The 119,175-nt window shown below is 41.6% G+C and overlaps 2 protein-coding genes across 2 annotated transcripts; one reads left to right on the top strand and one right to left on the bottom strand.

The window, feature by feature from the left end:
* Positions 1-15,586: 15,586 nt before the first annotated feature.
* On the top strand, positions 15,587-83,895 carry LOC117522846 (sprouty-related, EVH1 domain-containing protein 2-like). Its single transcript, XM_034184249.1, has 6 exons — positions 15,587-16,129; positions 64,271-64,472; positions 64,566-64,734; positions 66,467-66,531; positions 79,609-79,767; positions 79,902-83,895. The coding sequence occupies exons 1-6, from the start codon at positions 16,104-16,106 to the stop codon at positions 80,682-80,684; spliced, it is 1,404 nt and encodes a 467-aa protein (XP_034040140.1). The 5' UTR covers positions 15,587-16,103; the 3' UTR covers positions 80,685-83,895.
* An 8,835-nt stretch (positions 83,896-92,730) lies between these two features.
* Positions 92,731-117,252, bottom strand: LOC117522880 (actin-related protein 2-B). The gene is made up of 9 exons (XM_034184293.1): positions 117,105-117,252; positions 113,054-113,164; positions 108,346-108,561; positions 107,831-107,903; positions 106,858-106,994; positions 103,443-103,592; positions 95,772-95,917; positions 95,431-95,563; positions 92,731-93,877 (listed from the first exon to the last, which is right to left on the bottom strand). Exons 1-9 carry the CDS (start codon positions 117,150-117,152, stop codon positions 93,707-93,709), a joined length of 1,185 nt encoding a protein of 394 aa, XP_034040184.1. The 5' UTR covers positions 117,153-117,252; the 3' UTR covers positions 92,731-93,706.
* Positions 117,253-119,175: the final 1,923 nt, after the last annotated feature.

Below are 119,175 nucleotides of genomic sequence, written 5' to 3' on the forward strand. Positions count from 1 at the left end.
CAGCCCCTGGCTGTTGGGACGTGGAATGTCACCTCGCTGGGGGGGAAGGAGCCTGAGCTTGTGCGGGAGGTTGAGAGATACCACATAGAGATAGTCGGGATCACCTCCACGTACAGCTTGGGCTCTGGTACACAACTCCTGGAGAGCGGCTGGACGCTCCACTTTTCTGGCGTTGCCCACGGGGAGAGGCGGAGAGCTGGGTTCGCATTGCTTATTGCCCCCCAGCTCAGTCGTCATGTGTTGGAGTTCACTCCGGTGAACGAGAGGGTCGTGTCCCTACGCCTTCGGGTCGGGGACAGGTCTCTCACTGTTGTCTCGGCCTACGGGCTGAGCGGCAGTGCAGAGTACCCGACCTTCTTGGAGTCCCTGGGAGGGGTACAAGATAGTGCTCCGACTGGGGACTCCATTGTTCTCCTGGGGGATTTCAATGCCCACGTGGGCGGCGACAGTGAGAGCTGGAGGGGGGTGATTGGGAAGCACGGCCTCCCAGATCTGAACCCGAGCGGTGTTCAGTTGTTGGACTTCTGTGCTAGTCACAGTTTGTCCATCACGAACACCATGTTCGAGCACAAGGGTGTCCATAAGTGCATGTGGCACCAGGACACCCTGAGCCGGAGGTCGATGATCGACTTTGTAGTCATATCATCTGACGTTCGGCCATGTGTCTCGGACACTCGAGTGAAGAGAGGGGCTGAGCTGTCGACCGATCACCACCTGGTGGTGAGTTGGATCCGCTGGGAGGGGAGGAAGCCGGTCAGACCTGGCAGGCTCAAACGTATCATGAGGGTGTGCTGGGAACAACTGGCGGAACCCTCTGTCAGCGAGGTCTTCAACTCCCACCTGCGGGAGAGCTTCTCCCAGATCCCGGGAGAGGTTGGAGAGATGGAGTCTGAGTGGACCATGTTCTCCACCTCCATTGTCGATGCGGCCGCTTGTAGCTGTGGTCACAAGGTCTCTGGTGCCTGTCGCAGCGGCAATCCCCAAACCCGGTGGTGGACGCCGGAAGTAAGAGATGCTGTCAAGCTGAAGAAGGAGTCCTACTTGTCTTTGTTGGTAGGTGGGACCCCGCAGGCAGCTGACAGGTACTGGCAGGCCAAGCATGCCACAGCCCGTGCGGTCACAGAGGCAAAAACTCGGGTCTGGGAGGAGTTCGGGGAGGCCATGGAGGAGGACTATCGGTCGGCCCAGAAGAAATTCTGGCAAACCGTCCGACGCCTCAGGAGGCGGACGCAGCTCTCCACCAGCACTGTCTACGGTGTGGGTGGGGAGCTGTTGACTCTGACTGGGGATGTTGTTGGGCTATGGAAGGAATACTTCGAGGATCTCCTCAATCCCATCGTCACGTCTTCCGAAGAGGAAGCAGAGACTGGGGACTCAGAGGCAGACTCATCCATTACCCAGACAGAAGTCACCAAGGTGGTTAGAAAGCCCCTCGGTGGCAAGGCTCCTGGGGTGAAATCCATCCAGAGTACTTTAAGTCTCTGGATGTTATGGGACTGTCTTGGCTGACACGCCTCTGCAACATCGCGTGGCAGTCGGGGACAGTGCCTCTGGATTGGCAGACCGGGGTGGTGGTCCCTCTGTTTAAGAGGGGGACCGGAGGGTGTGTTCCAACTATAGGGGGATCACACTCCTCAACCTCCCCGGTAAGGTCTATTCCAGAGTACTGGAGAGGAGAATTCAACCGATGGTCGAACCTCGGATTCAGGAGGAGCAGTGTGGTTTTCGTCCTGGTCGCGGCACACTGGACCAGCTCTACACGCTCCATCGGGTGCTCGAGGGTTCATGGGAGTTCGCCCAACCAGTCCACATCTTCTTTGTGGATCTGGAGAAGGCGTTATGACCGTGTCACTCGGGTCACCCTATGGGGGGTGCTCCGGGAGTACAGGGTCCGGGGTCCTTTGCTAAGGGCTATCCAGTCCCTGTACGACCGCAGCAGGAGCTTGGTTCGCATTGCCGGTAGTAAGTCAAACCTGTTTCCAGTGCACGTTGGCCTCCACCAGGGCTGCCCTTTGTCACCAGTTCTGTTCATTATCTTTATGGACAGAATTTCTAGGCGCAGCCAGGGTGTAGAGGGGGTCTGGATTGGGAACCGCAGAATCTCGTCTCTGCTGTTTGCGGACGATATGGTTCTGTTGGCTTCATCAAATCAGGACCTCCAGTGTGCACTGGGGTGGTTTGCAGCCAAGTGTGAAGCGTCCGGGATGAAAATCAGCACCTCCAAATCCGAGGCCATGGTTCTCGACTGGAAAAAGGTGCTTTGCCCTCTTCAGGTCGGTGGAGTGTCCTTGCCTCAAGTGGAGGAGTTTAAGTATCTTGGGGTCTTGTTCACGAGTGAGGGAGGGATGGAGCGTGAGATCGACAGACGGATCGGTGCTGCATCTGCAGTGATGCGGTCGCTGTATCGGTCCATCGTGGTGAAGAGAGAGCTGAGTTGGGGGGCAAAGCTCTCGATTTACCGATTGATCTACGTTCCGATCCTCAGCTATGGTCATGAGATTTGGTGCAGGGTGGCTGGGCGCTCCCTTAGAGATAGGGTGAGGAGCTCGGTCACTCGGGAGGAGCTCGGAGTCAAGCCGCTGCTCCTCCACATCAAAAGGAGTCAGTTGAGGTAGCTCTGGCATCTTTTCTGGGTGTCCCCTGGACGCCTTGCTGGAGAGGTGTTCCGGGCACGTCCCATCGGGAGGAGGACGCAAGGAACACCCAGGACATGCTGGAGGGACTACGTCTCTCGGCTGGCTTGGAAACGCCTTGGGGTTCCCCTGGAGGAGCTGGGGGAGGTGTGTGTGGATCGGGAGGTCTGGGCAGCTTTACTTGAGCTGCTGCCCCCACGACCCGACTCCGGATGAAGCGGAAGAAAATGGATGGATGGAGTGATTGAGGCACTTTTGATTGAGATATAATGCAAAATGTACACCAAATGGGCTTTTCAATATTAAATTCAAATGTTCACAAAATCCACAATCCAGATCAGATCCGGATCAGACTTTGTCAGGTGATAGTGAGTGCCAGTCTGCACCTCACTTTCAAATATGAGAGTGATTGGGGCACGTTTGATTAAGATATGAAGTGAAATGTACATTAAATGGGGTTTCAGTGTTAAATTTGAATGGCAACAAAATCGGTAATCTGGATCAGATCCAGAATAAACTTTGTCAGTCGATTAATGATACCATCCTACACCATCCTGGGTCTACCCCGGGGCCTCCTCCCAATGGGACGTTCCCGGAACACCTCTCCAGCGAGGCGTCCAGGGGGCATCTGGAAAAGATGCCTGAGCCACCACAACTGACTCCCTTCGATGTGGACGAGCAGCGGCTCGACTCCGAGCTCCTCCCGAGTGACCGAGCTCCTCACCCTATCTCTAAGGGAGCACACAGCCACCCTGCGGAGGAAACTCATCTTGGCCACTTGTACTCGCGATCTCGTTCTTTCAGTCATGAGCCAAATCTCATGACCATAGGTGAGGATCGGAACGTAGATCGATCGGTAAATCGAGAGCTTTGCCCTCCTACTCAGCTCTCTCTTCACCACGACGGTCCGATACAGCGACCACATCACTGCAGATGCTGCACCGATCCATCTATCGATCTCACGCTCCATTAGTCCCTCACTCGTGAACAAGACCCCGAGATACTTAAACTCCTCCACTTGAGGCAAGGACACTCCACTGACCTGAAGAGGGCAAAGCACCTTTTTCCGGTTGAGAACCATGGCCTCGGATATGGAGGTGCTGATTCTCATCCCGGACGCTTCACACTGGGCTGCAAACAGCCCCAGTGCACGCTGAAGGTCCCGATTTGACGAAGCCAACAGAACCACATCGTCTGCAAACAGCAGAGACGAGATTCTGTGGCTCCCAAACCAGACCCCCTCTACACCCTGGCTGCGCCCAGAAATTCTGTCCATAAAAATAATGAACAGAACCAGTGACAAAGGGCAGCCCTGGCGGAGGCCAATGCGCACCGGAAACAGGTTTAACTACTACCGGCAATGCAAACCAAGCTCCTGCTGCGGTCGTACAGGGACCGGATAGCCCTTAGCAAAGGACCCCGGACCCCGTACTCCCGGAGCACCCCCCACAGGGTGCCCTGAGGGACACGGTCAAACACCTTCTCCAGATCCACAAAACACATGTGGACTAGTTGGGCAAACTCCCATGAACCCTCGAGCACCCGATGGAGCATGTAGAGCTGGTCCAGTGTGCCACGACCAGGACGAAAACCACACTACTCCTCCTGAATCCAAGGTTCGACCATTGGTTGAATTCTCCTCTCCAGTACTCTGGAATAGACCTTACCGGGGAGGTTGAGGAGTGTGATCCCCCTATAGTTGGAACCACCCTCCAGTCCCCCTTCTTAAACAGCGGGACCACCACCCCGGTCTGCCAATCCAGAGGCACTGTCCTCGATCGCCACGCAATGTTGCAAAGGCGTGTCAGCCAAGACAGACCGACAACATCCAGAGACTTAAGGTACTCAGGACGGATTTCATCCACCCCAGGAGCCTTGCCAACGAGGAGCTTTCTAACCACCTCGGTGACTTCGGCCTGGGTAATGGATGAGTCCGCCTCTGAGTCCCCAGTCTCTGCTTCCTCTTCGGAAGATGTGACGATGGGATTGAGGAGATCCTCGAAGTATTCCTTCCACCGCCCGACAACATCCCCAGTCAGGGTCAACAGCTCCCCACCCGCACCGTAAACAGTGCTGGTGGAGAGCTGCATCCGCCTCCCGAGGCGCCGGACGGTTTGCCAGAATCTCTTCGAGGCCGACCAATAATCCTCCTCCATGGCCTCCCCGAACTCTTCCCAGACCCGAGTTTTTGCCTCTGCGACCACACGGGCTCCAGCACGCTTGGCCTGCCGGTACCTGTCAGCTGCCTCTGGAGTCCCACCTACCAACAAAGATAAGTAGGACTCCTTCTTCAGCTTGACGGCATCCCTTACTTCTGGCGTCCACCACCGGGTTCGGGGATTGCCGCCACGACAGGCACCAGAGACCTTGTGACCACAGCTATGAGCGGCTGCATCAACAATGGAGGTGGAGAACATGGTCCACTCGGACTCCATGTCTCCAACCTCCCCCGGGATCTGGAAGAAGCTCTCCGGGAGGTGGGAGTTGAAGACCTCGCTGACAGAGGGTTCTGCCAGTCATTCCCAGCAGACCCTCACGATATGTTTGGGCTTGCCAGGTCTGACCGGCTTCCTCCCCTCCCAGCGGATCCAACTCACCACCAGGTGGTGATCGGTCGACAGCTCTGCCCCTCTCTTCACTCGAGTGTCCAAGACATGTGGCCAAAGGTCAGATGATACGACTACAAAGTCGATCATCGACCTCCGGCTCAGGGTGTCATGGTGCCACGTGCACTTATGGACACCCTTGTGCTCGAACATGGTGTTCGTGATGGACAAACTGTGACTAGCACAGAAGTCCAACAACTGAACACCACTCAGGTTCAGATCGGGGAGGCCGTGCTTCCCGATCACCCCCCTCCAGGTCTCACTGTCGCCGCCCACGTGGGCGTTGAAATCCCCCAGGAGAACAATGGAGTCCCCAGTCGGAGCGCTATCTAGTACCCCTCCCAGGGACTCCAAGAAGGTTGGGTACTCTGCACTGCCACTCGGCCCGTAGGCCGAGACAACGGTGAGAGACCTGTCCCCGACCCGAAGGCGTAGGGACGCGACCCTCTCGTTCACTGGAGTAAACTCCAACACTTGGCGACTGAGCTGTGGAGCAATAAGCAATGCAACCCCAGCTCTCCGCCTCTCCCCATGGGCAACGCCAGAAAAATGAAGTGTCCAGCCCCTCTCCAGGAGTTGGGTACCAGAGCCCAAGCTGTGAGTGGAGGTGAGCCCGACTATCTCTATTCGATATCTCTCAACCTCCCGCACAAGCTCAGGCTCCTTCCCCCCCAGCGAGGTGACATTCCACGTCCCAACAGCCAGGGGCTGTGAGCATGGACCGGGCCGCTGGGCCACCCGCCCTCGACCGCCACCCAATCCTCTCTGCACCCGACCCCCATGGCCCCCTCTGCAGGTGGTGAACCCACAGGAGGGCGGGCCCACGTCACTCTTTCGGGCTGAGCCCGGCCGGGCCCCATGGGCTAAGGCCCGACCACCAGGCGCTCGCGCGCGAGCCCCAACCCCAGGCCTGGCTCCAGTGTGGGGCCCTGGCTACACCATACCGGGCGACGTCTTGGTCATTGATTTTTTACTGGTCATGGAGGTATAGTGTTAATTCTGAGTGAAATTTGGACACAGCAATCACTGCAGTTTAAGGTCCTAAAAATAATAACTTGGTTTATCTTAACCTGAGCTAAACATCAGCTAAGTAACAGAGCAACAGTCCTTCAGTTTTTAGAGAAAATGTGGTGTGACATTAATATTTTTATTGTTCTGACTGTCTTTCATTTTGTCATAATAGCAATATTTAAAAAAAAATAGTTCTTGCCTTATCATGTCACAAAGACGTGAATGCAATCAAAGTCAGAGTACTCCTTGCCCCCTACAGGTTGATGTAATAAGTCTGGATATTATCAGAGTGCCTTCCTAGTTGCAAATTATTTACAATGGTAATGATTGTTAAACTTAGCTACAGTAACTTTGAAGGAGCTTGTCAACATTTGCAGTTTCATAATAAAATGCCTTTATTGTGAAGCACATTCGGAAAGCGTGACATGGCATGAGCATCAAATTATTACAAATTTTCTAATAATCTGAAAAATATGTGCAACAGCATCTTTATCCTTATCCTCATGAAACTTATTTGTATAACATATTAGAATTTATCATTTTGCAGGTTTTGACTTTTGTGTCGCAGGTCGGCATAAAAATTGACACCAACAGAAGAAGCTGACAGATTTGGCAATACTTTGTTTGATTTACAATCCTCCTATTAAGGAATGTGATCCCCAAACCCTGATGGATTATTCTGAATATCAGTTACCTAAAGCTGGGAAAGAGAAGACTTTTGGTGTTTACTATGTCAGCGGGTGATTAATTGGAGGCTGACTTGTCTGAGTAAAACTTGAGATGAATGAACCTTAAATCCCCTGAAGGGGAATTTCTGATGCATGAGGTAAATACTGAAAATAAAGCAAAGATTAAGACAACATCAAAATACAAAAACAACACACATGACTGGAGGAAAAAACAAGCAAACACTCAGCCTGACAAGGTGCACGTTACATGATAAAACTGATAACTGCGGAAAGAAAATGGAGTTTTATACATATTAGATTGCAATAAACATAAACTTTTGCATTTTCAGTTCATAACTCACTGAAAAAAATCTATGTTAAAACAAGAGCAACACAAAGTGTGGCGTATGCTCCTCTCGTACTGTATATTAAATTGGTGTATGGTTTCATATTACAGATGATAATAAAGTCTGGAAATTATTTCTACAGTGAAAGACTGGTGCTTTAACGATGGTATATGGTCTATTTGGATAGTGAAAGGGTATTAAACCCCACTTTCAAAATGAACCTTTCTGTAGCCTCCCTCAATACACCACCAATAAATGGTTTCCATCAGACAAATGTTCCATCATGTCTTGATAAGACGTCTTGATGTGATCTTTAGTTACTGTGCATAAACGAAAATCTAAATCCAATATGGCAAATCCAAAATCCCTTATCCAATATGGCCTGCAGCAGCCATACTGGATAAGGGACACGGCCTATTTTCAAAGGACCATTCCTTCAGCCTCCCCAATACACCATCAGGAAATGTTTTCAATCAGACAAGGCATACTTTAAGGCCCGGTCCCACTGGCGTTTAGGAAGATTTGCGTATGAATTGCGCACAAAATTTGTTTATATTCGCTAAACATCCGCAATATCCGTGAAACATGCTTGTATGAGTCGGCTGACATCTGCACACATCTGCAATTATGTGCAGAGTCACGTTTTTCCATTGCCAGGATTTCTGAGATGCACAAAATTTTGGTTGCGGATGACATCCGCCTTACATACGCAATACATACTCAATACATAATCTATTTGCTGTATATCCGCCATTATCCACTGATATCTGCAACTGGTGGGATGTTGCGGCTTGGCAGCGGACTGGGACAGTGTGTAAAATGGATATATAGCATGCCTATCACGTCCACATCACAAGCTAAAATAAGTTGTAGTGAATGCATAGATTGTCCACGATACAAAGCGTTTGTATTACGTCTGCTTTGTATCTGATTTATGGACAATTTGCGAATGCATAACACTTCACGTAAACCCAAAGTACTATATAAATGTGGCAGAATTCGACATACTTGCCAGTCATTGTCAGTCCAGCTGTGGAGACGTACAGATGTAGTTATGGATCCCCATAGATGTAGTGTGATAGTTGCTGCAATCCAACAACATACCAGTCAACTTGTCCAAGTCCAGCAATTGCTCCAGAGGCTGTGGTGTTGGTGTGAATAGTGATGCTGAAAGGCCCGAGTGCGCTTCTTCTATGACTGCAGTGCAGATGGCGCGCATGCGCAATACAACCGCTGTTTCCGCAACACGTGCGCAATGCATTCTCAATACATCCATAATATTTCCGTGATAATCGCAATGCGCCAGATCCATTTCCTCAATACATGTGTTATACACCCATGATTGTTCGTCATATACTTTATTGATATATCCGTAATTCATACTGAGGAATTTGTCATTATTGGCCAATTTTTTTGCGGACGACAACGAACGCCCGAAATTTGTAAACTCAATTCATGTGCAATTAATCCTCTCCCCAGTCGGACCGGACCTTTAGTCATTGTGCAGAAATGAAAAGTTATGTAGATGATACAAAACCATTTTCAGATCAGTGTACTACCTCTCACTGTCATGCTCCAATTTTGGAAGTTTTGGTACTGGCCCTGGTTGAATCAGAGACTGAGTCAGAAATGATAATATCTGGATCATACACGGCAGGGACTGGACAACCAGCTGAACTGGAAGGGGTGATTGATATGCTAGCGGATTTGTTGGCAATGGTTAGTATAGGAACTGTGTGGACAATAGGACAGGTGGAGGCTGTTAACTCAGTGGGACTTGTGCACCAGAATGGTAGGGAGCTGACTGAGTAGGAGGAGTAACTCCTACCAGTGCCTGGTATATGGGTGCTATAGTGGCCATAGTTGCAGACTGACCAACTAAGGTAGGTGAGTATGTCACCTGAGCACTGGGCATGATTGGCTGGTAGGCCAAAGGGCCTTGAAGACCTGGTTGCGCAGGCTGAGGCATCAGGTGCGATTCTGTTGTTCCAGGATGAACAACAGGCACAGCCAATGTCATCACCAAAGGTACAGCTGGTGTCGACGTGTAGCTATGTGTCACAACCACTGAGTGGTCTGGAGGTGGTACTGACCTGTCCCTGTGTCAACATGGGCAGCTGAACAGGGGCATTGCCTCCCGCACTATAGATCTGTGGTAGATCTGTGTAGATCTGTTGCCCATTTGCTGGAATTTGTAGGTCAGTTGACACAGGCCCTACCCCCTGTTGGTCTGCTGGATGCTTTCCGGGAGGAATGAAGCATTAATACTGTCCTCATCAGATTCCATGGCACTGTTGTACAGGCTTCTCTCAGATGAAGAGGCAGGAGAACCATGGACACTGAGCTTCTCAAACAACTGACTTGAGAGAATGGACATACCTTGTGCCAATCCCTGTGAAGCTGGTCCCACTTGATGCCTGAGCACTGTCCTTGGTACTCTTACATATGACACCATGAACAGCTGCCAGAAGAGGATCACACGTTTGAGAGAGATAAGCATTTACTTTCCTATTTTGTGTATTTTATTCACTTGTATGAAAAGACACTTATCTCACAAAAATGCATTGAACAAACAAGCAATTTAGGACACCTAATAGAAAGACAGAATATAGAAAACGTTTCTGTTTTTGTCTGGTCTGTTTAGTCTAGCACGGCAAACATATGTAAGCATCAAGACCAACTCCATGAATGTGTGAATTAAGCAGTGGTAGCTTTGGAGGCCACCAGACCTAGGCTTCTGCAATGAAAGAAACTGGCAAATAAAGTAATTTCAAGATACATGTAATCATAACTACACCTGCTACTAATTTCCATCATGCATGTTATGATGATTATTTCCTGCAACAAGTCTAAATATGTCCAGCAGGTGGCACTGTTCAACAGGTGGTAGACAGGCCTATGGTATACTGTATATTTCATAAGCAGAATAAAGCTGCTTTTTGACTTGATTTGGTGCATCAGAGTTCACCAATATCTAATCAGTTCATCCTCATTATATTCTTTTTTAATTTGGTGTGTTACAAGATACAGCATTTATTATCGAATCAACAGATTAGAGGGGATTGGCTGATTTTTTGATTCTTATTTCAGCTGCTCCCACTAGGGGTCGCCACAACAGACCCTCTGCTGTCATTTCAAACTGTCCTTTCTTCCTCTGACACACTTGCACTTTCAGGTCTTGTGGTTAAGCATTGGGCTTGAAACCAGAGGAATCTTGGTTCAAACCCCAGGAAGACCAGACAGTCACTAAAGACCCTTGCGCAAGATCCTTAATCCCAGAGTTGCTCCCAGTGTGTAGTGAGCTAGGTTCCTTGATGTAATCCCACATCCATAAACATCCTTTATCGCCTCTATCCCTCCTCTGCACATGTTCCCTCAATCTGACCTTTGACACTTTGTCTTCAAACCCCTACCTGCATTGTCCCTCTAATATGTTAATTCCAAATCCTGTCCATTTTCATCACTCTTGAGGAAAATTGCAGAATCTTCAGCTCTCCTCTCCCTGTCTTGTTCTCAGTGTAGCGGATCTGATCTCTCTACTTTCCATTTTACTTATCAAAATTCCATGCCCTGCCTACACTCTGTTCTTCACCTCTACCATACTCTCCTTTACGTTGAACAGTTGACACTGAGTAAAAACACATCTACTTTCACCATGTCACATCCCACCATGCCCGCAACCCTCATTCACACACACACATATGGACTTTGTCTTGCTCCTACTGACATTCATTCCCCTTCTCTCTAGAGTGTATCACCACCTCTCCAAACTTGTCTCAACCTCATTTATCATTTTTCTACACAGCACAAAGTCATCTGCAAACATAGTACACATAGATCTCATCTCACAACATGTCCCTCACCACTGCAAACAATAAATAGCTCAGAGCCGATCCTTGATGTAATCCCACCTCTACATTGAATGCATTAGTCAGTCCTACTGCACATCTCACTGCTGTCACACCGTCCTCCTACGGACCCTGCACCGACCTCACATACTTGTCTGGCACTCCAGACTTCTTCATACAACACCACAATTCTTCTCTTGGCACCCTGTCATAAATATCTAAATCTGCAAACACACAGTACAACTCCTTAATTTAATTTAATTTAATTATCTTATAATGCGCCAAATCACAGCAAAAGCTGTCTCAAGGCGCCTTACACGAAACAATACAACATAAAATTGAAATAATTAAAAATGAATTTCAAAAAATCAAATACATAATTAAAAGCAGAAGTAATAGAATAAAACAGATAAAAAATAAAAACTATTCATAAGAAAGAGAATAAAAATGGGTTTTCAGTCTTGACTTAAAAATGTCCATGAACTCTGCCTCACGGTCGCAGGAAGACTGTTCCACAGGGTGGGTGCATGATGAGAAAAGGCTCTTTGACCTGCTGACTTCTTCTTCACCCTGGGAACACAAAGAAGTCCCGCAACCTGCGACTGCAAAGCCCGGGTCGGCACGTAAAGCTCCACCAGATCAGCTAAATAAGATGGCGCCAGTCCATGAACAAATTTAGAAGTTAATATCAAAACCTCAAAAATCTGCTCTCACAGAGATAGGGAGCCAGTGCAAAGATGCCAAAATGGGTGTGATATGTTCAGACCTTCTGCTACGTGTCAACAACGTGGCGGCAGCGTTCTGAACCAGCTGAAGACCCCTAATGCTGGACTGTGGTAACCCTGAAAATAGAACTCCTTCTGGCCTTTTCTGTACTTCTCCATCAGCACTCCAAGAGCAAAAGTTGCATCTGTACTGTTCTTTCTCAGCATGAAACCTTATTGCTTCTACTGAGCTTCCACAACTCTAATCAACTTTATGCCCCTGTAGTTATTGCAGGGCTGCACATCACCTGTATTCTACAAGATTGGCACCAATACACTTGTTCTCCATTCCTCAGACAGCTTCTCACTTTACAATATCTTACTATTCTGATTTTTTTTTAACTGTCATCTCTCTTAAACATTACATTTATACGCCTCCACTAGTTTGCAAATGCTTGATTTAATTTTAATAAAATACACGGAATCTGTGTTTAATAACTCTGTCAATGTTTTCAGAAAAAAAAAAAAAGTTTACAGGCCTGATTTCAAACTGTAAATGTGCACGACATAGACATTACCAGGAGAGGGCGCCACAAGACAACAATTGATCCTCAAATGGCTGCAGCGCCTACAGCGGGACATGAACCTGAAAATAATATTGGCAACAGTTTGCGGCATGAACACCACCAATCTGGCAACAACAGGCAAAAATCAAAGGCGTCTAATCTTCTCACTTCCGCCCACAACAGGCGTTAAAACGGCTCCATGTAACGAGGCTGCAAACAACTACTGTGGGTTAACTCAGTGATTAAATGGTCAACAGTTACCGAGACTGCCCAGAAACTCTTTAATCCTTTAGTTTCTTGCAAAAACCCTTTCCACACAATCAGTACTCCTTACACACACACAGGCACACACACCAGAATCAACTGTTGTTACACGTGTTCAACAGTTTCAATAGGTCTTTAGAGGTCTCAACCTGGCGGTCAGCAGGCCGAATGAGGCCTATAATTCAATCATTTACAGCCCACAGTAGGCCTTGGTGTGTATTATTAAACACTACTTGTGTGATATCTTCCTATATTTAAAATTACAGATATTATTGGTTTAGTTAAATATTAATAATATACAGATGTTGGTGAAGTTTGATGGAGAGATAGTTCTTGGGTCAGATGGTTAAATTATGCAGTAGATTTTGCTCTGCATCAGAATTTTTCCTTTTATGTCTAAATCAACAACACAGAGCTTAAAAATCTCATATAGATGGACAAACAAACAGGACAATACCATTCACCTGGAGGTCAAAAGGTCACTAGACAGGCATTTCTAGGGGAAGAGTTGATTAGATAACCTGAGAGTACGAGTCCAACAATCGTGTCGGTGAAAGTGTGTGGTCACTGAGTGGCTCTGTCCGCTTTGAGACCCTGACTTCAAAGTGACATTTCTTACCCTCAAATATTTGTCTAATGATAGCAGTATTACTGCCAAACTGATTTTCATTCATGTTTTTGGTGGAGTGGCACACTGGCTAATCAAGAAAGAACCACGCTGATTTTCGGAGAAAATCTTCTTCAGACTCCTCCCCCACTTTCTTTAAAAGTTACATATTATATGATGTTGCTGAACTTTTCAATTTCTCAAGAATTTCTGAAATGATTTTTATTTATCTTGGCAGACCGATGGAACACAGGCCTGGAAAGAACCTGTTAAATTTTGAAGTTTATCCAGATCCAGGATTCATGCACACATTCTTCAGAATTGATCATTGGGATGTTTTCAACATTTAAGATGCTTTCTCCAGAAATTGTTGAACTGGTTTTCATTAGTTGGGTGCTGGATAACAAATAACCAGCTTCATATAACACATAAGCAAATCCTTAACATTTAATTGGTGGATTGTATGTCATGCAGCACTGATTATTTGTCCCATTGTACAGAAAAATAGTTTGAGCAGAGGTCATATCCAAGTGATTAGTCTACTTGGTTTCAGTGTGCAAGGTTCCTGGTTCAAACCCCACCCCTGCCACCTATCTCCATTTAATGTGGAGTTGCGTCAGGAAGGGCATCCGGCAGAAAAATAGCCCATTGTAAGATTTACGCAATTTGGTTCCATTTACTGTTCATTCTAGTTCCAGTTTTGCTACCTTTTTGTAAAAATGCATCTATGATGCGCAGAAACTATCAATAGGACATGATGTCATATAAAACAAATAATGAATGTTTTCCATTCATACAACAGTATTGATACTTTTATTTGTTGACAGATGGAATGTTCCAGCCTCACTGAATGGACCTCATGCACATATTTTTACCGTAAGACCCACGTGTGATGATTCAGATGTAGAACCGCATGTAGCGGTAGAAGGAGTGGTCAACCTTAATGGGGGGATTTGTTCTTTTGCACCATCTAGTTATTTAATATAAATAAATTAGGCAAAGGGTGGATTAGTGTTTAGCACTGTTGCCTCACAGCCAGAAGGTCCTGGTTTCGCTTCCGACTGGATTGTTTCCATGTGGAGTTTGCATGTTCTCCCCATGTTTGCGGGGGTATCCTCCACGTGATTCCAAAAGACATGCAGATTAGGAAAGTTGGTGACTAAATTGACTGTAAGCATGACTGAGTTTGTTAGCTGATATGCTTGAGCTGAGTGGATAAAGAGTTGGCCTGCCAACATGTAGACCTGGGTTCAAATCCCGCTCATGCTATGCTTTGTCCTTGTCTCATTAAATGGGTACTGAAGTAACTGTGTCGGCCTGGCGTTGTGTCCAGGGGGAACTCTAGACTCATCTACTTGACACTACGGAATCTGGAGATAAGCACTAGCACCCACTGGTCTCAGGACCTACACGGAACTTGTGGTTAGACTGGCTGGTGGCCTTGTGAACCATAACTGTAAATGGACGGCATTTATGTAGCGCTTTTCCATCTGCATCAGACGCTCAAAGCGCTTTACAGGGTGCTGCCATACAAGGCACTCACTACACACCGGGAGCAACTAGGGGATTAAGGACCTTGCCCAAGATTTTCCAAGATTTGAACCGAGGATCTTCTGGTCTCAAGCCCAACGCCTTAACCACTAGACCATCACCTCCCTAACTGTAATAAGTGGATTTAGAAAATGGGGTGGGGGTGGTGAACAAATGGTTATCTGCACTTATTTCCAGTGTGGAAGGTTCCCGGTTCAAACCCCCACCCATTGTTGAATACCGAGTTGCACCATGCAGATCCGCCTTGGGTCTGCTGCAGCGACCCCAACTCAAACAAGGAAGATGCTGAAGGAACTAAACAGAAAATGAATGGATGGATGAATGTTTTGATGACTTGACACCAGATCACCTAAATCTAGATTTTGCTATTTAAGAAAAAAAAAAAACAAAAAAAAATGGATTTGTAAACGCTTAAATAGGTTTAGAAAATAGATGAAAATTAAACAAGGGCAATTATTGAAATAAAATAAAAAAAATCTAAAACAGGAACAACATTTCTGGAGGAATGCTGACAACGTTCTGGTAGTTTTAATGTGTTGAATTCTAATCTATTATGTAGATATTCATACGTTGACATGTCCAGACTTGTAATCAAAGATCCCTGCGTAAAGAGGTCATTTATCAGGGGCCATAATGGGCCCTCAACCAAAGTGTTGACCTACGTCATCGCTTCCGCCCTCCTCCCTCCTCCTCCTCCTCCTCCCTCCTCCTCCTCCTCCTCCCTCCTCCTCCTCCCTCCTCCCCCGGCGTCGCTGTGGAGCTGTTTGGTCGCCTGCAATCCAACATGGAGTAGAGAGAGATGGGGCTCTAGCGGGGCCACCCCTCGGTAACAAACAGCGACGACGCGCTCTTCTTTTTTTTTCCCCGTTTTTACGCACAACTGGAACCGGAGCCGTCAGTGAAAATATGCACCTCGGGACTTTAAAAAATAAATAAGTAACATTAAAAACCGGGAGCGTGCGCATTTGGGGAGGGGGAGAAGAGAGGGAGAGAGAGCAGAGAGGGAGAGGGAGAAGAAGGAGAGGCGGATTAAAAGGCGACTACATTGTCTGCAGGCTGCGTTACCTACCGACCCGATCCACCTACCCAACCGACGGCGATGGGGCGTTAAAGTTGCCAAGAGGAGGCATCTGCGATCCGGCGGAGAGGAGACGCGCAGGAGACGGAGGCAGCGCCAGACGAGAGCCGACGGGCGCACATAAAGGCGCAAAGGAGGGATTATATGCGGAATCGGAGAAAGAATGACGAGCGAAAAGTATGCAACCGCTGGCGCACATTACCTGAGGTGAAACGAGAAAATGATAGAAGAAACACACCCAAACGAGTAAGTAATCAAACTCTGATCGCTCGGTTTTTCCTCCAGTCAATGCTGCTACAAGTTGGAGGGGGGGGGGGGGGAAACTAGGTGGAATGTGTAGCGTAGAGGGGAAAAAAGCGCATTTTCCCCGTGGACGGGAAAATGCGCTTTTTTTCGCGGAGAAATGCGTCCAATCGACGTGGGTTTTTTTTTTTTTTTTTTTTTTTTGGTGCTTGATGCTGCTGTTGACAGGAGAGCTTGAGCTTCTTTTTTTTTAAGGGCCCCGTGGTTTGGTGTGGAGTCTTTCTGTTGAATGCAGAAGAAGGTGGGAGGAGGAGGAGGAGGAGGGGAGTAACGCGTGGGTGGATCGGAAACATTTTCTGAAAGGATCTGAAGCGAAGGCGCAAGGCCCTGTTGCACCGCAACTTCACCAAACTCGCCCCCAAGTTGCATTTTTTTTTTTTTTTTTTTGGGTGAGCCGAGCGTTCGACTCCTGCGCGGTTCGTCCGTGCGTAATAAGCCGAAAAAATGTCAAATAAAGACCGCGTCTGTGGACGCGATTCGGCCTCCTGTGCGCGTTCGCGTGCAAGAGAAGGGGGAAGTCTCACAGGATATGAGATATCCGATATGCCCTATCCGCCATCTCTTTCTCAATCGGCCTCATTTGCATAGGAGACCGCGCTCCATTCATAAAAAGGGAGAAAAGCCATTACAAACGACGACTTTTCCGTTTGATCCTGCGGATCAAAGGTGAAGGCGCCGGATTGTGTCTGGCAGACGGTCCGATCGGCGCTGTCGTGTCTCGTAAATGCTGCCTACCGACGTGTAGGCCCACAGACCTGTTTATACGGCACCGACAGGCCTCCAAGAGGAACATTTTTGAAGAAAAATACTGCGGTGGAAACAGTCACGAGGAGACCGCCGGAGCCGGACACGACAGTCCGGAGCGCGCACGAGGCCATTCCGTGTCTTATTTTGTCAGCTATATGTGCCAGGATATTTTTAAATTGTTGGCTTCCAGCTTGGCCCAGCTGCACCGAGTCTGTGTCTAGGTTGGAAGGGCAGAGGGCACCGGAGGGGATGTTTGTGCCACGCTCATTCAGAAGTGTCCCCATTCATGCGTGCTCTGCCAATCACACTATGTGACGTGAGGCACGCATTAAAAGGGTCAGAATGTACAAAAATCTATTAAAGTTGATGAGGATAGTTGTAGATTAATGTTAAACACACTGAATATCCCACAACTCGATGGCCGTGTATGTACAAACTCTGGCACCTATATTTGGGGCTAAAACAACTCATTTTGGGTTTCTGTGACACAGAAATCCAAATCTGGACAACTTGGTCTGTGAGACACACCCACAGAGTCAAGTATAGGTGGGGAGGTGGTGTTGCACTGGTTTACACTTTGGACTAGGCCACCAGCAATCTGGGTTCGCTTCTCAAACGCAACCAAGCTCCCAACTGGCACCTTGGGTAGGAGTGCTGGGGAGGTGGAGAGACACTGCCATGGGCCCTTCTGGAATTAAAGGCACCTTGACACTTGCATGAAATCGATCCCCACACTGTCGCGCAATTCATCGTGCTAATGCATCCCACTTTGTCCCACTGGGCACCACGTTATATAAAATAATCGTTTCATAGCCAATGATGCATTTGCTCTCAGAACTTGGCTGATGAAACCATTCTCTAATCACTCCCAGAATCAGAGAGAAATCATATACACCTGCAGGTTGTCTCGACACTCTGAAAAAGTTAAGAGTTTCGGGGTGAAGTGTGTCATCTCCTGTCTGAGATGACGTCTGATCTGAGCCGTCACTTTTGAACGGCAGCTCAGCAGCTTCATTTTCGGACGGAGAAGGTTCGTTTCCCTCTGTCTGTCAGTCATTGGGATGTTTCTGTTTTGCTAATAAGCACGTTGCACTAGTGTGCGAATGCCGAGTGAAACGTTTTCCTGAAATGCATCTGCTAACGCTCAGAGTGAGAGGAATAAAATACATCAGAGATCACTAATTATTAGCACATGTGTAGAGAGACTCTTACAATCATGAGTACTTTTATGTTGCCTTACTAACTGGGATGTTAAAAAACGTGTGACATAAGGTTTGTGCTTTTCTTGGCTACCCACATTAAATATAAGAACATTTTCTTCTATGGTGAGTGGGAGGGATTTGTTAAGTCTGATTCTGCATTGTTGTTATGGGAATTTTTTTTATCTTCATTCTTTTCACCCTTTGACATAGAGTTGGGCGGTTTACAATTTTTGATACCTTCAAACTAGGTTAGAGTCTTACAGTCTGCCTACCAACAACAGGTTGGTCTGTGGGAGGTGATGGTCTAGTGGTTAAGGTGTTGGGCTTGAGTCCAGAAGATCAAAGGCCCTTGGGCAAGGCCTTTAATCCCCTATTGCTCCCGGTGTGTAGTGAGTGCCTTGTATGGCAGCACCCTGACATCGGGGTGAATGTGAGGCATAATTGTAAAGCGCTTTGAGCGTCTGATGCAGATGGAAAAGCGCTATATAAATGCAGTCCATTTATCATTTTCATACGCAGTAATTAATATTTTATTGCAAATGTATTATTGTCACACAAGGGGGTGGTGGCCAAGTGGTTAATGCGCTTGGTTTCAGTGCAGATGGTTGCAGGTTCAAATCCCACCCCTGCCACATTTCTCCATGTAATGTGGAGTTGTGTCAGGAAGAGCATCCGGCGTAAAACATGTGCCTATTCAACAGTGCAGATCAACCTTGGATTTGCTGTGGCGACCCTGAGTGCAAACAAGGGAGCAGCCGAAGGGACTTACTATTGTTGTCACACAATAAAACAGACAACAAATAGGCTGACAATCCAAGCTTTATGTCTAAAGCCCCTTCTCCCACTCACTTTGAAACTCCAATCCAGTAGGTGGCGATAATGCACCAATAAAATGATCTGCCAACTGCCATTAAAAACCAACGAAGAAAAATAAGATGCCTGAAACAGGAAGAAAAAAACAGCAGGAGAAGTTGGTAGTAGCTCTGAGTTTCTTTACGCGCTAAAACACCATCTGTTAGCAGCAGCTTGGAGTTTTTGCCATTTTCACCGGGGACATTTTTCCCCATTTCATTCAACAAGCAAAGATGTCCGAGAGTTGCCATGTGGCTGAAGCAAAACCAACATAAAGAATTGTTTCCTGAAATTTTTATGCCATTTCCCTGCAAGAATCACACTGAATTAAATGGTTGACTGCAATCCAAAGTGAGAGCTACAAAGGTGACCAAGCTAGTAAAATCTTATGTGTGTCATGTGACTGCTAAAAGTGCTGGCTTTCAGGCATTAATGCCTCACATTTTTTCTTACCAAATCGTATAATTGCCCTTTTTTTCCATGTGGCAGTTCTGTAATATAGAATTTTGTTGATGGAATTTGAATGACAGAAGTCACTAGTATTAACAGTGTTATTGTAGTAGTACAACCTCTGGCAAAAATTATGGAATCACCGGCCTCGGAGGATGTTCATTCAGTTGTTTAATTTTGTAGAAAAAAGCAGATCACAGACATGACACAAAACTAAAGTCATTTCAAATGGCAACTTTCTGGCTTTAAGAAACACTATAAGAAATCAGGAAAAATAATTGTGACAGTCAGTAAGGGTTACTTTTTTAGACCAAGCAGAGGGAAAAAAATATGGAATCACTCAATTCTGAGGAATAAATTATGGAATCACCCTGTAAATTTTCATCCCCAAAACTAACACCTGCATCAAATCAGACCTGCTCGTTGGTCTGCATCTAAAAAGGAGTGATCACACCTTGGAGAGCTGTTGCACCAAGTGGACTGACATGAATCATGGCTCCAACATGAGAGATGTCAATTGAAACAAAGGAGAGGATTATCAAACTCTTAAAAGAGGGTAAATCATCACACAATGTTGCAAAAGATGTTGGTTGTTCACAGTCAGCTGTGTCTGAACTCTGGACCAAATACAAACAACATGGGAAGGTTGTTAAAGGCAAACATACTGGTAGACCAAGGAAGACATCAAAGTGTCAAGACAGAAAACTTAAAGCAATATGTCTCAAAAATCGAAAATGCACAACAAAACAAATGAGGAACGAATGGGAGGAAACTGGAGTCAACGTCTGTGACCGCCTAAAGGAAATGGGATTTACATACAGAAAAGCTAAACGAAAGCCATCATTAATCCCTAAACAGAAAAAACAAGGTTACAATGGGCTAAGGAAAAGCAATCGTGGACTGTGGATGACTGGATGAAAGTCATATTCAGTGATGAATCTCGAATCTGCATTGGGCAAGGTGATGATGCTGGAACTTTTGTTTGGTGCCGTTCCAATGAGATTTATAAAGATGACTGCCTGAAGAGAACATGTAAATTTCCACAGTCATTGATGATATGGGGCTGCATGTCAGGTAAAGGCACTGGGGAGATGGCTGTCATTACATCATCAATAAATGCACAAGTTTACGTTGATATTTTGGACACTTTTCTTATCCCATCAATTGAAAGGATGTTTGGGGATGATGAAATCATTTTTCAAGATGATAATGCATCTTGCCATAGAGCAAAAACTGTGAAAACATTCCATGCAAAAAGACACATAGGGTCAATGTCATGGCCTGCAAATAGTCCGGATCCAATTGAAAATCTTTGGTGGAAGTTGAAGAAAATGGTCCATGACAAGGCTCCAACCTGCAAAGCTGATCTGGCAACAGCAATCAGAGAAAGTTGAAGCCAGATTGATGAAGAGTACTGTTTGTCACTCATTAAGTCCATGCCTCAGAGACTGCAAGCTGTTATAAAAGCCAGAGGTGGTGGTCTAAAAAAGTAACCGTTACTGACTGCCACAATTTTTTTTCCTGATTTCTTATAGTGTTTCTTAAAGCCAGAAAGTTGCCATTTGAAATGACTTTAGTTTTGTGTCATGTCTGTGATCTGCTTTTTTTCTACAAAATTAAACAAATGAATGAACATCCTCCGAGGCTGGTGATTCCATAATTTTTGCCAGGGGTTGTACTACTGCTAACCCAACTGTGCTCAGCGGGGATTATCCATGTAGTAATCTTCGTTTTTGTGGTTACGACATGTCTTGAAGAATTTCCACCATGCCACAAGCTAATTTCTACCAAAATTCAAAACGTAACAAGTTCCACAAAAAACAGAAGTTTCCCATCGTTAAAGATTTTATTTATTTATCTTAATACAAATTTTCTCAAAGTAGTAGTACTGTAATACATTGCTAATCCCCACATGGTGCTACTGAGCAATTCCATTGTAACACAATTATAGTCAGCAAATTTTTACTGGGGAGCTCAAATATGGCCAGATTTTGCCGCCTTTGTAATTCCGTTACCATAGAATTACCCTACTGGGTTCTGTCGTGGCGCTAAAAGCATTGAATTGCCATTGTGCAGAAATGTTTCATACTTGTAGCCATATCATTCATGTTATCTTACACCCATTAACCTGCTAAGGTTTGCATCAGCATTAGTTTATTCCTTTTAGCCCTGTTGGCTGTTAGCTGGATAATGTTAGCCTGAGCACTGGAGTGATTCTTTGTCATTATACTTGCAAGATAAAATATTGCCAGATTTTGACGGCTTTGTAATTCCGTTACCATAGAATTACCCTGCTGGGTTCTGACATGGTGCTAAGAGTGTCAGATTGCCACTGCGCAGAAATGTTTTGTACTTGTAGCCATATCATCTGCCCTGTTTGACCTGATGCCCTCAGGGAGGCGCTACAGGCTCACAAGGACAAAAACAAACAGACTAAAAAACAGTTTCTTCCACAAACCCATAACCACATTGAACTCTATCATGCACTGATCCTCCTCGTGCAATTTTAACCATGTGCAATAACCCAGTCACCCATGGACAATATACATTTCTGTGCAATATATTTATATCCTAGCTGCACCTTGCACTAGTGTCAATTGTATATATATTTTTCCTACATTGTTGAATTTTTCTTTATATCTTGTTTTTGATACATACTCTTGCACTATTTTTATTCTATTTTATTGCACTGCAACTGGATGGCCCTAAACTCATTGTACCAATGTATAATGACAATAAAAGGCATTCTGATTCTGATCATTCATGTTATCTTACACCCATTAGTCTACGTTTAGCCTGCTAAGGTTAGCATCAGCATTAGTTTAGTCCCGTTGGCTGTTAGCTGGCTAATGTTAGCCTGAGCACTGGAGTGATTCTTTCTCATTAATATTGGCGAGCTAAAATATGGCCGGATTTTGCTGTCTTTGTAATGCCATTACCATAGAATTACCCTACTATGTTCTGTCATGGTGCTAAGAGTGTAGGATTGCCACTGCGCACAAATGTTTCGTATTTGTAGCCATATCATTCATGTTACCTTACACCCATTAGTCTCCATTTAGCTTGCTAAGGTTAGCATCAGCATTAGTTTAGTCCTGTTAGCTCTGCTGACTGTTAGCTGGCTAATGTTATCAGGAGCACTGGAGTGATTCTTTCTCTTTAAGCTCTTGATTCAGAGTGTAGCTGCCATTAAAATGCTTTCATTGTAAAGATTGTCACTAGTAACTAGTATCACCCCGTGGCCGCCAAGCCAAGGCCATGGAAGGGGAATTGCTCGTGGAGGAAACGCTGTCAAGACTGTGTGTATCTTCAAACATTTTCACATTCATTCAAGTAGACAGTTGAGAAACTTGAAAAATTTCATGTAATCCCGTTTTGTTTTGCGTCTGTCCAGTACGATCTGAGCTGTTGGGAGATAAAATGGAACATATTCCTGAATGACCCCTTTTTCCACTCTGTGGCGGGAATAATTGCCAAACCTGTTTGTGTGCATTCTCTGCAAAATTTAAAAACAGTGATTATAACCATGCAGCACACTCACTTACTTCAATTTGTTGTGGTTTTAGTTTCCTCTGAGAGGTGTATTTGTTCAAAATGTGGACAGATGTTTGTGAAACTTTGAACCCGCTGCCATGTTTGAAAAAGTCAACCGGTCGATGGCACATCATATTATAATTAGCTTTGGCAGAGGTTGTTAGGATCATCACCGCTTGTGTAAACGGGATTTGGAAGCAGATATCACAAAACTAATTTTATAGTAGTAATAATATAATACAGTAATTTTAATGGATGAGCTTGTGGCATAACTGTGAACATTTATAATGATGTAGACGATTAGCTTTTTAGATTTTGTGACTTGGGCTGACATTACAGTTTTGAAAACTCTGATCAGAAAAGTAATTAGAATCTGTTTTTAAAAAGTAGTGTACTTATTAATACAATATGAATATTTGACTTTTTCGTGCTTCCTAAGTGAGAATTCCAGCTGGGTCGTGCCATTGTAAATTGAGTTGGAGTAACTAGGTGAAAGTACTTGTTGGTATGATGACAGTAAAGGCTGCAGTAATCTTTTGACTCCAGTGACCTTTACCTTCACCCAAATAATTGCCCTGTGGCTGAACTAGTCAGGGCAGTTCTGGAGTCTACCTCAGTGTGTCTCACATATGGTCCACAATGGGTTGAAATTCTCATTATTTGACCTTGATTTTTGCCTAAATGAATTTTATAAGGGTAATTTTTTTTTTAGGTAATCCTTCATTGACATACTGTTTAGTCAAAATCAGTAGACATCTGAGGGAAGTAGGCCAGCTCACAGTATTGATCCGGTTTGTGCTGCTGCAGGATCAGCATGTGCACACTCAGTATGGGACAGGAGATGTTCTGTGACATTCAGCTAAGGTCAGCGTAGCAACGAAACATAATCCATCCCTGAACAAACAGTATTCACCTACCGGCAAACGCAGCAGCGAGGAGGCACTGTGTCTCCGTCGCAGGACCGTTATGTTCCTCAGATTTGGATTTTTCCATGTTAGCAGGATTTGATAATGAAACCACAATAAAGTTGCTTAGTGTTGAACTTGAGGAGAGTGGAAAAGGTCATGACCAAACATTCAGAAGTTTGAAAACAGTTGGACTTTTGGAGTTCATGTTGTCATTGTTATTGATTTGCTGACTTTTTTTTGAGACAGAACAGTTGATTAATTGAAAACCAGTCATGGAGTAAATGATTTTGCCTTTGTCGGTTTGGCAAATGGTGTTTTTGGATTGTAGAAGGAGTAATGGTTTTTATATGAAAGGTTTTCTGTTTGATGCAGATGCACAAAGTGCTTTCCAGTAATGCTGCACATTAAGGTTGGGCATTTGGAAGATGAATCATCCGTCGCTGATTTGCTAACTTAAATCATGATGTCGAGTCGTCATTGTGATGTCACGCCTCCAGCCTGCTATACACACGCACACACACACACACACACACACACACGCAAATTCCATTATCCCTGCTGTAATGTAAATAGATTTATTTGTTCACACCAGGGACTTCTCCGAAGATTAAATTGAGCACCTGATGAATATGTACTTAAAGGAGTGCCAGTCAGAGAGTGCACAAATTAAGGATGGCGGTGAGTCTGTATTTGTACATGAAATGGCTGAGATGTACCTTGACTGTGCTGCTCAGCTTAGAGCGCCAACATGGCTGCGGTGGTGTGCAATTCAGCATTCAATATTAACAGCGCACTCATTAGAAAGTAATCAGATATTAAGAAGAGTCCCCCTGCCTGGAGATACACAGGCAGGCACCTAGGTAGGCTGGTCAAACATGCAATAGGAGATTGTCCTGGGGGATACGTTGTTGCTCGGTTGAGTTTGGCCATGGTGACACTAAAATCTACGTCTAATTTTCTTGCTGAATGCAGAAAAAAAAATGAATCAGAGATACAAAGAGATCACCTTTTGTCTGGAGTCACACAGATGTGGTCCTGGCTACACAAAAAAAAGACTTTATGACTTTTGCTGGCAGTTGAGGAAATTACTTGGCCACTTAGGATCAGTTACTCACAGTAAAAGTAAATCATTTATTTATTTTATGTGTACACATTTTAGAAAGCATATAAGAAAATACGTACAAAGTACCCCTCCAATTAGAATAAACAGGTAGAGAAAATAAATTAATCAGGGACTTGAACTCATTACTGTCTGGTCACAAGCTTAATTCCTCCACATGAATTAATAGCTATTAAATGGGCCTGGTCTTGACCAGATGATGTTGTGGATGAAGATGCAGATGGACAAATTTTTTTTATTTACTGTCACTTAACTGTGTTTCTGAATGTGCTTCACAAGTAGGAGTGAAACAGTGAAGTGGTTTTCCACAGTAAAGCATGATAAAATTCCACATGGTTGGTATTACTGTATCAGTTTTCAATTGGCATTAAAACCAAAGTTGATAACAGTGATTACATTAAATAGCCTTCAGTCGGGGTTCTCAGTTGAAGATATCAGAAACTGATATCTTCTCTACAGAATTTGGAAGATTAAGAACATAACATTTTGAACAAGTGCAAGTAGTTAAACACAGCAGAAGCATTTGAGTTTAGTTAAAAATGAAACTGAAATTCAGCTTTTGGACAAGCGATACAATTGTACTGTGATGAGTCTGTAAGGTCTGTATCTGTACCGTAGATGGCTTATGATAAATACAGAACACCAGTGATCAATACTAGAGGGAATATACATTATCTAGATGAAATTTAAAAAGTTTTGTTGCGTGAACAAAGTTCCAGGTGATCCATTTAGAGCAGCATCTTGGTCTTTTGCCCACCAGTAGCTACTCCATTATTACCAACAAGGCTTCATAAATTGTACAACCCCAATTCCAATGAAGTTGGGATGTTCCCAAAAGCTTATTGAGTGTTGTTAGAAGGAAAGGTGATGTAACACAGTGGTAAACATACCACTGTCCCAGCTTTTTTGAAATGTGTTGCAGGCATCCATTTCAAAATGAGCAAATATTTGCACACAAACAGTAAAGTTTATCAGTTTGAACATTAAATATCTTGTCTTTGTGGTGTATTCAATTGAATATAAGTTGGAGAGGATTTGTAAATCATTGTATTCTGTTTTTATTTACATTTTACACAACGTCCCAACTTCATTGGAATTGGGGTTGTACATAACCAAAAGGTCTACTTTACATGTGCCTGTCTGAACAAGTTCAGACATGTCCCACTCCCACTGTGGATCAAGAGTAATGGCACCTTGACACTTGCATGAATTTGATCCCCGCACTGGCACGCAAGATTGTGTGCAAATGAATAAACACGTCGTAAACTCTGCGTGAACTGTGTGCGGATGCGTTTTGAAATGTTCAAAATTTCTGGCATGCATAAATTTTGTCGTGAACATTGCACAACCTGTTTGAAAACACTGTCTGCCAATGCGTGTCATTAGATTATGAGGAGATGTTACATCTATAGTAAACATAACTTTACAGATACATTATCTAACTCAGGAGAAGGGATGAAAATGCAACTCTTTTGCCAATCCATTACAATATAAATAATTATCTTTGAGACAAGATTCCAAAAGCGTTCTCCACCACATGATGAGCACAAGACAACCTGCAGCTGTAGATAATTTCTCTGTGATTCTGGAAGCGATGAGAGAACGGTTTCATCAGCCAAGTTCTGAGAGCAAATGCATCATTGGCACCAAATTATATGACACAGGCTTTATTTTATATAGCGTGGCATCAAGTGGGACAAAGCGGGGTGCATTGGCACAAGGAATTGCACAGCAGTGCGGGGATCAAATTTGTGCAAGTGTCAAGGTGCTTTAAGATCCAGGCTTTCAATGATTCCCTGGAAGTTTCTTTATAGTGAAATTATCAAATTTGTGTAGAGATTCGCTAATCATGGCAGTTAAAGTCTCTGGGTTCTCAGCCTTTGGGATCAAGAAACATCTGGGAAGAGCTTATGTAGTCACAAGGTCAAGTGCTTGGTGACATCGATACCGGTACCTTAGCTGGAAAATGAAGGTGCAAATCTTTACCGACCTGCTGCTTCCTGTCTTAATGTATAGTTCTGAGGATCAGATGCTAATCAGTGACTTAAAGTGAGGACTGGATGTCTTTAGTACCAGATCTCTTTGAAGACTGCTGGAATGACTTTGTCAAATGAGCAGCTACTTCTGGATGACAGATGAGAGAGAATGTGAGAGAACGTCGGCTACGACATTTTGGCCATGTGGTGTGTTTCTCTGGGTATGATCCAGCACCCAGGTCCCTCAGTACCAAGTACCCCAGAGGCTGGAAAACACCAACGGAACAGCCACGTTTCACATGGAAGCAGCAGATAGACAGTTACTTTCAGGAGGTGGGTGTGGAACAGTGTGCATCTGTCTGGGTGGTTGCCATCCTGGTCCCGTGGTGGTTCCGTAGTGTGGTGGTTAACATCAGCGGGTGTGCCCAGACTTGACCTCACTGCACAGATCACTTTCTTGTACACCTTACCTGGTATATTTGTACTTTTGCATTGGAAATTTTGCTCATTATATGATGTCAACATGCTGAAAAGTTGCACAAATGCTGTTTTAGAATGAAAAAAGACTACTTTTTTAGAGATGGGCAAAAAAAGAAGGCTTTTTCCCTGTTTGACTGCAGGCTGATGGATTCTTGCACAAGCGCACCTGCTTGTACAAACTTAAAATGCACACATCTGTACAGAAAACACAATATTGACATGCTCCATGTCCACAAATGAACCTTTTACTTCTCTACCCTTAGGCCTTTTTTGCTCCCACTCACTCGCACACACACACACACGCTCATGTCATGTGGACCAGATTGCGTTCACAGTGTTTCATGTGTTTTACAGAGCGGCTCATCACTGGTTGCCAGCTGGAACCTTTATATAATAGTGCGAGTTGTTTATATCTGGACACAAAACAATGGACCAATATTGTTTGCTTGTTTTCTTTTTTGAACCATCAGATGACTGCAAGATTATAAGAGCTTGACTTTTGATTCGCTGTGGTTTTCCTCATCACACAAACTATAAAGCAATCCAGTGAACGGGCTTTTAGGAGCAACCGGTGAACTCTGTCAACTCTGGTTTGTCTTCAATAGCCAGTACACCTTTATTAGTTTGACTAACATTATTCACTGTTCTTTCATATAGTTACACACTCACACCTTCTGTCAGTGCAGGATTGTACTCTAGGGCTGGGTCGACTTATGAAAGTCATTAGTCGACTAGTTAATGACTGTACCCGACTAGTTGGCGACTAAATTTGACATTGAATGAATTCAGCCAGTTTCAAATCTTCATGGTGAAATTCAGATGTGACATTTATTTTAACAGATATCAGCACCAAATCACAAAAAACTGCATTAGCATGAAGATTAATATCTGCATTCATTTGTTAGTGCTAGATGACCCGTTTGAGCCGACTAATTCACCTGCTGAGGTTCACACACTTTCTTCACTGAGTGAAAGGAGTGGTGGCAGCTCCAGCAGCTCTATTCTTTGATGGGTTAAATGAACATAATACATGGCTTTCAACTAGTCAACTAGTCGGATGTTAGCTCGATGTAGTCGACTATTACGACTAGTCGTCCCATCCCTAATTTTCTCCATATTATTTCCAATGCTCTGACCTTGGTAACACCTTTTTCCCCATAGACTCTGTGTATACACTCAACAAAAATATAAACGCAACACTTTTGGTTTTGCTCCCATTTTGTATTAGATGAACTCAAAGATCTAAAACTTTTTCCACATACACAATATCACCATTTCCCTCAAATATTGTTCACAAACCAGTCTAAATCTGTGATAGTGAGCACTTCTCCTTTGCTGAGATAATCCATCCCACCTCACAGGTGTGCCATATCAAGATGCTGATTAGACACCATGATTAGTGCACAGGTGTGCCTTAGACTGCCCACAATAAAAGGCCACTCTGAAAGGTGCAGTTTTGTTTTACTGGGGGGGGATACCAGTCAGTATCTGGTGTGACCACCATTTGCCTCATGCAGTGCAACACATCTCCTTCGCATCATCCATGAAGAGAACACCTCTCCAACGTGCCAAACGCCAGCGAATGTGAGCATTTGTCCACTCAAGTCGGTTACGACGAACTGGAGTCAGGTCGAGACCCCGATGAGGATGACGAGCATGCAGATGAGCTTCCCTGAGACGGTTTCTGACAGTTTGTGCAGAAATTCTTTGGTTATGCAAACCAATTGTTTCAGCAGCTGTCCGAGTGGCTGATCTCAGACGATCTTGGAGGTGAACATGCTGGATGTGGAGGTCCTGGGCTGGTGTGGTTACACGTGGTCTGCGGTTGTGAGGCTGGTTGGATGTACTGCCAAATTCTCGGACACGCCTTTGGAGACGGCTTATGGTAGAGACATGAACATTCAATACACGAGCAACAGCTGTGGTTGACATTCCTGCTGTCAGCATGCCAATTGCACGCTCCCTCAAATCTTGCGACATCTGTGGCATTGTGCTGTGTGATAAAACTGCACCTTTCAGAGTGGCCTTTTATTGTGGGCAGTCTAAGGCACACCTGTGCACTAATCATGGTGTCTAATCAGCATCTTGGTATGGCACACCTGTGAGGTGGGATGGATTATCTCAGCAAAGGAGAAGTGCTCACTATCACAGATTTAGACTGGTTTGTGAACAATATTTGAGAGAAATGGTGATATTGTGTATGTGGAAAAAGTTTTAGATCTTTGAGTTCATCTCATACAAAATGGGAGCAAAACCAAAAGTGTTGCATTTATATTTTTGTTGAGTGTATATACTGGACAAAACCTGAGTGACATCACCTGTAGTAGGGAGGGGTGTTATTTCAAAAAATTGGAAATGTTGTGAAAGTGTAATGACACGGACCCACAACAGGGGGCGTAAATGAACGGACAATAGATGAGCCAAAAATACAACACTTTACTGTTGTGAAGCATGCACAACGAAATACAGACAAATACAGAATTTGGACAGAGTCAAATGTACAAAGGTGACGTGTGGGCAGGCTCGAGGATAGAAGACGACCGTCCAGAGAAGAGCCGGATCCCACACGATTTCCACTGCCACTGAACCCGGAGAATGCTGGAGCCGCCAAGTTCCGAGTCCCCAGGTGGCCACCGTCTCCGGCCGTCAGATCTGGTACTGCTGGCAGGAAGCAGAAACAGTTATGTGTGGGTGTGTGTACACCCAGCAAATACAAGCAGCAACAGTTCCTTAATGGTGGGTAAGACACCTCCACCTCCAAAACAGGAACACAATAACAATACCAGTAGCACCTACTGAACACGGCTGAGAGTTTTACCTCCAAAGGCAAATGATATCTCGGCGACGAGGTGGAGATGTCGTCCGGCTTTTGTGTGTGTGGTTGATGACCAGGAGATTGGTGACAGCTGTTATAGTTGATGAGTGACAGCTGTCACCCCAGCTGTTCCTGAAAGGCGGCAGTGCCCTCTCGTGCCTGAAGCCCGCACGTCAGGCAGGGCGCCCTCTGGTGGTGGTGGGCCAGCAGTACCTCCTCTTCAGCTGCCCACACAACAGGAAATCTATAAATGTTTGCATGGAATATACACAGAATAAACCATAGCAGGATAAATTTTTGGTCATGTGGTTCCAAAAACCCATATGGACTGAGCCAGTGAAGATATTGGGTTCAAAAATTGCCAAAAATATCAAAAATGTCATATCTTGAGAAGCGCTGCACCTAGAGACTTGAAATTTGGCTCCAAATGTTGCTTGACCCCAAGTTTATATTCAACTTCTGTAGTAGCAATAAGCCTATCTGGTGTTTTTTTTTTTTTTTTTTTTAAGAATAATTGACAAAAAAATCCTAATTTCCGTACATATGTTCCGATCAATTGTAACAAAATCTATGTAGTTTTTATTTCAGGAACATCAGTTGAGTATAATCACCACATGTAAAGAATAAAAAGCTTTTTAACCTACCATCCCTGGTTCTCAAGACCAGGCACTTAAGTGGCTCTACTCTTTTCTACTCTCCTATTTTATGCTTCCTTTTTAGATATACCTTTGTATACTGGCATAGTTCCACCTTAGAATTGGAATATAATATATAAGATATACCTTACTGTGCATGTGTGACAAAAGAAGCCTGAACGTGCCCCCTCTTTGAATCCAAACCACCCCTAAGTGAACAGGCTAACCTCTGTTTGGGTGTTTATTACATTTTTTGGGGGACTGCGCAGTAGTTCTCCCAATGATTTGCTTTGGTGTGGAGATTAAAAGTTATGAGCCGCTTATTTTCTCAGTAATTGTACATTAAAGGGGATTTAATGGATTACAATACCGATAGCTGCTAAAGTGCTAAATCCATTAGCATACATCATTAAGTCCAACCAGAGGCTCACTCAGCATGAATATTGCAGCAGGGACATCTTAGATGATCTGTTAGGACGTTTCGCCCCATAACAAGTCCTATTATTTCAGGTGACTGTAATAAAATACTTCAAATGAAACAGACATAGCCTCTGCAACAGTTAGCAGCCACTGCAGCAGACTGAAGTTACGGTCAGAGAGTTGTTGAGCTCAGCGGCTGTCACTCAAAGCAACCACGTCCCCAATTATACAGAACGTAAACATTTAACGGCTTAAAACGTCTGAAATAAATAAGTTAGACAAAAGTCACCTCCCTCCATACAGCTGTCATGGAGGAGGAAACATCTATAGACCAGGCTGTAAACGTGTTTCTTCTCTAAAGTTGGACATTTTAACATGGCCTTCTATGGGAATGTGCTCCTTTTTGGCCAGTCAAGCAACTTCTCCTTTTTCTTCTCGTAGGGCTTCATCTGAGCCCATCAAAGCTTCCCACTTGCTTTTTCCACACCAACTGGAATTTATGCAGGAAGAAAGTGTGCACCTCCTGCAAACTTCACATGTTTTTCATAGCCTGATGTGGTGATGTGGAAATGAAAAATAACATGAGACAAATTCTTGCAGACAACAAAGCAGCTGTTGTCACAGAGCATGGTATTTCTTATTAGATTTTTTTTTTTTTTTCCCCCTCTGTTCACAAACCTACAGTGCCCTCCAAAAGTATTGGGCTGCTTGATATTTCAATTTGTTTATACCATTCCAAATACAAAAAGTAAATCAGGCTTCTCAATAACATTTCCTAAAATTATACTCCTTAAACTCAAACGATAAGCAAATCTCTACAGCTTGATATAAATTCTTTAAAATACAACAACAATCTGAGATTTCTGACATCCACCAAGAGTTGATGAGGACTCAAAATAAAAGATATGTGATTCACATTGGAACCCGGATTTTACCTGGATCCGGATTCCACAACACGATGCAATAATTGCTTACTGATCCAGAATGGGCCAACTGATCGAGATGTTACAATCTGATATTTAATTAACAAGCTGAAACAAAATAGTCTCTTTGTGATCTTGGTTTTACTTTGTGATGCATCTTTCTACTGCAGAACCTGCATATTGATCCGGATCATTCCCAGCAAATCCTGAGCCAGAATCCGGATCTGGATCACCTCCAATATTCAGTGGAGTCTTCCATGCCCTAATACAGTGGTGTCCAAAGTATTCCAGAAAGGGCCAAGAGGGTGCAGGTTCTCTTTGCAGCCACTGACTCCAATTTCATCAAAATCCGTGCAGTAGTTTTGACATAATCCTAACAGGCAGACAAATAAATAAATAAATGCCAATGATTTTATTACGTCCTTGGTGGGCGTAATAAAAGCCAAGATGATGGGTTGCATAAGTAATGGGCCACTTTGGTATAATACCTGTAAATAATCAGGTTTATTTTCAGTTTTCTCCAGACAAGTCAGGGGATGGATAATGAACATTTCCAAGTCACTGAATATGTCTTGGACTTTATTTAAATCAATTATGATGAAATACTTGCTTATTTCTCTCAAATTTTATACACAAATTTGTCCAAATCTGTCAGTGAGCACTTCATCTTTCACATAGTTGTGCATCCATCTTGCTGGTGAGAGTTATTAAGATGCTGTTTAAGCAGCATGATTATTGCACAGATGCACCTTGGACTAGCCACAATAAAAGGTCACTCTAAAATATGCAGTTGGTCTTGAACAAAGATGTTACGTGTAGAAGCCGGATGTGGCAGTCGTGGGCTGGTGTGGTTACACTGGATGGAAATGATGGAGAAACATGGTGGTGAAATGAACATTCAGTTCAAGGACAAGCGACATAGCAACTGCGCACTTCTGCAAAACGTGCGGCATCTGTGGCGTTATGTTGTGATAAAACTGAACATTTTAGAGTGACCTTTCGAATATACCACACCTACAGGTGGATGGATTATCTTGGCAAAGGCAAAGTACTGCGTAACAGATTTTAACAAACATATTCACAAAATTTGAGATAAAGCAACCTTTGTGTGTGTCTCAAAGAACTCATGAAACAAAAACAAAAGTCTTACATTTATGATTTTTAGCATATTAATTTTGTTGATTGTGGGTGCTATAAATAGCTGCAGCCATGTGTTGTGTGCAAGTTGATTGGCTATTTTCTCCCCATTCATTAGCTTTTCTTTTAATTGCAATTCTAAACTGAGGGCACCAAATGAAACAATTCATTTTCTCCACCTCATCGATACCTGCCTCAATTTCACATTGCAGTTTTTCTTTGTGCACACAGCAGTTTTAACTGAATACAGGTATGCACAATAATACAATATGCACTATGACCAGCATTCTACTACTTTAAAAAAATATTTATAACCTTGAAATTTCTTTAACAACACATATTATTTGTATGAAACATTGTGGTGAAGCTATTTGACAGTCATTCGTGTGTAATGTCTAAAACGTGTGTGTGTGTGAGAGAGACCCGATAGAATTTGATTCATGTGGCACGTGGTGTGGCAATATACAAATAATGAATGTTTATGAGTTCAATGGTATGAATATTTCATGAGGTGAAAGCTGGAAAAAAACATTCAACGAGGCGAAGCGTGTGTGCAGAGTGCAGTGGTACACGTGCACGCACACGTGTGCAGAGTGCAATGGTACCAAATGTATGGACCCAAATTTGCACTCTAAATGCAATGCAACACAAATGGGACGAATTAATCCATGTTACGTGACATACAAAGCACTAATCAAATCAAATGACAAGGATCCACTCAGGTGTTATATAAATTCTACTAATGAACTCGTGCCTTATGTCATTGTTTTTTATATACCATGCTTTTCATACTTGAATTTTTACAACACGGCATGCATGCAAAGGACGAGTGTCACGAGCATCTTGTTGCACATATTCCCTGAAGCATGCTTGCAGTTAAAGGATTTAAAAATGTATCCACCGGAGGACAGATTAGTGCTGACTCATCATTCCCAACAGCGTGATATGTTTCCGTCTTGTTGGTTAGGCGGCATTTCAGAACCAAAGTATACTGTACTTCTTGCCATTGGGAAATTTGCTCTGGGCTCCATAGTAGTGGAGGTAAAGAGTGCACAGTAAGTTCAACTTTTAAAAGAAATAAATACACATGTTTTAAGAGCCATTTAAGGTGGGATCTGACCTGTTTTGAGAAAGACCACTTGTCAGTTCGGGTTAGAGCTGGTGTCTATTTTGTTTTTCCAATTACTCTTTTAAAATAAAGCTATTTTTCACTGTTAAATACTACATGAGAGAATTATATATTTAAAATTTGTATCAACGTTTTCTGCCATTGTTAAATGTTTTTGTTGCGTCCTTTTGCCCAAGGTTTTGTCTGTGTGGAACTGTTGGCTACACTGCCCCCACAATTTCTGGTGGTACTGGTCCGTTTCTTTCGTATCCATAGGCTTTCAGAAAGCAGACAAATGCAGACGGAAAGCTCTGTCTGTGTCCGTATTTAACACCGAGTATAAATGAGGCTTACCAGGCCTGCTGAAAATGAGGGTGGCACCATCAAGATGTGCTCTTATCGTTGGTTTTGCTCATGGATCCTAGTGATGCGTTGTGGTCCGGGTGTCTCAGCCAGATGGAAAACTGGAATAGCAAGAGTTCATTCTATCAGTGTACAGATCAGGATCATTGTCGTGTTTCTCCTACACCACTTCTTGAGGAAATTCAAGGACAGAATTTATGTCTATTATGTTGGCCAATGTTACCATTTTAATCCTAAATCCAATTTATGTCCTTTAATTTTGCATACAACCAACTAACATTTATTTTTCCTGTTTTGACATAGCACAGTCATAAACATTCACTAACATTTCAGTAAAACTATTTAAACATGATTAACAGAAAACCTATGGCATTTAAGGTAGGTGAAACTTGTAGTGATGGAAAAAGTACTTTAATGAGGACAAGTCTCTCTGTGCATAGAAATTCTTTGGTCTATTTAGACTGTAGGGAATTACTTTGAGAATTTCTTATGAAGCTTATTCCAGATTAACACTTCAATCTGATCAATAGCACCCAAGTTGACATTGTTGAAGATATGGCCAGCATTCAGAAACTTATCCATTTGTCCTAAGAGGATATGAGGTATTATAGAGGGTCTTGCATGGCTTTTCATTCACTGTAAGAGGTTTAGAACCAATCATCTTATTTCCACCCAATGTAGCATTGACAGCCCTTGGCTGCTCCCTTGTTTTTCACTTGGAGTCACCACAGCAGATCCGAGGTGGATTAGCATGTTGAGTTGGCACAAGTTTTATGCCGGTTGCCCTTCCTAACGCAGCTCCACAGTACATGGAGAAATGTGGCAGGGGTAGGAGTTGAACCGGGAACCTTCTGCGTGAAACCAAGTGCACTAACCACTGGACCACCACCCCTGCATAGGTCTAGTAAGTCCAAAAGCATAAAAAAGTATCACATAAATCTCAGTTCTCATGTTAATACAGGCTGCTGGGACTGTGTCACTAATTCCAGAGTAATTTATATTCTAAATTTTGCATCCTAAAATGGATTAATAGTCATAAAGTCTAAAATCATGATTTGCCAGCTGGCTACGGCATGTTGGCGAGATGTTACATGTAAACAATATAGTTGATGCTGAAGCTGACTCACACATTGCATCAAATTAATTAGCACTCTTAGGAAGATCATTAAAAACATTTTAATCTTGCCAAATCAATATGTGGATCCAAACCTAATCTGCCGCAGTGACCCAGAGAGAAAAGGAAGCTGACAGAATAATGTTATTTTAACTGGCTTCAAGTTAGGTTTGTGTGGCTTTAACTACAACTCAATAAAAATCTAACCACTGTTAGCATGAGCATAAGCAGTCAAGCATTAGCAAGTAGCATTAGCACATACGGCCATGCAGGCCACACTAGTTGCAAATATGTGTTCACATCTTGGCTGACTTGTTCCTTGCGCACGGCAGCAGACCGCACAAATTTTATCACTTCCAGAACTGTTGGTGTTGCTGTAGTTTCTTCTGCTTTGAACCGACTGCCACCCATTGCTAGCATTACGTATATCATTAGCTTGACTGTATTAGCGCCACTTATTTCCAACTTCAATCTATTTGTATAATAAAGCAGACAGTTGCGTTTGAAATTCAACCTTCTCCCATGTAGGTTTACGGGATATTGCTTTTTTTTGTTGTTGTTGTTGTTGTTGGGGGAGTTTTCTTTTTTTGAGGGGGGGATTAAAAGTGCTCAGTTTGCATTAGCATTTGCCTTGTGAGCACAGTGTTGCCCTATTCTGCACTCAGTGGCTTAACATAGAAATGTGACCATGTTTACATGGTCAGATTTAAAGAAATTTGAACTTACAATGTGTGTTTGTGTTGTGCGTCTCCACACTTCCCGAGCCACACATGGAACCAAGCGGCAGCATGAGTCCGCTTGAAATGAAGTAGATGCTGAAGTGCAGTTCCTTGACTGGCCAGTTGAGGCTGGCTTCAGAACAGAGCACTTTCCCATAGGACTCCATGTTAAAATGTCCAAATTTAGAGCAGAAATAAACATGTTTACAGTGTGGCACAAGAAACGGTTTTGGTTTCTATAGATAGTTTCCTCCTCTGTGGCAACTGTATGGGGGGAGGAAATTTTGTTTCTATCGTCTTATTTTAAGAAGTTCTAAGTGATAAAGTTCTGTAAATTTGGGGGCAAGGTCGCTCTGAGCGACAGTGGCTGACCGTCTCCATATCTCATGTTAGTTAGCTCACTCTCCACTTGATGCAACTGGTAGTGGAGACTTTTGTTTTGGAGTATTTTATTACAAGCACGTGGAATGATACGGCTTGTTCTGCTGTGAAACAATCATAAGAGATCATCTGAGATGTCTCCGTTACCGTTTGTGCTGAGTGAAACGCTAGTCGGATTTAATGTTGTATGCTAACAGCGTTTGCGCTTTTAGCAGCTGTCGGTAGCTTTACCCGCTGGGTCCACTTAATGTAGGATTTCTGAGAAAATACGTGGCTCATAACTTTTAATGTCCACAACAAAGTAAACCGTTAGGAGAACCACTGCACAGTCCCCAAAAAATACGATTTAATAAACACCTTAACCAAGGTTTTGGTGGCTCGGACTCTAAGAGAGGCTTCTTTCATTACATGTAGATCCACCCATGCTCCACCCATTTATGCATAAACGAGTTCATCGTTTAGCTGCTGTGAACATGGTGCCGCCCAAAGCATAGCACAGACACGGGCTTCATTTTGGCTGTTCCGAGTCATCACATAGGCTTTGTCCAGCCAGTCTATCGTTGGTACCCGTTTACAGGCAGGTTGACTGAGAAAATGCAGATGATGAGTCTCGGACAAGAGCACAGACATGTAGTGCGATAGTAGGTAGTACAAATTCCAGTACATTCCACTTCTGAAATTCCTGAAAAACAGTATTATCTGAGTACAGAATTAGGAAGCAATCAACTGTAATTCTAATCCAGTTACGTTTTTTTCCATGAATCTGAATTGGTTAAGCTTGTGAGATTTCAGACCATATAATATCTGGGAAACGGTGGCAAAATATTTGACCGTTTCACGTTTGGATGAATTACTCCGTGCCATGACCGGTGTTCTGATGAGATGTCATTCCTGTCCTCCATGCGCAATATTGTTGGGATGCAGAACTGTCAATTTATGCGACTTGTTTTATTGCAACAGTTAGCGCTGTTAACTGAGAGCGAGAGAAAGTCGCGTACCGCTGCTGCCGCCAAAATGGGTGAATTTAAGCTACCATATGAAACTATTGATGTGGATTGTGATACAGAATTACCGTTTCACATTTGATGGATTACTCCGTGCCCTGACCGCTGTTGGAGTGACGCTGCCTCGGCTCGACGGTAAGCCTCGCCGACCGTATTACCTACAGAAAATGAAACTGTACAAACGATGGAATTGAATTAGAATGGGAATAACCCCCTTGTGTCTGATGATTTGCGGACGTTTATGCTGTTATACGGTCGCAAATAACTGTTTTATGGCTCCGCTAAGCTCAATTTGCGACCATATAACCAGCATGAACGTCTGCAAATCATCAGACACAACAGGGTCATTCCCTAAATGTGACCTACAATGGTCAAGAGCACACACGGTCACACAAAAGCCCTCGAAGCGGTGACCTCTTGACTCGGACTCTCACGAACCATCACAGGCCACAAAACATACCTCAGCACCTGATTTCTTTGTTCAAAAACTGTGTGAGTGTGTGTTAATGTTTTAGCTCAGTGTGTAACATATACAGCTTGAGATTTTCAACATGTGTGTAAGAAGCTGTTTATTTTTCTGTATTTGTAAACTGCGTATTATGTTGCATTTTATGTATTTGAATATTTGTCTTATTGTATAATGCGATTTTGATGGTTGTGCATTTTTGGTTCATGTGTTGTCAGAGTGGTGCAGATCATTTCTTCGTTTGTCATGTTGCAGCACACTGAGCTCTTGGACTTTGCACACCGGAGAAGCTGAATGTAGCAAGTGATTATTTTCCCTTGATAAAACTGCATATTATTTTTGATTTATCGCTCGACTTTTTCTGCATTATGCCTTATTCCTGTATGATGCACTGTCAGTGCTTCGTAATTTGGCAAATGAAATGTGATTGCAAAATGCTTTGCTGTTGCAGTGTGGTTGCTGCAGATGAGGCATGTGCAGGTTTTGAGGGAATCGGACCTTGTGCAGGGGCACGTTTGGTTCTGCTGCGCAGGCTGAGGCGCGGCCAGTCATTTCTTATCAGAGGAAGTATATCCGCCCTTATCACACACGGCTGAGCTGCCCTCACTGGCACTTTATCTGTCACACATGAGCTGGATTCTAAACCTGATAGCCAGCCTCCTTCCCTGCTCTGTTTTTAATGTTTTATTGCAACATTACGACACACACAGACCATGCACTTTGATGATCTGGTGTTAATGTGCCCTAAAATGTGTCATCCAGCATTTACTCATTGAGATATTCAGACAGGCTACATGGATTACAGGCAAGTAAAGTTAACAAATAGATGTCACGGGTTCACTGACAGTGCATTAGTGTGACTTAGCTGGATGCCTGCAGGTGTGTACAACACTTGTGTGTTCCTTCATTTTGATGAGTTTGCTGGAATGAGCTGTAGAAAATAAACTTTGAAAGAACATGTGTATGTATGATAGTTGTAATTTAACCTCATCAGTTAGCTGACGTTAGTGCTGCGCTGTTGAATTCTATTGTGTGTGTTAATAGGAGCGTCCTGATCCCATCTCAAAGGGGATGTCCCTTTAATGTGAGGACACTTGAGGGTGTCTCCAAAGAGGAGCAGATTCCCATAAAAGCCCATGTTAAAATGTCCAACTTTAGAGCAGAAGTAAACATTTATGGTTTAGGTCTCTATGGTTAGTTTCCCCTGCTATGACAATTGTACAGGGGTGGGGAGAACGCCGTTTAAAGTACTTTATGCCATAAATCTATGCATAATTAGGGGCGTGGACACTTTGAGTAACACCTAGCTTGTGCCGTGAGTTGAGCACAGAGGCCGTTAGTTGTGGCTGCTAGTTGTTTTGGAGGAGTGTCTTTCCTTTCTGAGCATTCTATTGCAAATATCTAATATTATGGCTTGTAGTGTCACAAACTGTCCTAACGGATCATGTAAGAAGTCTGAGCTCCGGTATTTCCATTGCGTGAAATTTTCATGACATTTAATGTTGTGTGCTAATGGCATTAGCAATTTTAATTACTGAGGAAATAGGCAGGGTTGTCATTATTAATAACCACAAGCAAGCCCCCCATTAACAAAAATCACAGCCTATGTAGCGGCTGCACTCTGCGTTGTGTTTTTATGACTCCGCCCATTCACTCCCCTCGGGACGCGAACTCATGAGCTCCGGCATGGGAGTCGGACTCTCTAACCAGAAGGCTAAAACCCAGGGCTCTGGTCTTGTGACCAGAGAATCCTTTTGAGCTGTTGGGAGTGAGGTTTACTAACTACATCTGCACAGCGACACCTGCTGGCCTCTGTTACACCTAGACCTTAAAAATATTCTTTAATACGAACACTCAAACCAAGGTTAGCCTGTTAGCTTTTAGCTTGTTCTGTAACTGAGATGGGAGCATTTTTGGGCTCCAGACCGTATCGTTCACGCACCACCTCTTTACCGATTTTTGGATTAGACGGGATAAAGGCAGAGTAAGCACTGCCAATATGGCAAAACCCAAAGCAACAGTTTTTATTTATTTATTTGTTTGCTTGCTAAAATGACTCTCTCCAGTAAACAGTCTATGGTATTCAATAATTTTACTTCAATAAATTTACTTCTGTTGCTAAACATTGTTAGTATTACCTGTGCCATTAGCTCACCTACATCAGCTACACTTATTTTATTTTGGACATCAAACAAACTTGAAAACCAACATTTCCTGATACAGATTTGTCTTAGCTTGTTTTTTTTTTTTTTACATTTGTCGAGACAGGAGACTGCATTGTTACTGCACACTTCTGGAAAATCTGACATGGATGTTACAAGCATTCATTAAAGTTTTCCGGAAATTTCCAGAATTCCGTTTTTTGGGGGGAAATGTGAACATTTCCGGCAAAATCAAGCATCGATTGAATCAAAATGTTGTCAGAGTTGTTCCTGTTGGCCATCTTGACTGGCAGCCAGTCACAAGGCTTGGGACAAAGCAGTGCACTATGCTGGCCTCCCATTGGTTGGTTGTGTCATATGACTAGTAGCCAATGTTTCCGGGTTATTTTTGTTATCCTGGTACACGTTTAGTCTGTGCTGTGATTTCATGGTGTTCGTATTTGCAAAATCATTTAGAAACATCTCTGAGATGCCACAGAGGACATTAAGTCTCACGTTTTAACGTCTGGATCTGAGACTGAAGAATAAATGTAAAGTGTCATATGTCCACACAGCAGCAAACGAGAGGAGCCGTTACAGACTTTACTGTCAACTCCTCGCAGTGTTGAAACTACAAGCAAAAAATTAAAATCATCGTTTATACGGAAAAGCTAACACTCCTGGTAAGACTTTGATTTTTATATCACGTTTTAAAATCTGTCTTTGGGAAGAATTTACTTCAAATTGTCTTCATGCAAACTCTAGCCTGCTAAATCTGCATTTTATTTTTGTTATATGGGCGTGAAATATCCAACTGGAGGTAAATATGATCAATATTTAACATGCTCTAAAAGTCAAATATTGATGTGAAAAACATTTGTCTGTTGTTTTTGCACGACACGTCAGTATCCCAGAAATGCTGATGTTATCAATGGACGGAAAAATCAGTGTTATTGCTTTTCCCATTTATGTAAGTGAATAAGAATCAAATTTAAACCCAAATCAGTGTTACTAAAATATCTAAAAGTGATATTAACTTAATGAACAGTAGGTGCAGCTTTGCTTATATCAGTTTTTATTTTTGGGTGATTCTTAGACTACGGGCACTTATTATGTCCTCTGATCATATTGTATGAAAAACAGAGAAAAGGGGAAATTTCACACTTTTATAGTTATCTTTACAAGGAAAGTGTGTTAAGAAATTTGGTATAGTAGTCTATGATGACCTTTTTCACCTTTTTTCAGCATCATTATATGCAAATATTGCCGTTTTGTGCTTGTCCCACACCCAGACTTTTGATCTTCAATGATAAAAATGAATGGTAAAGAAACGTTTTTTTCTAATGTTTTAAAATATCTCTGAATAAAATATCAGTAAAATAATCAAAACATAATTGGGGTATTCAGTGTCATACAACTGTTGTGATTTTTTTAAACAAAATGTAGTTGTCCCACACTATTGCCGTAATTTCCACCACAACACTGTAATGTCCCTTTAAACAGTTTGTATGAAAGATTGTTTAGGTAGTTTCTATGGAGATAAACAGTGACATCAGAGCACATGTATATAGCGCCAAATCACAACAAACAGTTGCCCCAAGGCGTTTTATATTGTAAGGCAACGGTGTGGTGGAAATTACATTTACAAGGCCAATAGTGCCCGTAGTTAAAGAATCACCCTTTTGTTCATGTTAATGTAACAAGGTGAAGTCCAGAGTGAAAAGATGTTCCTACTAGCTTGGTTAGTGGGGAATTCCCCTTTGGCTGACCTGATAGAGTCTTGGTCTAGAGTGTGAACAATCTGGTGTTCGAATCCCACTGCGGCCATAAAGATACGTCATCCGGTTTTATATAATGGCTGAGTGGATCCTTGTCATTTGATTGGTGCTTTGTATGTCACATGACATGGATTATTCGTCCCATTTGTGTTGCGTTGTATTTACCATGCAAATTTGGTTCCATGCATTTTGTATCGTTGCACACTGCGAACCCCGCCCACGCACACATTAGTGGGGACGGCATTTAGCTAAACATTGCAGAATTTGTTTTGCTGACAGGCAGCGATTTGAATGAGCTAATTGATGGTGCAAATTCTTCTAATAGACACACACACACACAAAACCAAAAACAAATCCACTTGGCCATCAGCTGTCTGGCGGCATGAAGAGCTGTTAGGATGAAAAGCTGGATAAATTCATGGCACGATTTTTTGCTGGACTGAGGAACTACATAAAGTCGTCTTTTTTTTTTTTTGCTAATAGCCAAATTTCATAGCCTTAAGAGTGTGCATATCATGAATGCTTGGTCTTGTTGGATTTGTGAGAATCTCCTGAAACTACTGGTACCTTGTTTCCCATGTAACAATAAGAAATATACTCAAAACCTGGATTAATCTTTTTAGTCACATAGCACTACTATTATTCTGAACACTACTGTAAGTAGGGGTGGTGGCCAAGTGGTCAATGCACTTGGTTTCAGTGCGGAAGGTTCCCAGTTCGAATCCCACCCCTACCACATTTCTCCATGTAATGTGGAGTTGTGTCAGGAAGGGCAAATTTGTGCCAATTCAACATGCAGATCCACCTTGGATTTGCTGTGGCGACCCCAAGTGCAAAAACAAGGGAGTACCCGAAGGGACTTAATATCAGGATACTATATAAGAATCCAACAACAGAAATTCTGTCACATCAAAATATCTCAAAGCCCTGGTGACCCCGAGTGCAAACAAGGGAGCTGCCGAAGGGACTTACATAAAATTTCATTATTTGCTGATGATGTCATCTTATTTCTCTCAAATCTAAAAGTGTCAATTCCCACAGTGATGGAAGTGATTTAAGATTTTGGTAATGTTTCAGGTTATAAAGTAAATAATACCAAATCATCTATATTATTATTATTGAATAAAACTGAAATGGCAAATCTTATTCAAGAAATAAAACAATTCAATGCAGTGGAACAGTTCAAATATTTAGGCATCCAGATTTTTCCCATTACTTGAACAGATTATTAAAATGAATTACATTATTTAAGGGAAGTCATTAATAAGTCAGTTGACAAGTGGATGATAGTACCATTATCAATAATGGCAAGAGTCAATATTCTGAAAATGAACATATTACCAAGGTTGTTATATCTATTTCAAAACATAACATGGGTTAAAAAAGCTACACTTGGTCTTATATGGAACAAAGGAAGGTCTAGATTACATCTCTCATTGCTTGATTTACCGTTTGATCTGGGAGGCCTAAGTTGTCCTAACTTTAAGTGGTACTATGGGGCTGTGCAACTGAAGTCTATTATGTGCTATTTTTCAAACAAAGAGAATCCACACTGGGTAGAAATGTCTCACAATTTAAAACTACTGCTTTCCACATTTATGTACACAGATACAGTAAGAAAGCTGCAGAAACAAGTTAAGAATCCCATTCTGAGGCACATGATTAGAGTCTGGTATGATGTAAAAAAAATTCTAAAAGAACCAATTTCTTTGTCACAGTTTAGTCCAGTATGGGGTAATGATCTCTTTGCACCTCTTGGGATCTTTATTTAAAACATGGGCATCCAGAGGACTTAAAACAATTAATGATCTCTATCCTCCAGAGTCTGATGTATTTATGTCCTTTGGGGAATTACAATCTAAATTTAATCTGGAAGGAAAAAAAACCCACTACTTTAAATATTGTCAAGTGAGAAGTTTTGTGAAAACAAATCTAAGCAATCTTAACAAATGTCCATATTCTCCGCTGGAAAAAGCGATGGTTAAAGATAACTTAAGAAAAGGCGTCATATCAGATTTCTGTAACATGTTGATTTGTAACGCGCCAGAGAATTCAAAACATATGTTCATGTCCTGGAATGAAGATTTGACACAAATTTTAAGCAAGCAAGAGTGGGGAAAAAGCATGTGCTAATGTTCATACAATGTCTACAAATAATCAAGCGTCTTACAATTGAAATGGCTTATGTGTACATATGTTAGACCTGTGCAATTAAATAAATACAATAAAAACATACCAGATATATGTACAAAGTGTGACTCTAGAGGAACATTAATACATTGTATGTGGGAATGCGGGCAAAAAAATACTTTGGGAGGAGGTAAAGAATATAATTGAAAAGATCATTTCTAAACAAATTATGCTAGACTCAAAATTATTTCTGATGGTGCTATACACAGAGAAACATAACTATAGCAAGACTGAATGTACATTTATAGATCTTAGTATTTTGACAGCAAAAAAGTGTATAGCCTTGACTTGGAAAAGCGTCAGGAGGGCCAGCGCCACCTTGTGGTTAAAGCTGATGTTATGTACCTTACCACTTGAAAGAATCACATATATCCATAAATCGAAGCAACAATTGTTTGAGAAGATCTGGAGACGCACAAGCCTGGCATATGTACTACAGTGTTAAACAAATCTTCGAGGCACAGAATTTGCCTCGAACATTTTTGTAATCGAATTATTCAAGTTCCTCAACTAATCGTTTCACCCCTAATGAAAATAATCAGTAGTTAAAGCTGTGGTGGTGATGCTCTGCAAGTAAATAAATATAATGTAGAGTCAAAATAGTGTGAAAGTTTAGCACAGTCATTGTGCAGCATTTGTGTGCACAGAGGTCCACTGAGCGTTCCTAAACGCTAATTTGTGCCAGAACGTGTGGTCACTCCCTTGTGTACTAAAGTGCCGCATTGCTGCTGCTTGTGGTTGCCTGCATGTTCCAGCTACAGATTACAGGGCCTGGCGGCGGACCGAGCTCTGAACATGGGTCACAAGATAGCCAACAATGTGACGAGATCGTTCAGAGAGCTGATAGCCGGCTATCGTGTGTCCTGAAGCTTCATCTCATCTGAGTCACCAAATTAGCTCTTATTTCTGCATGTGTAGCTCCTTGTGTCTCACCAGCAGCAGCCAAACACAACAGAAGATATTACCGCCTTGCCAGCGGGTAATTAACGAGAAAGTTTGGAGTTAATCTTTTCACTCAAGACAAAACTAAATTAATCGGTACAATGCTGTAGGGCTGCAACAAACAATTATTTGGATCATCGATGAATCTGATGGGGTTTCAACATGATTAATTGATTAAATCGGATTATCAGGGAATTTTTTTTAAACAATTTTTCTCTCCTTCCATCACTTTATTTAACAACAGAACATTATTTGAAAACTACTTGAAATACTTGAAAATCAACAAATCCTCAAATGTCCCTTGGCTGTTGAAATATAAAATAATAAAGAATAAAACAGTTTATAATAAAGAACAAAAATAATTATTTCAAATGACATTGCTTTATCAAAGTGCTGAGTTGCCATAAAACAACATTGAAACATAGAAATGTTATAAAATATATGGTGAAAAAAAGAGGTATTTTTGTTACTGCAAATGAGAAATTAGCATAACCAGTTATTTCACAGTGACACATGTGACTCATGTCTCTTTCTCTAAAATTGTATTGTAGCATTATTAGTTATTATTATCACTTTACCGGGGCGTTGCTAGGCCGGTATCGTAGATTCACGTCGATGGCTATACCCGCCCGCTGTGCGTAAACAAATGACATCATTGCGCGCAGCCCAAGAACTGTCTGCAGAGGGGAAAAAAAAACTGTCCGCAGAGGAAAAGATAAAAAGGCAAGAAGTGTGTTTTGGTCCCAATATGGATATTGTGGATGATTTTCTCATGGATAGTACGACAATGAACAGCAGCTAAAGCAGCCAGCTTGATGAGGGCGCACTGCCGAATTTGGAAAGCAGCGCACGGCAGGCGACACGACAAAAGTGAGCCAACTTTTTATGTACGTGTTGTGTATCTCAGTAAAAAGTGATAATAATACAAATAACATGCTGTTGTCGTGCGGTATGCATTTTTCTGAGTCCCTCCGTCCATGCCCAGTCGCCCAAAATGACAGCTATTCGACGTCGGGCCTGTTGAAAATGCACACTGCTCTCCAAAAGCATGTTATTATATTATTATTACTATTATTATTGTTGCTATTATTATTAATATATAAATAAAAGCAAATTAAAACATTTTATAATTTGTAATACATTTGACTCTTTTACAAATGCTGAGCCATTAATTATTATACAAACAAATGCACAAACATGCTGAAATGCCAGCAGCTTAATGCTAACTTTAACATTGAAAACGCCAAAGACATGCTAACACATTAGCATCGGCGTTAGCATAAAATACATCAACTGTTTCAGAAGATCATAACAGGTCAGTAAATGTTCCTCACAGACATATGCTCTTTAGAGTTTTAGTGGGGAAAAATTAAAGCGAAATAAAACAAATGAAACCAACGAAGCAGCAGCTTGAAGCACTCCTTCATTGGTTCAAGATTCAAAGCAAAGCTTGGTTGATTATATGGAAGAAACGAAACATTTGCGGTAAAACAAAGTTATTTAGCAACTAATCGATGACTAAATTAGTTGACAACTATTTTAATAATCGATTTTAATTGATTAAATCGATTAGTTGTTTCAGCTCTACAATACTGTACAATAATGTAAACAGCACTGGGCCGAAGTGTCTAGTAGCATTGAGGGAGATCCTTACGGAGGGAACGTGTTTATCTCGCTAAATCTAAATTAACATATTAAGATGACTGATTTTACAGTTAGCATTCATTCATTTTTATGGAAGTCTTAACTAAAGTTGTGTCCCAGTTCAGCAGCTGTAATTATCGGCTGTTTGCGTAAGTGGCGCAGCGGCCAGGTCGTTACTGTAAGTAAGAAATTTTTTCTTAATAACTTACCTGGTTAAATAAAGGTTAAATAAAAAAAAAATCAAAGCGAGGCTGGCCCATTTTAAAGGCTGCTTATGAAGCGGCTGTTTCTGAGAGACATCTATGTGCTATGTGCCAGGAAGCTAGCAGGAGTTGGAAAGCTAATAAGCTAGCTCATTCAGTTATTACTAGACTGTAACTAGTCAAATATTGTGAAAATGAGTTTTGTTTTGCAATTTAATACCCAGATTGTCATCTCTTGCTTTTGTCCCTGCTGTGTTCCATTCATATATATTTACGAGCTCTATTAGAAAAGAATCCGACCTTATTATTTTTTTTCAAAAACCATATGGATTTGAATCACGTGTGATTACATCAGACATGCTTGAACCCTCGTGGGCATGCGAGAGTTTTTTCACGCCTGTCGGTTACGTCATTCGCCTGTGGGCAGTCTTTGAGTGAGGAGTCGCCCACCCTCTCGTCGATTTTTTTCATTGTTTAGGAATGGCTCAGAGACTGCTGCTTTGTTTGATCAAATTTTTTTCAAAACTGTAAGGCACAACTGAGTGGACACCATTCGATAAATTCAGCTGGTTTTCGGTAAAAATTTTAACGGCTGATGAGAGATTTTGGTCTGGTAGTGTCGCCGTAAGGACGGCCCACGGCGCCTGACGGCGATCTGCGCTTCGAGGCGGTAGCGTCTCGCCGTTTCAAGTTGAAAACTTCCACATTTCAGGCTCTGTTGACGCAGTAAATCGTCAGAGAACAGAGAACTTTCAGAAGAAGTCAGCATGAGGAGTTTATTCGGACATTCCATTGTTAATGGACATTTTGTAATGAAAGAACGTGCGGGCAGAGTCGCATGTCGGGCCGGACCCGACCGCGGGGGGTCGCGACAGGAAAAACACCTCCGTTGGAAACCTTAACGGGCAAGTTGGAAGATAAGATGGGACCTGATTATTCAAAATCTTATAAGTAAGAAGAAGAATTTTAATTTCTATTCTGGAATTAACAGGGAGCCAATGAACAGAGGCCAATATGGGTGAGATATGCTCTCTCCTAGTCCCTGTCAGTACTCTAGCTGCAGCATTTTGAAGTAACTGAAGGCTTTTCAGGGAACTTTTAGGACAACCTGATAGTAATGAATTAAATAGTCCAGCCTAGAAGAAATAAATGCATGAATTAGCTTTTCAGCATCACTCTGAGACAAGACCTTTCTAATTTTAGAGATATTGCGCAAATGCAAAAAAGCAGTCCTACATATTTGCTTAATATGCGCATTGAAGGACATATCCTGATCAAGAATGACTCCAAGATTTCTCACAGTATTACTAGAGGTCAGGGTAATGCCATCCACAGTAAGGATCTGGTTAGACACCATGTTTCTAAGATTTGTGGGGCCAAGTACAATAACTTCAGTTTTATCTGAATTTAAAAGCAGGAAATTAGAGGTCATCCATGTCTTTATGTCTGTAAGACAATCCTGCAGTTTAACTAATTGGTGTGTGTCCTCTGGCTTCATGGATAGATAAAGCTGGGTATCATCTGCACAACAATGAAAATTTAAGCAATGTTTTCTAATAATACTGCGTAAGGGAAGCATGTATAAAGTGAATAAAATCTGTCCTAGCACAGAACTTTGTGGAACTCCATAATTAACCTTAGTCCATGAAGAAGACTCCCCATTTACATGAACAAATTGTAATCTATTAGATAAATATGATTCAAATGTTTCAACAGTATGTTGAAACAAAGGAGTTACGTAGCCTCCAGTCCATCTGGTGGCGCTGCATTTATAATGCGTCAGTGGAGCGCAGCCATTACGTTTAGTAAGGTGGAGTGTTTTTGCTAAGCAGTCAACTTTGATGCAGTGTCCTGGCGCCTTCTCGGAAGTATAAAATATTGCAGTTCCTTGACTGGCCTCTTGAAGCTGCCTCCAAAACGGAACACATTCCCATAGGACTCTAGACTTTACAGATGGGTACAAAACGGTTTTGGTCTCTATTGATATTTTCCTCCATGAAAACTGTACGGTGATTTTTTTCCTAACTTCTTAGTTTAAGATGTTTTAAGCCATAAAGTTCTCCATAATTGTGGGCGTGGCCACTTTAAGCGACAGCGGCTGAGCCCAGTGACTCCGCCTCTTTTAGCATCTCTAGCAGCGGCTAGTAGCAGTTGTGGAGGCTGTACATTTGGAGTATTTTATTACAAACACCTGGCATAATCTGTCTTGTTGTGTGGTCAAATGTCCTAACGGATCATCTAAGACATCTCTTGCAGTATTCACACTGAGTGAAACTCTTGTCGGGTTTAATGTTATATGCTAACAGTGTTAGCATTAGATTACATAGAGCTTTATTAATCTGCAGCAGCATTGCATAGCAGCACACAGGGTAAGAAGCACACAGTATCAAAAGTAGAAGTAAAAAACAGTTTGCAAAATGTAAATACAAATATGAAATACCAGAAATACTGCTGTCTTACTGGCTGCTACTTGTCTACTTAATGGTCTGTTACTGAGAAAATAAGCGGTTCATAAATTTTGATGTCAACACCAAAGCAAATCGGTAAGAGAACCACTGCACAGTCCCTGAAAATATGACTGAATAATAAACACCTGAACCAAGGCTAGCCTGTTTGCTGGTGGTTTGGTCTTGAAGAGAGGGGCGTGTCCGCGCTTCTTTAGTCACACACTGATTCACCCATTCACCCCTTTATGCATTAACAAGTTCAACGTGAATCAGCGCGGGAGGGGTTCTCAACATGGCGACACACAGACACGGCCTACATATCGGCTGTTCCGGGTCTCTGTAGAAAACCTCTGGGTGACATGTTGTAGGCTTTGTCTAGTGTGTGTGTATATATATATATATATATATATATATATATATATATATACACACACACACACACACACACACACAGTGTATGGTTTTTGCACAGACATACAGTAATGAGTGCCACCTGGTGTCCACAAGCTGCAAGTCTGAGCTGAATGTCTGCCGTCCTGCTTCAACAAAACTAAAAACACCTAAATGTGTAATTAGAGGGTTTGGTTAAATTTCTTGAAGAGTTCTTTCAGGGAAAGCAGAAAGCTTGTGGGTGAATCTGTGGTTGTGTTTTTGTGTGTGCGTGCTGTCAGTCAGCCTGTCATTCAGTCACTTTTATGAATGTGTGTGGGTGGGAGCAGGTGAACCAGTTTTACCACCTGTGTGTGTGTGTGTGTGTGTTCTTCTAATCCTTGAAGCTAATTATATAACAGCACCTCACTCATTCACTCCCTCTTCTGCCTTCTTCTGTTGGGTGTCTGCGTGCCGGGCCCATGTTGGTGGAACGCACGACTACTTCCTGTTGTTGTCACATCACTGGTGTCGCGGTCGGGGCCGTGCTTTGAGTTTTGTGTTGTCTTGTTCGTGGCCTTGATGTCTCCATTAACTGCAGTGAGAGTTTCGTCACATGTTGTATTCAAACTGAAGTTAATCGCACAGACTAAACTCCAGCAGGGTTATCTTTTGGTTTATGTGACTATTTGTGTTGTTCACACCTCCAGCATGTGTCCGCTAACTGTTGTATAGTTAGGCTCCACTTTTCAGTATTTATCAATCTTTTTGATGAACTAATTGTTTGTTCTAAAAAGGGGTTGTCCCTATCCTAGGGTATACATGAATTGTACAAACCCTCTGTGATTTTAATTTAGGTTTTTTAATATTTTTATATGCATTACTTATTTATTTTACTTTTAAATTGACATTTTTTTTGAAGAGTACGTTTGAAGCTTAAATGGGTAAAAAGATGGAGCTTGGGCAAAGTTGGCATGCAAATGCAGCTCAAACACGCCTACACCTCCTAGCTCAGGCTAACAGGCTAATATTGTTTTGTTTGTCTGATGAATGCATATTTTTACAGACTGGGGGGTGGCTGTTTTAATGGGTGGCCTGGCTGCAGGTATTAAAAACTATGTCTGACATATTGACACATCCAGTCACGTCGTCTGCCAAAAACAGACTTGGTACATATTTGAAATGAAGCAGATCGTAGACCTAGGTTTGGAAGCCCCCAAAGCCTAGGTCTGGTGGCCACCACTGCTTGTAGCAGAATTAGATTTTATTCAGTAACAATAAATAGAATCAAACTGTACTAATAATTCATGGGCCAAGCAGGTGTTCGCAATCAGCTAAGGGAACTAAACAACACAATCCAGCCTCAGTGTGTCATGGCCTACACAAAACTGTATGGTAGCCATCCAGGGAGTAGTAGACGTAGTCAGGTAGCGGCCAGTGAAGAATTACAAAGAGGACGAAATTTAAAAATACTCAAATCATTTTGAAATATATAGCACAGTATTTGTCTGATCATAATGATTCCAAAAAGGTATAATTTGGACTATGACTGAGTGTTATGGGGTAAAAACAGAAGTTGCTCCAATTTTGGTAAAAAGTGATGCAAATTATTGGTTAACAGGCGTGCACGATGCCAGTGAAACGTTCGTGCATGCAGGAACACAGTGCCACCAGTTGCACGATGGTTACACATCGCGCAGCTGCTGTGAAGAAGAAATAAATAAAAAATTTGTAAAAATACATGCTGCGATGGTTTTGTACAGGCAGGAACACAGCAGCTTTTCACGGCAGCTCCACAATGTGGTTACACATCACGCAGCTGCTGTGAAAATAAAAAAAATTTAAATTACATGCCACCCACAGGAATCAAACCCATGCCAAAATCTCTGTTTGCCAGTCAGAAACTTTATCACTGAACTACGATCGTCGTACTATAAAAGCTGTGGGAAACTGCCTCATATCAGGAAGGACATGGACGTATTAAAAAAAAAAAAAAAAAAACGCACACCATATAAAAACACCGCATTTTATTGACTACCTCTTATCAAGCTGGCAATACAAATATGATCCTTCTGTTCCTCTGTAGATGACCCATGGCCACAGACATACAGTCATGAAATTACATGAATGATGAAGCAGTTCTTCGTCTCATCATGTCCACATCTACTAGTCCGGTGCGTCCAGCCGCCACGCGTGTGTTCTGCCCGACACGCATGTCTTGTGGACGCCGCACCGTAGGACTGACACTGCGTCATGTTGACCAGAGCTCACGTGGGTGGTGTGACAGTCAGATTGCCCGCTGTGTGTTATGATCTGATGGTCCGTTTTAACCTGGGGGCAGCCTGTCAGTGGGCTGCAGCGTGCACGCGCTCGCTTGCTGTAGCCCCTCGCCAAGCGATATATGTTTTTATTTATGTCCACATGATGACAGTAAGCAGACAGACGCGCATCACAGTGGGCAATTGTTAGTCCATGTGCATCCATACACGGGTAATTCTTTAACTACGGGCACTATTGGCCTTGTAAATGTAATTTCCACCACACCATTGCCTTACAATATAAAGTGCCTTGGGGCAACTGTTTGTTGTGATTTGGCTCTATATACATGTGCTCTGATGTCACTGTTTATCTCCATAGGAACTACTCAAACAATCTTTCATACAAACTGTTTAAAGGGACATTACAGTGTTGTAGTGGAAATTACGGCAATAGTGTGGGACAACTACATTAAAAAAAAAAATCACAACAGTTGTATGACATTGAATACCCCAATTATGTTTTGATTATTTTACTGATATTTTATTCAGAGATATTTTAAAACATTAGAAAAAACATTTCTTTACCTTTTATTTTTATCATTGAAGGTCAAAAGTCTGGGTGTGGGACAAGCACAAAACGGCAATATTTGCATATAATGATGCTGAAAAAAGGTGAAAAAGTCATCATAGACTACTAGAACAAATTTCTTAACACACATTCATTGTAAAGATAACTATAAAAGTGTGAAATTTCCCCTTTTTTCTGTTTTTCATACAATATGATCAAAGGACATAAGTGCCCGTAGTCTAAGAATCATCCACACAGTACATGTTGTCCAGCTGGCATGTCCAGATCGACAGATCTCCACAGCTGCTTCTGTTGGCGGCCACACCTCCTGTCAGTTCAGCGCACAGACCAAAGTCACACTCGTGGGGCACTTAGACAAATTTCACTGCCAGCACGACAGTGACTGTCTGGTGATTAATAGTGCGAATGGACACACATTTTCTAAATGCCATGCGAGCGGTATTAAGATGCTCGTGTGTGTCACCTGGAATTTGGCCAACACCTGCCGCGAGAGGGTTCGATGGGCTAGCACAGCTCACACGCCGTCTTTCAGCCGCTGGCGTGTGCAAATAGATGTAGCAACAGGTGTACGAGGCAGCTACAATTTTACACGTTTTGCACACGATTCCTGCTTCATGTGCACTTAATGCACAAATTGACCAAATTTGCACTATGTGTGAAGGGGCCCTTAGTTATCATGTTACGGGGTAACATGTCGTGGAATCCAATGGACATTGACCTCATTTGACCTTTACTTTGGAGACCAAGCATTCAACATGATCAAAACTATTCCATTTATTAATCCTTTTAGTGCATCCTATAATTTGCATCATTTTTTTTTAACCAAAATTGGAGAAACCTTAACTGACTCCTTTTGTGTAGGCCATGGTACACTGGATTGTAGGTGTTGTTTAGTCCCCTTACGCGATACTGATCCCAGGTAACACACAACGTAAATGCAGCGTTGCTGTAAGGTTGCTGACAATGTTGTAGCAACATTGTGGGGAGTCTCCAGATTCACGTTGCTACAACGTTCTGGCAACGTCAAATTGTTAGCTGGGATCAGGTCAAAATTGACTACTGGTTCATGGACTATAATCTTGGGCCACTAAGAATGAAAATGTTTGAAATTGTTCATTGGTTGTAGTTTTGAAGATATGCTGCTATAAAATATAACCCTTTTGCTGATTTTTAAAATGTTGTATTTCTGAAGCAGACAACTTCTAAAAATGTGTATGGCATTGTCTGCTCAAAAGGATGAGAAATTCTGTATCAACACAGAGGATCTCTCATCTAAATATTTAAAAATAACATTCATAATAAAGCCAACATCCTGTGTTGTTTAAAAGTGAACAACAGTGCAAGCAGTTCATACAGCAGAGGAAAACTTATCAATTACTTTCATATTCTGTGAATAATTGACTGCTCTGTTGTTTGGTTTTGATTTGTTTTATTTTTTTCTGGTGTTTGTCGTTTTGTGTGTTTGTGACTTGTCCTGTACGACACCTCCCACCGTGAACAGCAAAGTCGTGACTTGAGACGCCCTCAAACATTCTGTCGCTGTGTGAATCCAGTGCTATAATAAACTGCCGTGGCATTAACAGCCTGAGTGGTGCCAGAAAGTTTTTAGGAAACTTTATTTATCAAAGTTTGAGTATATAAAATGAAGCTTTTTCCACAGTTGTAGGTTCTGATGGTGCGCTCAACCCGAGGAAGATGTTTTTATTCTCCAAATGCAAGAGTTAAAAATAACCATGAGTTTTTCTTCATGGTATTTTTCATATGGATTCTAAACTAAACTTTTTACATTTTCACTCTCAAATGTCATAGATGTCAATTATGCAATTTTTTTCCAAAGATTTATCACAGCTGGGCTATTGCACAGATTTAAAAATGGTGGTGACCAAGTGGTTAATGCACTTGGTTTCGGTGCGGAAGGTTCCCGGTTCGAATCCCACCCCTGCCACATTTCTCCATGTAATGTGAAGTTGGGTCAGGAAGGGCTTCCCGGTGTAAAACGTGCGCCAATTCAATCCAAGTGCAAAACAAGGGAGCAGCCGAAGGGACTTGCTTTATAGAACACACAATATATATATATATATATATTGGATGAAGAACTCGGCTACGCCTCGTCCAATATAACTTTTCTTCATCCAGTATTTCTCTATGTTGGACGACTTGCCATCCATCAATTGTTATGTTCTCCACCCCCCTCCCAAATTAAGCAAACAACAAAGAGTCAAGTAAATTAGAACAATTTATTTTGTTGTGAACAGCATACGAATGCTTCAAAAACGTCAGTAGCGTGCTTGTTTACCTTCTTAGTGTTTTTGGCATCCTTGGAGTTCAATATTTCCACCAGTTCCTCCTCTGTGAACTCAGCAAACCTCGCTGGCAGACGATTTTCTGCTGTTGTTGACATGTTTGTTGCCATTTTTTCAACCAGCGTCAGTCAGCTAGTTCCTGACCTTCGTATGCCGCGCTCTGATTGGCTAGCTGTTGGCAGTAAGCTCTAAAGCTATTGGTCAGTGGGAAACGATCCAATCTAACTTTTGGTCCTAGCCTTTTTGGATCCAACATAACTTTCTGGCACCAAGCATGCCAAAATACAGGTAAATGAAGGACAGAAAGGCTAATCTGTGATTGGCTATTGCAATCTGAGTGGAGAACACACACACATACATACATACATACATACAGATAGATAGATAGATAGATAGATATCAGGGGTCTAGCTAGTGTAAATTATGTGATTGCGGCTCAAGCAGTAGGGGTTTTATACCACTAAAACCTTATTGGCAAGCCATATTTTAACTAATTGATTGGTTTTAGATGCATTGAAAGCAAGAATAATAAACAAGAAAATTATATGTTGTAATATTTGTAAGATCATCTGTTGCAAAATTTGTAAGATCAAAGTTCTTTTTCGCATGTTTCTGTCAAAGTCCAAGTTAATAAATTAAATAATGTTGAAAAAGTTAAAAACACAATATTTAATGGACATAGCATTTACTCTTTTCTTCAGAAATGACACAGTAGTTTTTAATCCAGTGAAGCAGGCAGTTTTTCTGTCATCCTGACAGTTTTTTGTTTTTCAACATTTTTGAGTGGGATTGTATGACATTTATTTTTAAACAATATAACACCTAATTGCCTTGTTTGAACAAGAGCTGAACCTGGACTGATTTGTCAAACCTGCTCTTTTAAATGGAAAACTTTGTGAATCAGTTTTCCACTTTCCTCTTTCACTGGCTTTGTGCCCCTCCTCCTCTGCTCTCTCTCTCTCTCTCCCCCTCCCTCCCTCCTGCTCACGCTGTCTGCCATTTTTCAAACTCAGAGCTTTTTGGAAACACGAAGCCTTTCAACTGTAAAATAAACTGTAAATTTCTGAATGTATCATCAAATACAGACACAGAAGGATCCCTGGATTATTTAATATCAGATTTTCATGGCGGTGTTTTTTTTTTTTCCCCCCTTCAGCTCAGTGCGGAGCAGAGATGCTGTTTTCAGCTGCTGCCGTTCACAGCTCTGTGGCAAGAGAACACGCCGACTCTCTGATCTCTGCTGTTTGCAATTTGATACGAAGAAAATAAGAAATATATTTCTTATTATTTTAATTATTGGTTTAAAATTGCAAAAAGTATGACTCAATAAGCTTGAAATGCGACTGAATTGGTACATTTTCTGCAAAATTTCAGTTCATTTTTCAGAAATTCTGTGCTGGGTGGCACAGCCAATTTGAACCAGAGAGCTGGGTGGAAATTTGCAGTACCGGGCAAGGCCGCCCGGCGCTATATATATATATATATATATATATTTTAGAGGTGCACCGATCAATCGGGCACCAATCATTATCGGCTGATCACACCTTGATCGGTTTGATCGGTGATCGGCAAAATGCGCCGATCAAAAGGACCGATCACAACAGTGCAGGCAGTAGCACAGGGAGCGCTTGGTCCTGTCATGACACGCTTTCCTCTGTGACGTAAACTCATTTTGACTTCTGATATGAGCTGGACGGACAAGGAGAGCAGTCGCCATCATCTAATGTAGTCCATGTCAGTCCAGCTCATATCAGAAGTCAAAATGAGTCAAATGGCTCTGAGAGATCTAAATAGACTGCTGTGTAATGAATGGAACCACACTGCCATCTAGTGGATATCCAGTGTGCGTGAGTGTGTATTTGTGAATCAGTAGGCATTTGTTTGTGGATCTGTGGATTTCGCGAAAAGAATGTCTCAAAATTACATCACAGAGGAAAGCGATGAATGCATGTAATTGGTGATCCACAAATGCTGAAACTCAATTCACAAATACAATTTCCAGTTTTACAAATGTAATTTTTTTTTTTTTTTTTTTTTTTTTTTTTACAAATTAAGTTATATTTGCAAATACAACATTATTTACAAAGACCAATTTACAAGTTACAAATATGAAATTTGCATTTGTGGATATCTGAACACATTTGCAAATCAATGATTATTTGTAGATCACCCTGTGTGCATTTACAAATATTAATGAGACAATTTTAACCCCATAGAATGAGGGCTGTATTTTACATTCTCAACGTTCTGTAGGCTGTAACCTGAGCAACATGAAACATGGAAAAAAAAAAAAGCTTGCTGGTAGAACAAAGTCAGTGTAATAAAACAAAAGTTGGCAGTTTATTCTAGTGTCTTTATTTGAATGCATGTTTTTTGTTTTCATCATTAAGTTTTAATGCAAAAATAGTCCTATACATTAGACCTATATTCTTATTTTGGGCATGATCCAAATATGTACTTGATTGGTATCGCCAGATCAGAATTTCAGTGATCGGTGATCGGCCTAAAAATCCTGATCGGTACACCTCTGATATATATATATATATATATATATATATATATATATACATATATATATATATATATATATATATATATATACATATATATATACACACACACACACACACACACAGTGTTGGGGAAAGTAACTTTCAAAGGTTACTTCATTAGTTAATTTATACAGTTATATTTTACAGTTACTTCATACAGTTAGTTCATTAGCAGCTGCGGACACCTTGTTGGCAGCTGCTGAATGTAATTAATAAAGTTACTCATAATCTAATTTGGTTATTTTGAAGATTTAGTACTCAGAAAAGTAACTATTAGTTACTTTGCTGATGAGTTACTTTGCTGATTGCTCAATCTTACGAGTAACCAAGTTACATTACTCGTTACCTTATTAGTTACATTACTTATTAGTTGCAAGTTTTCGGCAGATTCTAATAAAGTAATTACATAATGCTGCTAATGAAGTAACTGCATAAAGCAACTGTATAAAGCAACTAAAAAAGTAACTTGTCAGTTACTTTTCACAACACTGTATATATATACGCACACACACACACATCAGAATGAAACAAATTAAAAGGTTTTTGGGGAGTTTTTGCATTTCTAGATGTGGCATACAACCAGTATTTATACCTCCCATTTTATATGGATGCATTTAGCAACTAACAGTCATATGAATGAAAACACAAATTGAAGTTAGCATTAGCAGTTAGGCTTTGCAACCAACAACCACAGTTAGCACTAATGGCAGTTGGCTTATGCCAAGATTTAGGGATGCTATCCATGCTTGTTACTAACCTTCAGTTGACGGTAACACGCACATTAACTGCACTTGATGCTAACTGCATTTGTTGCTATCCTTCAGTTGATGGATAGCAACCTGAGGATTGGGATAATAATCTCATAGAAAGAAATCCCTGTTCAATGTTCCAGCAGTGGATGGAAATGAAAATATAGACATTGTGAATAATTGTAAATATAAAACATCTACCGATTTAAATGAAATTGATATGGTGGTGGTAAAACAGGTCATTGAATGGATTGTAGAACCATTAACATACATCTGTAACTTATCATTTCAAACCGGTAAATTTCCCAATCAAATGAAAATAGCTAAGGTTGTGCCGCTGTATAAGACTGGGGATAGACACCACTTCACAAATTATAGACCTGTTTCTTTGCTTCCACAATTTTCCAAATTATTAGAAAAGTTATTCAATAATAGATTAGAGAAATTCATAAATAAACATAAATTACTTACTGATAGTCAATATGGATTCAGAGCACATAGTTCAACATCACTTGCATTAATAGAATCAGTTGAGGAGATTACAAACGCCATAGACCACAAATTACATTCAGTTGGAATATTTATAGACCTTAAAAAGGCTTTTGATACAATTAATCATGACATATTAATCAATAAACTTGAACAGTATGGGATTAGGGGGTTGGTGTTGCACTGGGTGAGAAGCTACTTAAGTAACAGAAAACAGTTTGTGAAGTTGGGGGAATATACATCATCATGCTTGGACAATGCTTGTGGCGTCCCACAGGGGTCAGTATTGGGTCAAAAACTTTCTAATTTATATAAATGATATTGTCAATGTTTCCAAAATATTAAAATTAGTATTATTTGCAGATGACACAAGCATTTTTTGTTCAGGGGGGGATTTGCAGGAGTTACTGAGGAGGATCAGTATAGAAATGGGAAAATTGAAAATATGGTTTGACAGAAACAAATTATCATTAAACTTAAGTAAAACAAAATACATGTTATTTGGCTATTGTAATACAGACATACATGTTCGGTTACAAGTCGAGGGGGTAGATATTGAAAGGGTACATGAAAATAAGTTTCTGGGGGTGATAATAGATGATAAGATAAACTGGAAGACTCATATAAAACATATACAAAGTAAACTGTCAAGAAGCATTTCAGTTCTAAACAAAGCGAAACATATTCTGGACCACAACTCACTCCGCATTCTTTACTGCTCACTGGTTTTACCATATTTACAGTACTGTGCAGAGGTATGGGGTAATACTTATAAAGGTACAACACAATCACTATCAGTAATGCAGAAAAGAGCTATAAGAATTATTCATAATACTGGCTATAGAGATCATACAAATCCACTATTTTTACAATCCAAATTCTTAAAATTCACAGACTTGGTTCATTTTCAAACAGTACAAATTGTGTATAAAGCAATAAACAATTTACTTCCAGCAAATATTAAAAATATGTTTTTTAACAGATCAGGGGATTACAGTCTGAGGGGGAAATTTAATTTAAAGCATCAGTGGGCACGAACAACATTAAAAGGTTTCTGTATTTCTGTCTGTGGGGTGAGGATGTGGAACAGATTGGGAGTGGGGCTCAAGCAATGTCCAAGCATGAACCAGTTCAAACAGCGGTACAAAAATATGTTTTTTTCTGGGTATAGGGAGGAGGAAGGGTAATGAGGGTTAGGGTGTTTTTGTTTTTTGCTTCGGCTTGTAAATATATAGTATTTTGTATGTAAGTAGGTATGTGTAGGTGTATATTTATGTTTGTGTATATATATGTGTATATATGTATATGTGTATGTATGTTGATGTGTGTATGTATATATATATATATATATATATATATATATATATATATATATTGATATCGGTTTAGGTGTGTAGGAATCTATGTGTATATGTGGCAAAGGGTATTACTGGTTGTGGGGAAGAAGGGGTAGGGATAAATAAGCTGATGCTTCACCCTACCCCTTTTCGGACATGTTGGGTACACAGTAAGAACTTTTTTGTTGTTGTCTTTACTGATCTATCTTGTAATTGTTGTTGTATCAAATGTTCGAAATAAACAGTTTTCATTCATTCATTCATTCATTCATGGTAGCAGGGACATTAACCACGCTTCATGCTAACCATGATTAGCGTTTTGTTAGGCTAGTATTGTACATATGGTGTACTGTATATAGTAGTCCAGTCTGAATCCAACAATTCCTGGAAAACTGCCTTTAATGAAATCTCTGAACTTATTTGCTTACAATACAATTAAAAAAACAAAAAAAAAAAACACTTCTTCTGTTTGACTGTTTGGTCTGTTATTTTAAAGTGTCAGAAATTTTTTTAATTTTACAGTACAAACAGATTGTTAAAAATGTGTCTTAATGAACACGTACAAATACTCATATGCAGAATAGCTTAAAAGCAATAAACTCTCCTGTTTGATAAAACTGAAACTAGTGCTGCCACAATTATTAAATTAATCACTAACTTCATTTAAGTTCCCCCCAGTTTCTCTGATTTCAGCTTTTTAAATGTGAATATTTTCTGGTTTCTTCAGTCCGCTCTGACAGTAAACTGAATGTCTCTTTGGGTTGTGGACATAAAGACATTTAATGACATCATCTTATGCTTTGGTAAACATTGGCCAACTTTTTATTTATTTTATGTGGACTAAACAATTCATCCATAGATTGATTATGACAATAACCGCTAGTTGGAGCTCTAGCAGCTGATGAATATATCCAATTGATGAATGACATTAACAAATAAATACACTCAACAAAAATATAAATGCAACACTTTTGGTTTTGCTCCCATTTTGTATGAGATGAACTCAAAGATCTAAAACTTTTTCCACATACACAATATCACCATTTCCCTCAAATAAAATATAATCCATCCCACCTCACAGGTGTGCCATATCAATATGCTGATTAGACACCATGATTAGTGCACAGGTGTGCCTTAGACTGCCCACAATAAAAGGCCACTCTGAAAGGTGCAGTTTTATCACACAGCACAATGCCACAGATATCGCAAGATTTGAGGGAGCGTGCAATTGGCATGCTGACAGCAGGAATGTCCACCAGAGCTGTTGCTCGTGTATTGAATGTTCATTTCTCTACCATAAGCCGTCTCCAAAGGCGTTTCAGAGAATTTGGCAGTACATCCAACCAGCCTCACAACCGCAGACCACGTGTAACCACACCAGCCCAGGACCTCCACATCCAGCATGTTCACCTCCAAGATCGTCTGAGACCAGCTACTCGGACAGCTGCTGAAAAAATCGGTTTGCATAACCAAAGAATTTCTGCACAAACTGTCAGAAACCGTCTCAGGGAAGCTCATCTGCATGCTCGTCGTCCTCATCGGGGTCTCGACCTGACTCCAGTTCATCGTCGTAACCGACTTGAGTGGGCAAATGCTCACATTCGCTGGCATTTGGCACGTTGGAGAGGTGTTCTCTTCACGGATGAATCCCAGTTCACACTGTTCAGGGCAGATGGCAGACAGCGTGTGTGGCGTCGTGTGGGTGAGCGGTTTTCTGATGTCAATGTTGTGGATCGAGTGGCCCATGGTGGCGGAGGGGTTATGGTATGGGCAGGCGTCTGTTATGGACGAAGAACACAGGTGCATTTTATTGATGGCATTTTGAATGCACAGAGATACCGTGACGAGATCCTGAGGCCCATTGTTGTGCCATACATCCAAGAACATCACCTCATTTTGCAGCAGGATAATGCACGGCCACATGTTGCAAGGATCTGTGCACAATTCTTGGAAGCTGAAATTGTCCCAGTTCTTGCATGGCCGGCATACTCACCGGACATGTCACCCATTGAGCATGTTTGGGATGCTCTGGACCGGCGTATACGACAGCGTGTACCAGTTCCTGCCAATATCCAGCAACTTCATACAGCCATTGAAGAGGAGTGGACCAACATTCCACAGGCCACAATTGACAACCTGATCAACTCTATGCGAAGGAGATGTGTTGCACTGCATGAGGCAAATGGTGGTCACACCAGATACTGACTGGTATCCCCCCCCCAATAAAACAAAACTGCACCTTTCAGAGTGGCCTTTTATTGTGGGCAGTCTAAGGCACACCTGTGCACTAATCATGGTGTCTAATCAGCATCTTGATATGGCACACCTGTGAGGTGGGATGGATTATCTCAGCAAAGGAGAAGTGCTCACTATCACAGATTTAGACTGGTTTGTGAACAATATTTGAGGGAAATGGTGATATTGTCTATGTGGAAAAAGTTTTAGATCTTTGAGTTCATCTCATACAAAATGGGAGCAAAACCAAAAGTGTTGCTTTTATATTTTTGTTGAGTGTAGTAAACAGTTTTCTTTTTTAAGGGCTAGTAATGCAGAGATTCTACACATTTAGCGGTTTTAGTTGTCAGTACAGTGTGTCACATTTCCTCGGCGTTTATGCCCTGCATTTTCCGTATGAATGCGCTGAATATTAAACACCATATTCTGTCAAGATGTCTGAGCGCAGATAAGAGTGATGATCGGAAGTGCAGTGTCCTGTTGAGCAACATGTTATTTGAGAAAAATAAGCGACTGTTGTGTTGTGTGTGCAGATGGCTACAGCCCAAAGATAAGAACAAATTTCCACCACATACAGAAATGATCGACCGCTATCAGATTGTTGTCGAAATGGATTTTAACATAAATGTGACAAACCTCAGCGAAAGTCTCCCCAAGCTGGTGTTTGGTACATTTTGTGCAAGTGACAAGAAGGAATTAACGTGGCGAAACGTTATCTGAAACTTTAATCATCGAAACTCACAATGTGTGTTGATAGATTAACTGTACTTTTTGAATCACAGTATATACTATTGACCGAGGCATTCTTCGACTAGCATGAGGGTCATTGCAGCAACGTGAACGACATGCAAAACTGTATTTGCAGTCTGTACCTGACAATATAATGATACCAAATTGAAACTTATTGATCAATGATTCAAAGAGAAGGAGGGGGAAGTGGGTGTGAATTACTTACAGAACATTATTCTCCCCACTGACTTATTTAGCAAACCAAATAAAAACGCTGTAGCTGTTCACTAACATATTGACGACTGACACAAGCAGGCCTGCGTGAGTGTTGTCTTACTTTTCTAGCACATATCCAGCAAAACCTTTGTGGGATATATTTCCAGATTTTACTTGTAATTCTTCCAAACATGAGCTCTGGTAGCTTGTGCTTCCATTTTGCTTCCTTTTTAAAGTACGTTCAGTGACCTGTGAATGTCTGTCATGTCGCTTCAGCTCCATGACACTAGCACTAGCATATACAGCTAGCAGTGCCCTTTGACTCTCAAATGGCATGCTGGGAATCTGAGAATCTCAGCGTGTTGCAGAATTTTTACCTACAGGCAAATTGTAAAAAATAAATAAATAAACTCATTTAGTAAAATCTGCCAGCAAAGGTGAATTTTGTTTTAAAAAATTGTGAATCATATATTTTGAAAGCTAACAGTTATAGTGATGACAAAGAAAATTGCCCTCATGACTGAAATGTTCTGATATTCTCCTCGCTGTTCCTGTGCAGTGATAGCTACATCGTGCGAGTGAAAGCAGTGGTGATGACGCGGGACGACTCGAGCGGGGGTTGGCTGGCTCAGGATGGAGGTGCTCTGACTAGGGTGGGTGTGTGCCGCCTCCTGCCACCGGAGCTGGCGCCCACGCCGGCCTCCAGCACACATAGCAGCACCCAGTTCCTCATTCGTGGTGAACGACTGCGGGACAAACAGGTGAAGTAGAACAAACGCTGAGAATCGAGCATGTGTGGAACTGAGGATACAATTATTTCACCACAACACCCTCAATCTGTGTGTTTCTGACAGGTGATCTTGGATTGTCCACTAAGGAAAGACCTTGTGTACACCATAGCCACGCCCACCTTTCATCATTGGAAAGTGGAGGACAGGAGGTGTGGCCTTTCTTTCCAGAGCCCAGCTGATGCCAAGGCATTCGACAGAGGAGTACGGAAAGCTATCGAGGACCTCGCTGAAGGTACAGTGTTAGACGTGTCATCACCATCAAGTTTTGTTTTTGATTCCTTTTAGACTTTGAGATTGAGAGAGGCCTGGGAAGAGCTTATATGGAGTCATGAGCTCACCAGACAGAATTGTTTAACAATGCCATGATACCTTTGCAGGAGAAAGAAGTCTTTATGGTCCTGGTGCTTCTTGTGCTTGGTGCACAGCCATTTTCAGATCTCTCCAGAGATGTTCAATCAGATTCAGGTCTGGGCTCTGGTTGGACCACTCAAGGACATTCACAGAGTTGTCCTGAAGCCACTCCATTGATATCTTGGCTGTGTGTTTAGGGTCATTGTCCTGCTGAGAGATGAACTGTGGCCCCAGTCTAAGGTCAAGAGCGCTCTGGAGCAGGTTTTCATCCAGGATGTTTCTGTGCATTGCTGCATTCGTCTTTCCCTCAATCCTGACTAGTCTCCCAGTTCCTGTTGCTGAAAAATATCCCCACAGCATGATTCTGGCACCACCTTGCTTCACTGTAGAGATGGTGCCTGGTTTCCTCCAAACGCGATGCCTGGCATTCACGTCAAAGAGTTCAATCTTTGTCTCATCAGACCAGAGAATTTTGTTTCTCATGGTCTGAGAGTCCTTCAGGTGCCTTTTGGCAAACTCCAGGTGGGCTGCCATGTGCCTTTTACTAAGGACTGGCTTACGTCTGGCCACTGTACCATACAGTCTGATTGGTGGATTGTTGCAGAGATGGTTGTCCTTCTGGAAGTTTCTTCTCTCTCCACAGAGGAATGCTGGAGCTCTGACAGAGTGACAGTTGGGTTCTTGGTTACCTCCCTGACTAAGGCCCTTCTCCCCCGATCACTAAGTTTAGACGGGCAGCCAGCCCTAGGAAGTGTTTCGGTGGATCCCAACTTTTTTCATTTATGGATTATGGTGGCCACTGTGCTCATTCGGACCTTCAAAGCAGCAGAAAGGTTTCTGTACCCTTCCCCAGATTTGTCTACAGACAGTTTCTTTGACTTCATGCTTGGTTTGTGCTCTGACATGCACTGTCAACTGTGGGACCTTATATGTAGACAGGTGTGTGTCTTTCCAAATCATGTCCAATCAGCTGAATTTAACCCAGGTGGACTCCAGTTAAGCTGTAGAAACATCTCAACTGTGATCAGTAGAAACAGGAGACACCTGAGCTCAATTTTGAGCTTCATGGTAAATGCTGAGAATACATAGGTTTATGTGATTTCTTAGTTTTTAATAAATTTGTTAAAAATCTAAAAAAAAAAAATTCACATTGTCATTATGGGATATTGTGTGTAGAATTTTGAGAGTAAAAAAATGAATTTCATCCATTTTGGAATAAGGCTGAAACATAAAAAAAAGTGGAAGAGGTGAAGTGCTGTGAATACTTCCTGGATGCAACGTATGCTGGTTCTTCACATCAAAAGGAGTCTGCTGAGGTGGTTCCGGTATGTGGTGAGGATGCCCAACTGGGAGGTGACCCTGGGGAAGATCCAGGACACAATGGAGCGATTATACTTCTCAACTGGCTTGGGAACACCTCAGGATCTCCCAAGAAATGTTCGAGGACTTTGCTGAGGATAGAGAAGTGCGGGTTGAGCTGCTCAGTCCATTGTCACCACGACCCAGACCAGGATAAACAGCAGAAAATGAATGAATGCAAGTGTGGATGTGTGTGTGAATGAGCTTCAAGGGTTCCCTGTAAAATGTAATGTCTTCTGTTCTCCTGTTTATAGGATCAACAACATCCTCCACAACACTCCAGAATGAAGGCGAGCTGGGCGACGATGATGTCTTTACTGTGAGCCATTTCTCATATTCATCCCCAAATTGATTTTGATGTTCTGAATGAAATTTACCTCATAGATAATAGTTGCTACAAGCCTCTAGAAATCTGTGCACAGTATCCAGACAGGATAATGAGGCGTGACCAGAACACATCAATCATGGGCACATCAAAGAGCCTTTTCCTGAGAACTGATGCTATAAAATCAGACGGCCACATATATAATTCAGAAGATGCACGGTGGTTGATGGCCATCATACAGTATCTGTATATTACGGTACGTTTGGTTCCATCACCAACTATTAAGTACTTAACTCTGGCTTCATGGTTTGACATTATACTCCAAGGTGTAATTTATCGTAGTCCTTTGTTGAACATGTACCAACATTTAAACACCAAAAAAAAAAAAAGAATTTCAGGTTGTTAGATGTTTTAAAGCTGCAGTACCGCCACAGGTTCACAGGGTGAACCTTGATTAGTAAGTTAGCAAGTACAAATAGATTGAAAAACGGTTTCTACCCAACTGCTGTTCGAGCTTTGAACGCCACTGCAACCAAACAGCCAGCTCACATGCTGCACTCAGAATGAGTGCAATATTTGTTAATGTGCAGTATCCACTGCCACTGAAATAAGCACAGTTTTGTACATACTTTTCTCTTTTATATATACAGTGGTCCCTCGTTTATCGCGGGAGTTACGTTCTAAAAATAACCCGCGATAAGTGAAATCCGTGAAGTAGTCAGTAGTTTTTACAATTATTAAAGATGTTTTAAGGCTGTAAAACCCCTCACGACACACTTTATATACTTTTCTCAAACAGGCATTAACATTTTCTCACTTTTCTCTCGTGTAAACACTCTTTTTTTTCTTCTGGGCAAGAAGATTATAAACAGACACACGCAGAACTCTCCCTTCGTTCACTGCCTCCGGAGGTACAGATGCGGGACCCGCAAAGAATCCAAGTCCTCTCTCGGTGGCCACGGAGCTCTGTGGCTGCGGTCAACATCCGCATCAAAACAGTGAGCGTAGTCTCTGGACCTGTTGCCAGATTTGGCGCAGCTCCGCACAGCAGACAGCAGGGCAGTGTGAGTGGCCCACTGCTGCGTTTACCGAGCCCGCAAAAGCGCATCGGAGGCAGTGAGAGCAATCGCGATGATGCCGACCGGTGCCGCAACCGGCCCACCTGATAAGGACGCAGAACACAATGCGCTGTTTTAAAAAAAAAAAAAAAAAGCATGCAAAATTGCACAAAAAAAAAAAAAATCCGTGAAACTGCGAGGCCGCGAAACAGATATACACACAAAATCTCTTTTTTGCTGCTACATACTTACAATTTTTTTTTCTTTGTTTGTTTCTTTCTTCCCCAGACCGTTTAAGTCTGTGTGTGGTTTACTCAGGTTTATATTTGCACCTTACCTTTCGTTGTATTTGTTACAATGACAATAAGGATCCTGAATCTGGTTCCAGCACATACTGATCAATTGGTGATCCGCCAAAATCTCAGAGGAAAACTGTTGCAACACAAATACAGTATATTTATTTATTAGTGGGGACCGTTCAGTCGGCAACACCAGCCTAACCATACTACCACATTGGGATTTAGATAAATAGAATATCTGCAGGTTTATCATTTATGTAGACCAAACATTGATTGGTTTTTGTTTGTTGTTGTTGTTGTTTTTGTAGCTAAATAGTTAGGACAGGGATATGGAAGAAAGTGGGCGGGCCTTAGAAGGTCTTGATCATCAGAGGTAATCGGGTGATTCTTAGACTACGGGCACTTATTATGTCCTTTGATCATATTGTATGAAAAACAGAAAAAAGGGGAAATTTCACACTTTTATAGTTATCTTTACAATGAAAGTGTGTTAAGAAATTTGTTCTAGTAGTCTATGATGACTTTTTCACCTTTTTTCAGCATCATTATATGCAAATATTGCTGTTTTGTGCTTGTCCCACACCCAGACTTCTGATCTTCAATGATAAAAATGGATGGTAAAGAAACGTTTTTTCTAATGTTTTAAAATATCTCTGAATAAAATATCAGTAAAATAATCAAAACATAAGTGGGGTATTCAATGTCATACAACTGTTGTGATTTTTTTTTTTTTAAACAAAATGTAGTTGTCCCACACTATTGCTGTAATTTCCACCACAACACTGTAATGTCCCTAAACAGTTTGTATGAAAGATTGTTTGGGTAGTTTCTATGGAGATAAACAGTGACATCAGAGCACATGTATATAGCGCCAAATCACAACAAACAGTTGCCCCAAGGCGCTTTATATTGTAAGGCAATGGTGTGGTGGAAATTACATTTACAAGGCCAATAGTGCCCATAGTTAAAGAATCACCCAATCATTTAGGATGATCAGTTCAAACATATGTGCACAAAGAAAGTGTGACTGATGTAGTGCAGAGCTATAAAATCTTACTATAATGATCCTAGAGTATGTATGTAATTTCTGGAGTGTGTTGCACCTGTTTGAAGTGGGGGGAGAGGAGCATAAATTGAACACTTCTCAGTACTGCTGCATCCACAGCAACAAGACACAGTGGGAAGGGATATATTCCCACTGTGGAATACACACCACAGAGGACCGTCTCCAGGCTGTGATGGAACAAATGTGACAAAGCTGCACCGGGTCCGGTGTGACCCGGTGCAGCGGTTGTGCAGTGCAGGTTGGTTTGCACATACATAATCTGCAAAAAAACGTGTGGCCTCAATCTAAAAGGCTCTGTAGTGAAACAGAGTTTCTACCTGCTTGTACGTGAAGTCCGTCTGTCTGTGTGCATCTCCACCCGTCCACCTTAAATTAGCACGGACGACCCCCTTCCTCCACTCTGTAACGTGACACCAGGAGCAGCAGGCAGGGTCACAAGGTCACTTCCTCTGTCCCGCCACCTCCCTGTCTCCTGGTGACACACACACACCCCACCCCCCAGTCCACCCCCACCCCTGTGGTTAGAAAAAAAAAAAGTGAGCAACAACCTAAGCAGCGTGAGCAGCTGTTTCCCAGCTTAGCGCAGAGCTGTTGATTTACGAGAGGAAGTGCCTCGTGGTTCATCTTCAGCTCGAGCTATCTGTAAAGGGCCAAGACTAATAGGTGCTCTGCTGGGAGCGTACAGCCACGACTGAGACGCATGCAAACACACACACACAAGTAGGGACAGCAGGGAGGACGCTGCTGTCAGAGGACACGGTGGGATTTGTTTCCTCAAACATCAGTCTTAAATCAACAGCAAAACTCTGATTATCTTATTTTTGTGTTATTTTAGTGTAAAGATGTAACGTCACGACAACAGAATCTGGAAATAACACTGCACGAGGACAGATTTTAACAGAAAATTCCAGTACCAGTCCGAGGTGGACAAACCCCCAGCTTCAGTGAGTAGACGTCCTACCATGTACTGCATCTACCTGTACACCTGAAACAGGTGATTAGCTCATCTAGCTGCCTGCAGAGTTGAACTCATGCGAATCAGCTGGTTTAGCGGTTGGATGGAACAAATATGTAACAGAACTTTTACTCACTGAAGCTGGGATTTTCTAGCTCTATAGGTACTGTGTGGGGTGATGAGCCTTCTGATTGTTTGCAATGATAATCTGATAATACGGTGCACACATGACTTGCAGAAATGATGGTCGCTGTTCAGGAAATGACCTTTTTGCAGCCTTTTCCGTGAAAATGCCCAACACTCGTCTCAGCAGTGACTTTCATGTCTCTGGGTCCTTGTCCTTTGAGATTGAGAAATATCTGCGGAAAGTTTATGGATTTATGGAGGTCACTGGACAGAGGTGTTTGGCCAAGCGGATTCTTTTGCAAGCAAACTAAGGTCTTTGTCTTTAGGGTCCTGGTGCTTGCCATCTTACTGTATGATTGTGAGACTTGGACAAGCAGTGACCAAAAGCATGTCTTTGATAGCAGGTCTCAAGAGGATCATCGGCCGCTACTCGAATGACTTTTGGCGCTTTTCCACCCGTTGGTATCAGATCAGTTTGATTTTACTTATCGTTGGTACAAAGTGCGTCCTTTTCCATTGTGGACTGTCATACCCCTGATGCTGCATGAAACTGCTGTGACGTCATCTTTACTGTGACACAAAACAGCAGCACGAAACACGAAGCGGTGACCAGTTTAGCTTTTGTATGATAACAGAGTACAGACAGCGCTACTTGCTTAACAATATTTTAATATTGGTTTTGTGCAAGATGCCCTTTGTGCCTAGTCTTGCACAATGATGACACTTTGTTTTCATGTCACCTTTTGGTATCACCTCAGCTCATTTGGAACCCTGACAGAGGAAATTAGAAAAACAGGACCACGTACCATGTGCTAGGTACCAGGTTTGACCAGTGGGGAAAAAACGGGGGGTAGAGTCAAGTAGAGCAGGTACCATGCTGTGGAAAATCACCATCTGTGTATCACTGACATTGGGAGGTCATGTTAGCTACAACATGAAGGACATGTGTTGTATTTTTCTGCACATAGTTGGGCACTCAAGTGACTCAGTTGTGAGGAACCCAGCAACTGGAGAAAGCCAAGGACACCTATGTTTCACACAGGTGCAGCAGATAGATGGATATTTCTGGGAGATGGAGATTGACCGGTTGTCTGCCTGGGTGATTGCAATCCTGCTCCCAAGATGTGCAGCGCCCAGATCCGAATTGTGTATGGTGATGTATGAAAACGTTACTTGGGGAGAGGATTTGCATAGCTGTAACTGCCATTGTTTCAGATTGCTTGATGATAGACATTTCAAATTCAGAATGTGTGCATTATATATACACTCAACAAAAATGTAAACGCAACACTTTTGGTTTTGCTCCCATTTTGTATGAGATGAACTCAAAGATCTAAAACTTTTTCCACTTACACAATATCACCATTTCCCTCAAATATTGTTCACAAACCCGTCTAAATCTGTGATAGTGAGCACTTCTCCTTTTTGAGATAATCCATCCCACCTCACAGGTGTGCCATACCAAGATGCTGATTAGACACCATGATTAGTGCACGGGTGTGCCTTAGACTGTCCACAATAAAAGGCCACTCTGAAAGGTGCAGTTTTGTTTTATTGGAGGGGATACCAGTCAGTATCTGGTGTGACCACCATTTGCCTCATGCAGTGCAACACATCTCCTTCGCATAGAGTTGATCAGGTTGTCAATTGTGGCCTGTGGAATGTTGGTCCACTCCTCTTCAATGGCTGTGCGAAGTTGCTGGATATTGGCAGGAACTGGTACATGCTGTCGTATACGCCGGTCCAGAGCATCCCAAACATGCTCAATGGGTGACATGTCCGGTGAGTATGCCGGCCATGCAAGAACTGGAACATTTTCAGCTTCCAGGAATTGTGTACAGATCCTTGCAACATGGGGCCGTGCATTATCCTGCTGCAACATGAGGTGATGTTCTTGGATGTATGGCACAACAATGGGCCTCAGGATCTCGTCACGGTATCTCTGTGCATTCAAAATGCCATCAATAAAATGCACCTGTGTTCTTCGTCCATAACAGATGCCTGCCTATACCATAACCCCACCACCACCATGGGCCACTCGATCCACAACACTGACATCAGAAAACCGCTCACCCACACGATGCCACACACGCTGTCTGCCATCTGCCCTGAACAGTGTGAACCGGGATTCATCCGTGAAGAGAACACCTCTCCAACGTGCCAAACGCCAGCGAATGTGAGCATTTGCCCACTCAAGTCGGTTATGACGACGAACTGGAGTCAGGTCGAGACCCCAATGAGGATGACGAGCATGCAGATGAGCTCCCTGAGACGGTTTCTGACAGTTTGTGCAGAAATCCTTTGCATATGCAAACCGATTGTTTCAGCAGCTGTCCGAGTAGCTGGTCTCAGATGATCTTGGAGGTGAACATGCTGGATGTGGAGGTCCTGGGCTGGTGTGGTTACACGTGGTCTGCGGTTGTGAGGCTGGTTGGATGTACTGCCAAATTCTCTGACACGCCTTTGGAGACGGCTTATGGTAGAGAAATGAACATTCAATACACGAGCAACAGCTCTGGTGGACATTCCTGCTGTCATCATGCCAATTGCACGCTTCCTCAAATCTTGCGACATCTGTGGCATTGTGCTGTGTGATAAAACTGCACCTTTCAGAGTGGCCTTTTATTGTGGGCAGTCTAAGGCACACCTGTGCACTATTCATGGTGTCTAATCAGCAACTTGATATGGCACACCTGTGAGGTGGGATGGATTATCTCAGCAAAGGAGAAGTGCTCACTATCACAGATTTAGACTGGTTTGTGAACAATATTTGAGGGAAATGGTGATATTGTGTATGTGGAAAAAGTTTTAGATCTTTGAGTTCATCTCATACAAAATGGGAGCAAAACCAAAAGTGTTGCGTTTATATTTTTGTTGAGTGTATATATATATATATATATATATATATATATATATATACCAGCAAGAGCTGATATTTAGAGTAGAATGGGAGGCAGAGCCTTCAGCTTTCAGGCTCCTCTCCTGTGGAACCAGCTCCCAATTCAGATCAGGGAGACAGACACCCTCTCTGCTTTTAAGATTAGGCTTAAAACTTTCCTTTTTGCTAAAGCTTATAGTTAGTGCTGGATCAGGTGACCCTGAACCATCCCTTAGTTATGCTGCTATAGACGTAGACTGCTGGGGGGTTTCCATGATGCACTGTTTCTTTCTCTTTTTGCTCTATATGCACCACTCTGCATTTAATCATTAGTGATCGATCTCTGCTCCCCTCCACAGCATGTCTTTTTCCTGGTTCTCTCCCTCAGCCCCAACCAGTCCCAGCAGAAGACTGCCCCTCCCTGAGCCTGGTTCTGCTGGAGGTTTCTTCCTGTTAAAAGGGAGTTTTTCCTTCCCACTGTAGCCAAGTGCTTGCTCACAGGGGGTCGTTTTGACCGTTGGGGTTTTACATAATTATTGTATGGCCTTGCCTTACAATATAAAGCGCCTTGGGGCAACTGTTTGTTGTGATTTGGCGCTATATAAAAAATTGATTGATTGATATTTGCCGTTTGGTATGCTTGCGTATTTTGGGTCAAGAACGAATGCTGCAAAAACAAAAAGTTGATAGGATAAATATTTTTGGAGAAATTATCAATTTTATCTAACCAGTAAACAATGGACGTTGTGCTGCAATGCACCATGGGAGTTCTGGGTGTTGGGGTTTTAAACAATGTTATTGTAGTTCATGTTAGTTTAACAGTGTTGATAATGCTATGATTGATTGTTTTTGTACTTCATTTGGTTTAGTCAGTTTAGTCAATTCTCATGTTGCTGGTACCATGACTAAAAAGTGTATTGCGTTTGATGTCTTCCACCACATTCTCCGTTTCTGCCTGTGCAAACATAGAAGCACCTGCTTGCGGTAGAATGCAGAAAAGACAAAAAGCTCTGCGTGTGTGTGTGTGCATGTAACTTCAATCACAGAAAAACTGGGGAGAAGATGAAGATGTCGTTTGGTATCCTTATGTATTTTGTGTCACGAATGAATGCTGCCAAAACAGAACATTGATAGGGCTAATATTTTTGGAGAAGCTACAGGTATTAGCTAACAACACTGAACAGTGGACATTGCCAATTATGTTCTGGACTCACACACCATACCAAAAGGGGGCGATAAATCATCTTTATATTAAAAGCGTGACTGCGGGCGTACGTGATTTTATTTAGTTCAATGCAAGTACATAATATAGTTGTAAATATGTTAAAAATACATGGAAGACACAAGAAAGTGAAACACTTATTTTCATTGTGGTCCATTTAAAAATCAAATAACAAAATAGAAGTAATAATAATAGTGTGTATGTGTGTATATGATAACAAGAACCTAAACAACTTTAAAATACATTAAGACAGTAAACATATAAAAAAAAATTACAGGAAATAAAAGGGATGAGTTCTTCTAAAAATTGTTAAGGTCTAACATTCTAAACACATTCTGGACTGACACTTCATTCCAACTCATTATACAAGGTTTGCTGAATTTATTACTGCCCTAAAAAATGTCAGCAGCTATATTATATATATATATATATATATGTGTGTGTGTGGTATAGCCATACATAATTTGAACCTAGACCAGATACACAGGTATTTCATTGTACATTGTTAATGTAGTTATTTGTAAATAGTGTATATTTTGCTGCTTTTTTGTATCTTTAAATGATGGAATTATCTTAAATATGCCTTTTTTGCATAGTGGTGCTTATGTTTTCCAGACAGGTGTGACACCATGCATGTATTAACATAGTTGGCTGATCTTCAGTCATTCCACCAATTTTGTCCAAATCTTTGTTCAGACATGGATGGAAAGACACACAGGGTTAAAAACAATACCTCCGCGTGTGCACCTATCATCTAACTGTAGTAACTTTTGTTTATATGCTAAAGTAGAGATGCTTGAATCTTCGACTGGACTGGGTTGCTTGATGCGAGGACGTTTCGCTTCAAATCGCAGAAGCTTCCTCAGCTAACAGAAGTCAGACTACCAGAGCAAGAACTTTAGCTGAGGAAGCTTCTGCGATTTGAAGCGAAACGTCCTCGCGTCAAGCAACCCAGTCCAGTCGAAGATTCAAGCATCTCTACTATGGAAATCACCTGGACAACTGAGAGCCTACACAGAAACTTTATATGCTAAACAGTAAATCAAAGTGTTTCAGTTCCATTACTGAATATTTGGTGCATGAATCAGGAAAGGCCCCCTTCCCTAGTCGGCTATGATTTACGTATAATACACCCAAACCCTTTGCCCATCCTTGTGGGTAGTTGGCGCAAACAGCATCTCTCTACATTAACCTTTTGGCCCAACATCAGACACCATGCATGAAAACGGTCTTGTCTGGAAAAGGGAAGTTGGAGGCTTTTCCTGGAGATGACGTTTGATAGCAGGTATTGTGAGGCTAGGCCAACATATATGGCATTCAGGCCTAGTCTGGGCCATCACCCTAAACTAGATTGCCTTGGATACCCTACCAAGTGACTAATACTAATACTACTAATAATAATACTAATGATACAGCCTCCAGAGTCACCAGAAAACACGTCATCCATCACATTAGGGCAGTGAGTCGCCCTTAAGGGCAGGGTGTTCCTATTTTTGAGGCTTTCTACCCAGTAAACACTGGAGGATTACTATATCCCATCTGACTTGCGAGCACTTTGGGATCCCTGGGAGAGACAGGAGGATCCGGTAGCAGAGACCTTTTGGCTGCTTTAGGCAGTAGTGGGTCACGGTGACCCAGTCCCAGATAAATGCTTGGAAGTAGATGGCTGAACCATGCATAGAATCTTGGACAACATGCTTTCTCATAGATTATCCATGTACAAGTGTGATCAGGACACACTTATATTACTAAAACAACATATTGAGATTAAATCCCACATCCACTGCTGTCATTAAAAGTCAGACTTATTTCAACATTTTCACCGGGATCTGACCCAACCTCAGCCTTCCACAGAAAACAAATGCAGACTGTCAAAATCAACACAAAAACTCATGTTTTAGTAACAAAGCCAGCCATTAATGGATTTGGTACTGCTTGTGTTTTACCCACTTGATATAAATTACCTTTCCTAAAGGTAGCGGCGGCGTAGTTCGTGAGGTGGCCAGTTGTGGATGGGGGGAAATGCTGTGGCAGATTTACAGCCTTGAGGGACGGGAGAGGATGGTGGGGGCTGGAGACGAAGAGCTAGGATGGACCTAAATTATTCCTCGTACGCCAAAACTAAAGCTTAACCCAACCCTTCCTCTGTCCCTCGCTTCAGCATGTCTCTTCTATTTTGGCTCATTCACAAATGGGGATTGGGGGGGGTATCGAAGCAGTTCTCTCTGATCTCGTGAGAGTGAGACGGGCTTGTTAAAGGATGGATCCTCTGTGGAGTCAGGAGATGTTTCATCTCAGAAAAACAATCTGAAATGCCTTGGCCGGAATATATATATATATATATATATATATATATATGTGTGTGTATGTGAGATCGAGAGAGAGAGAAGAGGCAATGTCCAGAAATGCAAGAACCTCCCACTCGGTCCTCTCTCAGTCCTCTTGTGCATTTTGAGCTTGCAGCAGAGAGTCTGGTCTGTGTTTTGAATTAGTTGCAGCCGTGGAGAACAGAGTAGGGCTGGTTTTAAACCGTATCAGCTCCTCCCCCCCGGTAATGTCTTCTCCAGGGGGGCGGGGCCGGACCGGAGGCAGCATGTTCTGTTATTTTTGGCCGACTGCTCGGAGGGCTTTGTAAGAAAGCTGGGGGAAATTCTCAGCATGGCGTTGTCCATGTGGGGACAGAGCAGGGATATAACGGGGATAGATTCAGCAGACAGCAGATCTGGGTCGAATATTTCATAGTGTTGGTTTTAGCCCGGATAGTGCAAGATGGGTGGCAAACAGGACAGTTACAAATATTTAATGCGCCGCCACATCTGATGGAGTCTGCGTTCACTTTGCAGTTAAAAACAAAAGCGTACAAAGGACTGTCAGCGCAGCCGACTCAGAAGTTAAATTTGTATTTATTCAGTGATGTTTTGAGTAGGAAAAAGTGATTATCTATCCAGTCGCAACTGTTTTCTCAAGCTTGAAACATTTAGTTTTTTTTAAACCCGTCGAACACTATGTTCTCTATGTAGGACGACCAAAGTGGACTGAACAGCTGTACCAGGCCTTTACTGTGTGGCCGTTTTGATTTATGGTTATATTTTGGGCTGTTGTTGAGCCTCTGGCGACTGAAGTCCATCACAGTTTTCTTCTGCACATTCAAAGGCATTGAAAAATTGCTATTGCACAAAAGCATCAGTCGTCCTAAATCTGTAGTTCTCTTGCAAATAAATAAACCGTTTTGTTTATCCAGTCCAGCTATAAATGCATGTAGTTGAACGTTTATGACCCTACTTAGATGCTGGGTGCAGAATGAGAAGTGAAAATGCTTTTGGGCGTGTTAAAGTTTGATGCTGGTTCCAGAGTGGTTGGATTTATCCCATTTATTAGCCATGGATGTGTTGAAGCCCGTTGGTGCCGGTGCTCATCTCCGGATTCTGTAGCATCAGGCGAATGAGAGTCTATGATTGCTCCCTGGACGAGAAGTCAGTCCAATGCGTGTTACTTCTCCAGCTGAAGCTGGTACCCAGTTACAGCTGGGTGGACTATGGCAATGTAGATTAAGATTGGCAACACTGTGGTTTAGTGGTTAGCACTGTTGCCTCACAGCAAGAACGTCATGGGTTTGATTCCCACCTGCTACCTTTCTGTGTGGAGTTTGCATGTTTTTCCCATGTTTGCGTGGGTTTCCTCCAGGTGCTACGGTTTCCTCACAGATTTAAAAACATGCAGGTTAGAATTGTCCAGGTCTCCCTTGCAAAAGTCTTTTGTCCGAGGACACAGACACGTAGCATGAACAGGATTCAAACGCAGGTCTACATGTTAGCAGGCCAGCAAATTATCCACTGAACTACCTGCTCCTGTGTGCTGTAACCGATCATTATATCAACCAATCAGTGTCGTCTGTCATTCCCGTTAAGTCGGAGACCCCTGCGTGCACAGCGCTGTGGTATTAAGAGGACGGTAGTATTCTCCAGTGAGGGGACCTGATGATGTGCGTGCACACGCTTGCAAGATCAGCTGGCAAACAAGATGTAACGCATGTTGCCCCCCGTGCATGGCTGTGCATGTCAGGTGCAGCTGCGTCAGCTGACCTTTGAGATCAACCTTATGTGCAAAACTTGCTTACCTTAACTGGGCATTTGCACTTGTGCACGTTGTGCACGTTTTGACACAGAACCGAGTCCTCTTTCATTGTTACAGGTTGAAGTGTGTGTGATTCGTGAGGTGAAAACTGAATTGTACCTGTTAGTCCATGTCCTCTCCTCACAGCCACAAGGAGGGAGCAAAGCATAGTTAAACTAAAGCACCGCGCTCATACAGCGCAAACTCATGCCAACGCTAGTTTCCAATTCCACAAATTTTTACCATGGAAAAAATTTCAAGGTCACAGTCTGTTAGAAGTGGCTTTTCATAAGCTAAATTAGATGTCATGGTGGAGGTAATTATGGTATAATAATAATAATAATAATAATAATAATAAGTGGGCACATGCAGTCACTCTGCTCTGTGTGCGTCTGATCCTGTTAGATCTCAGAAGCTAAGCAGGATAGGTCCTGATCAGTAGTCTCGAGTGGAAGACAGGGGCTGTGTATTGTTTGCATCAGGAAGGGCTTCCGGCCTAAAACATGTGCCACATCAGAATGTGGCTCTGTACTGGCTCTGCTGCATCGACCCTGAACAGACAAGACAGCCGAAAGATGAACAATAAATGATCATGTGTATTCACCCCTTAAATTAATGACGGCTGATGAGGTAGTGGATGAAAGAAGAGTTGAACGAGTCCGGTGAATCACATTTATTGGATTAAATAATCTGCATCAATATTTGACACTTTTCTGTCTTGCGGGGCCAAAATTGATCATCTCAGCCTTCTTAGTTTTAATGGAGAATGTTTGAAGGACGTCCAGTTTTCCTGTGCAGACCCGTGTCCAGTTTTGCGACTGACAACAGTCATTTCTGCATATCAGCATATCTCTGAAATTTAATGAGATGCAAAATGAAGAAAATAATATTGATTTGAGTTTCATTCCAAAAATGTTTTGAAGACTTGACACCAGATCACCTAAATCTGGAATATAGATTTTTTATTTTATTTTTTTAAATAGACCCCTCCACTCCCCTGTCGTATTATATGCCTTATTCAGAGATTTAATAAAATAATGTAAATTAATGTCATTTGGTCACTAAAATCAACCAAACTGGAAAGAAACCAGACTGGAATCTAATGGACAAGTAATCCACTTCCATAGATGGTCTAAAAATCTATTTCTCTCTCTCTATGATGTCTCTCATGAATAAATGTGAGATGTGGATATTTGGAATGTGGATGAAGCAGCTGATGTATCCTGTTTTTGCCATCAGAACAACGCCGAGGCTTCCTATTTTTGTGGCGTCCACTGACACAAACTGTTTGTTTGGTGTGTCCAATCACGACGCAGTTTTCAGCCCGCATCCTGTGTTTGTTTGTCCCCTTCAGAACGCCACAGACAGCTCATCCAACTCCTCCCAGAAACTGGAGAGCTCTCTGCAGCCACTGGAATCCTCGCCCCTTCCTCAGAGACACAAGTGTATACTGGGACATCGGCACGACCTTCAAGACCCCTGCCGTCTCTCAGACCACTTCTTCTCGGACCAGGTGGGATCAGAACCTCTGGTTATATCACGTAGTAACACTGAGCGCTTTGGAGGACACTCCTTTCTGTCATATGATGAGGTTTTGCTTAAAAAAGTATATGCACGCAATGATTTTGTTGAATTTTGTCCTTCTAGCCCGTGTCCCGGTTGCCCCGCCATGTCACCTTCCAAGATGATGAGGAGATTGTCCGCATCAACCCCCGGGAGCGCATCTGGGAGCGCGCACCCGAGCATCTCCACGGGCGGCACTCGGAGCGCTCCTGGCTTACCGGCTATGAGGACTATCGCCACGCCACGGTGCGTGACAAATTCATCCAAATGGACGACTCTGAATTCTACGTCCACTTTGACAAGACTGAGGTGCAGAAGCACGACTACACCTACCCTCTGGCCCCAGCCCTGTCTCCTTCAGACTCTGACCCCGCCCTCGGACCCTCAGCCAATAAGGGCTACAGCGGCTCCTATCGCCACGGCTTCCCCACTGTGGTCTCTCAGCCGCGGTCTTTCCTCTTGGGCTCTTCCCCTTCAACCAACGGCGGGAAGGGACGCAAAGGGGACAGCATGGAGCGTGCTCATTGCGAGCACTGCGGCGAGGCTTATTATATCTCTGAAAACAGGCGGGGCCGGTGCCAGGATGCGCCAGACCCCGTGCAGGTGTGCATCCGGCGGGTCAGCTGCATGTGGCTGGCAGACACCATGCTCTACCACTGCATGTCCGACCCGGAGGGGGACTACTCCGACCCCTGCTCCTGTGACGGTGGCGAGAGCGGTGGGAGCCGACTGGGCACGCGCTGGCTCGCCCTGCTCGGCTTGTCTCTTTTGGCGCCCTGTCTCTGCTTGTATCCGCCCCTCCACACCTGCCACCGGGCGGGGCTTGCGTGCGGCTGCTGCGGGGGCCGACACAAGGCCATGAGTTGAGCTGCGGCTCAGGGGACAACCTCCCGGAGGAATCGGTGACACCGACGCAAGCACGGAGGAAAGGGAAGGGTGAGGACGGGGACACGCAGAGGGGAGCGGTGCTGGCTGCTCGCTCTCTTGCCTTTGTTTCTCGACAAATTCCAGCCACTGAAATAAGCCAAAAACAAATAAGAAACGTCGGTGCATTTTCTGAACAGCGTGGGAAGATAAGCTCCCCATAATGTCAGACAGTTCTCTCCACGTGGCCATTTTCACGCTCTGTCGGTCGTAACGGAGCTCTTTTTTCCAGGGGGCCTTTTTGTTTGTTTGTTTTTTAAATAGCTGACTAATATGTCATGTATCACATATGCAGGTACTTTATACTTTGTACACTGACTCAGCGTCAAAGAACTTGAATTGTTTTTCTTCATCATTTTTCTTTCCTCTCGATGTACAGAATACATGGCTGTTTCGTTTGTATTCTGTTCCAATATCTCGACCCGCTCAGCCCGAACAAAAATTGGACACTACACATCTCCGCGTGAATGTGTGCGTGGATGTAGTTATCGCGTACGACGTGCGCCCAGGCCTCTGCCGGCCGTGCTGCAGCTTTCGTCAAAGCTCATGTATATAGTCGACACAGATCTTCTTGGAAGAATCGTGGCGCTCATCTTCTTCTAATAGCCCAAAGATTTGTGTTTTGATCCTATTTATTATCTCGCTGAGGAGAAAAAAAAAAGTGCTGCTGGGTTCGATTTACTCAACAGACGAGACGGTGCCTCCAATCACTCTATGATCCTCAAGCACCTGCCTCTCTGCTGCTCTCACTTCATTTCAGACAGTGCCTAAACCGCCGCCTAAACTTGGAACCCACGCAGTCTTAGAATTTTTTTTGTTGGCAATGTACTCCCAAAATGGTGAAATCTTAAGACTGTGACATTCTCATTCATCTCATATAGTCTGTTCAGAATCTGATTTAATCCAGAATTGGCAACCCTTTACCTTAAAATATGGAGGCGGGGCTTCCCTCTACCCCTTTGAAGATGTCTGCTGGGATTTAAAAAAAAAACCCTGTGGCTGCAGTGCCTCGCAATCAGCTTTATTTAATCTATTTTTTTAATGGAAAGGAAATACTTATAAACCAAGGACCCCAAATTTTCTGCGACGTACAATCAGTGCCCCTCTTGTAGCCCCGCCCTCCAAATCGAGCCTCCTCCCCCTCCTGTCTGACAGCATGAATGATTCAATAAATTAAATCACTTTACCAGATTAATTTAAAAAATTGCAAAAGTAAGTGATCAGCACAGACATCTGACACTGAACTGATAGTTTAAGTTTAAAACTTTTATTTTCTTAAACTGTAAAAATTTTAAATTTTCACATCAGTGGAATTGTGATCATTAAACAAAGTATTTATTTAGATGGCAGGAAAAAAACAGAAAGAGATATAACATCAGACAGAGAGTTGTTTTGAAACATTTGACCAGTTTCGAAACATTTCAAAGAGCCGTTGTTTTGAAATGTTTCAACGAGCCGTTGTTTTGAAATGTTTCAACAATTCCCATTTTGAAGTTAGTGCACACCCTACTGTCCGCACCCAGTACTGCAGCTCTTATGAATGACTCAAAATGAAAATGAAACATGCGCTGGGTGTTTGGAAACAAATCTGAACCCTGAGGTTTGAACGTTGTTAAAATGGATCGGTTTTTGGTCTTAATAATCACCCGCAAGATCAGCAGTACATCAGGTCTTACAGGAGCTTGAAGGAACAAAAAAGGTCAGTAAGGAGTGATGTGGGTTGAGTGATGTGAAAAACACCCCGTCCTTCCTGCATTTGTCACCTGTTGTTTTGGTTGCACCAACAAAAGAAGTTTCTAAAAGTTTTGTTGTGGCATTCCTTGCTTTTTTGAGTAGGAGGGGGATTAAGTAATGTATGTTGAGTATTTTGGTTACATTCACATTGTCAGCTGAAGTGAACAGATTTGTGTGTGTGAATCTGAATCTGCAGAGTTCAGATTTGCGTTTGCATGTGACCTTTGGCTAATCGTCTCATTCTTCCAGTACCACAGGAGATCGGACACAAAACTTCACTTGACATGCAAATTTCAGGTAAATAAATACATTTGATTCAGGTCATTTCAGATGTTAATGTGCACACAGCTTTAATAATAAAATTTGATGCCAACATTCAGATTTGGTATGTTCATGATGCTCAGGAAAGAAAGAAAAAAGATTGAGGTCACTTCAGCTGGTAATGCGAATGTGTCCTTTCTTTGGGTTTGAGATGCAGTGAGCTGGCGTCATGTGCGTCACACACAACCAACCAGCCTTTAGAGCAACGTGACAAATGCAGTTTCCCCTTCAGACACAATGGCATAGTACAGAAATCTTACAGAACGATCAGAATCCCACTGTGCTCGAGTTCGATTAACGTGATGCAAACGATCATCTCTTTTATTTATTGAGTTTTTTTTTTTTTTAGTGGGAGATTGGTTGTGTTCCGCTGGGAGAGAGCGAGGGCTTGGTGTCTTTATCTTAAATCATGGAAACAAACATTCATCCCTGATTGCAGTGCCAAGGAAATGTCACTTGCTGAAGTTGAAGTCCAGAATGTTTTGCGGATGTCCTTTTTCCGTCCCCCGGTTGTGTCTGTTCCACTTATCCTGTCCTCTGCTCGTGTTTATGCCACTTCCGTTTCCCCTCTCCTGATCCTGGATCCAAAGCTCCCGGGATCAGCTCGGCTGAATCTGCTGTCACAGTATAATCAGATCTTTGCAACGATGCGTCAGGAAAGGGGCCAATCAGAACACTTTTTAAAGAGCGTGCGAGTTGTCGTTTGATCGTTTTTCTCCGTCTTGTCGGGCGTGTGTTTTCACGTGTCATTTTAAAGTGCCTCAAATGCATCCGTCTGATCTCTTTCTGTATTTAAATAAAAATAATAATAATTAAAACTCCCTGTAATGAATTAGACCCATTTTTTTATGCTTAGTATTTTTACCTCTGTAAAAAAAAGAGCAAAAATTATATATATCAAGTGTATGTTGTACATTTTTATTTCTATTTTGTTTGTTTTTTAAATATCTGTTTCTAAACATGTACGATGGATGTAGCTCTTGAGAAGGAACAGAAAGTACTTTGTAGATACTGAAGGTTGGTCCGGTCTGTGAGAATACTAAATAAATGTGTGTCTTACCTTCCGCCTCCAATAAAATGAGAGAAAAAAAATGAAAACCACACGTGAGTCTGCGGCTTGTTGTTACACAGAAGATCAACCTGAAAACAGGAGTGCCATTTTTAAACACCAACCATAAATTTAACCCCCTCTCCCCCACACACACACCCTGTTTTTTTATTTTTATTTAGTTTTTTGTTTTCTTTTTTCTTCTTTTTTCTGCCAGAAATGTAAGTTACTGCATCACACCACCAAATAATGTGACAAATTATTTAACAAAAATAAATAAAAATTCTACAATGACATTGAAATTAAGAGAGCGAGAACAATGATTCTATGTACGTACATATGAATCAGCAAACTGATACAATCTGCTGATCGATGCGTGGTGCCATGGCAATGCCACCAAATGATGTCATGCAACATTAAATTATTTTTTAAAAATTAATAAATCATTTGAAGTCATTGTGGAAAATGTGGTGATTTTTTATATATAATTTGTTATGCAGCGTCATTTGGTGATGTCATCATGACACTAGGTGTCGATCAGCACGGTATTCTTCTGATTCAGATGCACTTGAAGTCATCCTTCCAGCTCTCTTTGCTTTAAAGATACGGCGTAAAATTTGAATGTTATTTTTATGATCACTTGATGATGTCATCATGGTGACACACCTACAGTAGTGTTCAGAATAATAGTAGTGCTATGTGACTAAAAAGATTAATCCAGGTTTTGAGTATATTTCTTATTGTTACATGGGAAACAAGGTACCAGTAGATTCAGTAGATTCTCACAAATCCAACAAGACCAAGCATTCATGATATGCACACTCTTAAGGCTATGAAATTGGGTTATTATTTAAAAAAAAAATAGAAAAGGGGGTGTTCACAATAATAGTAGTGTGGCATTCAGTCAGTGAGTTTGTCAATTTTGTGAAACAAACAGGTGTGAATCAGGTGTCCCCTATTTAAGGATGAAGCCAGCACCTGTTGAACATGCTTTTCTCTTTGAAAGCCTGAGGAAAATGGGACGTTCAAGACATTGTTCAGAAAAACAGCGTAGTTTGATTAAAAAAGTTGATTGGAGAGGAGAAAACTTATACGCAGGTGCAAAAAATTATAGGCTGTTCATCTACAATGATCTCCAATGCTTTAAAATGGACAAAAAAATAAATAAAAAATAAACAGACGCATGGAAGAAAATGGAAAACAACCATCAAAATGGATAGAAGAATAACCAGAATGGCAAAGGCTCACCCATTGATCAGCTCCAGGATGATCAAAGACAGTCTGGAGTTACCTGTAAGTGTTGTGACAGTTAGAAGACACCTGTGTGAAGCCAATTTATTTGCAAGAATCCCCACAAAGTCCCTCTGTTAAATAAAAGACATGCGCAGAAGAGGTTACAATTTGCCAAAGAACACATCAACTGGCCTAAAGAGAAATGGAGGAATATTTTGTGGACAGAGTAAAATTGTTCTTTTTGGGTCCAAGGGCCGCAGACAGTTTGTGAGACGACCCCCAAACTCTGAATTCAAGCCACAGTTCACAGTGAAGACAGTGAAGCATGGTGGTGCAAGCATCATGATATGGGCATGTTTCTCCTACTATGGTGTTGGGCCTATATATCGCACACCAGGTATGGATCAGTTTGGATATGTCAAAATACTTGAAGAGGTCATGTTGCCTTATGCTGAAGAGGACATGCCCTTGAAATGGGTGTTTCAACAAGACAATGACCCCAAGCACACTAGTAAACCAGCAAAATCTTGGTTCCAAACCAACAACATTAATGCCTCGCAGATGTGAAGAAATCATGAAAAACTGGTTATACAACTAAATACTAGTTCAGTGATTCACAGGATTGCTAAAAAAGCAGTTTGAACATAACAGTTTTGAGTTTGTAGCATCAACAGCAGATGGTACTATTATTGTGAACACCCCCTTTTCTACTTTTTTTTACTAATATCCCAGTTTCATAGCCTTAAGAGTGTGCATATCATGAATGCTTGGTCTTGTTGGATTTGTGAGAATCTACTGAATCTACTGGTACCTTGTTTCACATGTAACAATAAGAAATATACTCAAAACCTGGATTAATCTTTTCAGTCACATAGCACTACTATTATTCTGAACACTACTGTAGATCAGCACACGCTATCCTCCTTTCTAATTTATATTCACTTGTCATTCTTACAGCTCTCGGTTTCAAAAAAGTGATTTTTCAGACTATTCAATGACCTTGACCTTCATAATAATGTCATGTTAAGATGTCACTAGCGATTCACTTGTGGAATATTTAAGGAATAGGCCAAGCAGTTCCTGCTGAAATATTCCCTTCTAATCTGAAGGTACATGCCTAGGATTTTCCAAAGCCTAGGATGAAGAGGAAAATAAAAACAAAAGCACCATAAACATACAGCTACCTAAAAACACATACCTCTCCCAACAGTTGACAAATTCCCACAGACCAGACCTGCGCCTGGAGACCACCTATTTTCCACGTGTACCTGCTGCAACCACAGGTGAATAGTCAAGTCTGGTCTTTGCGAGCTCTTGATTGGCTGAGTCCACCTGTCTTCGATAACGACCACTGGGTGGAGCCAGGAGAGTTTGAAGACATGCAGGTGATCTGCAGGAGCAGGGCTGGTCTGCTCTAAAGAAAATTTAATTCGTTATGACATCATAAATGGGATTCTTGAAATACACTTTTTAAAAAGTGAAAAGAGGAATATACTCGTATGAGGCTGATCACAAACACCACGACAATGTCACTGCTTCTTCCTCATTATGTGAGTCAACAAAATTTTATCAAACTTTTTAAGACCTCAGTTTAAAGACATTAATGGTCATGTATCCAGCCTCAGTGTGCCATGGCCTACACAAATGTATGGTGGTCATCCCAGGGTGGAAGTGGAAGACGGTTAGGGGTCAATGTAGAATAACACAGGGGTCAGAATTTTAAAAAATGCTCCAATCATATTGAAATGTATATCACGTTATTTGACTAATAATGATTCAAAAATGGTATATTTTGGACTACTTATCACTGAAAGTTATCGAGTTATGAGGTAAAAACAGTTAAAAAAAAAAAAAATTGGTCAAATTCAGTTTGTAGAGTTTGTAAAAACTTAATGCTGCTCCAAATTTGTTTAAAAAAAAGAGTTGAAAATTATTGGTTGAGCTAATAGGATTAACAAATGGAATAGTTTTGACTGTGTTGAATGCTTGATCTCCAAAGTAAAGGTCCAACAATGTTGGTGTCTTGGATTCTATGACATATGACCTTTCCCTGTAACGTGATGACTAAGTGTGACAGATGGAACAAACTATTCCTTTTTTAAAATGCGATTAACTCAACTAATAAGTTGCACAACTTTTTAGCAAAACTAGAGCAACTTTAACTTTTAACCTCTGCACAAACTGAAATTGACTTTTGTCACCATTATTGCTGTTTTTACCCCATAACTCCATAACGTTCAGTCATGGATAGTCCAAACTATACCTTTTTGGAATCTCTATGATCAGACAAATTATGTGGTATAGTTTCCAATATAATTGCAGCATTCTTGAATTTTGATCCCTGTGTTATTCTTCATTGAGCTCTACCTGGCTACAGCTCCCTCCCTGAAATGGCCACCATACATTTTTGTGTAAGCCATGGTACACTGAAGGTGGATTTAAGTGTTTATTCTCCATAAGTGATACCAAAAACCTGTTTAGCCCATGGGCTATTAATGGCTATCATGAATTTTACCTTTTGCCTTTGCAGATTTGGGGATAAAGTATCACCTTATCTTGTCCAAAAGGGATGCTTAAAAGACAGATGTCCATACCTCATGAGCTCATAAACTTTTTTCCTTAACAGATTTTTTTTTCTTCTTCTTCTTCTAAATAACACCAAAGCAGGGATGATTTGTTTCCAATGTTTTAAAAACTTCCAGAATGTTGGGGGGGGTGCTCCGTTAGATGAAAGAAGGCATGGAGAAAAGTGGGGCCAGCACACGAGGTGGCTCTCCTGCAGGAACATGTGATAGCCATCGAGCTGTTTCAGTCAGGATGTTTCTGGAAAAGCATGTGGGCGATAATGATGGAGCGCAAGAAGGGGGTGGAGAGAGAAGGAGAGAAAAGAGAAGAAAAAGAAGGTCCCCGAGGGCTTTGGGGGGCCTGCTAAGCAGCTCTATGGCTGCAAACAGCATCTCCAGTCCACATGTGCAAACATTTAAGATATCTGCTGGTGTAATGGGGTCAGTCTGGCCCCGCAGAGCGCCATGCACTGCACAAAAACGCGGTGGCTTGTCCTAAACAAATGCTGCGCTCTCACTTGTAAGAATTTCAATCTGTCCCTCCGACCCACTGAGGTTTTGTCACACACGTATGTGTTTCCAGTGCATGTATAGCCAGTTGTACTATGTGATCCAAACCAAGCAAGTCCAGACAGGAAGTTGACAAGAGTCACGCAACCGTCCAAGCACACTTGAAGAAGAAGGCTACTGTTAGTAAGTCCCTTCGGCTGCTCCCTTGTTTGCACTCGGGGTCGCCACAGCAAATCCAAGAATTGGCACAGGTTTGACGCCGGATGCCCTTCCTGACGCAACTCCACGTTACATGGAGACATGTGGCAGGGGTGGGATTTGAACCCGGAACCTTCTGCACTGAAACCAAGCGCATTAACCACTTGGCCACCACCCCTGCTACTGTTAAACATCTCAAAAGCAACCACATTGTGCAAAGATGGTCTTCATACCTTTTACAATTCATCATGACTGGATTTTGGATCTGGCTGTGGAAACCAGCCGACAAGGGCCTTTGCTGGTGAGGAGACATTTACAGACACTTTTTGGATTATACCGTGATCTTTGAGGAACCCCCCTGGATATCCTGACTGAAGCACTTTAGGAATCAGAGTGTCTGGTTTTGTGATTGTCTTTGAAAGCCTGGATCTTAGTCTTGATCCAGGCTTTCAAAGACTTCCTAGGCTTGGTCATCAGATATGTAGCTGTATGGGGCTAGAGTGCTGACCTTGTACAGACATTCACATCCCTGGGAAGACCTCATGGACTCATGAGGTTATTGGACAGAGGTGTTTGGTGACTGTGGCAGGAGAATGAAGGTCCAAGTCTTTAGGGTCCTGATGCTTCTTCATTTAATGTGTGGTTGTGAGACTTGGATACCCACCAGTGTGCTAAAGTGACAAGTGGATGTCTTTGTTTACTAGGTCTCTTCGCAGGATCCATAGGTACCACTGGAACAGCTTGGAAAGAATCAGATGAGGAGTATCACTTTCATTATGAGAGAACATCAACTGTGACCTTTTGGCCACATGACATGTTTACTCTGCATGATCCAGAATCTGGATAAGGCCTGATAGGTGGGTACTTTTGAGAGGTGTGGATGGACCCATCCATGGCCCAAGGTGGTTCCACAGTGGGTTGGATGCAACAACGTGTGGCACCAACATATGGTCACAGACATGATCTGAGGTAACACATCAAACATCTTCAAACTCCCACCGTTTTATAATTCTGTGTTGATAAAACTAAACACATTGTAGACATCAGTGACTTACATCACACAAAAACACTAGAAATGTAATTAATTTACCATTTAACTAGTGACGCAACACAAATTGCACTATGCAGTTTCTCCAAACAGTCACAGAAGCCTGTAACTCCTTCAGATTTATCATAAGTCGTTTCCTTCACTCGCATCCTCATATGGTCACTCACATTTTGAGAACTGCCTCTTCCAGACAGATTTATCATACAGTTCCATAATGTTTGTCTTTCTTAATTACTGATGTCAATGAAAGTTCAAGACTTATTCCCTGACTTATCTAAAGAAAGCTGGCTGGAAAACTGGTGATCTGAATTAAAAATAGAACCTGTATTTAGGTTGTCCAATTACTTATGGCCTCTATAACGGAGGGCATGTGTAGAAAAAGGGCTGTAATTCCTTGTCAAGCACAAATACATATGGACCTGCCTGTAGCTAAATAGTGTACAAAATATACAATGTCAACTACAGCTGAGGTCATTCTTCATTGAGCTCTACCTGGCTACACATTTGTATCCAATTGATGCAAATTAATTCTGATTCGGTGAAACTAATATGTTTCTGTGTGGCCTCAACATTTGTATCTTTAACAAATTCCTCAGAACAGTCGTTCTAAATATACCTTACATCTTGGCTAAAATTTTGACCTTGACTTTTAAACAATGAACGAAACTCGACATGAGCAGTGATGAATGGCGAGTACAAGTAGAATTATCGGGATGTGAAGATGAAATATATTTTTGTCCTTCTCAAAGTATCAGTAAACAGGAAGCTTTTCTTGGTCGTCTAATCTGTTAACTCGCTATGTGTCACGCTGTGGTACGGGCGCAACACAAGCAGCACAGGGTGATTTGGGTGAGACAATATGGCGGATAGCTACTTCTGTGGTTATGAAAAACAGCACAAACTAGTCATGGCCAGCTAGCCTTAAACTGTATTTGGGTGCTTGATTAGGCAGTGGTTCTATGGATCTTAAAAACTATGACCGGCAAATAGTCTCAATAACTGTGGTATTATCAGTGTAGCTAACATTACCATATTCTCAATATCTGCTGCTAACAAATGAAATACTAAAATTCCCTTCACTAAAAATACAGGAGCACACTCTTCTTAGTAGGTCTGTTAGTATTTTTAACCACACAGAAAGTCATATTCGTAATGAAGCTCAGGAAGCAGCCTGTTAGCAAGCATCTGCTAGCAGGCATCTGCTAGCAGGTTGTTAGCGGCTGGACAGTCCATGTCACTCATATTGGCTTAAAATAGCCTAAATTAATTAGTTGTCATGAACAGAGAAACTAGCTCTGTGGACCAAAACCATTTTTTGCACCGAGTTGTAAAAAATGTTTATTTCTGCAGTGAAGATGGATATTTTAACATGAGCTTCTTGTGGAGGACGCCTCAAGTGGTCATTCATGGAAGTGCAGGTTTTGGCACATCTATGTTGGCTTCATTTTGCTTGGACCGGATTGTTACAGCACTATCCGGTCCAGGTTTAGGGGTCAGTGGGAGCGATACTTCACTCTGAAGCAGCTCATTTACATTTAAAGCAGCAGGCACAGAAACATGTCACCTCAGTGTGTGCGACATATTGTCAGAGACAAATTCTCTTTCATAAACTTGCAAAAGATATATTCCTCCTTTAAGTGTAAAATTTGTTTTTTTTTTTTTTTTTTTTAGTAGGATACAACAAAGTACTAAAATCCTCAAATGTACAACAGGAAAAGTATAAGTAAATTCTCAGTCATGGGCTAAATGTCAGTTACATCCTCTGTTTGCAGAGCAAACTTCAGGGTTATGAGGTGTCAGGAAGCAAGGGATTAAAATAAAACCGGACGAGAAGAGTGTGGGTGAGATTTTTATTTCAGTATAGGAAATAAGGTTTCTTCCTCTGGCGGTGCCACTCCTCGGATCCTTTTCCTGTTCCTCAGTGAGCTTCAGAAGTTCATCCTCTCTCCTGTTCGTGCAGCCGAGCTCTCGTTCATTTCTCCGTAAAACTCTTCACACACAAACGCAGCGTTTGAGGACTGAACAGAATCCACCGCCAGATTTGGACTTGTTTACTCCACAGTGAACTGCGAGGAACACTATTCACATGACCGATTGATGCAAATTAATTCTGATTCAGTGAAACTAATGTTTCTGTGTGGCCTCAACATTTGTATCTTTAACAAATTCCTCAGAACAGTCGTTCTAAATATACCTTACATCTTGGCTAAAATTTTGACCTTGACTTGAACAATTTTCTGTAACTCTAATCACTTTTGTCTTTTGTTGACTCTAACCACGTTTGGACCAATTAATCAGATCGAATGTCATTGTCACACACAGAAGTGATGCCGTGCATACAATACTGCAATGGTGCAAATATTTAACAACACAGGACTCGCAGGGACGAGTTTTTAGAGGTCAGTTTTGGGCAGTTGAGGTCTGTGGGCTGCTTTTGGCCGTCACTCCCTTTGTTATGGCCCAACATTGTTACTGACAAGCCATCTGCAAATTAATAACTTACCATTTAGCAGATTTAAAGTGTTATTTAAAAAAAAAAAAAATCAATTTAGTGTGTGAATTCTGCATGTGTAATAGTATGCAATTCACAGTACTTATTTGTGGCTCGGCACCCTCTGCCTAGATTAATTCAAAGAAAGAATAATTTGGGCACCTGCTTTAGTTTGACAACAACCTGAGACCAGCACATTTTTAATACATCATCTTCATATGGATAACAACAATAATAAATCAATTTTAATTAAGAACAGACTTACAACGAATTATCCTGAAAAAAGTTATTTTCCTGTAAATGGTCTTTGGCAGCAGATAAAGCTTGGACCCATCGTCACGGCCGATAAAATGAGATTGTTTCAGGTTTTATTCAAACTGATCCAGGTAACTCAAAGGTAGTTTCTAGTTTCTACATACAATAGTAAATTTATCATTAAATTTATTAGCCACCACGCTGCCTCCCACTGAGGTCAGTGGGAGGCAGCATGGTGGCTTAGTGGTTAGCACTGTTACCTCACAACAAGGTCATGGGATCGATTCCCGCACATGGCCTGTGTGGAGTTTGCATGTTCCCCCCGTGTGCTCCGGCTTCCTCCCACATCCAAAGACATGCAGGTTAGGTGAATTGGAAACTTTAAATTGTCTGTAGGTGTGCGTGCAGGTGTGAATGTTTGTTTGTCTATATGTGGCCCTGCAACAGACTGGTGTCCTATCCACACCCTATGTCTCACACCCTATGACTGCTGGGATAGGCTCCAGCCGCCGTTAATTGGAGTGGAGTAAGCATTTGAAGATGAGCATGGGGGACCTCAGTGGTGCTGAAGAACCCGTCACACAAGCTTCCTTATAAGTCACTTTATTTAAATCAGCGTTAGGCAGTTATGCTCTGAACACAGAAAAATAAAAAAGGCGAAAAGAACAGACAAATCATGAGATCTTGCACTTGGCACTGGACAAATGTTCATGGAAAAAGGAAGAAAAAAAAAATACACGTTTATCAAACAGAAGTACCTCTAGTACACTATTGGGAGTAAAACACCACCCGCCACCCTCCAACCCTGAAGTACCATCACATAACTGATGACAAGTTTAGGGGCCTTACATGCGCGTTCATCCCATTAGAGAAAAACAAAAAACATGGAACACTTTTTCACACAATGTACTCTATTTAATGGTAGAAGTGCACAGCAACAAAAGAAAAAAAAAAACAAAAAAAAAAGATATACATCCAACAAAAGCAAGAAATCCCTCTCCTATATAAACAATATAAAAAAGATGAAAGAGATGCTGGAAGCGGCCCCGTGCACGTTTGTTGTGGCCCCTGACTGCGATACTGCAAGCTGCTTATAATAAACCGCATGTTAATTTAACCGTCCCGGAGACTAAACACTGAAATACTGACAGCAGTGGCTGATGGGAAGCCACATTTTCCATCAACAGTTTGCTCGTCTGAATAGCTGCTGCCAGTTTCACAGACTAGTTTTTACCCTCATTAGTACATTAATAAAAAAAAACAAAACAAAAAAAACCTATCCTCAATACATCAGCGGAGCGTCATCAACCCTTCATTACTCATTAAAAAAGGGAGGTGCTTCAACGGAATCTGATAAAATGAAATTCTCAGCACTTGAGGGAAAAGGTGTCAGGAGAGGCAGGCAGGAAAAGGAAGGGAGGGAGGGCGGGCGGGGGGCAGGGAGAAGACGGCGCGCTTCCCTCTGATGTTTGGGGGGACATCGCCGGCCAAAGAGGGGGATAAATAGATATATACTCTGCAATACGGGGACACCGTGGGTGTGAGGCGTGTCCGTCTAGGACTTTATCTGACGGTGACGCCCAGCTTTTCCAAAACGCGGACACCTTTCTCCTGGTACTCTTCCCGGGTCAGCCAGAAGTTGTCCTTGTCCTTCATGATGTCAGCCAGCACGGCTCCGCCCAGGAACACCATGTGCTTTCGTCGGGGCGGGTCCTCGATACGGATCTTGAATTTCTAAAAGACCAAGATGGCACTGTGTCAGAAGATTAACCGGGTCCACAACGTCAATGACTGCCGAGACCAGGAAATAACGCTAGCGACCCGGTGCTGCTAATCTTACACCGCGTTAGTCACAGAGAAGCAGCGTGATGACATTGTGCACCTGCAGGAAATCACTTCATAACCATCAGCCAGAGTGGCGCTGCCTTCGCTTTGTTCTTCATCGTGTCACTGCTTATATGTAATCCTGAGTAATGATGAATTTTGGTCACCAGTTTCTAAATTACTAAAGAACACAGTGGTTTGCTCTTAAATTTAAAAGCTTTTTTTGTTTTTTAACCAGCTCTGCCTGGTTGAATGATCAGATATTGATAATATCAACAGATGTAAAGTAGTGCCATTTCTTCCAAAATATATTTAGTACTAGGAATAAAAGCGGATGTATATCCCTACACGTTATTATGTTCATTTGGAATAAAGTAGCATTGTTTATTAAAAAAAAAAAGTATAATACACGTCATCCTCTGGCGCCACCTGCTGTTTGTTGGCCACACTGCAGCATATGGAACAGATGTGGCTCATTTTCTAAATTATACCATTTAAGTCCATGTTTTTTCCCCCTACATACTCAAAACCAACTGTCCAAACTTTAATTTGAACCACAAGCTTGTATGATCTCATTCTAATTAGTTTTCCACAGTTTTATAATTTGGGCTGATGTATTTTCTAGGAACTTTTAATAATTTTTGGAATAAAAAATAAATCAGTACAGAAAATGTGCCTTGAGGACTCATTTCATGTGCAGAACCTTTATACTTAAAGCACCGTATGGACGGCTTTGATAAAAAGACCAAGAATTAATGTATTTTGGTGCCATTTTGAAGGCTTCCCTCACTTATTTCCTTCATGCAGATAGTCTGCTCTTAATGACTGATATAACTCAACTTAGAGGTAAATTCAGCTTCTTAGAAACATTCAACTCCTCCCCTGGCATGTCTACAGTTGATTTATTGGAAAAGTGATGACTTAATTCTGTTACTAAAGGAGTGAATTCAAACACTAGCCTTGTTTTGTGTTTTAGAGCAGGTTGGACACATTTACAGTAGGATTAGACCCATTATCGGTGCTAATCATTGGCCAGACCGATTTATTATTTATATATATAATTTAAAGATTCAGCAATGAAAGTAGAGTGTGGCCAAGTAGTCGGGATGGTAGAAGCCTTACATGACAGCTTCAGATAACATGACCTGTTAAGGTCCAAACATGACCAGGATTTTAGAAGATCCACCCTGGAAAAATGTGAATTTTCACATGATCCAATGTTTGAGAACAACAAAAACTTAAATTGTGACTGAAAAAACATGATGCCTGAAGCATTTCTGAATCACGGTCACCTAAACTTTCCCCAGAAAAAGAAACCATAGGTCTATCTCAACACACTGGAATCAAGGGAATTCTCAGGAAATTAAGTTTTCTTGTGTAAATATGTGAACAGATATGTTTTTTTTTTTGTTTTTTTTGTTTTTTTAAATAGTGCCATTCCACTATAAAGGTTGCAAACTCACTGAAAGTTTGTCGACGTCTCCCTTGAGCACACGTTCCAGGTAAAGCTGTTTGAGTTCCCTCTCAAGGCGAGACGGCAGGCCGGGATACATGGTGGATCCTCCTGATAACACGATGTGTTTGTAGAACTCAGGCCTGACGAAAAAAAAAAAGACACCTCTCAGGCTTGGCTATATTTGGCTGATCGCACCATTTTGATTCCTGGTACCTACACACCTAATGTGAAGGTACCAGGCATTAAACATGATCTTTACTGGCATGACATGTTGACATATATAGTCTCAGTACAGTTCATACCTGCTCCCAATCTTCTGAAATACAAGCCTTTTTTTTTTGGACTCACCTGGTGTCTATATCAGCCGCCTGGATGGTGTTAAAGAGCAGCTCGGCCACGCCAACGCCTTCCACATTGATGAGGTGAGGCTGGAACAGAGCCTCGGGGGCTTCAAACCGCTCTCCTCCCACCTTGATCACCCGACCATCTGGCAGCTGGAGATGTGCAGGAAGGATGAGTGAAAAGAGAAGCAGGGGGGAGAGAGACAAAAATGAATGCGCATTTGTTCAGCGTTACGTCCGAGGAAAGACTGACACCTCGTGAATGTAAAGGCTTGACTGCTCATCACTCCCACCTCCACGTGAGAACAGGAAGAGAGAACATTATGAGTTGTCCCACGTGTCTGCTCACATAACTCAAAGTGATGTGAAGATTTTACAGAGGCTAAGGTGTCACCGTGACTCGGCGCTCTTCCATCATCGGCCGCCTCCGACAATTTTCACACAATTTCCTCTCCATAAATCACAAGAAACGTGGAAATGTGCTCACATCAAGCAGCCCCTAATCCAGCCACCTGCAGATTCTCCCTCACCACACTCTGATACCTGCTCCTTGGCCTTCTTCCTTTCCAACATGGCGCCTCCATCCTCAGCATCCTTCTCCACATATACCCTGCATACCTCCTTAGCACATGCCCAAACCTTTGAAATCTCACCTCTCACTTGCCTAACCATCCTAGCTGTGCTGTAGTTATCACAGCATCTTCAGCTCTGCCACCTCCTGTCGTTTCCCCTCATCGACACCACCTCCATGCCAAACGTCATAACTGATCTCACTACCTTTCTGTTAAAGTTCATTCCTGCCACTTCTACACTTCACCTTGCCTGCGATCTCATCTTTAGCTCTGTGCCACGATCTCCGTTACTTTCAGCAGCCAAGCCCAAGTATTTAAACTTATCTACTTTCACCAACTCTACATTCTGTCACCTTTTCTTTCAATCACATTATGTGCACCATCTTGCTCCAAATGACTTTCAAACCCCTTCTCTCCAGAGCAAACCCCAACCTCTTCATATTTGAAAGGAACATAAGATATACAAATTCTGCAAACATCATAGTCCATCGAGACTCCTACCTGATTGCTTCCAACATATTCTAAACAAGAAAGGGCAAGGGGGCAATCCTTGTTGTAATCCCACTAGCCCTCTACCTTGAACCCATTAGCTTTTCCTACTACATACCTGACCGCTGTCACACTATTGGAATACATATCTTGTACCATCCTCACACACTTCACAGCCAATCTCGACTTCCTCCTACAATACAGCAACTCTGGGTGAATGTGAGGCATCAATGTAAATCCCTTTTAGCATCTACACTGGATAGAAAAATACTACATAAATGCAGTCTCTGTATATTCACATCTAACAAACTTTCTCTAAGTCCAGTAGCACACAATACTACAACTCCTAGTGTTTTCTGTACTTCATCAGCATTTTCAAAACAAACGTTTCATCTGTACTTTCTTGGCATGAAAGCATTTTACTGCTCGAAGATGCACTTCTCAAGCTGTAAATTAACGCACATTCTGCAATGTGTCTTCTGTTCTGCCATGACAGAATGGATATATCAGATGCCCACCCCAATGAGTCTGGTCTGCTTGAGGTTTCTTCCTATAAAATACAAAAAAATTTGGGGGGAGTTTATCACTTTCCACGGTTAACAACATACTTGCTCATGAGGTGAGCCACGTGCTTTTAGATGCCATGTTTTAAGATTTGGTGCTATATCGCCAGTTGATTTGTTATATCCTTTGAATCATAATATTGGCGTCACACTGCCAAATTGCTAAAAATTATTTCAGCAATTCTCGAACAGGGGACCTTCTCCTTATGACATTTTGTTGTGCATATGTGGGAGGTGATGGTCTACTGGATAAGCATTGGGCTTGAGACTAGAGGATCCTCGGTTCAAACCCCAGCCTGACCAGATAATCACTAAGGACTCTTGGGCAAGGTCATTTATCCCCAAACTGCTCCCAGTGTGTAGTGAGCGCCTTTCATGGCAGCACCCTGACATCGGTGTGTGAGCCGATCATTTCGAGGGATCATTGTAAAGCGCTTTGAGCTTCAGATTCAGATGATAAAGGGCTATATAAATGCAGTCCATTTACCATATTTTGATGCTAGCTAGTCATTTTGACGCAGACTGAAACAGAACCCTAATAAATGTCTTTGCAGAATTGAGCTTCATTTTACAAATACACCATCCCTACAACATCTCCAAAATGTTTACACAAACGGATCAGACCTTCCACTGCACTTACTGAGTATATTAAAGATTGTGTTGTACTGAGATTAAATACTGAAACTCAATATTCATCACTAAAACTAAACAAAAATATATATATTGCACACTTTAAATATAAAATCCTTATGATTACTTCCAGCAGGTTACAGCACAGATACGGTCAGCAGCAAGCTGAATTCAGTCATGTGTGCAACTACAAAAAGGCTTCATTCAGCTGAAGGCAGTGGGAAAAGCGTAGCCCAGCCACCGCCGCAATGTGGCTGCACAGGAAATGATGTAACACACAGTTCAGGGCCCTTCGGCCACAGTTACATTGCCCTCCTTGTTTCGACACACAAAACGATACTTGCACATAGATGTTCACACACCTACACATTTGGATCTGCTCACACGGGTCCACTAACCCAAACACACATGGTCACAGTGAGCACTGAGACACAACACATGCTCGGTAAGGCATGCACAAACACAGACTTTTGGACTTTGAGTTTAGATTCTGTGGTTCCCTCTGCTGGGAAAAGAGCTTCGGAAAGAAAAGCAGACTGCAAAACTAGTTCTGAACACCCCATGTGTCAGCAGCGTAGCTCTGAGCCAGCTGCAGCCACGGTGAGTCCTGAATACTGCCACTTTTAAAACAGATGCCTTTGGGAGTTCCTACAGTGATACTGTTACAGGCAGAAATTTAAAACTTGGCTGCCTGTAGTGCGATTAAAGGGAACTAATATATCTATAAAAAAGGAACCAAGTCCTTTCAGCTTCTCTGAGTCACCACAGAAGATCAGACAGATTGATTTAGCACACGTTTTACACCGGGCGCCCTCCCTGATTTCAACTCCACACTGTGCCTGTTCTCCACACAGAGAGCACAGGTGGTCTTGAACCAGAAATCTTCTGATTTCAAAGCAAGCACACTAACTGCTTGGCCACCAAGAAGTCCATATCAATAAAAGAAAATAAAATGTAAAAACAACTAAAACTAACATAAGTATCTCTGCTGCCATTTAAAATATAAACAAAAATAAATAAAAGCAGATCCCCAACTGTCTACTAAAATCTTTGGAAAAGCATAGGCATGCCATCTTCTACTTCCTCAATTAAAAGGGCACATGAGGACCAGCTCATTCAAATTTGGTGAACTTTGATAGACAAGATCAATCCATAAAGCAATTTTGCTTAGCTTAGGTAATATTCCACAGACGTGTCTGCCACCTGCTGGACGCTTCGTGGATGACAGGTGCAGGTGTCAGTCACTAAGTTAGACAGGCCCATTTCTCACAGAAATGGGCCTAATAGAGAGAGAGAGAGAAAAAAAAAAAAAAAAAACTTGTTTCACAACCTTACAGGAAGGATTTTGTATGAATGTAGCCTCAGCAGACACGTGTTTCTTCCTCTCTCCATCTCTTTAAAATATGTGTGGTTTTGAAGTTACACTTACCTTGCTATGACCTTGTTTTTCAGTTTCTTTCACTTAAAAAGCCTCATTCTAGTGGCCACTAAAGCCACTACAGATTTTGTATAAATTACATTTTTTAGCATTCACATCTCATCATGACTGCTGACAATTTTGTACATTTAATGCATTTTAAACTTCACTTCGCTTTTTGTTCACACACAAAAAAGAAATCTAGCAATTACCCCGATATTCCATGTCTTTGTCAATCTTCGTTTCATTGTTCTCAAAAAAAATTTGTTTTGTTCACTTCAAGTTTTCCTTAGCTTTAAAAAAAGGAAAAAAGCATGTATGTTTTTAAGAGCATACAAAAAAGCAGATGATACAGACTATATATAAAAAACATTTATTTAGAAACAGCAAAAATAATGAATTACACCTTATTCACAATTTCTACCATTGTATCAAAAAAGAAATAAATAAAAACGGATGCCAAGTTTTACAGAAGCAGCACATTGGCAAGTAATGCACACATTGTCCACATGAGGGCAGCACCTCTTTTTAAAGTCGCTTTAGTTAATAAGCCTGCAAACCTGCTAACACCAGAGATTTAAACACAAGAGCCGCTCTTCATCTTTGTCAATCTTAAAAACGGGAGACGTGATAGTCTAGTGATTAAGAGATGGGATAGGACCCAGTGGTGTCAAAAGTACACACATTTGTTACTTAAGTAGAAGTATAGATACTGCAGTTTAAAAAACACTCTGGTAAAAGTTGAAGTATCAACTTGACCTCTTTACTCAAGTAAAAGTGAAAAAGTATGTGCTCCAAAACTTACTTAAAGTATAAAAGTATAAAGTAACCTTAAAAAAAAAAAAAAGGTAAATGCCACTATATGAACTGAAAGCTTAATTTAAAAACTGATTCGTTCTACATGTGGCCCAAGACCCAAAATTACCCCCCAACACCACCTGCATGAAAATGTTTCAATTCTAGAAGCTCTGAAATGCAATCTGGGACTATTCCAGACAATAAACTGCAGTGAGTGCAGCAGCATCCATTTAGTGAGAAAAAAAACTTTCCTTATTCAGATTCATTCCAGTAGTATTCTGCTCTTACTAGAATGCAGCAGTTTTCTAGTTTGGCAGATAGTTCTGGAGGAAATCACTGAAGAAATTAACACATTGACAATATGGTTTGACCGAAACAAACTGTCATTAAACTTAAACAAAACAGGGATGAAATGGAGGTGTAAGAGTCACTAGGTGTTCACAGGAAACATTTATTTCTGTATGTATGTTCATTGTTAGTTGCTTTTATATTTTATTTTCTGTTGTGTTTCTATTCAGGTTCTTTTTGTCTCTTTCTCTGAAATTGTATATAATAATCATCATTAGATTATTAATATATAAACAAAAATGAATTTAAGAAATATTACAATTTGAAAACAAATGCACCCGAACATGAAGACAGCTGGAACTGCTTCATGCTAACTTTTAACATTGAAAATGCCATAGACATGCTAACGTGTTAGCGTCGCTCCCATTTTTAAGTTATAAAATACATCTATCAACTGTTTCAGAAGACCATAACAGGTCGGTTTAACATAGAAAAGGTAAATAATACTCACAGAAGTATGCTCTTTAGGGTTTTAGCGGGGGAAAATAAAGCGAAAGAAAGAAAGAATAAACGAAACAATAGGTTGAAGCATTGCTTCAATCTGCAAACCACTGCTTCGACTGGTTCAAAATCCATTCCTTTATCTTCATTGATCCATGTTTCTGATATAGCAATTATGTTAATTTTTTTTTTAATTGACTTAAATATTCTTTAATGTTGTTAAAGTTTGCATACAGACTTCTGCTGTTGAAATGGATTATTGATAATTTGTTGTCCGTTTTAATGATCCGATTAAACTGTTCATCTGTATAATAGCAACAACTGTCATTAATATTTGAGAAGAAATTATTGTCCGGGTCTATATCGTGCTCCAAGTCCAGTAAATTGTGGTCTGTGTATTTAAATGTTCTCAGTTCTAGTTTTCCATGATCAGCAATCCTGTGAGTTATATCCTTCTTGTCTCCAGATGTAGATGATGTAGTAGATGAATAGGTTCCTCTGGTCTGTGTCATGGTGTTGTGATGTGTTTGTGTCCTCATACCTTATTGGTCGTATTTGTCCAGTTCCTTGATGTTCCTGATTACCATAACCTTCGCTTGTTCTGGTGTTCCGCTCAGTTTGATGAATGTTTTGCAGTTGGATGTCCATGTCTGTTGAATTTTTCCCTGCTTTTTTAAGAGACGAGCTTTCCTGGCGATGTCTGCGCTTCTTTTGGTCAGATGTTCACTGATGAATACGTTTGTTCCTTTGAGTTTCCGTCCCTGTTTTAACAATGCCATTTTATGTTTTCCGTTGACAAACCTCATTATAACTGCTCGCTTGTCTCCATCCTCACTCCTGGGCAGGGGGTGGCACGCTTCAATGTTATTACAGTCCATTTGAATACCTTTAGATTGCAGGAAGTCAGCCACCTGTTGTTCCACTGAGCTGGCCTCCTGCTCACTGGCCTCCCCTCCGCTGTCTTCTGACACCGCCCGTGCGTAGGATTGAGGTTTAATATGAATTCCTGTAATAATAACGTCGTTCATCCTTGTGTACTGTTCCAACTCTGCAACACGGTTCTCCAGGTGCACCAGACGCCGGTCTTTCTCGGCATTCTGGATCCGGAGAGCCTTCACTTCTTCCACCAGCTCCATAATGGATTTCTGCTGCATTTTAACAACAGAGATTTCCTCAGACAAAAAGTCCAGGGACTTCTTGATATCGTCTCCCTCCTCCGCCGTCAGTGCCTTCTTCGGACCCATGGTCAGATAAATCCGCGCTGGCACCTCGGTAAAGCCGGGCCGGTGGATGTGCGCTGGCACCTCGAGCTTCCGGTGGATGTGCGCTGAGGCGTCAGCGCACATCCACCGGCGCTGAAGCCAAGAGTAACGAGGCTGTTTGTTTTAAAAATGTAAGGAATAGAAAGTACAGATACTTGTGTGAAAATGTAATAAGTAGAAGTCGGAAGTAGGCAGAAAAATAAGTAATGGAGTAAAGTATAGATACCTAAAAAGTGTACTTAAGTACAGTAACGAAGTATTTGTACTTCGTTACTTGACACCTCTGATAGGACCAGAGGATCCCCAGTTCAAATGCACCCCCCCTGTCAAGACAGTGAAACCAGAACTTGGGCAAGGTCCTCCACCTCCACACTGCTCTCAGTGTGCAGTTGGGCACCTTGCACAGCAGCACCATAAAGTGCTGACTCAGATGGGGGGGGGGGGGGGGGGGGGGGTAATAAATGCTGTTCATGCTATATAAATGCACTCCATTTATTCAGATATTGCCTGAACAAATTACACATCAAACCCACAAAGTTCATTATTTGCATTTTCAAAGTCTGGGAAGTAATCAATGTTAATATTTGAATGTTCGAAAGTGTGGAATAAATTGAATATAAAAATCAGTCCTGTTCTTATTTTGAAATACTTGGTGCACAATCACCATGTAATGGTAAGGAAAAGATCTTGTGGCTTTTTCTTGAAGAAATAATTTACTGCCAATATAAGCAGAGCAGATGACAACCTTACGTCAAAAACTTAAATGCACTTCCAGAACAGACTAAAGTCTGTGTCAACTAAACTGAGAAATATCACTTCTGGGAGTTTTGTCCAGATGAAGCATCCCAATAGAGCTCTCTACATGAAGAATTACACACTCATTTCCAAATTGTGTTTTTCTCATCAGGATTCTGTTTACTGTTAACTGCAGTGAAAAACCCTGGAACTGGAAACAACCAATTTTGCGCGCAACACAAAAATTCAATCTTAACATCCAAAGTTCTGCAGCGTAACTAAAAACATTGCTTCAGCAAATAAACCTGGAGATCCACATACACGTGCACTGATTACTCAGGGAATACAGTTCTCAAATAGTTTTCTAATTTTTTTTTTAGATGCGCATTTTTAATTTCGGTGTCTGTGTGTGCACGTGTTTACCGTGTATGACTCCACCAGCACGGTAGTCTCCAGTGCGAGCTTCTGTTCCTGCTCGATGTTGTATCCCACATAGCACAGCTTCTCCTTCATCATGCGCACCGTCTCAAAGTCTGCAGAGTGGTTGAAGGCGTAACCCCTCAACAACAACAGCTGGAGCCACACAGAGGCACAAAGAGACATTAGCAGGGTGGATGTGCACATGGGACAAGGCAGCAAAGTTCTGAGCTTCTGAATAAAGTGCAATTGGTTATTGTTTGGGATGATGGGCAAACTCGCAGTCACACCAGGAGTTATTCTACAGAAAAAAAACAACAGGTTTCCTCAACGCTGCCGTTTCCTTTTGCAAAGATGAGTCGAGTACAACAAACCATGTTTCTGTTCAAAACTGCTACATTCTGATACTAATCACATTAAAAATAGCAATTTTAAAGCAACAAAACTGCATGTCACTGAAGTTATTTTGCAAGTAGAATGATGCAGTACAACAGGATGACTGTTGGCACAAAGCCTTTCAGCACTGTTAGTGTATTTCATTGCAATCTTCAGTGCAACATTTGCAAAACGTGTCAAAAACTCCAAGAACAGATGCAGTTCACTCTGTGTCCACAAGTTCATTTGCTCACATTAACAGTGTTTCTGAACACTTGAGATGGAAACTGGCTTCAGTAACCACACACTCTGATGCAACAAATCCTCTGTCAATTTTGTCAGTCTAACCAATCGCACATTGTGCGTTGTCATACAGTGCGACAACGCACATACTTTCTGGATGTTCTGTCAAAGCATCGCAAGTTCGTGAGATTCAGTCGCAGTCACAACACAGTGAACCCTCAACGTTTGAAGTAACTTAGGTCACAGTCTAAGCTTAGTTTTTGCCTCCATCTAAAAGCAGAAACTGAAATGAGAAACTCCGAGCAGACAAAATGGTTGTTGCTTATGTCTGTCATTACCACACTTCATTGTATGACCGACAGTGAAAAATACATTTTTACTTGCTCAAAAATTTGTTTTGCTCAGGCTTGTTGTGCATCTTATTTGTTTTTACAATCATATTTGCTGTTCTCATGTTGCTCTGAGACATGTACCCTTTGGACCAGATGCGTAAAACGATGTACAGGACATGTAGAAAGTATTCACAGTGCTTCACTTTGTTACTATGTTACAGCCTTATTCCGAAATTAAATTCATTTTTTCCTCAAAATTCTGCACACAATACCCCATAATGACAAGGTGAATTTTTTTTGTATTTTGACAAATTTATTAAAAATAAAAAAAAACCCTAAGAAATCACGTGTACATAAGTATTCACAGCCTTTGCCATAAAACTCAAGCTCAGGTGCATCCTGTTTCCACTGATGATCCTTGCAATCAGCTTAATTGGAGTCCACCTGGGGGTAAATACAGTTGATTGGACATGATCTGGAAAGGCACACAGGTCCCACAGGTGACAGTGCATGTCTGAGCACAAACCAAGCATGAAGTCAGAGGAACTGACTGTAGACCTCCACAACAGGATTGTCTCAAGGCACAGTGGCTTACTGGTTAGCACTGGTGCCTCATAGGAAGAACGTTGTGGCATCACTTCTTGCCCTTTTTGTGTGGAGTTTGCATGTTGTCCCTGTGTCTGCATGAGATTCCTCCAGGTACTCCGGTTTCCTCCCACAATCAAACATATTTACTCAGGGTCTGCTCCTTTCTCTGCCCCTGACAAAGGTAGCATCTCAACATCTGGAGTTGGTCCCCGGGTGCCAGACTGTGGTGGCCCACTGCTCCCAGTGGTTGGATGAAATCTAACTGTAATTAGAATGGGTTAAATGCAGAGGACAAATTTCCATGTATGTATGTGTACATGTACAATGACAATAAAGGCTCTTCACTTCAAATCTGGGAAGGGTACAGAAACATTTCTGCTGCTTTGAAGGTTCCAATGAGCCTCCATCATCTGTAAATGGAAGAAATTCAGATCCACCAGGACTCTCCCTAGAGCTGGCCAAACATCTAAACTGAGTGATCAGTGGAGAAGGGCCTTAGTCAGGGAGGTGACAAAGAACCCAATGGTCACTCTGTCACAGTTCCAGCATTCATCTGTGGAGAGAGGAGAACCTTCCAGAAGGACAACATCTCTGCAGCAAACCACCAATCAGGCCTGTATGGTAGAGTGGCCAGACAGAAGCCACTCCTTAGTAAAAGGCACATGGCAGCCTTTCTGGAGTTTGCCAAAAGGCACCTGAAGGACTCTCAGACCATGAGAAACAAAGTTCTCTGTTCTGATGAGACAAAGATTGAACTCTCTGGCATGAATACCAGGCATCATGTTTGGAGGAAACCAGGCACCAACCCTACATTGAAGCATGGTGGTGGCAGCATCATGCTGTGGGAATGTTTTTCAGCAGCAGGAACTGGGAGACTAGTCAGGATTGAGGGAAAAATGAATGCAGCAGTGTACACAGACATCCTGGATAAAAACCTGCTCCAGAGCGCTCTTGACCTCAGACTGGGGCGACAGTTCATCTTTCAGCAGGACAATGACCCTAAGCACACAGGCAAGATATCAAAGGAGAGGCTTCAGGACAACTCTGTGAATGTCCGTGAGTCGCCCAGCCAGAGCCCAGACCTGAACCCGACTGAACATCTCTGTGCACCGACGCTCCCCAACCAAACTGAAGGAGTTTGAGAGGCGCTGCAAAGAGGAATGGGCAAAACCGCCCAAAGACAGGTGTACCAAGCTTGTGGCATCATATTCAAGAAGACTTTAGGCTGTAATTGCTGTCAAAGGTGCATCAACAAAGTACTGAGCAAAGTGTGTGAATACTTATAGACATGTGGTTTCTTTTTTTTTAATAAGTTAGCAAAAACTAAAACAAAAAAAAAAAAGCTTTTTTCATGTTGTCATTATGGGGCAGTGAGTAGAATTTTGAAGGGAAAAAATTATCTTAGTCCATTTTGGAATAAGGCGGTAACATAAAATAAAGTGAATAAAGTGAAGCACTGTGAATACTTTGCGGATGCACTGTAAATGGGGTAACATACATGTAAACATTGTGTTTCTCTTCACTGTCAGACTGAGGGACCTGACTGAGGTTTTCACATGCAAACAGCTTGTTCAGGGAGTGTACATTCACCATTTATGATTAACTGTTGGAGGGGACATAACGCACATGCATGTATGCACAGTGTCACCATGATTAAGATTTATAAAACCAAACCTGAATCTATGTGTATGGACAACTTTAAGACTAGAGAAAAAAAGAAAAACCCCTACATGTGCATATCTCAGACTCTTTTTTTAGTGCCAATCCCCATTAAATTAATCTACATAGAGGGCTACAGAGTTTCCTTATTGAATAATGAAATATAATATTGAAATAAACTTGTCTTGTCACACACTGGGAGCTTTAATAACTTGACTCAGTACCTTGATGAGGTAGCGGGTGATATCCCGGCCGGCGATGTCTAAGCGTCGTGTGAGATGGGGCAGGCTGAAGCCCTCATACACAGGACAGATGTGTGTGACACCGTCACCCGAGTCCACAACTACACCTGTAAGAAGGCCTAAAAACACAGGACGGCAGCAATAACACATCACAATTCTGTCAAGCTAAATGAACATTGTGTCAGCCGTTTATCATGTGCTTTTGCTGATGAATGAAACACAAATCCAGATCGATAACACTAAAAAAATAAAATGAAAAATATCTATGAGCTGGCTGCAATTAACAGAGAAAATAGTGGAACAGTAGAGCTGCTTGTATTACAAGAAAGGTGTGATTTGAAAATTTATACATCACATGTAAAATGACTTCACACCTTTTTTTTCCCCCAGTGCAGTCTATTTGACAAGGGTGTGGTCGTTAAAATATACCCTAACTAATACTTGTGGATCTCAGTTTTTGAGCTGTGACAGCGGTGTCGGATCACAAAATGACTGAAGATTAAAAAAAAGAAAAACTAGTCAGCAAGATTATCTTGTAAACTTTTCTAAAATTCTTGATTAAAAAAAAAAAATCTAGTTTGCCTGCGACTTCTAAAGCATAACTTAAATCAAACAAAAGTGGAAAAGCAACAACAAAAAGACTACTGACTTAACTTTGCGTAACACCAGCACTCTGCACTGAAGTTTCAAAACTATACACTATGTGATAGTAAAATGTCACAGAGAACACGAGATAATGCAATGGTGCAGGAACAAGTGACTACTGACAGCTTACACAGACCTATCCCAGTCTCACTTATTCAGAGCTGCAGTACTAAGGCACACAAAAGTCTATTGGTCATGATTCAGCCTCTCCATTTTATAAAACCACATTTATAAAATGTGGTTTTCATATGAAAATGTTGATGTGAAACTAATTAAGAGTGCAGACCTTCATGTGTGCCTGTTTTCTTACCTTGGGCGTACAGTGTCAGCACAGCCTGAATTGCAATGTAGACGCCTGCAAACTGGTAATTCTCAAACATCACCTGCAGCAGAAGGAACAAAATGGGTTTATTTCCTTCTGATTTAAAAAAAAAAGCCAAGCCAAGTGAGCTTTTTATTTTAAATCCATTATTATTGCAGTTTGAGAAATAATGATTAACAAGTGTGGAACAAAGCATGTATGGCAACGTATACAGAATTATCTTTCAAACACAGTTCCAAATAAAACAATTTAGTCACTTCTCATTTAGAGCTGCCAAAGTGGCACAGCTGCATACAAAATGCAGAACTAACCTATTTAACTATTCTAATTTCTTAAAAATAAAAGCATCAGATTCAAGCATAGACTCAAAATCTGAAATTCCAGTTCAGCCCTCCCAAATCCAGGCATCAGTTCTTTATTAATCCTTTATTAGTCCCACAACAGGGAAACTTGTGATTCCATAAAGTTCCATAATATTTCATAAAATATTCAGTTCAACGCACCTCAATGATTTTCTCACGGTTCTTTGTGGGGTTCATGGGAGGCTCCGTCAGCAGGATCTTGCAGTTTTGAGACTCAATATTGAGCTTTTCTGGACCAAAGGTGTAGTCCCACAAATGCTTCATATCATCCCAGTTCCTGACGATGCCATTCTCCATGGGATAGTTGACCTCCAGCATTGAGCGCAGCTCACTGGCTTCATCCCCCACCATCAAGTCCTGAAAGAAAATGTCAAAACAAATATTTAGATGCCAAGTCACAAGTTTGATAAATGGGAGTCACTGGAAAACTAATTTCTGTCACTATTTTGGTTACATGTCAGCATCAACAACAGATTTTCAGAACTGTCTGAATAGTGGATAGATCTGAAAATAAAGACATTTAGTGTGGATGGGCTGTGCCAGAAACACAATTGTCAAAGGAAGAGGGTCTTAAGGATAAAAAAGGTAAATATGCATCTGTGATGTAATACTTTCATTACTTTAGATCTTGTAATAAACAGCAGTGAGGAACAGTTAAAAATCAGAACCAACAAAGACGGGCAGCACACGAAACTTATTTTACACTTTGAAGCACACAGAACGCAATCTAGTTACAGCCTCTATCAAACCTATCCCCGTGTTTCTTGGTTTCAACCAGCTCTCCCTCTGAAAGTTTTTCAATCACTTGGAGAAATAACAGTATCTGTAACAAATCAGCAGCACCAGCAAAATCTAAATTTGCGGAGAAACATATTTGTTTTAATCATGTATCAATATTACTGAGGTACAGTGGTGGAGCATGTGCTGGAGCCGCACGCCACCACATCTAGCACACGATAGAACCACAGTGGGTTCTGATCACACCCCATCCAGGCAGAACACCGAATGAACCATCCCCACTTTCTGAATGTAGCTGTCTACCTGCTGCAGCCAGGTGAAACATGGGTGTCCACCTGGCCTTTTCTGAATGTTGGGTCCATCCACACTGAGGTACCCGAACATTGGATCTTCAGATCGCCAAGTAACTGTTCATTTGATATAAACTGATTTCAGCAGTACCCAAAGATTTTTTTTTTTGGAGAGATCTAGTACAAGAGACATCCAGTCGCCGCTGTAGGTCACTTCATGGACCCAAAGTCTTTCACCCATACAGTACGACAGGAAGTATGGGGCCTTGAAACGTTGGACCATCATTTTCTGCAAAGATATCATCACCAAACACTTCTGTTAAGTAACCTCATAACTAAGTTCTCCTCAGCCATCTCTCAACCTCAAAGACTGAGCTCCCAGAGGTTACTGCTGGAGTGACTCATCAGGTTCGACACTTTTACCACATACAAATACACTACTAATCACAGAGTCCGGTAAGTTATTGAAGCCCTGGATCATCCTAGTCTTGATCCATGCCCATAAACCAGACACTGACTCCTCAGTCAGCTTATCAAGCCCTACAATCAGGGCATCCATCAAGTCCACCAAGTCAAGATCTGTCAACAATTCCTCACTGACAAAGACACCCACATTACTGAACTCCATGATACTACTCAACAGCCAATCATGCAAGTACTGAACAGAACAACTGTCTTGACTAAAATGTCCATTTTAGTCAAGACTAAGACTAACTATTTCAATGGGAAGAACCAAACACCCCTACTACACAAAGCACCCACAGTACCCCTTGTATAAGCTGGCTACAGGAACTTATTGAGGATTCCACAAATTCTCAGTGTCCACCAAAGCCACAATCAAGCCAATTAAAGACTTTGTGAAAAAAAAAAAAAAAAAGATTGCAAAGACATACATCCAATAGTAACAATATTACTTATAACCAAAATTGAAATGAATATTTTGTAAGAAATTTAAAGTGGCGTCATCAGTTTCTGAAGAGCATTTCATTATTTCGGGCGCACCAGTCTCTGCCCTGGGTCACAATGGATGAAATTCCCAACACAACTCCAGATGTACAGGAGGATTGGGGGCTTGAACAAAAATTCATGTATATTTTCACAGAAAGCTCAATCTGTTCAAAACAAAGTGCTTTTAATCTGTTCACAGCCCTACGATGCTGAAAAATTGTTTGACAAGAAAAGGACTGGCAGCCTGAGATATTCGTAAACAGCTAAATTCATTCAGAACTGAACGGCTATTTAACTATACAGGGTCTCGTTTTTCCCCTCGTTGCAAATTACTCGCAAGGGTTATTTTTGTTGAAATATGTGGGACTATAGTTTTATTTGGGAATACGGCTTTTTTACATTAGTGGGTTTTTTTTCCTATTCAAACTTTTCTGGGTCATTTTTAATTCCTCAATCTGCTTAAGGGAACTCTTAAAACGACTTTAAAAATAAGTAATGTGAAACACAACAGATGCACCCCCGTAATATGTATGTATATTAAAAGTTTTTTTAAAAGCACAAAAAAAAGCCCTGTTTGTCCTATGTAGGGAGGAATAATGGGGGGAACCAGATTTGTTAAGGTACCACTTGACTCAAGAAAAGTCATCTGTCAAACAGACACATTTACGTTCTCAGAAAACTCAAACCAGATCACTTTAAAACCATTACCCAGCATGCACAAGACAATTTTTCCATGCATCTGTGCCTACCTGAAACAAATCACGAGGTTTAGCACCATTCAAAAAGCTGCATGCAGGCAGCCCAGTCATGTAAACAACCAATGAGCTTCATGTTAGAGCTTCATGTTAGCCACACAATCACGCATCTACTCGTTCACTCGGACTGGAGACATCAACAGCCTGAAAGCAGCCATCTGACGCCACCATCCTGTGTGCTTTGGCATCAACTAACTATCAGACACAAGCATCTCTTCCACATGGCTTCACAGGGAACAAGAAAAAAGTTAACAGATGTGCTTTCATCTCAACCTTCCAGCTGTGTGCCATGCGTTCTTAACTAGGTACATGGAGAGCTATGGTCAAAGGTTTGCATACACTCATGGATATGAATGTCATGGAAATACTGGGCTTAAAATTATTTCTTTGAACTGCTCTTTCTCTGGGACAGAATCACTGCACATTATACATATTAAAGAATAAATAAGAAACTTATAGAGATTTCAGGCACTACTTTTAATTTATAATCATCTGATGCCTCCAAGTCCATCAGTTTATTAGTTGTGATCCCAGGATTCATAAACTGGGCTTTTTCCCCCAATGATGCAATGTCTGTACTGTTCAATGACTTATATTTTTATCTCCTGTTTCTGAAATAAATAAATCAGGCCCAGAAGGGGGATACAGACTTTTACTTTGCCCTTTTCTAAGACACTGGTTAACACAACTAGACATTCAACAAACTTGGCAGAGTTTTGGAGCTCTGAGCCAAGGACTGCTTTCAGTAATTTATCCCTCTCTAGTTTTAGGTTTACGTTAAAAAGACAGCACAAATTTATCAAACACCATCTAAATGCAAACTAACATTAACTGGAATTCCACTACAAAGATGCACAAAGTTTTGTGATATTTTCAGAATGTCGACAAAGCAGAAAAGGGAAATGACAGCATTTCCATGAAGTGGTGGAACGTGACTGCTGGGTCCTGTGTTCTCTGTCATTCTAGCAAGACTCTTCCAAGAACTGTGAATCCACTACACAAGGCAACAGAAAGGCGAGTCCCGCTAAACACAGTCATTTCTTTTAATAATAAAAAAATATATATATATATATATATATATATATATATATATATATATATATATATATATATATATATATATATATATATATAATATTGCTCCAACATCATCTTTTGGACTGTTTAACAAGCTCTCCCTCATACCTTGTCTACACACACACACACACACACACACACCACTTTGTGTATTTTACAATGTCATGTGACCCATAACAATGGAAAGAGTGTTTCCATTGCTGGTTTTTGAAATGCCCTTTTTCAAAATGGCAAAAAAAAACCCCACTTAATGCGAATGTAAAAATTTTTTTTGTATAATATATAAATATATATATATATATGCCCCCCAAAAAGTGTTTCCATTAAGCATATTTCCAATTGGCGCAGTTTGGAGGGTCATGGAAACCTGCCTAATGCCTAATGTGTCTAAAACATCCCAAATAACACAAAAATTCTGGTTCAACACTTGTAATGTAAGTAAGAGTTATAAAACAGGAGGTATCAATTATTTTCAGCCCTCATTTAAAGATCTGATCAGGTAAGTAGAAATTAAAAGGCACAAGAACACAATGAAGACAAAAGGAAAACAAAATTGATGGTAATTTTTTATATCAATATTAAAGCATGGCATGTCTCTCTGTAGCAGGCAAGGACAGGAGGCACACACCAACCTGAACTTACCATCTTCTGGGCATTCTACACCGATGGAGAACAAAACATGGAGGAAGAAGAAGGGAGATATAAAAATATAAATAAAAATAATTTAAAATAACTTCTAAAACATATACATCGGATTCAAGCTAAAAGAAAGGGAACCTGTTGCACATTTAGGCCAAGGCTGTCTAAGTGGATCTTTACCAAAATTGCAGGATCTGTCCAAGCATTCCATATTAAAATGTATGTAAGGTAGAAAATGTCTAAAATAAACGAAAGATTTTAATAAACGACAGGTTTTAATTTCACACTTCTTGTAAGTAATTAGTTTTTTGATGTCAGCTCCTGACCAGGTTTGCCTTTGAACCAAAACTTTCTCGAACAGAAAACAATGATTCTACAAACATTAGGTGGATCAGTTCCTACCTTAATCTCGATGTTTCCGACTTTTGCAGTTGAACGAATGATGGGTCTCCCAACAAGTGCAGGGAAGATGTGCTCTGGGAAATTGGAGCCTGCATAACCACACTTGACGAACTACAAGGAAGAGTGGGGGGGGGGGGGGGGGGGGGGGGGGGGGGGCATAAGGAAAATATATTTAATACTGAGATGTCAAAGCCAAATGCCCAGTTACATCTGGTCATAAAAGATGGAGGGTTTTATTCACTGTGACTATTGCAGCATTCACAGCCTCACATTAAAGCTGAAAGGATGTATTGTAATTTCATTTCCTTTCAACTCACATATGCTGTGCCGGAGATCTTTAAAAAGAGAGAGAGAATTAAAAAAAAAAAAGAAAGAAATAAACCATTTCCATGTTCAGCTATTTATGGACCAAACTATATGTGGCTGTGGTTCTGACTCTTCTCACTTCCTTTTGGCTCTGTTGTTCAACCTTGACTAAGACTTCACACAAAGCTCCAGAAAAAGTTACATGTGAAAGAAAGAAGGAAAGAAAGAAAGAAACACTCCTTATCAGTCACTAAACCACTGAGCCAACATCCTCTTTGCTGACATGGTTTACAAAGAAAACTGATTCTTGGTCCAACAGCAATAAAAGCAAAATGTGGGCAAGGACTAAAATCCTGCATAACGGCAAATTCTCAATAACACAAACAGAACAAATGACAACTGTAGAGAAGACACAAACTGCTTATTCCATCCAGGGGAAAAAATATTCATAAGCATTTTTGAGTATTTAAAAAAGTAGTTACCATAAAAGCACTTAAATGTGTGAGACATAAAATATGCAGAAACATTAACTACAATAACCAAATCTACATTTGTTTCTATTTTAATGTTAAGTGAACATACATGCTGTCTTTGTTTCTGTTGATTAAAAAAATGTAAATGACAACTAAGTGAAAAGGCTATTCATTCCTTTTATTAAGTTTAAAAAAAATAATAATCACAGTGTCTCACAGGTCTGTATAGTTTTTTTTTTTTGGGGGGGGGGGGGGGGGACCTATTCCACTAATTACTTTGAACAAAGTGATAAAAAAAAGATCAAACTGATTAGCCCAGGATTCTGGTTGAGTGTGGTCACATCTGCTGGTGAAGGCACTAACACTATTGTGCTTTCCTGTGTGAAAATTTTTCTTTTTTGTTAATCCTGGAACCAACCCCAATGTGAGAACTCAGACTGGGGACCATGTGCACAACCAAGCAGGTACAGAATAACTTCCCACCTGAGGACTGACCAAGTCTGGATTCATTTTCTTCCACAAGGACACCAACAGTCAGGAATGCAAGTTGGATCCCTTGACCCTTTGGTTGGAGGATCACCGCTCTACCACTGAGCTACATTCATTCATTTTCTGAACACACTTACTCCAATTAAATGTTGCTGGGTGCTGGAGCCTATCCCAGCAGTTATTTGGCAAGAGGTGGGACTCTGTACAGGCCGCCAGTATATCACAGGGCTGACCACTGAGCTATAATGTAGTTCATATATATACTATTATTTTTCAGTTGACAGATGAATCATTCTGGTACTAAAGACTTTTTTTTTTAAACTAACCATTGAAAGCTTAAAGATATTCGGTTTCAGTGACAAGTCTGAGAAATGCACAACTGCTCACACTGGAAAAGCTGCAACAACAGAATATTTGACACTTATCCTAAAAATAAATAAATAAAAACAATTATCTTAATAGACGCAATAAGTGATTTCCTGCCACTAGATGTCACACTTATAGATGCATTTCAGGACCAAAAAAAAACACATTCAGTCACTCATCTGGACTCATTCCCAGTCTGCAAGACATCCTTCACGGGAGCTGAACACAACAGAGCACACGTGCCTTTCAACTGTGACCATCAGAGGGCACTGCTGAAACAGCAACACTTGTTGCTGGACAAAAGTTGCAACTTAAAGCAGTGAGGTTGTTTTGCTTTATCAATGCTCAAAATAACTTTTATATCTCGGGCAGGAGGACGATATGCGAGCCATCAACTATACAGCACCCGCTGTTGATTCTGGATTCAATAGCTCCATTAACTCTTCACACTGGATAAACCCAAATGAGTCTTTTTTTCCTCAAAGAAGGGCAAATGGTCGAGACTCCTCCACGTTCAGCAAGAATAAATGTCAGTTGGAGCCGTTTAACAGGTTGACTGGCTCGCCATGTGGGAAAAGCCAAACCTATGTTGATTCTAATCCAACCACCTTCTTGGTCAGAGGCCTTTTTAGGCTCTGAATGCTGTGTCTTGGAGGAATATCTGTAAAGTCACAACTATCCACCATCTTCAATGCACAGCTATGTGGTGATGATGACGGTTTCACAGGCTGGGACTCGTACAAACTCTGTAGGCACCAGATGAACATGCACTACAGGTCAGCCAGTCAAGTAATGTAAACAAGGAACAGAAAATCTCAGATTAAAAACAAACACAGAGAGAGTATTGCTTTAGTGTCTGCACAGCACATCCTTACACTACCAAATATTTACATAAAAAAATAGTTGTTGGCCACATTGTTTAAAATTACATTTACAGCACATTCACATAAATTAGAGGCCATCAAAGATTTGGCTTCTTCCTTGAGAAATTGCTCAGTTTATTAACTAAATTAACTAAGATCTAACTTTTTTTGGTAGTTTTTTGACAATTTTACATCCTCAAGGTAGTTTGATAATGAGACAGCAAGTCTGGTTTATTTGCCTCTTTTTGGAATAAGGCTGTAACATAAAAGGTGAAAAAAGTGAAGGGCTGTGAATACTTTCTGGATGTACATATATAACCTACCATGCGTGGTCCTCAAGACCAGGCACCAAAGTGGCTCTACTCTCTCTCTTTTTTTTTCTTTTTTTTTAGGTATTTACATATACAGTAGTAGATTTCTACCTTAGAATTGGAATGTATAACAGAAGATATACCTTAGAGAATTTTCCGTTTTACTTCCTAATCTGTGTATCACTGCAACCCCCCCCCCCCCCCCCCAAAACCCATATCTGTCAGGTTCTAGCTTGCATGTTCTGACCTATATTTGTCTCAGCTATGGATTCATTTCCAGTAATCAATATTGTTTAGGTGTTCTTGCCACTATAGAGTGTTGTACATATTTTAGAATAACTATTTTTTCTTTTCTTCAATCTGGAGGTGTTCCACATTCCCAAACAGCCTGGAATATTGGTGGAAAATAAGACTTGGGCTCCTCTGGATAGTCTGCAACACTCCCCTGCAACTATGCTTAACAGTTCAATGTAAAAACAACTAACAAATTGGGATTATTTGGTCATATTTCAGCAACCATATTTTTAATTAAAATGTGGCTTTCAAGGCAATCAATCAATTAAAGACGGAGGGAGGTTGGGGCTCGACAGTCATCGCACTTTAGAATATGACTACTGGATAACGTCTACAGATGTACATTCATTTGGCTAAAATAATTCAAATTCCTCTGCAAGTGCCAGAATGTGGTGGGTCACAAAATCTCGGTGTAACACCGGAAAAGGTGTCGCGGCTGTTAGCCGTTCAACAGGAAAATATAAAAGGTGGTTCCTCAAATTTACCTTATATGGTCTAGCATTTGCTTGTGTAACATTTTACACATGCGACTTTGGTAGTGATTTTAGTTAGTTTAAAAACACTAAACGTCAGGACACAATCAGTATAGTTTCAGATTGTCAACGACAGCTGACAGAGACAACCAGCTGTACGATGCTACCAGACAAGCTAGCTACCTTAGCATCGCGGCTGATAGCTACTAAGTGAGCCGCCACTTGAATATAATAAATTCAAAGTGTTAACGAGCAGAGGCACTATTGCATATTGAGCTTTCATCACAGTGCTCACTGCAGCGCTACCCGCCGTCTGTGTACGGACCCTGTATGAATGAAAACGAGCTAACAGGCTAACTAGCTGCCCACCCTGTTACCACTTCCTGCTTCTGTGGCTCGTTCGACATAAGGGCTTAAAAAAGAAAAGCGGGGAGGGAGACGCGGACCGTTAAATAATGTCTGTATGATGAACTCACCCCGGTACCGTTGTCACAAACTACCACTTTCCTTCCTTGGCTGTCCATTGTGGAAAAAGCCCCTTAAGCGCTCCCTCAACTTTCTCAGCAAACAGGAAGACAAGCAGACCCGGCCGACGGGAGGAGAGGGAGGAGCAGGCGGCTCACCCAGACGCATAACAGCCACGCCCTCCCCACGGAGAGCAGGCGGGGCGTGGCGCCTAACCACGCCCTCCAAATAAAAGCTGCTCAGCACAATTTGAATAAATACATATTAAAAAATAATTTAAAAAAAAAAAAAAGGGCAGCGACTGAGAACATCCGCTACGTACACGTCGATACATAATAAATGGTTCTACGTGGCCTTGACATTTAATTACAAACCAAATTAAACCATTTTACTCAAGACTGTTTTACCCATATTGGCTCCAGATAGTTTGGACCTTGATGTTTGTAATTTCAAGGCCACCTGAAGTCAAAGGTCATTAGAGAAAACTGATGACTTCATATTAGTTTCATAACAGCAGTAATTGTATTCTGTATCTAGTTCTTCAATTCAAAAGGAGTTTGACCTTTCAAACTCAACCAAGGTCAACATTACTGTCACCACTAAAAAGCTACATTTTTTAGTTCTGGTTATAATGCTACGTACGGCGCATCCAGAAAGTATTCACAGCGCTTAACTTTTTCCACATTTCGTTGTTACAGCCTTAATCCAAAATGGATGAAATTTTTTTTTTCTCAAAATTCTACACACAATACCCCATAATGACAACGTGAAGAGCATTTCTTTTTCTGAGATTTTAGCAAATTTATTAAAAATCAAACTAAGAAATCACATGTATATAAGTATTCACAGCCTTTGCCACAAAGCTCAAAATTGAGCTCAGGAGCATCCTGTTTCCACTGATCATCCTTGAGATGTTTCTAGATGTTGCTTAATTGGATGTTGTGCATCTTAATTGTTTTTACGATATTTGTTGTTCTCATGTTACTCTGAGACATGTACCCATTGGACCAGATGCATAAAACAATGTACGGTGCATCCAGAAAGTATTCACAGCGCTTCACTTTGTTACTCTGTTACAGCTTTATTCCAAAATGGATGAAATTCATTTTTTTCTGAAAATTCTACAAACAATACCCTATAATGACAATTATTTTTTGTTTTTAGATTTTTACATAGTTAATAAAAATAAAAAACTAAGAAATCACATGTATATAAGTATTCACAACCTTTGTCATGAAACTCAAAATTGAGCTCAGACGCATCCTGTTTTCACTGATCATCCTAGAGATGTTTCTACAGATTAACTGGAGTCCAGCTGGGTTAATTTGGTTGATTGGACATGATTTGGAAAGGCACACACCTGTCTACATATAAGGTCCCATCATTGACAGTACATCAGGGGTGTCACCAAGAGGGGAGTGGGGCAGGCGGTGGGCTCTGCCCACCCAATGAAAACTCAAGATAAACTGATTTACTACTATTTGACAGCAAACATGCAATATAAGAACTTTTTTTAATCCTGAAGGAAATTGTTTTGCCAGAGTGCCAAAACAGTAAACACAGCTTCTTCTTTTTTTTTAACAGTGAGATTCACAACCGGAGGTAGACAGCCATTCAGAGAGAGCTTTACATATGCTTCATCTACTCTATCTAGCACTATGTGTGACTGGTGGATTCCTTTGCGAGTCTATTCTGATGTGACAACCCAATGGGCACTCAAATTACTAGGGACTCTCCCATTCTCAGTTCGACTGCCGTCTTCTCACTGATGTTGTTACAATAGTTCTGGATCATAAGCACATTTCAGTATTTCCTATGTCTGTATCATAAGCACTTCAAACATTTGCCAAATTATGCAATATAGAAATGCATAGGTGGCTCATTAACTCACTCACTGTTTCTTTCTCTTTTTGCTCTGTATGCACCACTCTGCATTTAATCATTAGTGATTGATCTCTGCTCTCTTCCACAGCATATCTTTTTCCTGATTCTCTCCCCTCAGCCCCAACCAGTCCCAGCAGAAGACTGCCCCTCCCTGAGCCTGGTTCTGCTGGAGGTTTCTTCCTGTTAAAAGGGAGTTTT

This window comes from Thalassophryne amazonica, chromosome 13 (genome assembly GCF_902500255.1).
Source record: "Thalassophryne amazonica chromosome 13, fThaAma1.1, whole genome shotgun sequence".
Lineage (NCBI taxonomy): Eukaryota > Metazoa > Chordata > Actinopteri > Batrachoidiformes > Batrachoididae > Thalassophryne > Thalassophryne amazonica.

What these genes read in the sequence shown, in the direction of transcription:
- LOC117522846 (XM_034184249.1), top strand. Translation starts at nt 16,104, where the DNA reads ATGATAGAAGAAACACACCCAAACGA. An exon ending in TATCGAGGACCTCGCTGAAG is followed by an intron (nt 64,735 to 66,466) that starts GTACAGTGTTAG and finishes TCCTGTTTATAG; the next exon opens with GATCAACAACATCCTCCACA. An exon ending in ACCACTTCTTCTCGGACCAG is followed by an intron (nt 79,768 to 79,901) that starts GTGGGATCAGAA and finishes TTGTCCTTCTAG; the next exon opens with CCCGTGTCCCGGTTGCCCCG.
- LOC117522880 (XM_034184293.1), bottom strand. Translation starts at nt 117,152, where the DNA reads ATGGACAGCCAAGGAAGGAAAGTGGTAGTTTGTGACAACGGTACCGGG. An exon ending in TTTGTGACAACGGTACCGGG is followed by an intron (nt 113,165 to 117,104) that starts GTGAGTTCATCA and finishes TCTTCCTTGTAG; the next exon opens with TTCGTCAAGTGTGGTTATGC. An exon ending in ACCGTGAGAAAATCATTGAG is followed by an intron (nt 107,904 to 108,345) that starts GTGCGTTGAACT and finishes CTTCTGCTGCAG; the next exon opens with GTGATGTTTGAGAATTACCA.